Raw genomic sequence first — 144179 nt, 5'->3', positions numbered from 1 at the left:
AAAAGGCGTCGCTCTTCTGTTTCCCAAGTAGCGCAGAACTCCGAGAGAAATGGAAGCGAGCTATACCGCGGTTGGAAGCTGGCAGTTTCAGCTTCGAAAGTAAGAACGTTCGGGTGTGCGAAAAGCATTTTGATGCTAGCGACGTTGTGAGAACCGACGAGCACATCGTGAACGGGGTGGTCGTGTCGCTTCAGCGAGAGAGACCGAGGCTTCGCACGAACGCCGTTCCAAGAATTTTTGACGGGCTCTCGGCGTACCTGACAAAGCCAAAACCGCGTTCACGGCCTGCAACTCAGAGGCAACCAGCGAAGAGGCGGCGCGAATTGTCACCGTAATGCGCAGCAGTGGAATGCCAAAATGTCAACACCGACTCGGCAGAAGAAGTATCTGTTGCACTTTTTAGGGACAACAGCGGTGGTTGTACACTTTTTTTTAGATGTAGATTACATTTCTTCACTCGAGAAAAAAACAAAGCCTCGCGGGCAACTGTGCGCAGTTCATGCCCTGCAAGTGGTGGGCGGAAGCCACAGTGTTAAGCATAATGGCTGTGTATGTGAGCACGCCTTCCCATTTGTATATAGTGTTGTATATCTTGTATACATTACACTGTAATATTTTCGTACTATTCATATTTATCTGCATATAGTGTAAATAGTGTATATTCAAATACAGTTTATTTTAGGCAGTGAGCTAAGGCAGAGTGCAGCTGTTAATGAAACGAAATACACATTGTACAGTAGAGTCACAGATTGTGTAACATTGCTCAGAACAGCTGCAATAGTTTCTAGTGCTTTTCTTCTTCAAAGTGTTGTTCTCAGTGTATTTTGTGTAAATAAATGTTTTCCGACTTTCTCCCCATCACATGCACCATATGTGAATCTCCCATTCATAAGTACACACCTGACTACTAGGCGGCGTATCATTAGCACGAAGTTTAAGATTTATTGCATGCCTGAAATCATAAACGCCCTTCCCCCCCCCCTCCCACCCCAAAAATACAAACAAATGTGTGATGAGGTACCTCGGTAGTGGCAGAGGCGGCCAAGCGACTAGCACTGGCATCAAAATGAACTTCCAGATTAGGCTGCTGTACTTCCGTTCCCGGACAAATCATGGGTTGTCGGCCGGTAAATAATAATGCCCTAAACAGTAAACACGAGGAAACGTCAAGCGGCGGGTGTCCCGTGTAAACTGCGTGGAAAGAAGTGATCAATCAAATGTTGGGCACGTTTAGAGCGGTCGCGAAAGCCCTCGGCATCGAAAGTCCCCGCGTCAAAAAAGCGATCAGCGCTCACAAACGTGTGTCCAAAACAACTGCGCATTTGGGTATAAACTCAATTGAAAGGTCTGGAATAAAACTTTTGGCTCAACCATTCAGTTAATTTGAATACTTGGGTAGTAGCGCGCGAGAGGCGAGCCGGATATAAACCAATGTGATTGCTCCTGTACTACCCAGTCGTGTTTCATTTCGTTCACCTTCCTCCCCCTATTAGCGGCCCTACCAGAATATAAAGCTCACCTACCGCATAAACATAATCTCCCTTTGGCCGGGCGCAAATACAAACATGTTGTCGAGCAGATCAAGCAGTAGCTGCTCGCATCAAGAGCATGGAGCATAAGCATCGTCTTTCAACACTTGCGAGCTGTAGCTCGCAAGTACCGCTTCGAGGCATCGTAAGTATGCATATAATTGGGCTATGAGACAATTATTGACACAATGCGTTATCGCGCGGTGTGAGAACACTTTTAATGCGCTGCTGTTTATAAGGTGGGCCCGCACTTCCAAGTAAACTACGCGTGCGTTCCAAAGTAAACAGCTCTCATTCGTCGTCGACACTGGATCCCGTTTCAACTTATTTATCTGGTGGCATTGATGCGTTCAGAGAGGTTTAAAAAAAGGTAACAGGAAGAACAGCACGCACATAATCGCGTCGAAACGTCGGCCGCAGTGCGCATACAAGCCCAGCAGTGGCGGCGGCTTGTGGCCCCCATACGACGGGTGGCGCCTCTAGCGACAGATTTTGTCCCTATATCAACCTTCGGGCGGAGTTTCGTGACCAGAAAAAAATTGAAGGACTCTGGCCATACCATACCAGACCGAGAATTTTGAAAAAAAAAAGAAACAATAAAATAGTGAGGCCTTCAGACTGGTCTGTACAGCAGCTCAGGTATTCTTCACAAATTTAAAGAAACGCTTACCGTTGTGGTTGCCACCAGCAGAAACCACGTACGTTGTGCAGCTGGCGTCCCCACAACTCCAAAGCCGACATCGGCCACATCGAACTTCGAAGAATGCGCAGAATAGTCACGACTTTGTGAAAAAAAAATAAGTGTGTTAGCCCTCAGTTAAATTTATACGGAGATGGTGATTCCTAAAGCAAGGCATTTTCATACATCACAAACAAAAAAAGCACTAAATTGAACTGTTAAATAATTGCATGGACACCTGGCCACATTGTTCATAAAATTGTCACAAAAAACAGGCAACACTGGAAACCACAATGTTAATTAAAATATTGTGAAATATTATTATAATAGTAAGTGTTTTTTGTAAAAAGTTGTTATAAACAGTTTTTCAATTTTGGTATTAAAATATTAGTGTTGAATGTGCTCACTGAAAATCTGGCAACCATTAATTTTCGAAGTTTTGGCCACAAAACAAAATATTTTACAAAGTTTTTATGTATAATTACTATAATTTTGCTTATTTATTTAACGAGTTTTTTGTCTTTTTTTAAAACGTTGTTAATATTTACATATTTTGAGTCATATGTATGTATGGTTGCGACGACGGCCGCGAGGTGCTCGCTGGTTAGCATACTGAAGTGGTTCTTGAGAGAAAGGAAGAGAAAAGTGAGCCCCGTTATTGTCTGCTTCAGTGAGCGACACCGCCACTAGGGTGGCTAGAATATGAGGTGTGAAAAGCGGCCGCAGAAACCGGTCCCCAAGGCGCGCCGATGCCGCTTGGGGCGCTGCACGCACCGGCGCGGGTAGCCTTTCGCAGGCGATGTACGAATGAGCGCGCGCTGCTCGCCGCAGCGCGCTGCTCGCCGCAGAAAAACGAAGCAGTTTTAGCTGCCTATAGGCAGCTAAAACTCATCTGAGTTAATGTATACATTAACTCAGATGAGTCACGCATTAAGAGCGCCAAAATTTACCTATACCGCTAAGCGTGTGACTTGAGAATTGTTCCCAGCAGCATAAATTTAGCAGACACTTTTTCACAAAAACACAACTTTATTTCCACGCATGCCATTCATGCACTGCCACTAGAGTACGCATGGCTTTACTCTCCGCCCTTTCTTTTCGTCTTCCTTTTGGTTCATCCCTTTCAAAAAAAAGTGGACACGAGTGAGGCAATAAAATCGCACCACACTTTTCGTCAAAAAAGCAGCATGCTTTGCGCAACCAATTTGTTGCGTCTCGCCTATCCCCTTCATCATCTCAACGGCCGATTTGGCATGAAGACGTGATGTGCTCAAGAAGCGAGTGATTTTGTTCTCAAGGGATAATATCAGGTTATAGAAGGAATTCGACGGATACAAAAGTCCTCCGAGATCCCACAGCTTGCTTGCCTGGGCTGGGAGATTTCCTGGCACATTTTCTTTAGAAGCAAGGCAGGCGTTCTTGCAATCATCACAATTACTACGAAGTACACGCTTTCTTGCGACATAACCTGCGACATAATACACAAGGCGGGCGTCACTTCGCTCAACAGTGTATGACGCATGATCTACAGACACTTCTAGCACGTCAGATGAAAGTCTTTCGTTGTCTTCGTTGTGATCTTCCACCTCGTGCAGCATTTCTTCCAGAGAGAGAAGAGATTCCACCACTCCGTCAGCTACATTGCCACCCTTCGGACTCTTTGCCAGGCTATAGAAGCTGAGGCATCTATAAATAAACAATGCATATTTTACTCACAACAGCAGTCAAACATAATCAGATGCGTAACAAGTTTATACGACATGCAACATAAGGCGTAAAATTTGATAATAAAATACCTCGTGATAACAACAAACTGTGCAGGGGTTGGGTGATCATTGCCACCACCTGCCTGCCGCACGATTCCGAAACAGCGCTCAAGGCAGTCTTGGCTTAGGCGAGCCGTCATGAGATACTTGAAATGTACTTCCTCACACAGGTACTCCAGGAGGTGCTTCGTACTTTTCAACGTCACACGCAAACCCACTGCGGTACTTTTGCTTAGAAAGCCAAGTCCTCTTGCGTGAGCTTCCCACAAATCGAGGAACTTTAGTGCCTGGTCAAGCACAGCTTCCTTTCGGCTGTGAAGCCTGAAATAATGTTTATGTATGAAGCGTAGAAACTTTGTCTGGACTAATTATCGACAGGGTAAATATTTCACTCTTACCGTAAAGCTTCTGCTGGAAACCTGGATGTCATCACCTCGATTAGTTCCGCCATGAGACCAATAACGAGTCTTGTTGGCTCAACATTTGTGTATTGCTCCTCGATCTGATCTTTGTAAAAATCTAAGCACCGAGTCACTTGGGCACTGAAAACATGAAATGTTAAGTCCACACGCATTTTCTCGAATCCATTTGGAAAGATATGTGATCGAGTCAGCTTTGGTGCCACTTTCAAGGTGATGGCACTGCTGTCAAGTTTCCACATGGTTGACACATGATCCCAGTGGGCCTGTAAAATTTCCACATTGCATCAGGAACTGTTAAGGATTCAAATTAGCATTGAGAAGTACGCATTATGCATAAAAATTCCACAGAAATATTAGAGCCAACTTGCCCTTCCGTTGTGGGTGTTGAAGCCCTGCTTCATCATTGTGTTTCTCACGCACTTCATGAGGTGAGGGAAGTCCGATATAAAGTACAAAAATCGGTGTTTGTTGCACGGATGAACAACTCTGCACTGAATGTCATTGAGGGTGGCGCGTATCCCCAGGATGTTCCACATAGATCTGTTCCAGGGCGCACCATCACAGCAAATGTAATCCACGTAGAGGCCGGCTTGCTCACACAAAATTGTAGCTTCTACCAAAAGTTTTGTCAACAGCCTGGCTTTTACGTTCCCGCTGGATGAAAACACACCTGAAGAGAAATAGAGCATTACAAAACGCTTCGGCATATGTGCCTTAACAGTGCAAAAAATATATTACCAATGATTTGTGTCCATTTCCCCACAAATGGTTGGAACATTATGACAAGCCCATGGTCAGCTTTGCGGTGTCTTTCATTGGCATCGGTAAACTTGCCGAGGTCGACAAAGCCTTCAATATTGCTGGACGACTGCAAGTCCAGATGAGCAGAGAGTTTCATTTCATCCACTACTATGCCCCCATGCCTCTCCATTTCATCCATGTCTTTAACTTTTTTCTTCAGACAGCTCAGGAGTTTGGTATTAAACCCATAAGCAGCAGCGAATCCCTGTAGATAAAAACATTAGGAACCATCTCTATACTGCACACCATATGCAATCACATACCTTGATGTATTTTTGAAGGCAAGCACGGCTTGGCAGGACAAGAATTCTGTGTGCTCTAAGATGCTCATACAGTCGTGCACTTTTCATTCTGAGGATGATGCACTCAAGGAGCCATTCTTTATTGTAGTTATATCCGCGCAAGGACCTTCGTTTGGCAGCGTCAAAACAAGCCTGCACCGCAGCCCGTTGCTTTTTTGGAAGAAGTTTCAGCTGAAATAATTAAGAAGCTATTAGTAATGAATCTATAACAACTTAATGGGACAGTGTACCTTTTCCTCTAACACAGATGCAATGATTTGTGAAGTCTTTTCTCGCATCTTCTTCAGGGCATCCTGCAAGGTAAGCAGCTTCATTTTCTTTTTCTTCAACGTACGAACAGCCCATTTCAGTCGTTGTGCAGCTGTTCTTGCAAGTGGCCGCTTAGTCTTTTTTTTTTTTTAGACGGAGCAGACGAGCCTTCAGAAGGTTTCTGCATTTTCTGCAGGCAGTACAACGTCCAGATGAGCCATCTGTAAAGTGTACCATAATCGGTGGATAAGTCTAACCAAAGCAGGGACAGGTATCTACAGGCTCAAATAAAATATTTTAGGCAGGGTTTGCGCAACTGCGATATCTCATAATACCTTGTAGCGAAATCGATGAGGAACCATCGCAAGAAAGGGAGAAGACACGATTTTGAGATAGCTTCGCCTTGCTTTCCAAATTCAGTGGTTGGAACTCTTCCATTGTCCCAATTCCTACGCAGGGTGTCAATGTGTCTGCATACTTGAGAAGATCCTGTGCTTGGCTCACTGTCTGACAGCCACTTTTTTTGAATAGGAACCCGTTCAGAAAGATGCTGCACTGAGCAGCTGCTCCTTCCTCAGCTTCAAACAACACTATCTTGTTGTGAATAACAGGAGGTGTTAAATCTCTGTCCAATTTAGCGGTCTGGTAGCATAATGCATTCGTTTGCTCGAACTTCTGCATCGACCACAACTCGCTAGGACGGTGAAGCATAGCACTTAAGGAATGCAGCTGTTCGGTCAACATGACGTTCTGTTCTGAAACGATCACGTCATGGTCAATCGCTGAGCCTTCTTCGACATTGTCGTGGTTCACACTAATTCTTTTACTCGAAACAGCACTTTCAGCCACGCTTTTCCGTCTCTTTCTCTCCTTGGGCAGAGCTTTCGTCAAGTATTTAGGCAAATTAGGAAAAATCGTCGGCACGGCGTCATTTGTTAAGGTCGGCACAGCGCGCGGCATGTATACATCTTCACCATTAATCCTATGTTTGAACGTACGCACGACAAATCTGTGAAAAAGAAAAGAGAAAAGGACAGCCAATTGGTTATGTTGCAATGCAGCATGTGACACGTGGAACGCAAGTAAGCAAAATTGGTCTCTTGCTCGGGTGTGCGAACACCGTGCCTTCTATTTTTTGTACATACCTTGGGTCGAAGTGCTTCTCGCACACTGCGGAGTTCTCGTCAAGCTGTTTGTCCGCTCTTGGAATAGCACGAATCCATTTGTCGAACAGCACACTACACGTGGGAGCTCGGAAAAGGGAAACTTTCTCTCCTGAAGAATTATAATATCCAGTGTTGCAGCCAGGCACAAAGCACCAACGTTGCGTCTTCTTTTTTGTCGTTGACATCTTCGGACATTTCAGAGAGACTCAACGCAATCACCGATCGACGACATACTTGTAAGACAGTGCGACTGCTAACGAAAAAAATTATGGCGCGACTGAAGCAAACCCAGCGAAGTGCGCCGCTCACTACCCGCGCCGCTGCCATCAGCGCCCCTAGCGGCATCGGCGCGCCGAAGGACCCTCTCCGCCAAGCGAAAGGCGCCCCGCTCATCACACCTCCCCATTCTAGCCACCCTACCGCCACAGAGCTCACAAAGGGATGGGGGTAAGGAGGGATAAAAGGGTAGAAGTAAAGGTATAGGAAAGAGGAAGAAGAAGCAACAACAAACTGAGGGGATAGGAGAGACAGGAAAGATGGAAGCACGGTCACTGGAGTCCGAGGACGGGGTACACTTGCGAGAGATGGTGTCGGCGTCTGTAGATGGCGTAGAGCAGGACCAGTAAATCAGAGCTGCCCTGTCGTCGAAGGTCGTCGGCGACAGGAGATGACGTAGGACGAGCCCAGTCGGCCAGCGCTACGATGACGCCGAAGGTCGCGAGCGCGCGGAGCGCGCGGGCGCACAACCGGTCGGCACGAAATCCAGGGAGCGACTGGTTAGCATACAGGTTGCAGTACAGGTATGGTCATAGGTGTTCTGTGGTACGGTCACAGAACAACAATGAAAGTTGGCACCAACGTGATCGTATGTGTACTGGTGTACTTGTGTGAAAACTTGAACGCATGTATGCGGAATACAGGATGTTGTGCAGTGGGACAGTGGAAGTTTTGTCAGCTTGTGGTTGGTGGCGTGTCCCTCATGGATGCAGGCTAGGTAATAAGTAGCCTGTGAATTTCTTCCAAAAACATAAGCGTCATAGGTAGTCCTAAATTGTAGCTGCTGATACGCGCGGTTTCTGTAGATTAAACTACGCCACGCCCTTTCCGTTCTTTAGCGGAAGTTCCCGCACTTTGGTGTAAACTTGCTTGTCTTTCGCATTGTACGTGTCATTCCCTAATATTGACTCGTGCAAGTGAACTCGCACAGGTGCCAGTACCCGAGCTGTAATGCTACATTATCAATCAGCGCACAGAGACGCTAAAGCAATTGACGAATCGTTCTGTGCAATTGTGATTCCGCGGCTGCTTCTGTGCGTAGTGATATCGACGCGGCATTAAATCGACCGTGATTTACATCACACGCGTGTCATTATTTTCATGTTATGGCCCGTCGCAGGTCATAGTACATCTACTGAGGGGAAACAATAATAAATAAACCTTTGTGTTTCAGCTTCAGGAAGCTTTCCACTAGGAATTGCTGTGTAGAAACGTGTTTCGCTCAAAAATCTTTTGTGTGTGTGTGTGTGTGTGTGTGTGTGTGTGTGTGTGTGTGTGTGTGTGTGTGTGTGTGTGTTCATTTTGCATACATCCAGGCATATCTGCTATTTTTTCGCCTTCGTAACATGCCGTTTCCGATAGTACACCCTCATTCCGCTACACCGAAAAACCAGCGAAAAGACAGTTTGCATTCAAACATGTCAAAAACTTATGCATGGCGCAGCGCTATCAGCAATAAATTTAAACAAATTAAAAAGTCAGTTTTGCGTAAGGGCGAACCAATGATCGGGTAGCAACAAATTAGCGACGAGAGCAAAGCACGCACGCCTGCTGATCTTGGAGATGGCACGCTGACCACGCCCTTTTGATCTACGTTTGCAGTTTCTGCCTGAGCGGACGCCCAATGCCAATGAAGCCCTGGACGTAGGGCCCCAGCCACAGAGATTCCCATTTTCCTTTAATAGAGTTCCCACCCTCCAGCGAAATTTCCCCTTTCTGCCATTGCGTGCTGTTTCGCGTCTTGACAAGTGTAGGCATGTGGTAAAGTAAAACGCAACGGCAGGGGTATGGTATCATTTGATGGGAATATCAAACCTCTGATCAAGTTGCACCGTTCATAACTAGTTTAGATGCGGGGCACCTCTTGCTTGGGTCTATGTCCCACGGCGTCGGCGTCCGCAAACTTGCCATGAGATACTCTCCTCCTCTCCCTCTCCTACGCTCCCCCCTCTCGCCTCGCAACGCCGACGCAGGGAGCGTCTGCTGACCTATCCTCGCTCCCCCCTCTCCTCAAGGCATTCCTCCCCGCGGTGTTTACACCGCCATTGCGCATGCGCGGCCCCCTCTCTCTTCTCTTACGCTCCCCGCACCCCTCTCGCCTCGCACCACCAACGGGGGCAGCGTGTGCTAGCGATTTTCTTGTTTGAAAAAACCGACTGCTATCGCAGCATAACCCTCCACTCCGATGTTAAACTCCAAGGTAGTGCTGGTGGGAGATTTCTCCTGTGCATTGTTGAACAATAAAAATTCACAGCGTGTGCGTTAACTAAAAGTGGACTGCAGGTCTCTGTGTTCAATCCGAGTCCTCTGTGTCTCACTGGCCATTAAGCAGCCATTGGCATGTTCTAGTAGGAAGCACCGGTTCATCACTGCGTGCTCTTTATCTTTTCAGGTTTCTCTCCTGCTCAACACCGCGTTGAGCACCACCGTCAGCGTGGCTGCCAGTGGAAACGTTAGCGCCCGCTGCTTTGCATCTACGCATGGTTCCTTGTAGCAGGAGATGGTAAAATTTTGTGGCAGTTGCTATGCTCGACCGAGTGATGTGATAATTATCGTGACCATCATGAACCGGCATACATACATACACGGAAAGCAATAGAGCAATTTTAAAAAAAAAAAATTTTGCCAGACCGAGACGCAGCCTCGAACCAAATGCGCTGGAAGAATGCACTGCTCAGCCATGTCCTCGAAGACCAACTGTGGGCCATCTAGCAAGCCGAGGCTCCGCCAGAGCTCAAGGGCTCGTGGCCGATACCTATGCGGGGATATATGCCCAGATCCCTGAATAACTCGCCGGACGTTTTTTTTTTTCTTGCCAGAATAAAGTTTCGTCTCTCTCTCTCTCCATGCCAGGGTGAGATTTAAACCATGTATGCACAATCTAAAGGTGAACACAGCAAGGGGGTGGCAAAGGGACCGTAAGGGAGCAGAGGATGAAAAGGAGGCGAGAATAATAAGAGTGATAAAGAGAGAATTAGAAAGAAAATAATGAAGTTAAAGAAAGATATATAAACAGACAGAAAAAATATGGAAAAGAAAAGGGATCAAGCATAGTACAGCAAGGTGTTGTAAGAGAAAAGTGACAGGGTAAAAGCACAATCAAGCTAGCACCAGCAAGGTACTCGCCAGCTGTACTGTGCTATGCATCGCCTTGCAACCTTTTTGCATGCTGCGCTAACTTTTTAACTTGAATTTGAAGTGAACGAAATTTCAGTGATAAATGCAGTACTACAGAATTGAAAATTTCCAGTAAAATATTATTTATTTATTTATTCTATTTAACACAACTGAAGGCCTTTGTACTGGTCCATGCAGGAAGTGGTTAGAAAATGTATACGTGAGCATGGACATATTAAAATAAAAAATGAAAGCCGAACACAGAATGCCTCATTAGATAATGTTTCAGTAATAGATCAAGAACAACGCAAAAAAAACTGAAGAAATGGGATCACACATCAAGAAGCACCATACATTTGACAAGCTTCTGCAAACATTTACCTCGTGAAATACGTGCCTATGTACAATCAAGAAAGAATTTCAGTTTTTCAAGAAATTCATCCACATATCGGCAATCAACAATTTCACTTGGTATAGCATTCCAAGTTTCAATAACACATGGAAAAATAGAATATTTAAAGGTGTCGAATTTGGCCAAATAAGACCTGCTGTGTTTGTTGTGACAAGTTCTGATGGAGTGACGGTGCGGTGTCTGCACGTAATCTTGTTTGTTTATGTCTATGTGGTCGTGATAGAGCATAAAAAGAAACTTCGTTGCGGCCACAACATGCCGACATGCAAGGGTAGGCAATGCTGCCTGATTTATAAGTGCACATGCGCTTTGATGTCGAGAGCTCTACTTCGAATATATAAATCTTAATGCTTTATTTGCTATACTTTCTAGTTCTTATACAGGTTTTTTTTTGGTGTGGATTCCACACGATATTACCATACTCAATCAGCGGCCTGACTAATATTTTATATGTGGTGGTTTTATACACAACTTCACATTTGATGGTGCTGCAGACAGTTTTCTTCGCAAGAATCCTAATGTTCGGAAAGCCTTTGTGCACATATTTTTAATGTGAATATTCCACTTCATGTCACTTGTAAAGGTCACGCCCAGATATTTAACTGAATTTGTCACTACTAAATCATTACCCATTAGTCTATATTTGAAACTAAGAGCAATATTTTTATTTGTTATAATCATGCATTTAGTTTTCTTAACATTAATTTCCATGCTCCATCTGTCACACCAATGAGCTATCTTGACAAGTGTATTGTTCAATTTCAGTTGATCATCGACTCTCTGCATGTAAGTGTAAATAACCAAGTCATCGACGAATAGCCGTAACTTTACTCCTTCTTTTGCACAATCAGCGACGTCATTAATGTAAATAAAAAAATATGTGTGGTTTACCGTCCCGAAATGGCTATATGGTTATGAGAGATGCCATAGTGGAGGGCTACAGAAATTTCGATCATCTGGTGTTCTTTACGGTGTGCTGGCATCGCACAGCACACAGGCCTATAGTACCATTTTGCCTTTATCGAAATTTGACTGCCACGGCCGGAATCAAGCCCACAACCTCCGGGTCAGCAGCCAAGCACACTAGCCACTGTTCCACCGAGGCAGACGAACTGAAAATTTGAGCTTGGCTGTTCAGCCATTTTGGTTTTGCTATATCTGTATATGATGGCAATTTTTTGCCATCAAATGTATGCCTCAGTGGTGGGGATGACCTTCCACTTTTTGCACGGACAGCTTGTTCAGCAGTAGACTAATAACCTTCCGTGGTTTTGTCATTCAACTTTCAGAGAGAACTGGCTCAAAAGAATGGTGTACTGGTGTGAGAATTCTGTTGTGCGGCACATTGCATTACAATGGGCGACTACGTGCAACTCAAGCTACAACTTCCGCTTTGTAGTGGCCTTCAGAAATTCCTCCTCGTTTCTGATTGAAATGGCTGACAATCCTGAATGTGACAATTGTAGCTGCAATGAAAGTGTTGCCTATCTTCTCTGTAAAAATTTTCATTTCAGTGTCCCCAAAAGAGAGCAGTTAATCGCCTTTGGTTGGAAGAGAAGGTTCACAGACACTTGCCTAGACCATCCTCAGAACTTGAGGTGATGAAAGAATTTTGTTTCTTACATAAATTCAAGCTTATATTACTGTAGTATTTTCCTTTTCACTTGAATATACAGCAAAAGCTCGTTATTTCGACACTTGTTCATTCAGAAAACGAGATAATTTGGACATGTACTTTTGTCCCAGCACACATATACATTGTTTAATGGCCTCCAACGCTCATTATTTCGGTTGTGTTTAGCCGAACTCGTACTTCGGTCCTTAGAGTGCACTGAAGGAACAAAACTGGCTTTCATGAACAGGTGGAATGGTCATGGACTTTAAGAAGAAGTGGTCGCCATCCATAATTTGGTTGTTGGTATGTGGTAAGGTATGGGTTTAAAGCAACACTCAAAATGCGCCATGGTTCCAACCTTTTTGTCTTTTATTCTGTTTCTTTCTCCTCCTTCCGCTCATGCAGTACTTAGTAGCTGTGTTCCTTCGATCACTGCTCTCCTTCTCTGCCGCCTTTATCATGCTTCTGTTGTAGCTTTTCCTGTTTCTCCTTTCATTCTCACTGCTGCCACTGTTAGTCATTCTGCCCTGTGCTTGATATTCACTCTCTTCCTTTGTGCCACTCATACACTTGATGACATGAAACACGTACATTAAAATAGGTTGAAACTAACAGAAAATTAGGCATAATCGACTGCTAGATTCGTTAGATTGTTCCAAACAAAAAAAATGAGCTATTGACCCCAAAAACCATCGTGCCATCTCTTTTATGTTTAATAAGCTCTAAAGTGCACACTTGTGGGGCCATTCTATTTTGTTTTGTTTGAGCTTAACGTCACTGGACCACAACATAGATAGCTTAATATAGATTGAATCTACCCATAATATAGATTAGTGGGTGCACGATAAAAATGTTCAGGTTTTTATTAAAACTTTCCAGAATGTTGGTTCATATTTTTTACTTCTTACTTATGGCAAAACTTCCACACGTCTTGTACCTTCTGTCAAAGGATGGTCAATGCATGTTCTAGAACATGCATTGACCATATTCCTCTGTGTCCCACAGTGTTGGAGTTGCTATGAATAAAGCCGACAATAAACAAAGCATAGAGCTTATTTGCGCTAGAGTGCATTAAAGAGACTAGTTATCAAAGCCACCTTTTTAGGGCTTAGCTGCTTTTTCACTGTAGAATCTGAGCTTTTGTAATCTTTTGGTGTTAATTTTCCATCATGCATCCTATTTGCAAGAGCCTTGTAGCCCCATATAGCTTAAGCATTAAGCCTTTCTATTGAAGGTGGCTTCTTAATTTTGTGGCATTATTTTCTGAGCTTGCTAGCTGCTGGTAAGAAAGCCATTTGCCACCTTGTACTGTTAAAGGAAAAAATAGAAACACTAAATTGGGAGGGGGGGGTGATTTGAAAAGAGGCATGCACCGGGTAGGAAGCGACTCTTGTCTTTTGTAAAAGGTGTCTTGTATAAGCAAGGCACCCCATATGTGTGTTATTATTAACCCCTATTTTAATGTAGGCAGTTTGGTGTCTCTCATACGCTTGGATCTCTTACATCAGTGTCACTTAGAAAGGGGTTTGACTGTATCAAAATTGAAACGATGCCTTGAAATCAAGTTGAAAAGCAAGTATGGCTTCGGGACTCGCATAATTGCATTGTTCTTTTTAGTCATTTCTGAAACTGATCGACCGGCAGTTGTGATTCTAATAGTCTCACTCAGCTGACGGTTATTGAACACCAGTGCATGCTAGGAAAAAAAAAAGGCATAGGAGAAGTTGAACACACTATGCTTAACTCTAAAGCCATTTCAATATATGATGTTTGAAGAGAAAGCTCAAGGGGTGACACTTGCTAGGGTCGTCCCCTCAGCCAGAGCCCAAGCAGTGTCATGATGCCCCTGACTCAATCCCTCATGATTTATGCTACTGAATTCAACTCACGAAGAAAAACAAAAAGAGACGTCGTATGGCAGTCAGCACTGGACCTGTTGTACATGTCTCTTTTGTTTTTGTCCATAATTCTGTTGGACCTTGCAGATGTCATGTGGCAGTTCACTTATTGGGCATCAAATTCTTTATAGCTGAAACACTTCCTGATAAACAGTTGTCTGGAGAGCTCATGATAACTTTAACGGCCTGTAAATTGGCATTTTTGTATTCAATCCAATACAGGATACAGCTGATGAAGGCATGTAGCGTATTATCTGAACGCGGTAGCTACTTAGCTACCACAGAAAGGCCTCTCATAAACAAATAATTTGACCTTTACTTATGGCCAGTGGCTCTGCAGCGGACTGCTCGTCAAGTCATCATTTGTTATTCAATCTTGGCATTGGGATGAGGGGGGGAGTTCACCAGCCAAGGGGGTTTCCAGACGTTTTAGTGGCAGAATACTCCTTAAAAAGATTTTATTGAAAGAGGCAATTACCTATCACTGAGAAAGATCTTGCAGGCAATCAGACTGAGAAAATAGAACACCCCTTGAAATGCAATACTGGTGCCATACATACGTTACCTATAGTACATTAAGGAGCACCATGGATATAAAGAGATCACTGGTAATGGTTGTTGTATAAACTCTAAAGAGAATAATTGCTTTTTTTTAAACACTGTTACCACATGAAGATGTGTTGTGATAAGAACAGACATACGTATAGGTATAGAAAATTGATGTTAAGATAATGGGAATTATATACAGATAGTAGAACAATATAAAATCAAATATGAATAAAAAATGATGGCTATATAAAGCAGTCCAAGTGTCTTTTGACGTATGGAAATTATACCGATAAAATCACTTTTGGCAGGTGATTGATAGCTAGCAGACATGCACTGTTACCTTAAGGGGAGAGTGCAGGGGGCTCTGGGCTCAAATTCCCTCCGGGCTGCTTTATTTGATGAGGGGAGAGGCAGAGCCCCCTCTCCTCTTTATATTTTAAAAAATCTTGGCTGCTAAGGCTCTCATCCACTACCAAGGTTCTGTAGGCCATCTTGTCTTGCAGTTATTTTACGAGGAACAATTTATGCCCATTCCTTTTCCTTTGAGGATTTTAGAAGTCGGATTTTGGGGCAGTGACAAGCAGGGAGCGTGACACCGTGGTGGCATTGAGAACGAAACCACAATATGGCAAAAATTGGGGCACTTGCACAGCTCTTGTGCAAAACAAGTAAGGAATGTTTCCACACACAAATTAAAGTGCCTTTATTTAACAGACATGTGTTTATTATCATCATAATCCTTTCGATATCTCTCTCTCTCTGTCTGTCGGTATATATATATATATATATATATATATATATATATATATATATATATATATATATATATATATATATATATATAAAGATCGATATATATATATATATATATAAGATCGATGCCGCTATCTTGTGTTACATCATAGGCAAGTATATATACTCAATCGTCTGCAAAATAAAGTCTTTCTGCGTTGGTTTCCAGCCTGACTCAGTCACTCTGGGTTAGTTACTACACTTACCTGATCCACTCTGCTCTCTTCTTGTCTCTCAAGGTTACAATAATTATTTTACTTTCCATCACTCTGTGCGTTGTCCTCAATTTAAGGCATTGAACCCTCTTTGTAAGCCCCCAAATTTCTGCTCCGTTTGTAATTACCGGCGCTATGCAGCTGTTATATACCTTCCTTTTGAGTGATAGTGGCAATATTCCAGTCATGATTTGATAGTGCTCTCCGAATGTGCTCCATTTCATTCTTACTCTTCCAGTTACTTCAATCTCTTGGTTCGGCTCTGTGGTTATTACCTGTCCGAAGTATACTTCGTCTTTTACAACTCTAAGTGCACTATTACCTATCTCGAAACGCTGCTCTCTCCCGAGGTTGTGGTACATTACTTTTGTTTTCTGCAGATTAATTTTAAGACCCACCTTTCTGCTCTTCTTGTCTAACTCCGTAATCATGAGTTTCAATTCGTCCCCTGAGTTACTCAGCAATGCAATGGCATCGGCAAAGCGCAGGTTACTAAGGTACTCTCTATTATCTCTTATTCCTAATTCTTCTCATTCTAGGCTTCTGAAAACCTCCTGTAAGCACGCGATAAATAGAATCAAAGAGGTTGTATTCCCATGTCTTACATTTTTCTTAATTGGTATTCTGTCGCTTTCTTCATGGAGCAATATGGTGGCAGTTGATTCTCTGTTGATTTCTTGCAGGATGTTTATATATGCTTCGTCAGCACCCTGATTTCATTGTGTCTGTATGACTGGTGATATTTATACTTTCAAATGCCTTCTCGTAATTTTCTCGGACTTGGAAAAGAATCTGCATGTTGTAAATCAACTCTGCGTTAACCACACTATACTTAAGAGAGGGGGCTGCAACGTACCTTTCCCCCCCCCCTGCCTCTGCGCACACTTATGCTTTTTGAGATGATTGAAAATTACTGAGAATGCTTTCTCGAAAGATGTCACTCTCATACAGCGTGGCATGAAAGTGGAATTTGGAAAGCCCGGCATACGTGTGTAAATTTGTGCATGTTGTTACACTGCAGTAACACTGTCTAATAAAAATATGTTGGTCCTTTTGTACCAAAACTACGTACGATATAATTATGAGGCATACTGTAGTGTAGTGTGTGTGTTGAACTCTAAATGCACCATGGTGCAGCCGTGGCACTACCAGTGTGTCGCAGAAGGACATTCCAGTTCTCTCCCTCTCTGTGTCTTTGTTAGCAGATCAGATGGAGGAAATTGAATGTCTTTTCATTGGCAGCGCCACGGCTGTACCATGGTGCATTTAGAGTTCCCCTCAAGGACTCCAGAGATTACGATCATATGGTGTTTGGCACGTAGATATTGACATCACTTTGTACATGAGCCTCCATAGCATTCTACCTCAACAGTAATGTGCTGACATGGCTGGGATCGAACGCGAGATTTTTGCATCAGCAAAGCAAGCACCACACCCACTGTACCACCAAGGCTGGCCATGCTTAATGTGAAGCTTTTAAATTTTCTCAGAATGTTGTGATGAACTTCCTCTACTGTGTGAAGATGGTTTTATGGTTTTTTCCTCTTCACGAGCTTCACACCTTCTTGTAATACACTTTACCTGTACAAGATCTACTCTTGTACTTTTGACAACTCTTTGTGTACTTTGTGGTAGTCTAGCATCTCTACAACTAAAAACATACCAAACGTCATTCAGTTTGAATACGCTCTGAAAGATTTAATAGAAATCACAAATCATTGATAATAACACTATGCTGACTTGTTGAAAGCTGAATTCACATCTCTTTTTTCATACATCGATGCCACAATGACAGGCCGCTGAGTGCTTTTTTTATTGGTAGAAACCTCATACCGAGAGCACCAGTACCATGCATCTGCCTTGGCACGCCTCAATTATTTTAAAGAGAGAACATCATCATCTATGCCACCATAGGCGCGCACACGAGGGGCCCTCCCATGGGCGTCAGCAGGGGGGTGCAAAAAAGGCAGTTGCTCCCCCCCCCCCCCCCCCAAAGCAGCACCAGACCATTTTTTATTCTCCTGCGGACATCGGTGATCAAAGACTTTCCAGAATGTTCTTCTCAATCATGATGTCAAAAAAAAAAAAGAAAACAGAAACAGTTGAGGAACCTTTCTACTGATCTTTCTTCTGTAGGAACCCTAGTATAGCCAGGCACCAACACGGCCAAATTCAAGCCATTCACCTGTGAAAGCCTTTCCCTCTGCAAATTCTGCCCCTGACATTCTTCCGATTGGGAACCGAAATGTTCTGTTCAGATGACCTTTAACCTCAGATGAGCCAAAGGTTTTTTCACCTGAGTGACGTAAAGCCCCTCAATCGTGTCTACTGCCAATTTTTAAGCAGCACCAATCATTGATCCGCCGCTGCTGCCTAGATCTGGTTTTCAAGCTTCTAAGAGGAAGTTATTTAGCCACCTCCTTCTCGTTTTTCCTTCCATCTTTTTCTGCACACACGAGAAAGTAAATATTTTTTTCTTCACATCATAGTATTCTCTTGAGTTTCATTAAAGCTTTCGAGGAACGCCACCTCACTGCTGTGCACCAAGCTGCCGGACGAGGTCGACAGTCGAGCGATGGGACAGCATGAACGAGGCGGAGTGGGCGTGTCAAGCGGTGTGAGCTTTCTTTACTTCACCCTATTCATGGGGTGCATGAATAGGTGGGTCCATAAGGTGGGTCTATGGGTCCAATGAGGTGGGTCCATGAACGGGAAAAGCTGCAGAAGTATCATGGCGGCACTTCTGTTTCCGCTGGTTGAAAGACTGTTGTAAGGGAGAGGGAGAGAGCGAGTTGCCATTACTTAAAATTACCCTAGCCAGTGGAAAACGCGTGGAGGTGCTTAACATTAGCTTAAAAAACAGCCTTATTTGCAGACCACAAACATGAAGTACATTTTTACCATTTAGCAATCGATCCTGCCTTTCTTTTCTTTGGTTTCTCCCTTGTTCTCTCATCATGAGGCATAGCAAAGAATTGCCACTCTTCTTGGGTGCAGCTGCTCAACAGCAAAAACATGGGAAGAGCACCAAAGTATCATTTATGAATATGAATTAGTTTTCAAGAAAATGTTTGGTGACTTGAGGTGAGGTAAGGGATTGAAGAAACGCAGGGCTGTATGTAAAAAAAAAAACAGCAGTAACTTTATTTCATCCTTTACGGCATAAATTCTATTAAACATGCATGTATTTCTGCATAAATAGATATTGCTCAAGTTTGCACCACTGTAACAATATTGGGCTTAGAGACAAATAGTTGCATTAAAAATATGTGGCTGGTAACTGAAGCTTTATGGGCAGATTAAAGTGTTTTTGTGTGTCAATCTTTTTGGGCACAGGAGATGAATTCTTGCGTGATGACGTGCTTCTTATTAGCTTTTTGTGATTGATTAATAAGCGGGCATTTTGAGAATAAACATTACACAGTTTGCACAACTGTAACAACATTGAGCTTAGAGACAAAAAGTTGCATTAAAAATGTGTGGCTGGTAACTGGAAGTTTTAGGGGCAGAATAAATTGTTTGTGTGTGTCAATCTTTTTTTGGGCAGGAGATAAATTCTTGCACGATGACGTGCTTCTTTTTATCTTTGTTGTGATTGATTAATAAGCATGCATTTTGAGAATAAACATTAATTGAAGTTAGCACTCAGGCCATCTCCTGTTCCCATTCCTTTGTTGATGTTTTATTGAGTGCTGTCAAGCTCATGATGGAGTGAACGTTCTAATGCTGTTGATAATTACCATTATAATCAGCAGTCTACCTACGATCTACTGTCCTCATGCAGTTAGGATACAAAAAAATTTATTTTTATGTGGGAGCTAGAGTAAGGAGTCCTAATTACAGTTTCAGACTGGGCTTCCATTAGTGAATAGCTCCCATGATATATTTTAAACTGCGCAGCTGTTGAAGCTGTAATACTACTTTGGTTTGGCGGAGTTGGTCTAAACTACAAGTAAATTAGATGACACCACTGGGGAAGAATGATGCTCTTTCCTTTCACCTATTCTTCCCCGGTGGTTTGCATAGTCTAATTTACCTGTAGTTATTGCAGCTTGTCGTAATTTGTCAGTCAGAAACCAAAATGATCATTATGCATGATGAACTGTCACGTGCATTCTTCATCCTCTTTATTGTTGTCTACATCAATTGCTTCACTTCAAAAACACGTGCGATTATTTCTTCATTGTGGGATACAGTAATCCGATTGGCGAGAGAATCAGTACAGAGAAAGAAACAGAACCAGAGAGAAAGAAAAACAAAAACAAGAGAACCAAGAAAACATTTCGGATAGAGAAATTCGAACCAGCAATCTTACAATCTAACCGCGAGCATCATAACCACTCGGCTTTTCATGTACACTAGCAGAACATAGCATAGCCTTGTATAGTATAGTATAGATAAAAAGTGGGATAGGTAACCAAGGGTGACAAGGAGAGTAATGAGGGTGAAGAGGAGGGAAAGGAGGAGAGAAGAGAGTAAAGCATAGCACAGAAAAGAATGAGAGAAATTTAGAAAAGTCAGAAAGTGCAAGAAAGGAAGAATTAAAGGAAAAGAAAAATAGGGAAAGAAGAAAGATAAAAACAAAATAAAGCAAATAAATGAGAAAAAGAAAAGCAGAAAGAGAAAGATACAAAGTGACAAACTGAAATTGACAGAGAGTGAAAAAAAAGGTAGTAAGGAAGGAGGAGAGAGGTAAGCGTGAAGAGGGAAAAAAAGGAGGATAGGAAAGTGTGAAGCATATTGTAGACAGAATGAGAGAGAAAAGAATAGCATCAAATATAGAAAGAGTGAAAGATAGTGAATTGAAGAAAGAAAAAGATAAAGAGAAAAGATAGAAAGCAAGTGGGAGCGAGTGAGAGATTGGGGGAGTGGGAGAGAAACAAAAAAAAAGAGTAAGCAAGAGAGATTGAAATGAAGAATTATATAGAAATAAAGAAAAAAAGAAAAAACATAGAAGGCTGTCTAGCTCTGCACTCCCTTCAGGCTTACCACAACTAGTGTAAAGTCCTCTTAATTTTTTATTGCAGCTTAATTATGAATGCAAATATGTTGTTTGTATATAAACAAGGCACATTTGATCACTCAGCGGACAGCTGTACTAGCACAAGTCTAATATCAATTTCAGTATATAAACTAGCGGTATTTGATCACTCAGTGGACAGCCATACTGAGATGAGTTTATGATTCAATTCACTGCATATATTATCTAAAAAGTTGAAGAATCTTGATCACTCTACGAAGTCTAAAAAGCATTAAAGGACCAAGTCATGAACATGGGGAAGGGAAAAAATGTTGAATATTTTTTTCTGTTTTGACTGCTTTTACCAGATTCCATCAGAAAAAGTCAGCAGGTCCAACTCCTTGTGAGAGTCACTTTCTTGAAAAGCATCCCGTGAGTATTTGTCTATGCTAATTTTTTTTTGCCTTTTTTATAAGTGCAGTAGTTTTAGGAACATCGAGGAAGTACAAAGAACGTTGTCTACACTGTCGTTTATAGGGTAACTTATGATCCGACATGTTGTCAGCACTCGCGTTAGAGTGTTATATTGAAATGAAGTGACCTTTATGCTGTGATGACCTAAATTTAATACGGAACTTTCATCTGCATACTTTTCTGGGGTTGAGCAATACTTGAATGTAAATTGCTGAATGATAGGAATGTTTATGAGACAACCATAGAAGTGGAGCCAACATTGAAACCTAAATTGTCATGAATATTTCTAAGTGTTTTTTTTCTCGTATTTTGGCCATAGCAGCCTATCAAAATTTTTTGAAATTTGGCATGAAAAAGTTCCAGGTTACTTAGAGGACGACATAATTTATTTTGCCTTGCAATGAATCCTGCGAGTAATTGTCTAGGCAGAATTTTTTTGGCTTTAAGCCAGGTGTGATGAAGTGGATTGACGTGTTTTTGTAAGTGCAGTAGTTTTGGGCATATCGTGACCTTACAAGGAACATCGACTACACCGGCATTTACAGGGTAACTTATGCCTGACATAACGTCAGAACTCACGTTGGTATTTACCCATACCAATTTTGGTCTACAGCAAGCTATAAGGAGGTAGCTTTCATTTTGAATTGCTTGTTCCAATTGTTTTGAATGGGTCTGACCAATATAACCAAATATTTAAAACAATTAAAATACTGATGCTTTCACCATTTCCTCCTCAAAGGTCTCCTTCACAAAGTCTTTGTAATTTCATGAGCTAGGAACACTATGAACAATGTTTGTTATGGGGCTGTTCATTACAATAACAAATGAGGGTGTATTAAAGAGAAATATTGTTTTTCATACTAGCAAATTATATGCTCTCATTATACAAAATTCAAAGCGCTCGCCATATTCTTGATAATTAAAAAAACATGCAAAAAATGATGGCAACACCGCCTTAAAACTTCTGGGACATTTTGCTGAGGTGTTATAGATTTGGGTGGCATCTGCTATGGCTGCCATAACATTTAAAATCAGAATTATTTATTTTTGGATTAAACAAAGGAATAGGTGCATTGTAAGAATATACGGAAGGGGGGCCGGTAGTCACAGACTGAACTGGGATTTCAATATAGTGAGGCAAAAGAAGTACGTTGACCTCCAAGAGACCTAAATGCTTTCCATGAGAAATTTCAGAAACTTTTGATAGGCTGCTATGGCCAAAATACAAAAAACTTACAAGTATCCGTGGTGCTGTAGGCTGGTCAATAGTTTGCAGGACACCGTCACATGTATTCTTAAGGCGGCGTGGCATGGGAACTTTTGACCCTCCTGTGCATCATGACAAGATTTGTGTGCAGAGGCAGCAGTACAAAATTTGGAAATGAAACAGTGACTTTCATATTCTCTTTAATTATGCTTATGATGGTACATTTAGCTAGGGTAATACTGTATTTGTATAAATACTCTGATCAGTAGTGCTCAATGGCTTATTTTTGTGAACTCAAGCACTTCAAAGATTTTTTTAGATAGCTGGCTTTCTTCTTGTGATATGTTTGAAATGTGAATGTCGTGGCAAACTTCATCTGGGGTACCAGTATATTACACTAACCCAGAGGAACATGAGTTACCCATACAGGTTGGAAATCACGAATTGTATTTTGAGACACCAATTTGAAAATTTCGGTGTCTAGATCTATAATGATTCTTTAGGTTTTATGCTCTTAACCGCAATATGATTGTGAGGAACGCAGATGTGAATTACTCTGGAAAGTTGCATTACCCTGTGTTGAGATGGACCCACCCATGTGCATGTGTGTGCATACACACATGCACACACACACACATTGCGTGTGATTACGTGTAAAAGTCAATTTCATCACAACCCGCAGGCCACAGAAATTGATTTGGGATAATCATAGGGTCGTAAAGCTATTTGTCTTTGGAATTTAGAAAAGCATATCAATGAAATGAATATATTATTCCAAGTGCATTTTCGGCATTTGGTCAATGCATCAATCCAATCAAGCACTAAAAAGTATCAGGTATGACATGATTTTTCAAAAATAACTGCAGATGTAAAGGGTTGAAGATGTGTGAGCTCAAAGCAAATAACTCCAGCAGAAGCTCAGAACATTCATTAGTTGACTCACTGCATTGAGAACCTTAGGCACGACAATTCTATAATTTATTTTCGGGTCCAAAACGGTGTTAATAGAGTCCACATCTCTGCCACATCTATCATCTCCACGTTGGAACCGGCGTTTTTTTTAATCAGTACATCTGCCACTGTAGCAAAACGTGAAAAGCAGCTTTGCTGTAATGCAGGAATCCGGTGAGATGAAGCAAGTGAAAAATATGATGGAGCTACTTTTCATTAGATGTGTACTGTCTGAGAAATTTTACTATAGTGGGGTGTGAAATGCATATGTTGTCTTCATTTGTTGGAATGTATGTTTACCAGTGCATGTGTAATGTGACAATTGCAATATTTAATTTGATGATCACTCAAATGATAATATTTGCTGGAAAGCTGCAAATAACTCTAAATAAATCTGACAATTAAGTGAAGAATTCTACAAGGGACTTGGTAAAAAAAAGAAGCCCCAATTCGCTCATTACGAGCGGAACTGACAACTCAGCGTCAGGCCAATCTATTTCTATAGTGCATAGAAAATATATTCTAGGCACTTTACTAGTACATTGGCAGTAAGGGTCGGACTAGTTAATCTCGTTGGAGATGAAAGCTTTGAAATGTTTCATTATCACGATATCAGAAACCATGTTGTTGAATTGCATGAAATTCACGTTATAAAGATTACCTATGGACAAATACATAAAATGAAAAATTGCTCCATGGATGCCACATTCATTTCACTAAATGCAAATCACGCTCACCATGTTGACAATTTTGGCCTAGTAACATGTACCAGGTCTTGACAACAAACAGGTAGTTTTTGTAGCAGTCTATAATGCAAAGATGATATCAATGCTGCATTTAAGAGATCATTACAGTAGTACAAGAATATCTTATCTTGAAAGCCATCGTGTAATCGTAAATATATATTTTGATGCGTTATTATCTTAATCCTCAGCTTTAGCAAGTTCTGTGGTATTCAATTCAAACCATGATATATCAGCAAATCTAACTTGTGTAATTTGTTTGAATTACCATTATAACCACTCTGTGTGGAATTCCTATCAATAAATTTTATCATGAAATGATCGATTGATCAGTTAATCAACCTGACCCCCTCATACATATCTGTTGAATGGGGTACGAGATGGGACAGATACCAATTAGGCATGTAATGAGGCCCAACTGGAGCTTTCGTATAAAGCACTGATTCAACGTTCTCCAATCGGTCTCATATAACAATGTAAAACTTGAATGCCTGATGTATTAACTAGACTCGTAATAATGTTCAAACATTCAGTTCAAAACAGCAAAGTTCCAATATTAGTTGACCCTGATTGCCTAGTGAAACACAAATAGCGCGTATACATTTAGGGTACATTTTTCGTGGAAAATAGTAACGTCTCTTAGCTATCCATAGAAATCCAAATTGTCAATGTTATATGTACCTGCAAATATAAAAAGCTCTGCCATGTTAGGTTGTACGTACGGTGTACAAGGACACTGTGGACATGTAGTAGTCATACATAGACATTGTCGTTTAGTAAATGAAAACATTTTCTGTGTACTTCGCAGGCTCTCTGCATGTTGTTGGTGTGTTAGACCTGCAGCCACACTGTAGTTTTGCTCACTGCCCATGTAATACATTACAGATAGCATCAATGGTGTGAGGATCCATTCTCACTGATTACTGTAGTGATTGTACTATATGACAAACGCTATTAGTAACATCACATCTTTGATGCTTTCTATAATGTACAGCACAGCAGCAATGAGGAAGACTGCAGTAGGTCTGCTGGTCTATATCTAGTAGACCAACTCCATGCAGCAAGAATGAGAAGTACATGGGAAAAAGTTCTCATTCACAAAATTTTAGCAATGTTTGGCATGGGAGCCCCAAACATCTTGTTATCATCACATGCAAGCTGCTGTGCAGCCGGCATGCTTATGCAGAATCAGTAAGATCTACAAGAATAATTCCAGAGTATAGAATATTGTTTTCAAACACATTTAATAAACATAAATTCAGTCAGTCTTCGAATGTTGAGGCAATGTAACTGAAGTTATGGGAATAAAATAATGCTGAACAAAAGTCTTTAATGCAGTTCCCTTTGAAAGCTTCAAGCTGCAGCACAGCTAATCATCACAGCCACTTGCCCCTGGAAACACAATAACAACAGAGTCGGTCTCAGCTGCAGAAAAACAGTCTAAAGAAATACTATAACACTTGCTCAACATGAGCAGTACTGTACTCAAGTTTACTATGGAGGAAAAAATGCTTGGCTTAGGTAATATACTCGCTGCTCAAAATAGTAGAAGAAATTAAGAAAGGCGGCGATCCATATTACAAGAAACACAGTAAATGAATCTAACTAATGCATCGTAAGCAATATCAACATTACTAATTTCAGCATACCTTAGTATGGCTATTCTTAAAAGCTAAAGAGCACCATAGAAACAAAATCTACAGATAAAATACAAAAGCAGGAATGTTTACTCTTATGTCTAAAGGAAGAAAAAGCGTGTATAATGTTTCTGCACACTCAGTAAGCAAAGAAAAATTTAACCAAGTGTCAGTAAAAAAAATTTACTTATATGAGTAATTCACTCCGTCATTTTCTTGTGCTTTGAAGGTACCAGTAAATAAATACATAAAAAATTCTTGCTTTGCTTCAACTTTTCGCTTCGTGACAACACACTACAAAACGTAATGATTTCTTACCAAAGTGCTACAGACAAAAGGGCTCGGCCAACTACACTGTACACACATGTGTTTCCAGTTTATGCCTAATTGTCTGCCCCATTGTGCCATATCGTTATGGGTACCAATCAACTTGCTGAGCAGTACTCAGAGGCGAATTGTTCAAGGTTCAAGGATACCTTGAGACAATACAATACTAAAGGGACCAACAATCATTCATCACGTGTCACAAGATTCTAGCAAAAATTGAAGGACAGTGAATTTTTCTGAATATTTTAATTATGCTGCTTTTGATTAAGTAGAAACTATATCTTTAAGTTGCCAAAGAATTAAAAAAAAAGCACTTCATGGCTTATGCTCAGAGGGCTAAGTAGTATATGATAGAGAAGTGACATCACTAAGTGAGGTAATCTTGTCATTTAGTACACCATATTTCTTAAAAGCTGCAATCTTTAAGCTATGAAGCCATCTGTACTTCATTTTATAAACATCAAGAGGTGTAAATATATTACGAAACGCAAAGTTGCTGTTATGGCAACGAGTGGAACAGCACACGTTGCAAACTGAGGTGTTTCTCATTATATAGAAATGCACTTGAGTGCTTCAATAGGTAGGTTTATGAGCGAGTTTGCATAGTTCTGTGTTCTGTCTAGGAAACACCAAAGGCCATTTCATTTTTGTGTGAATGGGTGCTTGCACTAAATTAGCACCACTGCTGATTGATGTATGCTACCATATTCCACAAACACTGGCACATGATCGCCATCACTCACATGCCAGTTTCACTGATGCTACCAAGGTCTTCTGATTTCGGAGCAATTTTTGTAGCAGGAAAATTTCCCGCATGGAGCACTTTGAAGCAAGTAATTTTGCATCTGGGAGCACTCTGGAACAGGTAAACTCACATCATGAAGTACAGTGGAGAAGCTATAGTTCATTCGTATTCAAGAACAGGAAAAATTATTTTGAAGCTCCTGTGAAAGGGTTAGAATTATTTTCATTCATTAAACATAATATAGAGTTAGTCATCTTAGGAACACTTAGTAGTTCACTCGATGATGCAAAAATAAGGGCATCACGCAGTTGAGCATTCTGGCATGACTTGTTCAGCGATTCTTTTTGTTGCAAGTAAACAGAATGCTGCTTCAATGAAATTGTACTTTATGAAGTAATGTTCTAAATGCATCAATGTGGTTATCAGTCAACATGGCAGCAAACATTGCAACATACAACAATGCATCAATGCTAAAGACTCACACTGTCCTAAATGCATTTTCCTACGATGACTTCAAGGAGAAAAACATGGTTCTTTAACTTCACGATCGATTATATTGCTCGGTGTAACATGACGTCTCTTAGCTAGCCCTACAAAGTCAACCTTTTCCGATACCTCCTCCTCTCTTTCTCTCTCTCTGTGCTGGAAAAAGAGCATTCTCCCGAGGCTTGCACACTTAATAACGTTAGCGATAATACTGAGTTGCCCAGATATGAAGAGCTGCTTCCATGAAAGAGTCAGAAAGTGCGTTCGACGGTGAACTACAATATTTAAGAAACTATGTTTTCCTTTTGCAGCGAATCTGTATAGGGCCCAGGCATTCTGTCTACAGCCGAAAACCTCCTAGCATTGGGGGGGGCAAAAAACCTACCGGCAAGAACTATTATGCTTTTACTGTATTAGCAGTAAAATTAGAGTAAGTGATACTATAATCCAGCACCACTCAACCTTGTGCTGCTCATGATGTGAAAAGAGTAGAACCGTGAAAAACAACACTGCGCTTGCGGTCATCAGTGAGCCAAGCCGAGCTGTGGTACATGCGCGGTAATCCATCGTGCTCTGACACAAACCACCTGCGTGCTCACTGTTTGAAGCATGTGAGCATACGACTTTATATTCACTGCAGATAGAAAAACTCAGATTACATGTGGTTTAAGCATTTTACACTTTACCATGCCAGGATCAGATTCACCACCATGCCAGGATCAGATGCCAGGTAAGATTTCCTTCCCGTTAAAAAAATATAGGCACCATGAAAAATGGCTGTTGGTCCCATTGCCAGTAGCAGACTGTAAAAGTGCTTCTGTTCCTATAAGCGGCCATATAGGGGGTATGCACTGAACCTTGATCACTAAATGGCCACACAATCGTCACGCCAATTTGGAGGTTCATTCGTGTATGCCGTGCGTGCTGTACGAAAATTGGCCTGCAAGAGGTTCTCTGGGGGAAACGCTCCCAAGTGCAATTTTGGCGCACTTGTCATTGGCATTGTCAGAATGGCTCAGTAAATCTGACTTGGTGCACTTTCGGGCAGGAGTAGAATAGTTTCGGTTTCCAGCATGTTTTTGAAGCACAACTTCCTCCTCACCGCAGAAAGAAAAGTTCTGATAAATATTCCGTGATATTTTCCATTTACATAACACAGTTCCATTGTATACTCTGATTAGTGACCTTCAATCATAACAGGAAAAAAACCAGGCACTGCAGCAACCAGTTTTTTAAGGCCCTCCAAGTTTATTGCTGAATGAAGCAACTTTTATTACTGTTTGTGGCCCATTTCTGTGCCATTCTGGGGCATCATGCTGCCATTTTCAAATTGCTGCTTCCATGGCAGCAATTGGCAGCATGAAAATTTGCACAGCACTTTTAAGAAAGTAAGAGCAGTAATTAACATACAACAGGTGACGCCGATATCACCAGTTGATCAAATTCATAGCCTGGTTTTCTTCACACTGACAACACTCAAAGACAGATACAGAATTTTGTCCACGAAAGGAGGGGTCAGCTTATGAGAAGTGCAGTACCTAAAGCAGTAAGTCTGCAATGAATTTCAATGTGAGCGACTAATTTAATAATGTTTTGTGCACTGTGATCACTGTAAAGTCCAAAACAAGCACCCCCCTTTACAATGAAAGATAATTCGACAAGATCGGGAAAAGAGGCCCTTGCTCATTCGGGATGAATACTCGATATGGAGGACAAATAGCCACTATGAATGAAAAAATGCACACCCATGCTTCTAAAGAAGTGTCCTGTAGAGTACACACGCAATGACTGTTTCAAAAGCAATCAATGAAACAGTGAAAATGGTAGTAGGGGAAGGTTGAAGGGTGATTGCTTTGTCATATGCAGATAGTTCAAATTGCTCGAGAAAAAAGGAAGCGGGGGTGGCACTTGCTCGGTATTTCATGGTATATTCCCCACCTTGCTCCTGTATTGATATCAGTTCTAGATGTTCAAAATTATGTACCCAATATTATTATCGATAAGTTTATTAATTGGTATAAAATATACAGTCATGTCTGTGCAATTGTGAACCCATGTGATAGGGGCTGTGGGCTCATCAAGTCAAAAAATAGCTTTTTTTTGTTTTTTATTTGTCTGTAGTTGAAATAGACAAAATGAAGCTGACCAGTTGATCGATTCATATAATGGGATGGCAACACTCATACTCTGCTTTCAATAATGATGGAGAGGAAGGGGTCAGAGAATGTCTATACCCCAGGAATTTATTCTTTAATTTTTTTTAAATGAGTAGAGGGCACTTGTTAAACGTCTCACCCATTTTCATTATTTATTCTGGGTGAAACAGCCCCCTCGATCCGAATTTCGGGTTGGGGTGGAGGGAGGCTGGGCCCCTGGGGCAAGTTTTCTGGCAACAGGTCTTGCTAAGGGACAAGACATCTGAACTTTCCCTCTATATTCACCAGTAATAACACCATAGAGCGCTTGTGTGTTGCATTTTCTTGTCTCTCGTCCCTGAAACTACAAGGGACGAGAAGTTTCAGGGACAGTTCAATGGAATATACACTAGCCAAACAAGCACCTTGGTAAATTATATTTCTAGTTCAACATGCACTTTATGTGTTTTAACCATGTAGAGCTTTGAAATGTTATGCAATAGGCGCATTATCTGAAAGTTGCAGGTTCTGTTCCTGCCAGCAGAAAAGCTCTTTTCGTCCCCTTATTCCTGTTCATATCATGACTTCTGCAATACAGTAACAGTACTACAATGCTGCTATTTCAATAAAAGCAGTCTTTCGAACCGCCCAACAGTGCAAACAATGACTAAGCCCACATTAGCCTTTGCCATGCCTTTAAAATTATTTGACAGGCCCTGCAAATGCTAAGGCTGACTTGCCAATCTAGTGACCTCCGATTTCAGGGCATTCATAAAGCAAAAAATGCATGTGGTAAAAAAAAGCAAAATAAAAAACGAGGCTTATGTCTTTGTATATTGTGTTTCAGCATAGCAGAAAAGCCATACGAGGCTAAGAACGATTTTTTTAAACATCACCTATCATACTATTACTCATAAATATTCATACAGCAGACGCATGTTTTGCTGTGTTGAGTGAGAACTAATACTAATAGCCCCATCGAAATCTTTGTACACTTTTCCACAAGGCAAAAATGTACTGCGCAAAAAAGTGCTTTAAAAAGTGTTATGCGCATTAGAACAAGGTCAGGAGATTTCAGAACCACAGTCTTTTTTTTATTTTTTTCACTGTGGGGTCTCATGGTACAGCATTAGCCGGTAAACTCACTGATAACTCGACTCACTCCGAGCAAGCCGTAAGCCTGAGTGAGTACTATATTGGCGATGAGTCAGTCGATATGGGGAACATTTGGTGAATCTCAGTCCAAAAAGCCCAAAAGCACAAAATATATTTCGTGAGTTAGTCTGAGAGAGCTCAACCTTTTTGGCCAAGCTATGTTCTTATCTACTTGCCTTCAGCATAACTATCACCCTTACATGTCAGCTCATGCCAATACACATGTTTACTCACAGATATTTCGAATCGCAAGCATCCGTATACCCCCTCTATATTTACTTACAGGGGTACAACACCTGTGCCCATTGTATACAATTCCTTACTATTGTTCCAAGCCGAACCAAAACCATAAAATATGTTCGAATTGTGTCACATTTTACCCAAATGTCCGACCAGCCTCAAAATTTTTCAGTTGTGCCAATATTAGTGAGACGTACAGACAATAACCTCAACCACTCCTTTTAGTATACTGTACCACATATGTCAGCAGAAAAGGTGAGGTACGTCACTCTGGTTCACTCAAGAAATACGTTTTTTGTGCTTTGGGCTCGCTCGGACTCAATAAAGCGTTCCTTTATCAGACTGACTCAGACTCGCAAAGTATTACTGATGATTGATATGTGGGGTTTAAGGTCCCAGAACCACCAGATGATTATGAGAGGCGCCGTAGTGGAGGGCTCCGAAAATTTCAACCACCTGGTGTTCTTTAACGAGCACCCAAATCCGAGTACACATGCCTACAACATTTCCGCCTCCATCGGAAATGCAGCCGCCACAGCTGGGATTCGATCCTGCGACCTGCGGGTCAGCAGCCGAGTACCTTAGCCACTAGACCACCATAGCGGGGCGCAAAGTATTACTCACCCAGGCTCGTGGCCCAATCAAAGTCTGAGTGGGGTCGACCCACGAGTGAGTTAGCTGATCCAATATTGATGATGAATATTATGCACAACCATTTGCATTTCACCAAGCCAGCTCAATTTGTGGTCACCAGATGCTACCCTGTGATCTAATACCCAAGGGTATGCACCCTGGGTGCATAATGATGATGTGCATGAATGTTCGGGAGGCTGGTGTTTCTGATACACAGCTGCGATTGCGCTGCTGTGAGGTTTTCACTATGCGGTAATTTCTACAATGAAAGCACACCTGCAGGGGTGCAACAGCCGAAATAGAATTAAGAGTAATTTTCGGAGCAGCCAAATTTTACTTTTGAGCACTAAAATGCAAATTTGAAACAGGTTCCGAAAAAAAAACCAAATTATTATCACAAAATATCAATTTGGAGCAGTATAAAAAGAGAAGGCTTTCATTTAGAAAAAAAAGTATGTACTAACCAGTCAATATCACCAGAATCGTGCAGAGTAAACATGAGCACTGCTATTTAGGTAAAAGTAGTATTTTGAACCACCCCAGTGATCAAACGATGATAAAGTCCTTATTAGCATTTGCCACATCTTTCAAATAGTAGCACTTGCCACATCTTTCAGGCTTTGCAAACTCCAATGTGGATCAGCTAAGCTGGCGACCTTGAAAATCAGGGAATTGGTGCACGAAGGTGTGGGGGTGGCGAAAAAATACTGGCGCACAGTTTTTTTTTACAGGCACCAGCAATGTAATACAGTGTTCTAAATGAATGTCCATAACATTTTTAGAAGGCAGCAATTACACCAGTTATGTGCTGTATCACACATGAGTAATTGAACAAAATGAGCTGTGTCCCGCGACTAGTGGTAAGAGGCCCTTCCAAATTACAATACCCTTTTCTGCAGGCTACTTTTGTAGTGTGGGACGGTGGCTTAAGCAGCATTCTGTATGTGTTAGAGCAAGGCCAAGAAATTATCAAACACTGCCATAGCCCCTCCCCACTCCTCTTTTTTTAATTTTACGATGGGGTTAGGTTAGGCCACAACTTCTCAGTTCACTTGCAAGACGCGCTCTACCATATAAAGTAACAACAGCACGCGCCCATAGATCCGATGACAACACCGGATATCTATCACCGGGACGATGCAACTAACGTAACCTAAAGACAGAAAACGGTTTTATGTGCCTTTGCTATGGTGACCATCGTGGTCGCCAGCAACATCAGCGTTCGCAGGACGTTGACTGTTCACGCGCCAAAAAATGTAATATGCCTTTCCAACTCTAGCTAACATGCCATAGCCATGGTTGCTGATTGGGAAATTTATATTTCCGGCAAAGCGTCGGTGGCTACGGCAACGCATTTCTGTCTAGAAGTTTCGTCGTCCCTCCAATAGTTATCTGCTGCGGTCAGCGAACTCATGCATGAAACACAAGAAAAGCTAGGAAACTTCTAGTAAATGTGCAAGAAAGATAGATAGGTACAGCAGTACTTTGTGCAAGTCACCAAGAAAGAAGCATTATTTAGGCCGAAGAAGAGATAAATTAGCAAAATAATATTTAGGAACACTGCTAGCTGTTCAATGTAGAACATGGAAATATTACACAATAATATAGTGCACTTAATTGTAATAGCATACAAGTTATAAACTATTATAATAATAATAACAACAACCAGAACGAGCATAAAAAGTGCAGTACATGAAATTTTCCGGCGAGCAAGCTTAAAAAATTTATCGATTCTGTTGTTTTGCAACTCTCCTGCAGAAAATGCTTGGTGGTGTTCATATAAAACATGAAGTGATGCAGGCTTAGACAATGTCTTGAAAAACCTACTCTCAAGCTTTGTCATGATATCTGATACAGGATATTGTGACCAAAAATAGTTGTGCCTTTTTAGGTGCCATGAAAGCATATTATGCCAGTTGGGAGTTGATCCCTCGCAACCTGATGAATGGTTAGGAAAAGATATGTTTATTAGAAATGTTGACTGCCATATATTCGTTTCAAATATATTTTTGGAGTCTTCCACTAGCCACTTTTCTTTAACTTATATTTTAGCTGAGCAAATAACTACTGCTCTGGCCCCGCTTTTCACAGAAACCTTGGTGACCTTGGTGGAGTCACATGGCTCCCCGGGGCAGCTCACTAGCTACATGACAGCGTTCGCAAAGAAGGGACACCGATAAAACAGCAACAAACCAAAGAAATAACACTGCGGGTAGGCGAGAAAATGGGACGTTGGTGTAACGAAAAACATGTACTTGGAGGTCTCTCGAGAGACCACTTTTTCTTTTGTAGAGCCAAGATTCAGGCAATCGACGTCGAACATGGATGGCACAGAATGAACCGCAATGATGTGGGGGAGAGGAGAGCACTGACACAAGCCTTGGGGGCATAGACTGGCGCTGTCGCCCCCTTGCACCCCTCGAAACCACTACTGAGCATGATACAGCGCCTTTAGGTGAGCTTAGAGGGCGTGTAAGAGAGTAAAAGTGGACAAAAGGACAAATAAGAGGCTGTGGGCACGACGTGCTTGCGTCACGAGGAAGCAAAAAATTTCCCTAGATGTTGACAAACTTCTCTTTTCTCCTAAGTACAACCAAAATTCTCTAAATCAAGGAAAATTCCTCTAGAGTTGGCAGCCCTGTGACTCTGTGTCCTCCCTCTGCCATGGAGGAAGGAAAAAAACTTTCTTTTCCTTCCTGTTTCCTCAGCAGTGGCACTCTTTAGTAAGATAATGAGTCATGGTTGCCGCCATCAAACCTGTCTGTGACGTCATGTGAATTTTTTTGAGAAATATCAGGTCTCTTCGATTTGGCTGCATTGGCGGCACCTGTGCAACGGGTGCAGCACCTTTCTCCTCGATTTACTGGTGCCGCGCGCGCTTTGCACTGACTTCCTCGTTTTGTCATGATACAAGCGTAGTGCTGCACGAGTTCTTGCCAGCCTGCACTTGCTCAAAAGGAGGTGCAGAGAGGTGCAGCATTGTGTGCGCCTCTTCTTCCTCTCAAGCTTGGAGCAGACAATGCTGTGTGTTCAGGGCGTGCGTGCAAACAGTTTAGTCAAGCTCGTGCCACCGACGGGTAATTTTAGCCGTGTCTTATCGGCAGTTATTAAAACAGATTCTTTTGCATAAGTGTCTCATGAGCAAAAAAATGTAGCGTGGTTGACTTCAGTAAGAATTATAGGAAAAAAAAAAAAAGGTTAAGGCAATAAAGATGCAGCTCAAGCTGCGTGCTCACTTCGTCTTTACGAAAGAGTGAAACCAATGTGATAGGAAGCTTTCAAAAAGACTTTTTTAAAATGTGTATTTAAGGGAGCTTGCTCACGTGTCTTATATTGATATATCTCGAAGAAAAGTGGTTCTGGAAATGAACTTCTAGTTTATTCCAAAATTGATTCAAGATTGTGGCATGGCATTTCTCAAAAAGTGCTAAATGCCTAAGCTGACTCCAGTGGTACTCTACATTTTCTGCCGTCGCATATATGCTCCAAATAGAAAATGATTATTAAGCAAATATACACTTGAGCTAAGTATGCAAGATCACCATCCATGTTTCATAAACATTATTTCAAAAGTAGTAACTTATGGTTCGCTTTAAAAAGTTCTTTCCAGTAATCAAAGTAAATACCTACTGAAGAATGGTCAAAAATTGTACATGCAGTTTGTCAGTGAAGTAATAGGCTGACCTTTGCAAAAGAATTGAATTCTGAAAACCATGCTGTGCCAGAACTAAGAGCAAGATCGTTTAAGCAAACTCGTGGTAACTCCTGATGATGGCACATGTTCAAGCATATTACAGGGGCTGCTTGTTGGTTAGATGGGGTGGTAATTAGGCAAGTGCCTGTCATCAGGTGTTGAGATGCATTGCATTTCCGGTTATCAAGTATTAAAAAGGTGGCTATAAATTTGCCAAACTCAGAATTTATTGACAGGGTGAGCACTTATTAAAGCCAGTGCTTATTAAAGCTTCTACCTAATAAATTTAGCCATAAGGCTAACAGATATATTTATTGAGCTGGTCACCTTTCGTAACATATCTCTTAGGTCAATAATTATTTGGTTTACGGCAAGCTATGAATAAGGTAGGGTTTTGTGAGCTTCTACTTAATAAAGTTAGCCATAAGGCTAACAGATATATTTATTGAGCTGGTCACTTTTCGTAACATATCTCTTAGGTCAATAATTATTTGGTTTACGGCAAGCTATGAATAAGGTAAAGTTTTGTGAATTGAGGAATTAGAAGCAATGAAGTTATCAAAATACTTTGTTTAAAATGCGTAAACAGTAATGCCAAATGAGGATTTCAGAAGGGTGAATTCACTTATGCTGTCGCTTCTGGTGCCATCATTGCAGTTTATATTCACTCGTTTCATGCACTGTGTATGTAGTGTCACTGACGACAACCTAGTTTTTCCCAGCTGAAATTCCCAATTAAAAAAAAGATAACATCAATTGATCTACATGCTTTTTTACTGTTAAATCAGACACACCACAAAGGCCATTTGGGGCTCATTAGTGGACTGTATAGGCGAGGTCTCTGCACAGGATATGTCATGGTAATGTTTCAGTGCTCTAGCTTTGTGTAATACTGGAAACCGTTTTTCTATTAAAGATTTCTACTGGGCAAACAAGCTCCAGAACCAGATTTGGCCCTTGGGTAAAGCAGGCAGTAAGAGTGAGCTCAATCATAAGATCTTCAGGTGTATGCACTCAAGGAACTAGTATCTATGATGCAAAACCTCCAGTGCACCAGGAAGGGCACGAAAGAAGGGTGTACGTCAACAATCAATAGGGCATCTTCTGGCCATCATTCTTCCGTAGCCATGAACTTGTACTGCCAATGTTCTTCAGACTGTACTAACAGATGAGAAACTAGGTACAAAAGTTGCTTCATCATTGCAAGATGGCCCATAATACATTTTCATAATCCCCTCATCGCAAGCCCTAACATTTACTTGAAAATGTTTTCTTGCATAGTGTTTTTTTCTCATCCTCATACAGTTGTCTCATGCAAAAGTATGCCGCTTGTCACAGTCGATCTAGCTGGTGCCGTGCAGGAACGGCTCCAGCCGTCGTGATGTGTTCTCCACTGGAGCTATCAGACACTGTAGAATTGAAGCCTGGTGTGCATGCTTAAGACTAGTGACCCCTTCTACTTGCATTCCTTACACTGGTTCATACCTGCACAAGATTGTGGCGACCCTGTACAAGAGGCTTTAATTCTGGCAAATGCCGCCACAGCAGTACGAAGGTGTGCACCCTTCAGCAACACCACTGCAGAGCAAGCTGAAGTTCATATTGAATATAATATTTCACTTCCAAAGCAATGTTAATATAAGTACTCTTGCATTCACTTAGTCAGGCAACACTTTTCCCAACTGTGATCTCTTTTACTTATACTAATCTGCATAGTTTTTTTCAAAATGATCACAGTAGAAAAAGAGTTTCTTTTTGGGAGCATCACTGTTTTAAGTTCACAAGACTCCACTGAAGCACTTACAACATATGCAAACAGTGACATCCCGAATTTCAGCACTTTTATTTTCCAACAAAGGTAATCTGGTTGTCATCTTCAGGCTGTGATCTTACAAGAGCTTTAGCATAATTCTTGTTGTTGCTTGTGTCAATGATGCCCCATACATTGCAATAGTTCAACTTTGATATAACTTGGCAAGATTGTGCATAGCTTCGGTGAGAGAATAATTGAGACTCACATAAGACAAGAAACTCATGACGTGTTAACTTCCATCTATCTGTATTTGTTGCTTTGCCAGCAAATATGTAAGGAATCAGACGCATGTGCAGTATGGCAACATGCTATGTCACAGTCATTTAACGTCAAGCAGCATCACAAAACATTGCTCAAGAATCATTTTCATTTTCTGAAGTTTTAACAGATGTGCCAATAATACATATATTACTCTTTTCTCAACATGAAATGCTTTCAACAGTTCACATGCCTTCTTATCAAAACCCGAGCCTAGAATGTTTATCTCATATTTATTCTCAACTTACATGCTCTGGCACTCACGCAATACGCCAGATCTTTCTGTTCACTCTGAACAGCCTGTAAGTTCACTTTTAACAACCCACCTCCACATTCCAAGTGGTCATAGGCCAAATAGGGATTATTATATCAATAACATAGCTATACAACTATGTTTGTCGAAAATGAATATATATGAACAATACAATTGCTTTGTAAGAAACAAGTGTAGGATGAGTAGAACACTTTCTCTGAAGGCTTTGTTGAAATATTTTATGATCATGGATGGCACAGAAGCTTTTTGCAGAAAACATGTAAAGCCAACACGAGAAATTACGTGCATCATGAAAATTCCGATACAGCAAACATTCTAAGGATGTGCAAAAATATTGAATCATTGACGATACAAAATTAAATATTGTTGAAAGATGATCTATGTTATCCCTGCTGGCAGATTATAAGCACAAAACATAAGAGCTTATGTAGTGCAGCTAGCTACTTCCAGAAAAGTCATTTTACCAGCTATACAATAATCACTTACCCTTTTTTAAGAGTTCTGTCGACTCAAAGGGCTTGATTATATCCTACAAATGCTGTATTTCTGCTTTTAAAATTTCTTGTAGTCCCATACTTTAAAAAGACTAACAACCAATTTTTAATGTACTTATTTTGTTTTGTTGCAATAAAAAGCTTACAACTGAGAGTGTCTAATCATGCACTGACAACAAGGAAAAGCAATGAAACATCTTTACAAGAAGGGAAATCTGGGCTGGTTGGTGATAGTTCATTTTCGATACATCACAGCGCAAGAAGGATGCAGACGAAGAATAGGACAACACGAGCACTGACTCTCAACTAAAAATTTATTAAAGGAAAGGCACGAATGCATACACAGGTTAGCCCGCTTCAACAGAGCAACTATGCATGTGCAGCAGAGTCATTCACGAGCTGCTGCACATGCGTAGTTGCTTTGTCGAATCAGGCTAACCTGTGTATATATTCGTGCCTTTCCTTTAATAAACCTTTAGTTAAGAGTCAGCGCTTGTGTTGTCCTATTCTTCATCTCCATTCTTCTTGCGCTGTGGGTCATCGAAAGTGAAACATCTTTAATCAAAACTTGTTGCTGATGGAGTCTTATTGTACACAGCACATATTGCATACAGTGGCCAACAGCTGTTGGGTGTACTTGCACAGGGTTCTGCCATGGCAGAGTGCATGCGCCAAATTACCTGTGATGCCGTATGCATGCGTACTATGGTTTAATGCTAATTTTTGGATGTTGTGAAAAGAATTCTTCTCAGCATCAACTCCTTTTACTATGCAATAGGTGAAGAAGAGGGTGAGGATGTGTTTCATATACCTACTGTAATTTGAAGCTTGCTTTTATGAACATCAGCAAGCAACATACAGCAATTCAATGACTCATAACTCACTACTAAGACTTTACTACCAAGCAGCACCACAGAGCAGCTGTTATGATTTTTAAACTCCATTTAAAAATACTTATTCTACTCAAATTGCGAAAATGCATTCGATTCGATTCTGGGTCTCTCAACATACACAAAGATCCATATACATGTTCTGAATTGTTAGTTGTCACTTCCCTTAGGAAAGATAGATGTGAAAATCATTACATTTGTCAGTCTAACAATTACCTAGAGATTTTGACATCACATAAGTGTAATTTGGCATAGAATGTAAAAGTTGACATTCAGTCAATCATACATACTACCATGTAAATTTTCGTTCAAAGCAAGTGAACAAAAATGAGCGAGTTCGGTGTGAGTGGTGCATCATATGCCGCGTCACTACCAATCTTGACTCTCCCATTTTTTTGGGCGCCTTTTGTTCTCAGAGATGATTTTGGTTGCAGCAGTAGTACTTTAGGACATTTTGCACTTGTAGTTTTTCTTTTTTTACTATTTTCTGTGTATGTGCAATATTCTTGTACCATATTTTTTGCCACTATTTTGTCAGTGCACCCTCTACATGAGACATATCTTGCACCTTAAAAGAGCAGATGAAGAAACATAATATTACTTTCTCGTTATGCCAATATAAAAGTGATAGCTATAGCAGTACATGCAAACCATAGGCAGAACATGTAACATATCTCTGTGGCTCCATGTAGACTGCACTGTTATTTCATCACAAATATGTGCTTTTTAACCTTACGTGTGAGGGCTACCTTTTTTTTTCAGAGCCCAATCGGTTGTAAAAATAGAACCATAGTGAAATTAAAAACTTTTTTATTTGGAACATTCAACATACCTTCAAGGTACCTCTCTGCACAGTTGCCACTTCAACTGAGACATTTGTCACAGCATGGCATAAACTACATTATGCCCATGGTAGCAAGCAGCGTGAAAACCAACTGGCCCAGCTATCAACACTTTTACTATGCCCCGCTGTGCAGATGCTTTAGTGTGCAGATAGATATGTTACTTTAGGTACTTTAGTGTACAGGTAGATTTACTATGCAGATCAATTATACTAGATATATACTAGTTACGCTGATAGGTCGAGAAAATGTACCAAGTCCTCGCCTTTGTCGAGAGTGTAGTAAAGTAGCTCCTTGAGAGCTATTTTTTTACAGCGAAGTAGAGGTTTAATAGATCTATTATGCTAGAGGTTTTTCATGTGTTGGAGATAAAAACTATGAACCAGCCCATAGTCTCTTCATCATCTTCTTCCTCTTCAGCTTCGCTCCCATAACAGGTACGCCAATTCATCCAGCATAGCAAGTCATAATTCTGATGAGCAGGAGAAGGAGTAGTGTAGACAGAAAAAAAAAGAAACAGATAGAAAAAAGAAAAAGAGTGAAATTATCGGTGCGAAAATTCCTTCAAGCTGCGACATCCAAATGCAAAGGCAAGTGTTGTTACCACTCTGCTATCCAGTCATGCTAGCAGATAATGTAGACTTTTATAGTATAGTATATAATATAACAAGAGGACTGTAAAGAGAAGTGTGAAAGAGAAGTGGAGATTGAAAAATTGAGAGAGGGAAAGACAAGAAAAAATAATGAAATAATTAACAAAGAGAGAGCTAGCAATTAAAAAGAAACAGATGCAAAGAAAAAAGGGAGCAAGCTCATTGAATGGGGAGGTGAGAGGATAAACGCTATAGCCCAGCTCACCAACTCTGCTGTGACTCAACCTTATGTGCCTTATGTGTGAAAAAGGTGCTAACTTTTCTTCAGGGTCCAGTCATGTAATCAAAGTCACGTGAAAGTTTAAGATTGTGTGCAGATGTGTTGCACAGATTTATATCCTCCAATTGTGTGAGGGCAGTACGTTGTCAATTCTCAGGGAAACTCAAACATGTCTCAAACAACTCATTAAGTCTCCTCTAAGTGGTAAGTGTGTTGTGTCATTTGATTTCATGCATGCTTAATGCAGCCAAAATTTATTGGAATTGCCGAGTGAGTAGTACGTGCCAGGGAGCTTTCATAATCGGGTAACTGCAGCAATTAAGGGCTACAAAAACTTTGAAGCACAAAACATGTATATACAATGATCCCCAGGCAATGAGCGCGTAGTACAGAATTCGCTGAATGCGCTAGGCCTAGCTTCTATGATGAAGACAAAGTTTTAGAAATCCAATCAGTAGAAGTGCGTGACAACCATATGTAGAGGTGCAGCTAGAATTGGTATGTAATGTTTCAAACAAATATTATAAGTTGTTCTAATAAAAAAAATATAGGTTTTATGTCATTGTGTTTCCAAATTAGGTGCACGCAGGTTTTCTGGATTAGGCACAGTGTTCATTTTATTTGCCACACATGGGGTTTCGCACATATAGCCATATATGATACTTATGTGTGTGCTGAGGGTAAAAGTGTGTTGAGCGGAAGAGAAGATTTAAAGGAGCCTGTGACACTTTTTCAGCATAGACAGAAAACGCTGTTGATCGGTATACTCGAGGCTCTTGAGAATATACGAGCATTATAGTACAGCACGTGGCCTTAAAATTACAATTCAGATATGTAGAAATCGTTCACTCTTCTTTTTACAAATGACGCCATATACCCAAGCTTACAACCATTGGCTGATCTGCATCGTGAGCTGCATATAGATAAGTCAGTCATCGACTTTGCTTCCGGCTTACTCGTCAGTGCAAGGAGACAAGTAATTACAATGTGCGACAAATATCTGTAACTCTGCCTAGTCTGTTGTACATGCCGCCTGTTGGTTCTGCATATGCGTCTATTCTTTCCCTCCCCTTTATTGTGTATCTCTCTCGCTAATCATCTTTCTCTCTCTCTCTCTCTTTTCAGTACTTGTATTTCTTTCTGTCTATCTTCACTTCTGACTATTTTTGTTTCGATCCTTCTTTTCTTTAAATTTGTATAGAAACCAATCTGGATTCATATGGCTCATGAGCATTCATGTTCACATTTTCTTTTTATTAGCATGAACAAGAGAAATATAAGAGCTCTTGCAATGTCCTCATGATGATTTTTTTGTACACCCAACGCCGACATATTCTATGCTTGTGCAACAATACAAGCGTCGCTTTAAATGGTACCTAAACCTCCCAGAGGTCGAAATTCAGTTGCAGTGGTGAAGTGGTGTGCGGGTGTACCATGAACACGGAGCCGTGAGAATGTTTAGAAACTGTGCCCTAATGGCAGAGTTCGATTTGTTTGATAGTATAAATGTGACAATGTCACTCCTTTGCTCTTTCCTTCTGTACCCTTCGTTGGTGTCCTCTCGCGGAGTGTCCCTCCCAATCTTGCACGACATGTGTCATCACCGACGCACTGCTCGAAACACCGTCTACTTCCAGTTGCCACGACTCCGTCCCTCTGTCGACTTCATCAACCAGCTGCATGCTATTCATAATGCCCACGGCCTATAGGTGGCGCGCCGTGCAATCCAAGATGGCTACAGAGGGATGATCAACCCGAAAAATCGCATAGGAAAAGATAGGACGCACGGACGTACTCCCCATGCCACTTTCACCGGATGAACTCTTTATAGTCAAATGAATCAGACCAAATTACTTTCCCAAACTATAAGAACTGCTGAATGTTCGCTACCTCATTTCTTGCCGCAGTGCGAAGGGTGGTGGTGTCAGCTGATTGTCCGTGTATCAAGGATGCTTTGCGGGATCCTGTGCATGCTACAGAAAACTTCACGAACTAAAATTCACGTATGCTGAACGGCACTCTGAGATAATTTCTGCCGGGCCTGCCTGGCGAATTCGCCACAGCAGTAGGCCACTAGCGAGTAGCGCGTCGTCACGGCTGCGTAGGACGTAATGTTTACCCTAGCGATGGTTTGCAAACATATTACGCCGTCGTCATTACTTCCACTGTAAGCATCATGCAGCTGCTTCTTCAACAGAACACAAGTATTTACCTTTCCATTAAGTAGCACTTCTCTCACAGCCATGATCCGACTCTAACAGTGCACGATTTCCTGCACTCAGATGTTGCAGGTTTAATCAGCACTATCGAAACAAATACACGCGTAAGCTTTTCGCAACGTCAAAATTGTGAAGATTTGTTGAAAACAACCTCGTTCGGAAGGCACCGGGGAAGTGCAGGAGAAGTTAGCATGGACGGTAGTAGTAACTGCATATTTCGTAGCTGTAACCATTTTGCTTCGCTGGTCAAGCGGCATGCGGCGTTTTGTAATATTCACTGTAATTGGGCTACATACTATGCCCAAGAAAAACAGTTTTTTATTATTTTAAGCTCACTGAAGGATATGATACAATAAATACAATCAATGTGACTTACGAGCGTGAAAAAAAAAAGAACATTAACACATGACGGAACGGGAAGTGCAACTTACTGCTCGTGAGCTAGCAGCTAATCGTTCATCTTCGCTGTCACTCTCAGTGCTTTGACAACCATCTAAGTCCAGTGAAAAATCCTCGTGTCAAGACGGTTTCTTTGAACATCACTGCTGAAAGTAATGTGAGAAATTCTCTCCGCTGAACGGCTTCGATAGCACCAACAGCACGTCATTGCACAACCCCAATACAGCGTCACTCACCACGTTTATCTGGGAGTGCAGGAAACATTTCACTCCGATACCAGGCAAGAAAAGAATAGCTTAGAGTTACTGTATATGCTCCCTATATGCTACCGAAAGGTAGCATATACAGTATCTCTAGAATTGCTTGCAGTGTGCTGCCATCTATCAATGAACGTGAAAAACAAGTGGCGCAGCGTAGGCCAAGGTTTAGAAGCACACAACGTGAGCCTGCGCTACTTTACGCTTGCAATGAATTTTATGAGATTCATGCACTACAAAAGCACTGACAAATGCTATACGCACGTAAAACAAGGTGAGTTTCAACTGCACAGGTTGGTGTAACTATTTAACTATCCAACGTGACTGCAGAAAATCTCGCGAAGCCGATATGTGTACTTTGCGGGCTATAATTGAAAGCACAAGTTGCCATGTATTGTCACAAAAACTTCGCCTTTCGCACTATGGAATCAAATTTTTCGTGTCATGGACGGTCCGGTATATTTACAGATGCACGCAACATACAAAGTGGTTTGTGTTTGTATCTTGCTAACGCGTTAACACTGAAGCTAGCACCACCGAACAAGGGAGCATTGAGAGCGTCTGCCTACTGATCATCTTTGAGAGGCCGCTCCTGAATTCCGCTAGGCGGCGTGATAGTCTATGAACTTAGAAGTGTGGCAGTTTGGGCTGGTTTGTATGACATGACGATCATTATAGCACGAGAACAGAATGACGACATCGTCGTTCTGTTCTCGTGCTATAACTAACGTTAAGTCATTTAACATTGCGAATAGCCACTGCTGCCATGCCGGCACGTGCTGATAGGAACCGTGTCGGTATGGACCCTGTGTTACGGGCAGCAGTCTGCTCCACAAGTGCATGCACGCATGCAGGTAACACGATGAACAACAGCAAGCAGCGCGGACAGCTGCTTGCAGACCAAACGTAAGTTGTAGGCTCTTAATTGTTCGACCAATCACAGCATCAATGTTCTGCACGTCAGAAAATAATGTTTTCAGCGTTACGCAGAGGCCCAAAAGACCGCATATGCGAAGAGGAGCGATTGATTTTTGGAATTTGTGGCACGCCAGTGGCTCATAGTGCTGCCATGTGCAGAATCATTGATTGCGAGTGTATCCTGCACACGATGCGCGTCTTTGTTACTTGAATTGTTAAAAAATATATCAGAAGCATGTAGTTTAGGGGCCCTTCAAAGATGCACAAATGAAGCAGCATGAACAAAGAATACTTCAAGTAAGACACATGCAGCATGTGCTACAAACGAAGATTGCTGTGCCCGGTGTCAGAAGTGATTTAAGAGGCGGGCACTCCGTCCTCCCATATGAATTGCCATGCACGTCTCCGTTAGAGGAGGTGATGCATGGCACTATGATTTATGAAAAGGTGCAGAGTTATTCTGAAAAGCCCTAATGGCATCAAGTCATACTGTCATCTCATAATCCTTTGGACTTGAAATCTGCTTGAAGAATGGATTTTCATGCACCGGCCATCACCCCTTCATGCCTTCGCAGTAGGCTTGTGCGAATATTCGAATGCTTCGAATATTCGCACAAATAGAAGGGTTTTCCAATTCGCTTCAAATTTAAATTATTGAAAATTTTGAAGTATTCGCAAGAAACAAATGCATACATATTAATCTGAATGTACCGCCTGTGAAGGTGGTTTTACACGTAGCGTGCGAGAAATATTTGCGACTCCGCTCGTACTGGACGGATTCTAAAACTTTTTGCAGCGTTTCTTTAATGAATCTATTCCATATGGCTACTTGAAAAAGAGTTGCAGGCCTTAGGCTTGTGTGAATAGTGAATTTTAGGTTCAAAGTGAATGATAACGTTGGTTTAATAATTTCGAATTAAATTAGAATAGTATATATATCACATAATATAAAGAATAATGGGCATATCAGTCATTACCTAATTAACCTGCCAATATTTTATGAATATGGAAGCAAGGTCTGTGCAAATGCTATTTTTAAATTTTAATTAAACAGAAAGAACTCTCATTGATAGCAGGATTTTACTTTTAGTAGAATGCTTGTGATAAGCTGTAAAATATGAAAGGTTTAGAAATTATACACTTAGTGCATGTAAGACTGTATAACAAGCTTTTAAACTTTAAAAAAATGAATCGACATGAAGATATATTCATTTAACCTTGAAGTAGGACTCCGGCAGGGCAAATTTTTTTATTAGATGTTTTCACTGCTTTATATTTTTTTACTGCAATGAAATTTTACAGGATGTTATAGCTAATATATAATAAACAAATGTTTTCACGGCTTAGTTAGCATTTCATTACGACGGTGAAACCACCTTTACAAGAGATTACATGTGGATTAACATAACCTATTCGTTTATTTCGGATACTTCGAAATTTTCAATATTTTAAACTTCAATCGAAGCCACTTCAAATACTCTAATATTAGTTCAAATATTCGAAGCATTCAAATATTTGCCCAAACCTACATAATTTATAAAAAAATTAAGATTTTCCACTCTTTGGCCAGAAAAAAATGGACAACAAATGCATTCTGCAGGATTATCTGAGAAAAATATAACACATTCATTAACATTTTGCAAACACACAGACCACGATCATTGTTACTAGAACTAATTTCAAATGCACACCATGAATAACTGCTGGTCTTTTGCGCTCCATGAATCACAAAAACAACATGTATAAAAAGTTAGTGTCAACAGCATATCAGTCTCGAAGCGAAATACAAGAGATACAATGACCGCCTTAATAAAGTTTTGGAAATTTCAAAGTGTGGCTGTTTCAGGTTGAAAATAGCACAAGCTAATAATGGCAGTAAGGTGATGCGGAAAGTTATTAAGCCCTCAATAAAGGAACAGTAAATATGTTCCAATTATTAATGGTGATAATTATATGGTTAAAACTACACTTATAAGCAATGTTTCCAATGATCACGTTTCATGATCTGGCAATGAGTCGTCCCAAGACATTCCTTTCCTCCAGATGTTTTGTATTTCTTGCTTAGCTCTTACCGTGAATGGAGTAAAGAGTCCCAGAGGATCGTATACTCTTGCAATGAGCTGTAACATTTGGCACTTGGTTAGCGCACCACTGGTATCGATGTCTATTATGTCAAACGATGGTAGGTACAGCTCTCTTCCTTGAAGTTCCATCTGATGCCAAGGTTCTTTATTTTGGGGAAAGCCCCGAACTTTGCGTTTTCCTCTTTCTTTATATTTTGTCGTAATCTAGGCTCAATTGTGTTGAACTTTCTGAGAGTCATTGATGGCTCTAGAAAAATCTCCTTTGATTTCCAGTAAAGTTTTTCGGCTTCCATAGGTGATTTGGCTCCCATAATCATGTCGTCGACGTAAATGTTGCTCTTCAGCTGTTTAATTGTCTCCAGAAATTTCTACTCCAACTAGCTGCGGTGGCGCTGTACTGTTGCTGCGAGCAAGAAAGTATTGGGGGCAGTGCCAAACGTCACTCTTGACATTTTCCATGTTACAACCTTCGCATCACTTCCACTCGGAATTCTAACCCACCAAAGGAAATGCAGTGTGTCTCTGTCTTTATGTATTGAATTCTGTAAGAATGCCTTTACAATATCAGCTGTCATTGCAATACGATGGTATTGGAAGTTCATCAGCATGTGCATGAGATTACAATTGAGATTTGGTCCAGTTTCGAGGTTGTCATTTAGAGATGACCTTTTTGTGGATGATGATGACGTATCAAATACTATTCTTATCTTTGTTGTTTCACGATCTTGCTTGATGACGGCTTGAGGCTGCATATAGTAGCAGTGTGTAATTGGTGCCATCGGTTCCTCGGCCACTTCTGCCACTCCACTATTCAAGTACTCTCTGATGGCACTGTCATGACGTCGATATACACTTTCGTCTTTCCGTAACCTTCAAGTGAGTTGCTTCAATCTGGTCATTGAAACACCTTTGTTTTCATCAAGCTCCACGTTATCTTTCCATGGAAGTCGTAATGAGTATCTTTTCTCTTCATACTTTCAGTTCTTGCTAAAATACTCCATCAAACTCTCTTCTTTCTTTGTGTCTTGCTTTTTATGCCGATGCTTTCTATGTCCCAGAAATGCCTTAGCTCTGTCTCTATGTCAGACTTGTCCACTTAAACGTGAATTACCATATCGGTTGACTATCTCATTATTGTTGCAGCTAACTTAGTTTTGCCCTGCACCGTCCAATCGAATATGATCTCTGTATCTCTCAGCTTCTCTTCCAGTTTTCAGATGCCTCCGGTCATTATTTGCCAGTACTGGTCTGATCCAACAAGGATTCCGATTTCTCTGTAGTCTGTACTTGTACATAAATCGTCAGCCAGCTTTGATCCATCGTCATAATACTTCTTCTTCAGTGAAACTGGCAGGAACAGTATTCTTTCTCTTGATATAACGTCACCCTCCAGTGCTTCCAACAAAACCTCTTCGTCACTATATGCGTTTCTAAGTTTGATTTCAACTGAATGCATAGTATTTTCTTCTAGTCCTCCTCCGAAAGAGCCTATGGTCAGTCAATCTTTTCCTTTGACAGGGCAACCAAGCCTTTTTGACAAGCTCTTAAGGATGAATGTTCTTTGGCTACCAGTGTCCCACAGAACCTGACAATAGCAAGACTTGTTTTCACCTGCTGCTATTGCCACAGCAGTCTGCAGAAAAATACTTGATATATTCGTATATTGGTAGGTTCACCCTTGCTCTTCCCGATTTTCATTTTTACCTTGAACGGCCGCTGTGCACTGCACTGTGAGTTCTTTTTCCGGGCACATAGACGTTGCGTGCCTTTCCCACATATTTTGTACCTTATGCTTGCCTTGCATATTTTGGTCATATGGTGTAGTAGCGCAATTTTCACGGGGACGAAGAGGACAAGAACACACGACACTCGCTACTGTGTTCTTGTCCTCTTCGTCCCCGTGAAAATTGCGCTACTACACCATATGGTTAAATGATGTCTCACCAACTAGCCCAGCTCTCAACCCTACTGAATATTTTGGTCGTATGGCGAGGCTTCGTGCAACGAAAGCACCTATGAGACGCTTTTAGCTTCACTTTCTTCTCTTCATATGGCATATTCGTTGTACAGCCATCGTAACAGTGGGTATTAGTCTCACGGAATATGCAGAACTTTGCCGCAGTGCTCTGAAAATTAACCATTCTTTTCCTTTGTTTACTGTCAAATTTGTTGCCGTGGCTTTCCTTCCGCTCAACCAATTCCTTTATGCACTCAACTTGGTCTTCCATATACCTCATCAAATGCTCCAGTTTTTTCTCATGATGTTTAGTTGCATTCTGATCTTGATCTGAAGACCAACCAGCCGATTTTCTTTGTTTCAGTTAGAATCCCATGTGCATCTCCGCACATGAAGATCTTTTCAATACTGGTAGTAGCATCGATGCATAGCACTCGATTTTGACGCCTAAGAATTCCAGCCCACGTGTCTGCACTTGTACCTTGTCTGACAGTTTCCTCAATACTATATAGTCAGTGCAGCTTGCTACTGTACTCCTGTTAGTTAGCTCTTTCATGTGCATCTCTATAAGCGCTTTGTCTTTGCCATATCGTTGCTTGAGCATGTCAATAGCTTTCACATAGTTGCTGTCTGAATATTGAAGTCCCTCTAGGGCAGCTGCCGCTCTCCCGGTTAGTGATGGCAGGAGGTACGTGAACTTTTGATTCTGTTCTCACATGAACAGCGTATTCAAACTAATACCAGAATTTCTGCCACTTCCTCCTGTCACCATCAAATTTCATAAATTCTACCTGTGGTAGTTTTACTGCATTTGCTTGCGGTGCTTGCCTGGCATTGTCATTGGAAGTGACTTGTTCCCTCACTCGCTCATGATGTTATAGTTGGCAAGGGTAAGCATTGATGTTATGCAGAATGCTAATCATCTTTAGCTCGTACTCAGTGGTCCTCGCAAACTCGGCTACGGCTGTTTCCGGCGTTATGAACTCTTCCATCTGTTCCTCAACTTTATTTAACATGTCGGCGATACCTCTGATCTGGCTGACTAGCAGCGATATTGCCGTAGGGTCTTCATTCTCTTGAAGCTTATTTTCTGCTTCGCTCACCAGGTGGGTTATTTGCGTCCTCAGCATTTTTCTTTTCTTCGAAATTACTTTGTCGTTCATTTTGAATAATTGAGGAAACGGCTGGTCACTTACAGATTTCAGCAGCGAATCTTCATCCGTGGCTGTGTCATCCTCCATGTCTGTGCCGCTCTCTCAGATGGCGATGTCTCCTCTCGCTGCTGTCGGTTTGCACTGGGCCTCCTCTTCGTCCATTCTCTACGGCCTGTCCTTCGTCTTGGTATTCTGTGGCCAGTGGAAAGAGAAGCCGCTATCCTGGTTCATGGCACCATGTCGCAGAAATGAGATGAGCCAAGCATGGACTGCATTCGATGCGAACGAACAGCAAGAATATTTTTTTTATTTGCTTATTAACGCGCGCACTCTTCTGTGCCCCTTGTCTTCTTCGTCTTCTCCTTGTCTTCGGCGAGTTTCAATAGGCTGTGTGTTCACTTAAAACTTGTATGTATTTAACCTGAGCTTCTAAAGTGGACCCATTTGGCTATGTTTACATGAGTTCTGGCTTTCGATGTCAGACAATGTACTTATTTCTACATCTAGAATAAAGCCCAGATGTAGCCATGTTCATTTCAATACACGTTATTCAAGTGATTGTGGTCTGAAACTCCGTATGTGGTTTATGCTTGTTAATGCCACCACTTGAAAGACAGCATGAATTCAGACTTGTAAGTTGAGGAATAGGATGCAACCAAAATGTCGGGCAAGTCTCTGCATTTCCATGGAGAAGCCTGCTGCACTGTGTTCCAAGCTGCTGCTGTCACAACACAGAAGTGACCTGCTTATGCAGTGGCATCTTCTCTGCAATACTGATTTAAAGTGGTCCTGCACCACTTTTCCGAGTAATCGTGTAATAACTTCAGTGTCGGAGTTCATTGCTTCTCAAATAGACTGCCAGAAAAAAATTTTCGAAACCCTCACGAATGAGCGGAGTTGCAGGGACTGTTGCACGTTTTCTTCTTCTCTCGTTTCAACAAATGTGCTGGAAGATGCAGGAGGAACGGCAAGAAAGAAATAAGTTGCATCAGCCTGTCATGACCTTGGCTGTGCATAATGAAATGCGATCAATCTTTCTTGTTGCGATTTGTTAATCCGTAAGAGTGGCTACTGTGTTATGTAAGTAGACCACAAAGTGCAGCGCTATTACATGGCAGCACCTCATGTCGAGAAGTGCATCTGACCAGAATGCCACTCGAGATTTTTGTTGGCTATTGGCCAACATGTATGCTATCTGCTATTGGACATCAAGCAGGTGGTGCTGGCACTTCCAAAAAGAGTGAGCACAGGCTTCTATGTGAAAAGAGGGTGCATGATAGAAGGGCAACTTTGCATTCCACCTCCGAACGCCCCTTGCTGCACACGACAGCGAGATTTGGCCAAGCTTTTCATAGCAGTGGCTGCTTTCCGCGGGATGTGTTTTTTCACCAAGCCTGAGGGATGGTTCACGATCCCTTCGAGTAGTTTGCTTTTTTTCATGCACTAAATATCACATTTGTTTTTTACGTATGGTAGTTAGCCTTGTCAGATGCGGATGGTTTGCCAGTTTCCCGCCATTTGCCACAGTGGCTAAACAATTGCAGTGCTAAGCTGCACTGAAGCATTGTTCAAGTGTATGTGTGCTGAAAGATAGCAAGCTAGTTGCAGTAGATGGAAGTAGCATGCCTCACTGCTGAACTTGCTCACTTTTCATTCTGTGCAACACTTTAAGGCGATATACAATTATTTTCAGCAGAAGGGCCACTTATTCCCAAACAGTGCCAAGAATTGGTGTGTAACGTGTGAGCATTGATATGGTCAGTGACATTTGTGTTGGTTTAAGGTGCCTCTAAAGAAGCCTGAAACCATGTCAAAAACTGCATAAAAAAAACACTAGGTCTACGCGGAAGGAGCAGCAAAGTTGCAGTGAAAGCTAGAAGAGCTGCCTTTCAGAGCGTTTTCTAAACACTCATTGGGTAACTGCTGCAAGCACACTTGCTTGATAACCACTACAGCAATAATATTACGAATTTTGGGTAGTAGGCCAGCATTCGTTATGCTATTTTTCGTCATTCTTCTGAGAAGCGTGGTATCCGCTAAACACCTGCAAGGAATTTTGTGTCAGTTGTTCATGCAGTGGCTGACAACAATGAGGAATTATGCCTGAAGTGGGTATCGGCCACAGTTAATATGTGAACAAAAACACGCTTTTGTTATGGGTTGGAGCATTGGATGACCCACTCTTTACCCCATTCACATTTTGCAACAACCGGTTCTTTCGCTTTTTTAAAATACTTTATAATTCGTGTTAACGTGATTGCTTTCCCAACATCAAGCCTGCCTAAGGCAAGTTAGTCAACAGGTCCCAAGTACTGGAATGGCTCATTAGTAGAATACTGGGCTGGCACCCAGCACACCCAGGCTTCGAGCCTCACTGTGTCGTTGGCACTAGTTTTTTTTTTTTTTCTAATTTCGTGCGATGTGGTTACGGACATCGGCGGTGGTGGTAGCGGCCAACAACGGTGGCACGTGACCGAATGTTTTTAGATACTGTCAGTTGAAAAAGTCCGCGCCGGAGGCGGCAACAACTTCTATCCTCTCCGAGGGGCGGCGCTGGCGTAGCGTTGAGATCAAGCCGCCGCCGGCTTTCCACGGCTAGACCGCAGCAGCAGTCCATGTTTTTTTGAAGATGATAGTCTTTCTTGGGGACCTTCAATGCAAAAATTTTGATTTGTCTGTACATTTGTCTGTATGCCCTTAACAGTGCCCTAAACGGCACCAAAATGGCTGAACAATACTCCAAACGACCTACCCCATCCGCAGCGCCCACCAATATTGGGCAAGATGCAGCATTCATACTTGTGTGATTGTCAATTAAAAAGCAACTATTGTGCATATCTGAGGCACCATAACAACACGTCGATATTCTGTATGTGTGTCCCTCACTAAAAAAGCATACATAAGAAATTATAAGGACCGTAGCGTTTATCACATTGCGCTGACCAGGCAACACTTGCACGAAAAGGCAAGTGTTTCCAACGCTTTGCGAAGGTGACACGGTGGTGGCACTGACCCGTCGCCTTGCGTTCTAAACGTTATCACCTTGCACTCCCGCTTCGTTTTCCAAGATAACTGCCAGATATCGCTCACATCTCACGTGTGATGTGATGCGCTCGTTCGCCTTCGCTGCACGCTAGAGTCACTCTGACGCAGTACCTCCAGAATACCATTCACCGATTTTCTTGCACAAAACATCAAAGAAACGTTTTGTTCACTCTCTCCAGACGCATGACTATCGTCTTTCGACGACATTTGCAGTGTAACATGCAGATACGGGGCCAATTTTTTCGCTTGCTCAGACCACAGCGGCAGGAGTTTAAAGGTTAGATTTCGGTCATTGCAAATAGTATTTAACATGTTACACGAAAATCACGCTTGTTTGAGTGAATTAGCAGTTTAACATAGTAAACATGCCGACCTGCAGCGCGCCGGGCTGTCGAAGTGGCTTTGCCTCTGAGGAAAACACTTGCGATAGGCGGCACTTGTTCAAATCCCCAAATCACCCTGCAGTTCTCAAGGCCTGAACAGCTGCTATTCTACGAAAAGCCTCCCAAGTGACAGTCAAGACATACATTTCCTACTTACATTTGTAATCCAAGGACCTAATCACTTGCTACGAGCACATCGTAAGGGGAAAAGTGAAAATTCTATGTGGTAGATGGACACCTAAGCTCGGTGCTGTTCCTCGAATTTTCCCGAATATTTCTGCACACTTGTCCAAACCAGCAGCATTAAAGTGCAAAAAAAAAAACGCCGAAACTTAGAGGAACCGCAAATTTCGAGGGCCGTGTGTCGGCAAGTGGTGGCGATGTGTCGGACGTTCACATGAACACCGATGTTGACGATGTTGTTGTTTCAGTAGAAATATCAGCCGTCATGCAGACACTGCGGAATCAGGGCGTCGATTAAGTATATATAAACATCCTGGAAGAAATCTACAGGGGCTCAACTGCTACCATAGTGCTTCATAAATAAAGCAACAGAATACCAATCAAGAAGGATGTAAGGCAGGGGGACACAATCTCCCCAATGCTATTTACCGCGTGCTTACAGGAGGTTTTCGGATGCCTAGAATGGGAACAGTTAGGGATAAGAGTTAATGGAGAGTACCTTAGTAACCTGCGCTTCGCCGATGACATTGCATTGCTGAGTAACTCAGGGGACGAATTGGAACTCATGATTACGGAGTTAGACAAGGAGAGCAGAAAGGTGGGTCTTAAAATGAATCTGCAGAAAACGAAAGTAATGTCAACAACCTCGGAAAAGAGCAGCGCTTCGAGATAGGTAATAGTACACTTCAAGTTGCAAAAGACTATGTCTACTTAGGGCAGGTAATAACCGCGGAGCCGAACCACGAGATTGAAGTAACTAGAAGAATAAGAATGGGGCGGAGCACATTTGGCAAGCACTCTCAAATTATGACAGGTAGATTGCCACTATCCCTCAAGAGGAAGGTATATAACAGCTGTATCTTGCCGGTACTTAGCTACGGAGCAGAAACCTGGAGACTTACAAAGAGGGTTCAGCTTAAATTGAAGACGACGCAGCGAGCAATGGAAAGAAAAATGGTAGGTGTAACCTTAAGAGACAAGAAGAGAGCAGAGTGGATTAGGGAACAAACGGGGGTTAAGGATATCATAGCTGAGATCAAGAAGAAGAAATGGACATGGGCCGGGCATGTAGCGCGTAGACAGGATAACCGCTGGTCGTTAAGGGTAACTAACCGGATTCCCAGAGAAGGCAAGCGGGTTAAGGGGAGACAGAAGGTTAGGTGGACAGATGAGATTAAGAAGTTTGCAGGTATAAATTGGCAGCAGCAAGCACAGGACCGGGTTAACTGGCGGAACATGAGAGAGGCCTTTGTCCGGAAGTGGACGTAGTCAGGCTGATGATGATGATGACGAAGCTACTTGCGTACCCTCCAATCCTGGGTTGTGTCCAGAGGTAGCAACTTGGTTCCCTGCATTAGAATACTGGACAATGTTGCCATCCTGAAATGACGAGCTTATCCAGGAAGAAGCTAATGTTTTTTTAAATTCGCTCTTTGTGCTGCGCTGAAAGCTTCAAAGCGAAGTCAGCGAAACCGAGTGGCTGATTACTTGCCTGCTCCTTAAAATATCAAGCCCTGCTGCTGCTTATAGGTTACATACTGCCCCTGCCAACATCTTCATGGCTTAAAAAAAGAAATTATCAAGAGAATGCCTTGCGAATTTGGGTTCAAAAAAGTTTCCAGCAGCATCAGTTTTTGTGCTGGAGGAAGGCCAGTCATCAGATAGTCTACTTGACTGGTAGAATCTTATGAAAGATTTGGTTTCATTTGCCGAATGTCGTTCTTCCGATTTTTTCGAAAAACTGTGGCCCTAATAACCGTGAAGCTTCGTTGGTTTTGTAGATTTCTCTTTTTTTTTTTCTTCTACCGAGCTCGCCAATTTTTCCTTGTGTTCGTGCGTGGTGTGACCCCAACAGCTTCATCTTTCCAGGACAGCCCGAAAAGGCTTCTCCACATGTCCCGAATCTTCAGGGCTGATGTTGCCGTCGAAATAGAAGAGAATAAGTGGCTATGACAGCCCGCGCATATGTTCAGGTGATCAACATAACTGAGAAAAGTTGCAACCATCTGCAAGGTCGTGAGTTTCAGCTGGCTTCTCAAACCGTGTTCGCTGTATGCGCACAAGGAAAAAGCTTCCACCCACAACTGTGGACAAAGGTGAAGTCTTTTGTTACCACTCGTGCCTGGTCGATTTTGACAATAACTTTGTTTTGAAAAAGTTTGAAAAAAAAAAGAACATCTTCTTGGATAAGCCGAACATTTCTGGATTGGAACTTTCTTCGGTCTTGTGCTGCAGGCAACCGAGTTGCTACCTCTGGACATAACTCTGGATCGAAAGAGATGCCAGCAGCTTCGTCAACATCACTCTACTCCATGTTAACGTCAGACACATTGCCACCAATCACCAACACATGGCCCTAGAAATTCACGGTTTCTTCTATAGTTTAGGGGGTTTGCTTCTTCGCTTTAATGCTGCTGATTTAGACAGGTGTAAAGGAATATTCAGCAAAATTCGACGAAGAACACCGTGCTTAAGTGTCAATCTACCACGTCGAATTTTGACAACGTTTCCGCTTACTATGTGCTCACAGCAAGGGACTAGGTTCTCGGATTCAAAATGTAGGTCTTGACTGCCAGCTGGAAGGTTTCTCGTGGAAAAGCAGATATCCAGGTCTTGAGAACTGCAGGGTTAATTAAAGTTGGAAGTGCCGCCAATCGCGAGTGTTTTCCTCGGAGGTATAGCTACTTCGACAGCACAGTGCGCTATAGGTCGGCATGTTTACTATCCTACTGCTAATTCACTCAACCACGCTTGATCGTCGTGTCACTTGTGAAGCACAAATTTCGGAAGAGCTTTTCCAAATAAAAGTTATTTAAGGATTGGCTGTATGTCATCTATTGCACTGCGTTCTATTGTTTCTGAAATTATTTCTCCATGACTTTGGAAGCTCTTCTCTGAATTCTTCGGATAATTTCATTTACAATCCGAAGAATTTGTGTATGAAATGCATCTTTACATAAAAATTGTACCATTTATGTCAGCTGTGCCAGCTGTGCGGCTTGTAAGCTGACCGATGTAAAGCACAGCAGGATTGTGGCGCTAATTTGCGCAGGACTGCCTGTGTATTTTTCCTTAGCTGTTCAAAAATACTCACAAACGTATCTAATTATATTCTTACACACACTTGATACAATGTGTAATTACAAACTCGTTCACTCAGAATTGTCCACAACGTGAAGGCGCAAATGAACCCTATTTATTGCAAAAGCACAGGCAGATTATTTTTTTTTGAGGGGGGCAGGGAGGGGCACCAATTTGACTTTAAAAGGGTGCCGAACAGACAAATGTGGTCGAGTGTCACTTTTTGCTCCGAAAACGATAGCGGAAAGATTTTTGGAGGGAGAGGAGGGCGGGGAGAATGGCCCAGGTTGGTGTGTCACCCACTGGCCACCCCACTCATTCATTGCAGGCAAAGAAATAATCATACATTTATTAAGTACAGGCGCGGCCCTTATTTATCACCAAGTAGTATTCATTCGGCCCTCATATAGCTGCTTTAGCTAAAATCCGCATATTTGGAAATGAATTTCCCGCTGTTTCACAAGCAGAGGTAGCAAACGACGCTCTTTCGCCAATCCCAAAGCGACAGCAGCGCCGCCGCTGTGTGGGACACGGGAGGGGGCCACTCCTTGCCCCTGCGCGCTTACCCAACTGACATTATTTAAAAGCGTTGGCGTGACCCAAGTTTTGAACTCGTAACAGCTCTCGCTGTAATACATGTTATGATCATGATAATTCAATGCTTCATTGACCCAGTTTCATCGAGAGAGAATGTGTCGAAGGGCAGAAAAGTCGGTTTGGGGTAGCACATTGGAGTTTGCTGCTGCTTTGTGAGAACGGAGAGCAGAGGTTTAGCAACAATCCCGACATATTGCACAAACAGTGGTTCATGAGCGTCAGTCATGTCAAAGCTCCATCTTTTGTGTCAGCCTTATCGCTGCCACTTTTTGTATTGCAAACATTCTGTAGTGCCTAATATGTATTGTGGAGATTAAAGTGTTAAGCATTTATTGTTTGCATTCGCATTCAACAACAGCAGCGTGAAAGGCAGGTAACTAGATTTTCCTTCAAGTAGTAGTGCGATGCTGTGCAAGAGTGCAGTCTTGCTCCAGATGATCAGTTTTGTGAAGTGACCATGCCCTTGCAAACATAATTATTTGGATGTTACAAGGAAGGCACATGCAAGTGCCATACAAGAATACAAAGCTGTGCCAGTTAGATTTGTGATCAATTTTCTGTTTACAAATGTGATGAGCGATAGAGCGTACAGTTTCTCTCTTGTGTGACCATGTGCACTGACCGTACAGACGACTGTTGCAGTTTGTATGGGGCAGTTACGGTGAAGTGTCACTCTTCTGCATTGCATCATCTCGCTGTGTAAACAAGCACGATTTGCTCTATACATTGTAGATATCCCAGTCAGCTGAGACCACCCTTGTGTATTTCTTTATGCAGTTTTGATTTCGATGAATATGGTATTTTGTATGCACCTCCCACTTGTAGCATTGAGAAATATGCTAGCATTTGTGGCCTAATGAAACATTTCACTTCTTCCCTTCTCTCACTCCTCCACCGCCTCGACCCTATCCTGTGTGCAGTTCCTTGTACTTGTAGGCACGACTGTGCACCACTGCAGAGGTGCATGCTTTTCTTCTGTTTCTGAAATGACTTTGAACACCAATCAAGAATTCTTAATTTATTGTTTAAACATTTTTTCTTGTGTGATGTGTGGATCCTTAAAAGGGAAATAAAGAGGCAAAACAAAATCATAGTTGTGCTCCTTTTTACTATATCCTGAACTATGCTTTGATGCTAGGATGTATCAAAAACTGGACTTGAAGAACTACTGTTCTACCAGTATTTTGGATGGCAGCAAACAGTTGCAATAGAACTGTATGGACACTTTACGTAAACTTAGCACAGCAATTATGCTTCTGCATTCAACTTGCAAGAATACAGTGCATTACAATGTTCTTCCTTCAGTGCAATGGACACTTAACGTAAACTTAGCACGGCAATTAATGCTTCTGCATTCAACCTGCAAGAATACAGTGCATTACAATATTTTTCCTTCAGTGGAATCTTGTTAAGTAGAACTTAAAGGGACCAGAAAAATGAGTTCCATTTAGTAGGAGTTTTGTTTAGTGTGAATGCGCAATTGATGTGCAGTGCTTCAGGGTGATCTCTTATATGCCCTCTCAACAATGTTATTTATATAGAACAAAGCGAAGTGCTCCGCATGCCCTGTCCCTTTTGCTTTGTGTTCTTTACCAACATAAAAGGGGCCCTGTAAGTACCACGGAATGGATTCACTAAAGTGAACTGACCTGACGATTTAACCACCACACATTTTTTTAGAATCCGTTCAGTATGAGTGAAGTTGCAAAGATTTGTCCCACGCTGCAATTGCTTTCTTCTTCTCTTGTCCCAAAAAAAAAGCACTGGAATCTAGCAAAGAGGGATGGCTAGGGTAAAAAGGTTTGCACCTCGCCACCCTGAGCATTTTTTCCGTCTTTTTTTCTTCAAATGCAATGCTTTTTAGTGCGATTACGCAAGCACGTGTGGACACGTTGCGGTGACCCCAGTAACTTCCAAGCGTGCCATGCTCAAATCGATCAATGGCGTGACATTTGGGTCTGTGACAAAATGATTTTTGAGAATATAGCATCATGTTTTGAGATAACGATTTTTAGCCGACTTTGAGAAGTATTGTAAATTCCAGGCATATGGCTTCGTGCTTGGGAGTGCGCAGCTTCTCAACTTCTGCGTATAAACTTCATGTATCTTTTTTTTTGTGAACCCTGGACAGAATAAGACCTCTTCTAGTGATTAAGTAGTGGCCTACAGTGCATAGACTCTGTCGCGACTGTGGTAGTCAATTGATGTGAGGTACTTACTGCTAAATTATACTGAGCTCTTAAATTGACATGCTATACTCGGACAGCATGGCAGTCAGCACTTTTTCAGCCACCGCTGGTGGGTGGTGAACTTGAACCAATATATTATGGTTGCGAGGATCCCTGCCATATGTCAAAGTGAATTAGGACTTCTACCAATCAGCCAGCGTTCATAGGTATGAGAAATTCCAGCCATTCAATTAGTATTGGATGTAAATTGCCAAGCATTGAAACAGGAACCTTAGCAGCCAGGTGTTCCTCGCCGACCCACTGCATGCTTGCCTAATACAAGAAAGACGCTGTGGAATGCCAAATGAAAAATTGCTTCTACAGGGATAGCCCAATCAAGGTGGAAGGAGCTGCAATTTCTTTGGCAATAGCTCACACCCAGGCGGAGCATATATTCCCAGATTCGAAAGCAGCCCTTCGTAACTTGGCTATGCATCAAATTCATGTACTTTTTCATTGTATCCTACAATTCCTCCCTACTCCTAAACGAAAAACGCCAGGCCTGCACGGAAGGTGCAGCACAGTCGCAGCAAAAGCTAGAAGAGCAGCCCTTTAGAGCCTTTTCTAAACTCATTATAGAACTGCAGCAAGCACTTTTGCTGGGTACCCACTACGGCATTAGTAATAATAATTTCCGAGTAGTAGACCAGCATTTGTTATACTATTTTACGTCATTCTTCTGAAAAGTGTTGTATCCACAAAACACTTGCAAAGAATTTTGTGCCAATTGTTCACGCAGTGGCTGACGAAAATGCGGCATTGTGCCTGAAGTGGATATGTGCCACAGTTAGTAGGTTATCAAAAAGAAGCTTTTGTAGATTGATTGATTGATTTGTGGGGTTTAACGTCCCAAAACCACTATATGATTATGAGAGACGCCGTAGTGGAGGGCTCCCGCAATTTCGACCACCTGGGGTTCTTTAACGTGCACCCAAATCTGAGCACACGGGCCTACAACATTTCCGCCTCCATTGGAAATGCAGCCGCCGCAGCCGGGATTCGATCCCGCGACCTGCGGGTCAGCAGCCGAGTACCTTAGCCACTAGACCACCGCGGCGGGGCAAAAAGAAGCTTTTGTAATGGATGGATCATTGGACGACCTACTCATTACGCTAGTCGCATTGTGCAACGCCTTATTGGTCTTTTGCTGTTCTAAAATGCTTTATTACTCATATTAACACGATTTTTTTCTCAACCTCTGGCCTGGCTAAGGCAAGTTGGCAAACAAGTCCCAAGCAATGGCGTGGCTCAGTGGTAGAATACTGGGCTGCCACACAGTGGACCCAGGTTTGAGCCCCACTGTGTCCTAGGTGCTAGGTTTCTTTTTCTTATTTTGCGATAGTAGTTACGGACACTGGTGGCGGTGGACAACTACGGCGCTACGCGTTACCCGAGTATTGATCTCGTAACAGGTTTCGCTGTAATAATCACTATTTTGTGGGTTGCCGCACATTGTGGACATCCCCGGAATACAACCGTCTATGAAGAAGCCGGAGCACTCATCAACCAGGCTGTAGACTGTCTGCCTTCCTTTCACAGCGTGTGGAAATGCTTACTCTCCTATCGTGAAGTTACTTTACATTATCGCGATTCCCGTATGATCCACGCACCAGCACAAAAATCACTACAAAACTGCAATTCAGCCTTGTTAGAACATACTCATCTTGAAATTTTCGTGCAAGCATATAGGGACAAGGATGAGAAACAAATGGTTGCAAATCTAACAACACGGCTTATTTTATTTTTTTTTAAACGTTCACTTAAAAGGTGCGAGAGCTGTGCAATCTGGTCTAAAAAAAAACTCATGATCAGTGCCTATGGGACAACTTGTGATAACATGGTCAATGAATAGAGGACCAGCAGCGAATTTTCTTTTTAAAGTAAGGCAACCGATGGGTGGCTAATACACTTTTTTTTCCATTGTAATACACTTCAATTATCTCCCTCTAGGTTTAATTGTGATGCATATAATTTATGGCGGCGTTATCAAAAGAAGGCGTGCATGCACACTCATTGCAATGCAGCAATATGTGCTTTTTGATACACTTTATATTGCACCCATTTGTGTTTCTCATCTTTGTCCTCATATGCTTGCCTGAAAATTCTGTCTCAGGCTGTCTCAGACTGAGCAAACCGTTTGGCACCTACTTCGAACGGGCACATAAACCTCCCACCTCATCAATTCTCAAATTCACCAGGGTGACACCTTACCCCATTATAGTGTCTGCTCTAGTCCGCGAGCTGGTTCTAATCATTTACATTGAACTTTCCCGAAAATGCCCCATTTTGCGGCGACTGAGCGAGAGGAGCATTAAGGGACTGCTTTGCACAGATCACGACTGGAAGACCAACTCTAGTTCGTGTGCTGGGCCATAGGGATCGCTGAAGTGCAAGAACTTTTTGACAACTAGAGCGCCCTGAGGGCCTATGGTCAATTCTTCTCTGACCCCTTCCCCCCTCACTTTACTCATTCTTGGTGTCAATAAAGCTTAATCGCCCTGCCGCGGTGGTCTAGTGGCTAAGGTACTTAGCTGCTGACCCGAAGGTTGCGGGATCGAGTCCCGGCTGCGGCGGCTGCATTTTCGATGGAGGCAGAAATTCTCTAGGCCCGTGTACTCAGATTTGGGTGCACGTTAAAGAACCATCATTGAAATGTCGTAGTTCATTCTTTCCATACCCCCCAGTAGCTGTAGTACAAGAACATACCAGAAATTTAGAAAAACTATAGCACCAGGGGGCACACATCAGTCAGTGTACTAAAAGAAAGGTCACACTGCTATTAGACATGAACCTGGGCTTGCACAAATATTCAGGCTGTTCAAATATGCAAACAAATAATAACATATTTGAATTTAAATAATTTTTCAGAAATTTCTCACCATTCAAAAGTAACGAATACATGTACTATAGTAATCCACACATAAACCCCTGTGAAGGCGGTCTCACTGCCCTGAAGCAATGCTATACTGTGAATACATTAAAAAAAAATCTGCACTACTGTAAAGTCCTACTTTAAGGTTAATTGAATATTACCTTTCATAATTCTTTCTTTTTCAAGTTAGAGAGCTTATTATACTGGCTTATATGCTCTTAAGTATGGTAAATTTTAAAACGCAACATACTTTACAGGTGTTCCCTTGTATCGTACTGAAAACTAAATGCTTCTACTGTACAAAATCGTTTTTACTTTCTTTGAACCAAAAAAAAATGTCATCTGCAAATGCCTTGATTGAACAGCTGTATCTTGCCGGTGCTTAGCTACGGAGCAGAAACCTGGAGACTTGCAATGAGGGTTCAGCTTAAATTGAGGACGACGCAGCGAGCAATGGAAAGAAAAATGGTAGGTGTAACCTTTAGAGACAAGAAAAGAGCAGAGTGGATTAGGGAACAAACGGGGGTTAAGGATATCATAGCTGAAATCAAGAAGAAATGGACATGGGCCGGGCATGTAGCGCGTAGACAGGATAACCGCTGGTCGTTAAGGATAACTAAGTGGATTCCCAGAGAAGGGAAGCTGGTTAGGGGGAGACAGAAGGTTAGGTGGGCAGATGAGATTAAGAAGTTTGCGGGTACGAATTGCCAGCAGCAAGCACAGGACTGGGTTAACTGGCGGAACATGGGAGAGGCCTTTGTCCTGCAGTGGACGTAGTCAGGCTGATGATGATGATGAGGGGTAGTAATCAAATTTCTCATTGGAATGTTTTATTTCATTTATCATGGTAACTTTCCATGAATGAAACAAATTTAAAACATTACATCAATATATAGAAAGTAAAACAAAGCAAGCTCCAGTATATAATTATAAATTAAGGAACACAGTGTGATTGGTGGCAGTAGTTCTTAGACTTTCTGCTAAGGCATTATCACTTCCGGGGAACTAACTGCCGAGGCTCACAAGTCGGTCGACCTCTGCTTCCAAATGCTTCTTTTGCAATTCGAGATGCCTCAGCGTAGACTGAACTTTGCTGACCTCCTCTTTGAAGATTTTTCTGCAGACTGAAAAAAAAAAAAGCAGAACAACACAGTGTAATTCAGCACTGTCAGCAGTGTAAATTAGGGCAATGCACTTTTCATTCGTCATGCACAACCTTGCATGCAAACAATTGGAAGAATGAGATACTGTCTTTCTGTACCGCTTAGCTACCACACCCGGTATACCTTGGCATGACACACCAGGGTTCCAAATCATAGGATAATTACCCTAGCTGTAGGATATTTTCAGAATTTATAGGGCGGCACAGGGTAGCGGGGCGGTAATACCGTTTCTTCATCAGGTGTAAGGTAATTCCTACATTTTGCTTGTCATCGATCAGGAAAAGATTTCAAGTGTCGACGTGATGTACCCGGGGGAAGCATTCCTAGATGCACGATAACTTAGATTTTTTTCTTTTATAAAACTGCAACTCGCATGTCACAAGCATAGGGCAGACACGAAAGATAATGAGTGGGCATGGGATGGCAGCAGCGACAATGGTCGCTAAAAACCACTTCTGTCTTTTCACCCAGTTGGCCCTCGTCATCCGAACGTGCATCCCTGTCTGCGTGGTTTATGCCGTGCGCGTACCCAAGTTTGGCACGTGCCCTCTGCCAGAGGCTTGCAGCGATATCGGCGCCGATTTCCTGGGGGCCCTTCACCCACTGTGTGATGCGACACTAGAGTGTTTGAGGAAGGCCGCAACGACATCGACAGCGACAACGGTAGACTGCATAAGCTCGGGAGCAGCGACAATGGTTGCTAAAAACGACTTCTGTCTTTTCACCCAGTTGGCCCTCGTCATCGGAACGTGCATCCCTGTGTGCGTGGTTTGTGCCGGGCATGTATCCAAGTCTGGCACGTGCCCTCTTCCAGAGGCTTGCAGCGATATCGGCGCTGATTTCCTGGGACCCCCTCATCCACTGTGTGATGCGACACTAGAGCGTTTGAGGAAGGCCGCAACGACATCCACAGTGACAACGGTGGACTACATAAGCTCGTCCTCGAAGCATCACCTGTTCAGTGGGCATGGGATGGCAGCAGCCATCCACTAAAACCACTTAAAACCACTAAAAACCACTTCTGTCTTTTCACCCAGGTTGGTTGTTATTCTATTCACTGTAGAAGATGTAATAACGTATGTTTGCTGCTATTCCCACGCCCACACATTTTAATGATTACAGCTGGTGAATGTGTTCATGTTGTGAAATTGCTTTTATTAGGAGGTGACGTTGAACTGAATCCTGGTCCCCCAAAGCCAGACCCCAAAGTAGAGGATAATGCAGTCCTATTAGCTATAGGTCGCCTAACGGAGCACCTCGATGAGCAGCACGACAATCTTCTAGCATCCATTGATGTAGTCAAAAATAACCAAAAAGTTCTTGATAACAAAGTGTCTGACCTTACAACACGTTTAGCAAACCTTGAAGACAAGGTGAACGCTTTTGAAAACGTATCCGAGGGATCGCGTTTGGATTGTTCAGCTTGGATTGCGTCAGCGGTTCGTAGTGAGAATGCTGCTCTTCGCGCACGACTTGACTACGAAAACCGATCGCGACGAGACAACTTAATCTTCCACGGAATTACTGATGCTGCAGCCGAAACATGGTCAGACACAGAAGAAAAGGTTAGGGCAATTCTTTCAAGTTCTTTCGAGAAGCAGCTTTCAGATGACGCGATATCTCGAGCCCACAGACTAGGAGCATTTGTACCAAACAAGTGCCGCCCTGTTGTCGTACGGTTTGCGTCATTCAAAGTTAGAGATAACATCTTTTCCCAAAAAGCAAAGTTGCGCGGTACGAACATTACCATTAACAAAGATTTCTGTAAAGCCACATGGCAGCCAGAAAAAAACTAACTGATTTCGGTGAAGCCAGCGGTCAAAAGTATTTAGTAAAATACAACAAGGTTATTATTAACAAGAAAAGTTATGTGTACCGCCCAGTCACTGATCGTGTCTTGTCTGTTGTTCCAGTTGACGATAACAACGAAAACGACACTAACCTAAGTCCTCCTAGCTCGTCGGTCCAAGCGTCTTCGTAGCAAAAAACAAATCCACGACGTGGTACTGTCAAACACAATTGTTCCTTCCTGCTTAGTAATGTGAGAAGTATAATGGGCAAGCGAGATGCCCTGTCATATCTGATTGACACCTGTCTTTCAGACGCCGTCGTATTGACAGAGACGTGGCTTTCGGCTGAAGTAGACAGCTCCGAAATTCTAAATTGCGAAAAAAAAAATACAAGTTTTATCGATGCGATCGCGGATCGCGTTCCGGAGGCGGTGTCCTCATAGCTGTTGCAGATGATCTGGTTTCATCGCATGTAGCTCTCGTCTGCCCTCTAGAATTAGTGTGCGTTAGTGTTCGCTTACACAATAAAGACGCTCTCGTTTGTGTGTGCTATCGGCCTCCTAATATACCTGCTGGTTTTTCTTCAGATTTGTACTATGCCTTTAACATGCTTTATGTTCAGTTTCCCACCTCACATATTATTCTTTTAAGCAATTTTAATTTCTCCTACATTCATTGGAATTTTCCTTTTACCTTACCTGGCTCTTTTGTTAATACATGCTTAGAGTTTAACCTTAGCCAGTTGGTTGATTCCCCAACCCGTATCACGTCTACTAGTTCTACCATATTAGACTTGGTGTTCACAAATAACCCTGATCTCATCCAGTTTCTGTCAGTCGTGTCAGGTCTCAGCGATCACTCTGCCATTCACTTGCTCGTACCGAACAAGCCATCAAAAATTAGTAAAACTACAAAAATAATCGGAGAATATGGGATAGGTGACTACACGTCAATTAATGCTGAACTGGGGACATTTTCACACGAATTTTTTTTTCTAGCTTTTCTGAACACTCGGTAAACGAAAACTGGCTACGTTTTAGAGCTAAAATCCAAGAACTTACCGACCGCTTCATACCGCGCCGTAAAATAACCGATAACAATCGGTCTGCTTGGTTCATGCCTAAGTTAAGGCGGCTACTTAATAAAAAGAAGCGCATCTTTCGAAGTGCAAAGCTCTCGGGCAACATCAAAAGATGGGATGATTATCATAGTGTAGCCGACGAGTACGCACGCGCACTCTCACTTGCCAAGCACTCATATTTTGAACAAAAGTTGCCTTCTTTGTTAGTAACTAATCCTTGTAGATTTTGGCAGGTGATCGGTGGAAATAACAAAAACAAATCGACCTAGCTCTTAATGTATTCGCATCATCATTTGTAAAAGTGGCGCCTACCACTGTTCCTAACTTGTCTACTCACAACTACGATCTAATGGAGCCAGTGCACCTTGATTGGGAGGGCATAAGGAAATTAATTGAAAATCTCAAGCCTTCTTCTTCTCCCGGAGATGACAGAATTAACACAAAGTTTCTTAAAAACATCGCATTGTTTTCGTCCTTAATACTGTCCAGAATTTATTCACAGTCCTTGGAATCGAGTACCCTGCCAAACGAATGGAAAGTGGGGAAGGTGGTTCCTTTCCACAAGTCAGGTAACACCAACGATTCCCACTATTACAGACCCATCTCACTAACTAGCGTGCCATGTAAGCTATTAAAACATGTCATTTACTGCAACTTAGTCAACTTTCTTGAGAATAATTCTTTTTTTACTAACTTTCAACATGGTTTTAGAAAAAGTTACTCGTGTGAAACTTAGCTCTTATGCTTTACTAATGATTTGTTCTCTGCTATTGATCGTGGTACTTTTATTTATTGTGTATTTATCGACTTTTCTAAAGCATTTGACACAGTTTGTCACGAATTACTACTTTTAAAGTTAAGTAAACTAAATCTTGACCCACACATCTTAAAATGGATCGAGTGCTTCTTACATAACCGCGAGCAATTTGTGACTGCTAATGAATGTAACTCTCCTCCTACTGCCGTAACCTCAGGTGTGCCTCAAGGCTGTTTTGGGTCCCTTGCTTTTTTTATATATTAATGATTTGCCTTATAACATTTCCTCCTCCATTAGATTATTTGCTGACGATTGTGTTATTTACTGTGAAATTTTGACCTCTAACGACACTGACACCCTGCAATCTGACCTGAACAATATTTCTTCGTGGTGTAATAATTGGCTAATGAAACTTAACACAAATAAATGCAAATCAATGAGGATAGCTCGTAACCCTTCAAAAATTGCGTCCCCCTCATACCTACTTAATAACACTCCTCTAAACAATGTTTTTTCTTACAAGTACCTCGGTGTTAACATGTCTAACAACCTGTCATGGCAGGCTCACGTTGACTACATAACATGCAACGCTAATTGAACTCTTGGCTATTTACGTCGAAATTTTTCTCTTGCTCCAATTAAGCTAAAGCTTCTCCTGCATAAATCATTAGTGCAGGCCAAAACTCGAATATGCGTCGTATATCTGGGATCCTAATATTCGCATGCTCATAGACAACATTGAATCCATTCAGAATCGCTCAGCACGTTTCATATTGTCCAATTACTCTCGAACTGCAAGTGTCACATTAATGAAGGCTCAACTAAATTTGCATAAACTCTCAATACGACGCAAAAATTCACGTCTCTGTCTCTTTCATAAGATCTATCACACTTACAGAACTCTCTCTGATTCACTGTTTTTTCCACCAGCCTACATATCAGCACGCAATGCCCATCAATACAAGGTTGAGGTTCCCTTCTGCCATACGAACTAGCACTTCAACTCTTTCATCCCTAGAACATGTACTCACTGGAAACACCTTCCTGCATCGATCGCTTCAATCACTGATGCCAACGCTTTCAAATCAATCATTTCTGAAAGTGCATTATAATTTATTCTAATCCTGCTGTTTTGTTTTACTTCTTATTGATATTTGTTGTCCCACTCCTCTCTGTAATGCCCAGTGTCTTGAGAGTAAATAAATGAAATAAAATGAAATACTCCGGCCTTTTGAGAGTGGGGCAATCAGTGCAAGCGATGGAGAAGGTGAAAAAGAAGGTGGTTTTCGCCTTCACGCTACCTTTGCGTGCGCAAGGTAAGATGAGAGTTTTTTCCATGATGGTGCCCATGGGCGGATAAAAGAGTCCGCAACTTACTTATGCACCACTACAAGTCTCGATGTGGTACAGTGAAGAGTAGTCTGTGCCTTCTTACACTGCGCTATTTTTTGGTGCAGAGTAAAATGTAGGGAGAATTCTGTAGTGTAAAGTAGGGTAATATTAACCATGACTTAGGGTATTTTCTGAAAATTGGCTGGCAACACTGTTACATGCACAGCTTACAATCGCGCATGCTATGGCACAAAAACAAAGACACAAAGGTGACCAACCCCACAACAACTTTACGTAAGCCCAAAGTTCTGAAATACTAGTACATGGTCTTGTATCATGGGCACATTTCACGATGAACTATGCAAATAACCAGACAGACAGGGTGAATAGTGCTATGCCAAGCTTAATTGCCAATTTTCGTAAACTCCAGAAGAAAGGGGAGTAATGATGTCGCTGTGGAGATTCCATTGCACACAGGGCACTTCGCAATAATCTTGAAGGCCAATAACTTATCACTGCTCTCTTAAGGGGGAACGTGCCTTTGACAATAACTTTGTTGTTTCTGGTCGGATGATGATGAAAATTAGCACAGACACTAAGAATGGCCGCACCGTGCATCCCTAAAAATTTCGAGGCGATAGCACAAATACTTAATGAGAGACAAATTATTTTTCAATTGAACCTCAAGGAGGGGCTGGAGGATTTATAAAATGACAAAAATGGTTGGTAATTACTGTATGCACAGCCGAATGTATGTTGAAGGAATATAAGTTTTTTGCAACAGTAAAACTTGTAGTTGACATTTTCTCCAGCGACACTGCAATGAGCACACTGGCACTACAAACAAGAAACCCTATGAAAAATTTTTAAAAGAGTAAAATGAAAAAATAAGATCACAGCCCCCTGAAGCACAGTTCAAGGAGCATTACAATATAAACAGAATCAAAATCTGTAAAGTGGTTGCCCAGATATCTGCTCCACAAGCTGAGTATAATGACAAAAAAACAGTATTGAGAAAACTGCATTTAAAGTTTCAACTTTTTTTTACGTCTCTAAAACACCTAAAGATTGTGATCTTAGGTTTGTCTTGTGATATTTGACTTCTCAGGTATTTGGTCTCTGACCAGTGTGCCTTAGTTGCCCCCCCCCTAACCCCCCCTAACCTCCTTTTCATGCTTTAGAAAGAACAAGTATGGATCTAAAACCAAGTTCTTTGTATGAAGGAGTGGTGTTATAAGCATCACAGAAAAGATTGTAATTGAATAAGACCATATACTGAAATGATTACACATATTTCTTGTGCTGAAGTTGTAATTAGTGTAATTAAGTACTTGATTACAAATGTTCATTGCCATTTCTTTAATTAGAGAGAGGTTTATTGCATCAGACAAATGGATCACACCATGACGGCCTATGCCTTCTTTCCAAATAACAAAGTTATGGGCAGAAGACTGGTGGCACAGAAATTTTTAGCAGTATATTTAATGACGCGAATCGGGCATATAAAAATTCCTGCCCCTTATTCATACATGCTCTTTTGCCACTCTAGCTGTGAAACGCATCCTCATACAGCCGGTCACGGAAACGCTAATCTACGAGCCTTTCATTGCCTCAGAACATTCATAGATGTTCGTGGCGATACCAAGCACGGCTCCAAGCACATATAAATCGCATCACACATGTCTGAATCGCATCACAAAAAGCTTATTGACAGCACTCCATATGACCGTGGAGTGCGTGGCCGCGTGATCAGTGCAGCCACGTAATGCACTTGCCGGGGGCGTTCGGTGACGATGCGCGAAATGTGTAATTACGAACAAAAAGTCGGTGTGCACTACGCTTGGCATCACATTTTTGAGCGACGACTTGTGAAACTGCTAGCCGCTGTTCCGAGCAATCCTCGGCAGTGAAGGGGCGGGGGCGGGGTGCCGAGCTTGACTGTGCGGTCCGCTGTCAAAGTGTAAAATGCCAGTACGTGATTCAGAAGAGCTAGCGAGTGATGTGCTTCATTTCTTGCAAAGAAGCACATCGCCAAGAGTGCGCTAGCGCGTTCCTGCCCGCAGTCTCGCTGTCAGCGGAGTTAGGGCTAAAGACGACTCCGATGACGCGCCACGCTCGTAAACCGCGCGCCCACTCGTAGTCACCTGATCGCGAATCCACTTACGGCTCCTAACTAACGTGTAATTATATTCTAAGTGATTATCAAGCCGTGAAAACGTAATGAAGTAGCGATTTTCGAGCCATGTCCTCGCGACGCACAAGCAGCAGACGACGATCTCCCGGAGCGAGCATCGGGCCAATGGCGAGGTGAGCTGAGGCAACATGGCGGCCACAGCCAATCAAGGACCTCCAAACAACTTTCATACATTTGCTTTTTGTGTGCTTTTTTTTTAAAGGGAGGAGCCAGCTGAGGCGGGAAAGTTAAACACGGAGAAATGCTCTTTCCGATGAGCCCAAGAAGCCGGCTCCGCCATCGCGAAGCTATTATTTTCCAAAAATCGCTGTTTTCTCTCGATTTCCAGAAATATTTCCGCTTCCTAGGTGGGTGAAACGAATTTCCCGAAGCACTTATGCGTGGTTTTCAGTGTAGATATTTTGGAATCAGATAGAAAAAGGGTTCCAGAAACTGAAAACTAGCTTTTGAAAAAATCGACTTTTTGCCATTTTTTACGATCCCAATGCCGGGTCCCCCCTTAACTGATTTTTTTTGTGACCCAGGATTTTTTTCTTTTATTTTTCAAAGAAAGGCACAAGTCGAACTATGTTTGAGCTTCGGTAATGCCCAATAAAAGAGGTGTGATGTGCAGCACATGACCACCTGCCCTTGCTAGATTAGATTACTTATTTCATCTATACAGATTAATTTTCACCGACACATACTTCCCAAAAACCTTTGCATACATTCTTTTATATATTTCTACATTCATTTCACTATTACAAGGAACAATTATTTTTAGCACATTCTCTACCCCCTGCCACTTCATTACAACATCAAAAAAGCTGCAAATTTTTTTTTGCCTCACAGCTTTTTCAAGCTATTTGATTGGCTGCTGTAAAAAGAGGACATTACTATACTGGTTAGAGCTCTAAAAGCAAATAAATTTGGCATATTTATCTCTTCAATTGAAAATATCGCCATCAGGTTATTGAACTTTTTATGCAAATAAAGGATTCACCTAAGCACTACATATTAGTGAAACTAATTATATAGAGGCATGATCGCTGCAAAACTATTTAACAACTGGTATCACCCGCATCGTTGTCTAAGGTGGCATCCTAAACACGGCAGCCGTGATGAGTTTCTGTTTCCCCCCACTGACTATAGCAATCTAAGCACACGAATGAATAGCCTTTAAGATTACTCGCAGTTATTCGAAGGAAATTGTTGCTGCGATAAGAGAGTTTGTGCACTACCTAGGACAATGTCAGAGATATTTCTCCAAACGATCAAGTCAAAGAGCATAGCGAGAATTTCATTCTGTCCCACTATGCGCTGTAGTTACCCTGTTATTCCATGTGGTTAAGCCCTGAGTAACAGAACTATATACCAAGCATGCACGGCGTCATTGGGCCAGTACCAATACAGTCGCCAACCGTTTATTCAGACTCGACGGGAACCGCCAAAATGTCCGAATAATCGAGAGTCCGAAAAAACGGATTCACTCGAAAAACAAAAAGCACTTTTATAGCCCCTATCGCCCGAAAAGACTGTCATGTTTGCACACACGCACGCTTCTGAGACTGTTTGCTTGGAAATAGAAAATTCAGACTTCAGGCTGAGGTAGGCCGCCTTCTACCTGACGCATTATATCCGCTTTCTTCGTCATCGTGAGCGTCTTGTAGCTTCCACGTTGGCCGCGTTTCTTCACTTTCGACGGCGCAGCAATGGGTGGCATCGTAGCCATTTCAGCACGCCACAGTAACACGCAAGAGAGCGAGAACACAGACAAGAAGACGAACCAGGCCTAGCCGCAGAAGCAGCTGACTGACACTGCTGACAAAGGCCACAGCGAACAGACTCTGTAGGTGGCTTGGCTTGGCCGCTCGACTGGCTAAAAATAAAAAGCGTCGCCAAACATAGCCTTCGAGATCGGCAATGACGTTTTCAGCATGCATTTTGACACTGGCCCTACATCCATCCATAGCCCCGCCGCGGTGGTCTAGTGGCTAAGGTACTCGGCTGCTGACCCGCAGGTCGCGGCTTCAAATCCCGGCTGCGGCGGCTGCATTTCCGATGGAGGCGAAAATGTCGTAGGCCCGTGTGCTCAGATTTGGGTGCCATTATTTAAATTTATCAGCCATTATTTAAAAGAACACCAGGTGGTCAAAATTTCCGGAGCCCTCCACTACGGCGTCTCTCATAATCATAAGGTGGTTTTGCGACGTTAAACCCCACAAATCAATCATTACATCCATCCATAGCTAGTGCAGCATATCAGTGCTGGCAACCTAGCAAACGTATTGTTAACGTCGCTCTCAGCGTGTAATGGCGTACGGCGACGCATCAGGTCAGTCAAACGGAGTCCGAATAATCAAATGGCGCACAGTGGGGCGTCCGAATTTTCGGTCGTTAGTTTACATTAGGATCAATGGGGAGTGTGGCGGTGCATGAATATGTCCGAATAAACGGTCGACGACTGTACATGCTGTTGGAGGCACCGCTCCTATTCTACATTTAGTTTTTTTTTTTTTTTTACCTGAATCAATAAAGTAGTGCTGATGCGAATGCATATTGGCATTTTGAGCGGTCTCAAATATTCATCCGTCACTATTAAAAGGGGCCCTGCAACACATTTTCAAGATGGTCAGACAACACTGTAAATTGGTAGTTGTAGCTCTTGAGAATGCGCGAGCCAAACAATAGAATGCTCACACCACCCGGAATAGCTATTCAATTTTCAAAGTCAGCTAGAAATCCCTCCCTCCTTCTTTCTACAAATGACGCCATATGCCCAAACTCATGGCCATAGGATGATTTGAGCATCGCGAGATGCGTAGTTCTTGAGGCCGCCGGAGGAGGCTGCCATGTGGCCATGCCCGCACTTGCAATTGCAGTAAGTGTCGCGTGTTCGCAGAAAAAAAAAGGAAGGAAAGAAAAAACGTGCGCGACGTACCTTCCTTCCTTCGCGCCACCTTTTTTCATTTAGCCTCTGGCACACTTGTCGGAACGTGGAAAGAAAAAGAGGTATTGCAGCGTGCGACAAATCTCTGCGACTACGCCCGTACACAACGGATTCTAAAAATTTTTGCAGCAGTAAACTAGTTGGGCAATGAACTTCTTTAATAAAGCGTTACAACGGTTACTTGATACATGTAGAAGGGCCCCTTTAAAGGAATCACGAACTACTTGTCCAGGTAATCATCAAATGAACTCAGTATTGGAGTATACTGCTTCGCCAATACACTGCTACGAAAATTTCTTGAATCCGTGAAAAATGGGTAGAGTTAAGAGGACTTGTTGCACCCTTTGAGTGCTCTCTTCTCATTCCGACGAGTGTCCAGGAAGCTACCAAGGGAGGGATGACACAGGGGAAAGGCGTCATGACTTGAGTGCATCATCGTGAAACTTGACCTATTCGTAGCACTGTCTGCTATCCGCAAAATTTGTTTCCCCACTAAGCTGGAAGGGTGGTTAATGACTCCTTCAAATTATATTTGCCTTTGGTTCTCATTTCAAGAAGTTTTTAAAGAGAGCCATGAGGCAGCGAAACCTGTGCTCATTATAGGCCATTATGACACCGAACATCACTCACAGCAGTACTTGGTGTTCCTCAGCTCTGAATGTGACATCTTCAGTTTTGGCGCTCTGTCCCTGGTCCAGCTTGGCCTTCTTGCTTTGGAAACTCGCATCCAGCTCTGTCACTGCAGAGATAAAACAAAGAGCAATATGACTATACACACCCGAACTGTCCTAAGACGTGCAACACATTAAGGTAACAATACGTAGAATGATTCTGCATCATCACTCAGACAAAAACCTTCAAAAGGCCTAAAATATGCCCAATTTCACATCACCTAAAAAGCCACTTGTCTTCAACAATGAATATTCCCTTCAGGCGTGAATGCACTGTTTAAGAATACGTCGAATTGTAGCATTATTCCAAGGCACTCAATATTACATTTCAAGAAAGAAAACAAAGCAATGTATTGTCCTGTGCGAGTTTCAGCCATTATTTAAAATTATTATATAATTGTTTATTTTTTGTGAGTCAGTCACATTCCATATTGACAAGAATGAAACCATAGGTTCCAAATGTGTGTGCAAGTAGTTTTTGGTTACACTCATTGCGGAAAAAAAAAGTACTTATGACTTCAGTTTTGAAACTTAGCACGTTGAATGACCCATCAAACATCGCAGCACCTTCACCAAAGCAGTTGATTACAGTGAGACACAGTGCACTGAAGTCAAGTCGAGACACACTGTGCAAAAGGTTCAGTTCATTCAATGAGCAATGTATGTTGCTCTCTTTTGGTCACAAGTTGACACAACTTGCAAAAAAAAAAAACAAGTTGCGTACACAGACTTAGCCATCGCCGCTGGAGGGGATGCTATCTCACATCCTGCCTTTTTTAACGCATTACTAAGGCTATCAGTCCCTTCAACATCACCGTGCCAATAGTACCATGGAAGGAGAGAGCTAAACGGCCCATAAGCAGTTGCTCAAGGAAGACCCCTGTTTAATTTTGTCATACGCAACACTTAATCCACAGTTTCCTTTAGGCGCACTTTTCATCACTTTTTAACATGCAGTATTGATCTGGAATCTGAAAACATTCACCAGCTACGTAAGCAAGACAGCAAGTTATCGAGGGCAACTAACTGGCCAGCAGAGTCTGTAAATACTTGTCTTACTCCTTCTTTTCTCCATTTCTCACACAACAAGATCAGCTACAAGCTACTTCTCTCATTGCATACACTAGCTCATGGCCATAAAACTGAGCATCACATGAGACATAAGTACCATCAAACTCGGTGCAACTTGCTACAGTGGAGATAATGGCTAACAAGCTCCAATTTCGGACAGAATTATCATGAAAATGAGGGCAACTGAGCACCATGCACAATGGTGCACAATCTAGGACCAATACTCCATCCAACAACTACCTCGCAGCACTGTCGAAGCTACAAGGAGCCCAGAGGCAATATCCTTGCAAAGCATGAAACATAGTACTGAGCAGGGTTGCCACTGGTGGATAATTTTCACTAGATTGGCGAATTCGAGAGGAACGTGGCAACCTAATCAGAATTGGCGGCATGGCGATTTTTCGGCAATTTTCGCCTTAGGTCTCAACTGAGTTATTTTTTCTATTCTCAGCATCTTCAAAACAAATGAGACACAACATTTCCTCTATTTCTTGTAGTTTTAGACTCACAGGTATAGGAGGTGCACTTGACGAGTAAATCAGTACGTCTGTCTTGTTTCTCGTGTGTAACTCCTCAATTGACCAAGCTCCTGGAGGCACGGTCGCACTGGTGCTTCCACCAGCAACCTCCAAGTACTATTTATGTAGGGACTTTTCCCATGCCGCGACGTGGTGGTGTGTACCAAGTTCTTTACAGGCTTCAAGCGCTTTATTGCTTTTAAAGTTTGGCGTCTGAATGGCTAGGTGAGTTTAAGTCGCGTGTTCCAACCACAGCTCCAACTGTTCTAAATATATTGTCGACTTATTCCCTGTTGTAGTACCCCATAATTTTTTATGTAACGTTTCAATTTTTTATTAACATTCTTTTCAGGCTGGCTAAGAAGTCACCTTTTTCGGACAGCCTTCAGAAACTGCACTGAGGTGAATGTTTAGCGTAAGCATGAGCGCACAAAAAACATGGTGCGTGCATTGTGACGGTTTAGGACAGGTTTTGAATTTATTACATTTGTTTTGTAATTAAGTTGTTCAATTATCAAGCACCAGATTCCACTCAATGAAATTCTCGAAATTTGCAGGAAGGCTACGCACGCTATTCCTCTCTTTTTGTAGCGACTGCTTCATCCTGGATTCACTACAACTAAAACAGTCGCAACCTTTCCTTATGAGGCAATAGCATTCAGAGGCGCTGATGGTGCATGCGTGCCCTTTCCAAGTGCTATTATGATGAAGAGAGCGATGCAACTGGCATTAAAGAATGTCAATATAATCAAGGGGTTATGGGCAGTATTGTTCTTCACGGGGCTATACATAAACAGCAATATTTATTACTAGGCACGCCTCACATATATAGACTGGCGACATTTCTGGCGAAATACGATGGTTTTTGGCGACTTCTCACTCGTTTAGCGAATTTCACTCGAAAGTCAGTGGCCCTGGTACACAGCATAACTCCTTCATTATCAACAAGATACAAGTGTTTCAGCAGTGCTTTTTGCATGACACGTTACAGCAATACGTGGTACATAAGGCTTTCCGTGAGTGCACTTCGCATTTCCCAATTATTGTAGCGATTACCTGCTGGTAACCACAATGGTCCCCTTAACTGTGATGACGCACACCAATATAGCAGCCGCAGTGACAATTGCGCGAGTAAGTATGGGTTCATAGTTAAGAACGGCGTAGGAACACGAGACAAACAAACAAAGAAAGCGAAAGAAGGACATTGGACTCGCAACTAATCTTTCTTCACGTCAACTCACAAATACATACAGGCATATGGTCACACCTGGAAAACCTGGAAAATAACAAGAAAATAGCTGTAACACCGTATGTGCATAATATGTCACATGGATTGAAAAACATAGCGGGCTGATTTTGTGTGAAGGCAGTTTTTTCAGTGCCTGACCAGCATCAAACAATATGTGCACGTGTAGTCAAAAAAAAGTAAAGGAAAGAAATGAGAAGACGGCAGGATGAGGCGTCAACCAGTGGTCCAAAGCTGTTGATTCTGCCACAGAGATGGTGTACAAGTTTCCTTTATCTTGCAGCGCTGTATACATATGACAAACTGATAGGTGTGTCAATCTAAGAATGAGGGCACATGAGGCCAATAGTTGCACCTACGCTTTCTCACATATCGGTGCACATTGCAATGTGTGTAGGTGCGTTCCTCAATTTGAAAAATTTGGCATCATTGCCAGGAGTAATAAACAGACAACTCGAGAGATAATGGAGGCTCTGCACATTTCTAACAGTAACTCATGTATTAGCGTTGTGTCTCTCGCCCTGCAACAAAAAGAGGTATCGTATTTGAGCAGGCAGGCATGACAAAACTTCGCGTGATGTATTACCCTTTTTTTTTTTTTGTGACCACACGCCTGTATATATTTGCGAGTCGACGGTAATATAGGTAAGTTCCTAGTCCGGCGTTCCTCCTTGTATGTTTTTCGTTTGGCGTGTCATGTTCTTGCGCTGTTCTTAACGAAAAATATAGCAGCCCCCATACAGCCCTGACCATTTATTTTCATCTAAATGCGTGCCTATTACTGGGTTGTCTGCTCTAACAGCAAGAAGTAAGAAATATAATCCGCCATTGCTTAGTCTCATCTAAAGCTGCGGACCCTTGCTATTATTTAAATCCCTTGTTTGCCTTCATGCTACTATGGTGGTGCCAAACAGTAAAAGTGGTCTCATGCCAAATGAGCATATGGAGCCACAACACTAGTATCAGTGATGCATTGATTGATGTCAAATGCCTTGAATGCCTATATTGTTTCCTGTGCCAACAATTTGCTAGTCCTCTCAAGAACAGTATGTTATGGCTAGTAAAAGCGCACTGATAATCTCTGAAACACTGTAGATCAATAACAAGTATTTTACTAAAGAAGCGAAGTGAATAGCATGAAATTCATTTGGTGCTGTCAACAACAACAAAAAAAAAAACTCTGAAAGCGGCAGTATGAATGCTGTTATAAAAAGAACTGCCTTCCTCACAAATGCTAGCAAACACACCCTGTACAAGTGAAAATTACAAGCGGAAATCTGAACACCAAAGAAACTGAGAGATGGCCTTCTCAAAAGGGCTTCCGCATAAAGGAGTGTTGGAGAAAGTACTGACACTGCAGGAGAGCTAATGCCGGCCAGAGAGATGACGAGCAGACAACGCGATGTGGATGAACACATCCCGAGGGGGTTTTCACCTTTTCTATGGCCTGGCTGTTTCCACATTGCTGCAAGGTACTACACACATGTAGTGTAGTTCAAGCACATGCTGCCATGTTGAAAATGCATACTGATCGCAACAGTACATGCTGTACAGTTAGATATTAAATCCAATTGCAGTATACAGAATATGATGCAATTATGACATCCAAGACATCACAAATCTCAACTTAATTACCACAGAATGACCAGGGTACTGAAGCCTACTCAGCACAATGCTTACTGAGCACAACAGTACATGATGCATAGTTATATATTAAACCTAACTTGCAGTATACGAAATATGGTGCAATTACATCCAAGACATCGCAAATCTCAACTTAGTTACCAGAGAATGGCCAGTGTACTGAAGCCTACTCAGCACAATGCTTACTGAGCACAACAGTACATGATGCGTAGTTATATATTAAACCTAACTTGCAATATACGAAATATGGTGAAATTACATCTAAGACATCGCAAATCTCAACTTAGTTACCAGAGAATGGCCAGTATACTGAATTTCTGCTATCACCAGCTGAAATGCACTGCTTGTGCTCATGACTATACCAAAACACGTCTAATCTGGGAAATGCAAATGTGGATATACCATAGCCTGTTTTGTGTGGCTTTACACCAAAATCAGCAACTTGAAAAAGCTATTCCTCAAAAATCACAGGAAATAAAAGAAAAAGTACTAGTGGAAAAATGAGTACGGTTGGACATTTACAGCAACTTAATTTGTTCGGCTTCTCAACCTTTATCAGTAATAAAATTGAAGAGCCATTCCACTTTGAAGGTAGGCGACCAGAACAGCTGTTTTGCACATGACATAGAGGTGACACAGAACTTTGAATCGTATGCAATCATTCACCTCGTAGCTGAATCCGAAATCTACCAAGAATGAAGGGAACACACGGGCAGCAAATGCCATCGCGCACAATATTCTAAGCATACGTAGCAAGTCACACAAGACAATGCATGTGGAGAAACAAGTCAACGTGGTAAAAAGACCTACGCTACTCGAATAGCTCCTCAAAATTGTACACAAACGCCAAGTGCATGCAGCAAGCCAGACAAGACAATGTATGTCGTGACAGAACGATGCATGCTACCCAAATGAAAAAACTTTAAATGGATTTAGTCGTGAGGTATGTGATTGACTGTTCGAAATTTTCCATCACCTGTGTTTTGTGCTCACTAGCTCCACTGGTCATCTACTTTCCCAGAGTGGGACAATGCTTCCATTTTTATTCCGCATTTGAAAATATGAAGCTCCAAATCAAATTGCTGTCAAGTTACACATTTCTTTTTGTTTATCCACCCCCATCCTCCTCTATCTTGAATGTTGCCCATTGCACAAGAAATGTATAAAAATGGTCAGCACAGTTACCAATACATGCTACAGCGCTGCTCTAGTGTTGCTTCCAAGCTTTCCATCTCTTCTGGATTCTGTGAACATGAACAAAGAAAAGGTAGTGTCACAAGTGAATTCAGCATTTTCGCAACAAGCAAGAAAAGCATACAGCTCAGTTATGTTAGATAAGGTTACACTTTCTCACCCCATCAATTCTCCGCAAAGCTGCACGAACTCCACTCAGGTACTGCAGGAGGCCATGGTTCTGCGTAGCGCTGGCACTGAAATGGGAGAGAAAAAAACTGCGCGTTACCGTACCAATCGGAAGAATGGAAGCAAGATAAACCTCACTATCTCTCTAGCCTCGAAATTTTTTCCTCGCAAATTTTCGTGGTGAGCTCTGAAATCTTCGCGGTCATCTCGTCATTCTCTTTTGCGAACCTGCAACGTGAGAATCAGACATTGGTGTATTATGTTGTTATGATGTGGACGCGTTCCCAAACGTACAGCAAACTTACTGAACGCATTGAGCGCGCACACTGCTCGCAGCAGCTTGGACCCCGCTAAGCTTTTCTGAAATTTTAAAAGACACAACACCTCGATCAGAACAAGACTAACAGGGCACAGTATGAAAGAATTTTTAAAATGTAGCATTACCTAAAGCACGCTTTCTACGAGCTTTTAGAGCGCAGAGTTCTTTTTTAGCTGCGGAAAGTAAAAGAAAAAAACAATAGTAATAAACTGTATCAAGTATGCAGTAAAATCTTCGCAGCATGCTATTCCAAGAATGAAACTATACCGTTAATGATATCTTCCCTCAGTTGACTCAAATTTCTCCGCGGCGCCCGCGATTCCCGATCCATGGCCGCAGATTCTGAAGGTAAAAGTGATCCGACAACACGTCAAACAATGCGAGCGACACACAATAGACGTTTTGAAGGCGCGCCATCTAACAGAGACAACCAAGTCGAGCGTTGAACGCACCGGATTCAGCTTGTCGCAGAGGACTAGGCTTGCTCTCGCTCATGTCTGTGGTTAACAATGGGCGCAACTCAAGCTCCACGAACGGCCACTTAAGCTAGTACCTATTTAACACTTTATCCCACAGAACCTCGCCGCAGAACACCTTGCACTGGACCCCGTCAGAGAACGGCCATACTAGAGTGTACTAGAAGAGTACAGTGGAGTGAACAAGATGTAGAGGTGTGCGCCGACTGGTCGGCGCGCCGCTGTCAAAACTTTTTGCCGCGTCGCCGTCACCGACGCGAACTGATCGGCGCGCCGCCGCCACCGCCGCCAACGTTTTTCATCGGCGCAATCGGCCCGCCATTTATGCGCCAGTACTGACTTTTCACAGATTTGTCTTTTTTTTTTCATCTTGATTTATAGCTTCGTTTCACATTTTATGTAGCCAGTAAAAACCAGGCTTCTTAGTTATCTTCATCCAGCTTCTGAGACCGAGAGTACCTCCATGAACAGCGGAACGAGTTCGGCGGCCGCTGCATGAAATGACATATTAGGAAAATTGACAAAAAATAAATGTAACAGTTACAGAAAAGCATAGACACTGCCATCTTAGGCTTAAAAGCAATTTTCGCTGTTTTTTGTGTCGTAATTAGCTATGATTATGGTGATACGACGTTGAATGTAATGGCCCAGCGTTTTGATGCGTGCGAGTTCGCTATAGCACAATTCGAATATTCATACGGATGGAAAACGGCATCATTATCAGTCCAAGATGGCAGCCTATAATTGTGCCCGAAACAGGGCGTATATAAAGAAGAAATGAAGTGGTAACAGTGCAGCACGTTAGATTAAGGGAGGAGGAATAAATGAGGAAGGACAGGGAGGTTAGGCGTTAGATGAAGGACTACACAAAACCCCGAAGGATGAAATCGAAAGGAAGAAGTTTAATGAAGATTAAAAGCGTCGAGGCATAATACATGCTCGAACCTACTCAGGGTATATCAGCACCTGTCCGCGGTGTTAAAGTTGATAATTTTCGAGGATGACCACTTATATGCAGCGTCTGAACATGCTGCAAAAAATATTCACCATCTGTTTTATTCTTTAACTTATCTGTTTGTACCGGCCTTTTAAGACATTGAATACCCGGGATGAAGATGCCAAGGCAGTAAGATGGCAAGAGAGAGAAAGGAAGGCTGGGGGATTAACCATATTTTGGCATCTGGTTTGCTGCCTAGCACTGGGGGTTGAGAAATAGGGGCAAGAAAGGGCGTGAAGAGAGAAAGAAAAGAAAACGCATGTGCACTCAGGAGTAAGACGGCAAACTTAACAGAGGATTTATTACATTCTGTACAGACAGGGCGAGAGGTCTCTTGCGAATGAGCTGGGTGGCTCACTATAAAGTGTACGTTTTGACTCAATCAGGGGATGGGTCCAGAATGCGCTGTTGAATCACGAGACACGCACACCATTTCTGACGGTGCCACCCACACTCGCTCAAGTCAAGGTCTTTGATTGGGGCGTGGCCACCACACTGCACCTGTGACACCAAGAAACCATTGTGGTCGTCTCGTCGAACGTCTTATGGTGTCGGAATGCCACCTCACTTCCCGGCTAAGATGGACAGTACACGGCGGACAGCAGGCTGGCGGCCCTTCGGTGACTTGTTTGATGAACAAAGAACGCGGCCCTCCCCCGTCGGCCCAGGCGCCGCGCGTAACAATGGCTATCCAGTGGTGAGAAGAGGCGTAATAAGCTTGTCTGAGACCACTAGTTTTAAAAAGAACAAAACAAAATTTTTAAAAACTTGCCAGTAGACAATTTACAAAAGACGGCTGGATTCATCAAAAATGCAGAGACCAACATTTGAGCGACATGTCATATATTACATAGTTCAGCAAACTGGTTTTCATCACGTAACTTGAATAGACCTACTGGCACTGCGAGAGGTTAAGAATGATTGTCGCTGACAGATGTACTTCTGTTGCGAAGATCAAAGTCAACCAAATAAAACTTAACATTATATTCAAGTCTTGATAAAAAAATAAGTCAAGTTAGAAAGCTCCTCAGGTGGCCAAATAATAAATTACTTCACCATACTTTATGAAGAAGTAATTTGCAAATAAATAATGCAACCGCTGTTTAAATGATATTCAATGACGTGACCGCAATCAACGGTGTGTCGTCGCTATAAAACTGGAAAGTTATATGTGGACACGATCGGGCGAATGTGGCGGAGAACGAATATGTCACGTAATAAAAGCGATGTGATGTTGCACATTTTCATCTTTACAACTCCGTGCCCTTTTGCTTGCTCGTGATGTGTTCGAAGGAGCTAGCCAAGTCTGAGGTAGTAGTCAAGCAGACTAGCCGGGGCTGATAAGAGCAACGTTTATGTTCACTATTTACACACTAAAGGTAGCATCATAAAAGCTTGATGAGAGCTTCTGAGAGCTGGTTCAGAGCGTCCCGGTGCTCGCGTTTTAAGCCGTGGTCTTCCTAAAATTCTCTGCAGGAGAAAACAATAGACAGTTTGCAATAATCTGCAAGGCAGCTTTTCTGTAAGGTTAGTTTTCCAACCATAAACTCTTGTTCATAGACTGCTTTTCTCGCTCATTTTGTTTTTGCCATTCACCTTTTTGAGATCTTGTTGTGTTCGCGTGCCTTTGCTGGAATTTGGAGAGGTGACATTTTGTTGTACTCGCGTGCTCGCTTGCATTAGCTGGAATTCGAAAAGGTAAAGGCAAAACGAGGGAGAAAAGCAGTCTGTGAACGAGAGTTTTTGGTTGGAAAATAAACCTTATAGGAAAGCCGCGTTGCAGATCACTGTAAATGGACAGCCTGCATGTCCATTCAGTCCAGGGCAGTCCAAAGAAATTGTCGTCTTCATCTCCGTCCCACAAAATGGGGGGGTGGGGGGTAGTGGTTAGAAGAAGGCGCCTAATTTCTGCAGCCCAGCAGGGAGCACGGCGCAGCGAATAAAGTTAAAAAAAACGAGAAGGAGAAAGAGAAAGAAAGTCAAACACTGCCTTCTTTTCTACCCAGGAAATAGAAAGGATGCATGTTCAGTTCGTCACACGGCGAGAGAGAAACACAACGTAGGTCATAATGCAATAATACGCACAACACAGCACAGTGCAATAACGTTGCATCGCACGTGCAGAATAGGGCCTGCAGTGCTAGGCAGGCTAGAGCCTGGGGGAGTGGAAGACTTGAAAGCACCACAGAGTGTGGGAAACATACCTGACGACGGATCCCAACCTCTCGGCTAATTATTCAGTGTGTCTCGTGGCACATCGAACAAACCAAGCAGCCTGGATTTCCAACAGCTCTTCCTAGACGTCAGTCAGTCAGGCGTGTCCAAAGAGTTTTTGACAAGGGGAGCCAACAGCCTTAAAGAATTCGAAGTATGACTTTCGTGTTGTCACCTCTTTTGGCGCACCTCGAGAGCGTTGACCCGGAACAAATCAGGGTAGGTGAGGTGACGTTCCGCGAACCTTACCTGCTTTCCAAAGCAGTTACTGCATGCAAGCTTCCCCTGAATGAATGAATGTGTGGTTGAAGAAAAGAAAAAGACACTATCTTTCCTTGGAGACCACGGCTAAGTCCCTTGAAGGGAAAGGGGACAGTGGAGAAAATAGTTTAGAAGTAGGTAGGAGGAGAAGGTTTGGAAGAATTTGACGGTCATGGCTGCTAGAGCAGAAAGAGACTAGGGGCCGTCGGCAGGGCAGTCCTAGACGTACAACTTGGAAATGTGGAGCTGCAACCATGTACGCAGATAGCTATGGTCCTTCCCACGAGAAAAAAAAAATTCTGGATCACCTTTCTTGGGCAAGAATACATAAAACTAGCTAAACGAGAAAACTAAAATAAATAAACAACCGATAATTCAACCACTGATTGTCACCACAGCTGCGGAAGGAAGGAAAAACGTAATCCGTGACCTCGGCACCAGCGGCTACACAGAGGCATTTATTCACAGAACACTGTGTATAAGAAAAGACACGGGAAACACGACACCAATGGCACTGCAACGACGCCCCATGTCGACCCAACTTGAGCGCAGGGAACAGCGAACGGAGCACAATGGCAGAACACTGTGACACCACTCGCAACATGTTTGCCCCATACCAGTCCCGAAGGCACGGTGTAGAGCTCGTTGCAACTTGTAGTCTTTCTGCATTCCTTGAAGAGCACAAAGAGCGCGAAAGATTGGGTACGAGAAACTTGAGCGTGGAAAACGACCTTGCCATCAAGCTTTTTGCAGTGTTTACTGGAAAAACGCAATGATGAGTGAGGGACGACAGGAAGTTCCTACGCGCTTCAAAGATGAATATGAATGGAAAAGTGTTTAAATGGGAATGAAAAAAAATCTACAAAAACACGGGCGTTGCTGTGTTGTGTCGGTACAGCAGAACTGCAGACCTGTTGGAAAAAGATGGCAGCAATATCTGATAAAGAGACTCGAGAATTGTAAAACCTCTCTGATTGCCGAGAGGTAAAAGAATTCTTCGACTACGTTTCAGCTTGAATAAATTTATTTCCGCGAGTGATGAAGGATCAGGTACGGTATGAACGGTGCGTTTCTGTCTCTTTCCTTCTTGAAATATGACCACGACATTTTTCATGGTACCTTAAAATACGCCGCCGCTGTTTAACTGGTAGCAAATGACATGACAAAAGCCCAAAGTCTGTGCCATTGCTACATTTTAACAAAACTTCAAATTCAGCCAGATGGCGCATAGCTATCGGGAAATTTTGAGCGCAAACTAATGCTTCCACATGACGTTCACAAGCATCTGTCCTGTCTTTCTCGTTCTTGTTAACGTCTGTTTGGCACTCACAACTTTCCCAATCGCCACAATTATTCAAGAAAAAACTGAAGTGGCATCTGATGGCACAAACAGTTCAACGCAATAGAAATACAGAATGGGTGCTCGATTGCTCGCGAATCGTGCTGCTTTCTCGTCCTTGAAGCTACATGAATAATGAAACCGGAGCTTAGCACTCATACTCCGTTGATTAGGTACATAATCATAAATCAAGCTCAGCGTGGATTCCGATGTCACGTAATAAATGTGACCTGCAGTGCCACATGCGTCACAACATGCTGCAGAACCCAATTCCATGCCTTCGTACCGTCATGCTCGTTTAATGCGAACGTTTGTAGATTGGACTACAGAAACAACATTAAAGACCGGGAATTATTTAATTCTTCCGTTCATTAGTAACGCACTTCCTTATGCATTCTTCTGTTCTCTGGGAGCAGGTCACGTGAGTTTTGTAGCATGAATTAACATAAATTGCTGTTTGTATTTTACCACAGTCACCAAATGGTGTACTCTATAAACACATCACCTGCATTAAACTTCGTGTCATCACAATGTATACAATGCTCAATTACATTGCAGCAAAGAAAAAACGTGTTTCATGCAAAGAATTTCCTAATGCTTCGTTAGATATTCAACCGTTAAAATTAAAAATAGCACCACCGTGAACGGAATCAACTCCGTGACCAAATTTCAGTGCAAAAAGCGCTTGAATAACTGCACCTTGCAGGTATGCAATATACATTGCAGGAGGTTTTAGATGTGTGGTGACTTCATTAGTTCAGGTTACATTGTTTTTGCAGAATTAGCTTTTTAGTCACGTTTACTGTGCTTTTAATATTAATATTTCACCTCATCAGTCATTTAATGATGGTCATTTCATTTCCACATCCTTAAATGAGAGTTATGAATAGTTCATATCCAAGCATTTGTTAAAAATATATGACTGGTTTTTATCAAAGGAACAACCCTAGAACGAGTTCCGGGGATGGGGGAGATAGTAACAGTCTTATAATTGGAAAAATAAAATTTTCGGCTTTACAACCCGGAACGTCAATACAACACGGCAAGCTATCGTGGGAGGTTTTAAATATTCGGAACAATAGGTCGGCAAAATAAATGGAGCCCACATAGACTCACTCAGTAAATGTGCTTTTATTTTAGGACTCGATATAGGGCCCATCCTATAGCCAGAATTTTGGTCACATATAAAAATATTTTTCTGTGCAAAACATTTTCGCAATAGACTGCTTTCAATAGAGTTAATCAGCGCGACATTTTTCGAATACACCTGAGATAGTGGAATGACCGCTCAAACTTTACGTGAATACCTATCACTTTTCGTCTCCACTGTCTCTTTCCAAGTTCGTGTTCTTCCTTTCTTGACATTCAACTTCACAGTAATTTAACAAATCCGCATCATATTGGTTCTATAGAAGAAAATAGCTTGTGGTATACCCATCTCAAATCAAACTTGGGCGTGCACTTACGCCCCATCTCACTGTTTTGTATCGATCATCTCAGCGTTCTCATTTCACTTACGGCATTGTCACGTGGTTGCGAGGGCAAAGAATATGGTACGTGGGTTGCTCAAGATGACACTTTTTATTGAGTGAACATGTGCATAGGAAAGTGCAAAGTACTAGAAATTCGTGCTTTACACAGATAGCGGTAATTAGAGCATTGGTCGTCGGTAAAATGACCTGCGCGAAGGTACGTCATTTATACACGTAGCATCCATATCGTAGGTGTCTCAAGCTTATCAGAAGATTCTAAAATAATCTAGAGTTTTCGCAGACAGCCAAGCGTCCTTTGCGCAAGGCAACTGATTAATATGTGGTGTCTAACGTTTCAAAACCACCACATGATTATGAGAGATGCCGTAGTGGAGGACTCCAGAAATTTTGACAACCTGGGGTTCTTTAACATGCACCAAAATCGCAGCACATGGGCCTACAGCATTTTCGCCTCTATCGAAAATAAAGCAGCCACAGGTGGGACTTGATCCCGCGAACTGCGGGTCAGCAGCCGAGTACTTAAGCTACTGAACCACTACGGCAGTGCCTTTGCGCAAGACAGTGACATAGAAATACAAGCGAGCGTGGCAGTATAATAATGTTGCGATAAAATTTCAGCAGATGCAACATGTTTCACTGTGGATGCCATTTTCATACAGAACCGTCAGCGGGTGGCCACGCGTTGCAAGGTGGATCGACGTCTTTAGGTATTTCGAGTAGGCTAAATTTCTACCTAAAACATACGGCGTGACGACAGCACTCACGTTGACAGTAAATATTAACGAAACGAAGAGCACGCTTCGGTGGGATGATATGCATCTTATTAAGAAGCTGTTGTGTATTTCTCAAAGGTCAAGATCCTCAATGGTCGAGCGACCCTTCCCTATCACGTGCTGGGTGAAAGGAATATATCCATGTAATGTTTACAGCCAGCCTATAAACCGCAACAACTGACCGTGTGGGCCGACATCACTCCTGTAAGTCTATTTAGTGATGTATCCGTTACAGTAAAAAGTAACTTAATACCTCACTAGTTACTCAAATAAGAAAAAGGGGAACGTTTCACGGCTCCACGTTATATAGATGAATAAAAAGGTAACGCATTACCGTTACCGTAACCAAAAAAAAAACTGAACAAATGTTACCTCTGCCGTAGCTCCGGAGTCATCAGTTTTAATCAATGTGTATTTGCTGCAGAAACCCACAATGATAATTTTAAATCTCAAATTTATGTTTCACACATACTAACCCAAGCAAGGATTATACTCAAAATGTTCAATTAACGAGAATTATTTTTACAAATGTACTGAACCTTAGCAATGTCATATAGAAGCTTAATGATGCCTGCACATGTGATGGCTTCTGACTCTGCAGTGACACAGAATGAAACCATTTTTTTTTTCATTGGAGCATTATACACAAAGTGAGGTCCAATAATCCACGGTATTCATGAAGAAACTATCACAGAACTCTCAAGAAATTTACAAATATTGGCCTTTTCTTGATCCTTTAGCACCTCCAATAAAGCAAGTCGAAATCGCCACTGTTAGACCTAGCCACCGGAATGGCCCGCCGCGCGCCAGTAGGCAATCATGGAGGCCTACGGAGGCCTACATTGGTGCCTTTTTATTAGAGAGGGGAGGGGGGATCGGGAGATGTCGTGGGGAAAAGGGGGAACCCTTGCAAGTTTGTGACACCAGATGTGCCTTGCAAAGATGTAAGTCTAGAAAAATCACGAAGGGGGACACACATCTTGCAATAGCAGCCATTTTGTTTTAATATTTTGCAGGTTTTATTTTTGTTTATATAAGAAATAAAATCATACCTAGAATTCAAATTGACAAACGAACATAGGTTCCCAGCACTCGTACTTGCATTCTTCTATTGAGTCTTTTCCGGAACCAGTCGAGAGTGGCAGTTGCGATTTCAATTGTCTCACACACCTGATGGGTATTGAGCACGTGCACACGCTACAAAAAAGCATTAAAGAGTTTAATGTTTTATACATACTTATCAAGCATTCTTATTTGTCACGTTTTTAGGGGAAATTTTAATGGGGCCCACTTGCAAGGGGTGTCCCCCTCCCATGACCAAACACCAAAGGGTCGGGTAGGCAACGTTCTCTGCAGGCGTGGTCAACGGACGCCCAGCTCGTGACCAGTATGGGCTGTGTATCTGAGCAAATATTGCATTTGCTCTCATCTGCACATATGACCATCGACAGGTTTTTGTTTTGGGGGGATGCAAACTCTTCTTTCAACTTGCATCACGACTGAGGGAGCGGGTCGTGTTGGTGTTGCTAGAGTGGGTAGAAAGTGCTGGTGGAGCTTGAAGGGTTCAAGTGTCCGTGTCGCACCACCCGCCTCGCCCACGCCCATGTCTACACTTCATTAATTGAACACCGTGCTGAGAACTAGTTGAATAAATGCGCATATTTGTTTCCTTCCGCATCCTATACACTGCATAAAAGATTCTCACATTGTGAAAAGTAGGTATTTTGATTCGTTTGAAGGAAAGTTACATTCAAAGCATGACAGATACTCAAAAAAGCGGTTTCATGCAATCGTAATAAGAAAACTCGAAGCAGAGGTGCTTCTTCTTTTGTGCAGTGTACAATGTAAAAATACGATCAGATCCGGAAAAAGCGAAATGAGTGACGTGCGTCACTGCTTGCTCATTGTTCAATGAAAGAAGGTTTCATGAAATATGACGTTGGCAACAACAAGAACAAACTGATGCATCTTGAATAAAAAAAAGCAAAGTGCTGCACATTTACCGTAGAACGTGGACATAGATTGAAATACGCGTTATTTTTTCATGAAAGCGAAATAAAAACTATTTTACAAAACGCTTTGCATTCATCGGGATGTCGACACATCTGTGTAGTTTCATTTATGCTATTTGAAATAAAATTCCTGAATTTCAACTAATTCAGTAACCTGTGGCAGAAGAGCCTTTTGAATTTTCAGTTTCGGTTTCTGCGCCGCCGGCGCCGCCGCCGCCGACGAAAATTGGTCGCGCGCCGCCGCCGATGAAAAAACCGGCGTGCGCCGACAACGCCTCCGCCGCCGACTCTGAACGACCCCCACGCCGCCGCCGGTCGAAATCGCCTCGGCGCACATCTCTAACGAGGTGCCCGCGCCGCATCTCGGCTGATTCTCCGGTGGGTGACAGTAGCGGCAGCGCTGTTGTCCCATGGTGCTAAAAATCTCGAGAACATCTGCATTGGGAGCGCGCGGGCCCGAGCCTGCGAAAGCATGTAATTGCTAGTTTTTAGCACGTTCAATGCGTTTCTGAGCCTTTATCAGTGGACAAACCTGCTACTCGCCATAGCGCTCGAGTGAATATGCAGGCATGCCAAAATTGCGTCGATACATTCACCGTTTCAAGAGCCTGCCGACCCCCCCCCCCCCCCCCACACACACACACAAAAGTGTCAATCGAAATTCGCCCGGATCTGCCTAGCTTCTTACTCAATCAGCGCTTTGAGCTGCGCTACTGGCGAACTACAAAAAGAGGAGAAGTATAAAAACCGTGATTAAATCATACGCTCGTTTTGTCGGCAGTCTCTACACGATATGCAGAGTACAGTGTTACTTATATGAGCCTACATGCACTCGATTGTTTGACGAGAAACCCGAGTATAAGTAACGTTGTCACAACATTTTTATCGCTGACGACTCTGTTTTATCATGCCAGTTTTGCGGTAGATAATAATTATTGCTTTTCCGAAAGACCTAATACATAATAAACTTATCAAAACAACACACAAACATATTATGAAAGGCCAATTGTATATACAGCCTGTCTGTTAATCTGCGTAAATTCATTGTAACCAGTTCTCATTTTGTATTGACAGCTTAAATTGTGCTGCTTTCAAAATATTGTATTGGTGTAACGCTATTGCAAGCGAGCAAGTTTATGACAATGTTTTGTATTATAAGCGTACTTCTAATGTTAAGTATCAAAAGTGTAAGCAGGCAGTGGTGCATCTTGTTTTGAGAAATTTACCTTCTTTGTATATGTACACAGTAAACAAACACACATAATATATATATAATGCCCCTTAGTTAGTACAGCTACTATTTTTAGGCGGTGCATTCCTCGTCCGACTACGTTAGACTTGAATTAGTTTTGAGATCTCATACTGTCGAAAAGGTGAAATATACAATATACAGTGTGCATTTGTAGAGACACCCAATATGAAGCTTCGCCAACTGTGACCTATTGGCACAGGCTACCCATGGCAGATACTTTTTTTTTTTTTTTTGAGGAGGTGGGGAGTGCAGCAAAGCTTTGGCACTTGGTGGTCGCTGTGAATGCGTGTAAATATTTTAGTACACCTGAAAAGATAAATTACGAACACATTTCGCGGTGTAGAAGGTTCAGATTCCCTTCCTTTCCTCTCTTTACTTATGCCTTACTGGTTCTGCGTGCGTGTTACACAGTATATGTTTTTTATTCTCACAGCTTTCTGCGCACAGCTAACTTCCAATAAATCGGCTCAGTTATTCTGAGTATTGTAGATGCCTAATCAACGAAGAAAGAGTTGTGTGTGAAGAAATCAGTATAAGACACATCCTTTCTGAATTATTTTCGATCTCTCATAAAGGCTTCTATGGAGCTCGAAATCAGTAGGTTGGCTTGTCGTACTTCAAAGGCGATGGCATCATGTGATAGACATTAATAATGGGTAGGTACGAAGAAATTTGCATCAAGAAAGCGCGATGGAGGAGCCGAAGCACCTAGCAGTTCATGCACACATCGCGCAGCTCGTTTAGTACTTTTCGACTACAGCGCCGCCACTGCGGGCAACACGGAAATAGAGATGTGCGCCGAGGTGATTTCGACCGGCGGCGGCGTGGGGGTCGTCCAGAGTCGGCGGCGGCGGCGTTGTCGGCGCACGCCGGTTAATTCATCGGCAGCGGCGGCGTCTGCGGCGCGGAAACCGAAACTAAAAATTCAAAAGGTTCTTCTACCAGAGGTTGCTGTATTAGTTGAAATTCAGGGATTTTCATCCAAATAGCACTAACGACACTACAAAGATGTGTCGATATCACGATGAATGCAAAGCGTTTTGTAAAATAGTTTTTATTTCGCTTTCATAATAAAAAACTCGTATTCAAATTTATGTCCATGTTCTACCACGAATGTGCAGCACTTTGCTTGTTTTTTTTTTAATTTACAATGCGGCAGTTTGTTTCTATTGTTGGCTACGTCATACTTCATGAAAATTTCTTTCGTTGAACATTGAGCAAGCACCGACGCACGTCACTCAGTTCGCTTTTTCCGAATTGGATCTCACTTTTACGTTGTACGCTGCACGAAAAAAGAAGCACCTCTGCTACGAGTTTTCTTAATGCGATTGCAGGAAACCGCTCTTTTGAGTATCTGTCATGCCTTGAAGTTTACTCTCCATCAAACGAATCGAAATACCTACTTTTCACAATATGAGAATGTTTTATGTAGCGGTATACGATGCGGAAGTAAACAAATCTGCGAATTTATTCAACTAGTCCTCACCGTTGTGTTCAATGAATGAAGTGTAGACATAAGCGTTGTGCAAAAGGGGCACTTGACCCCTTCAAGCTGCGCCAGCACTTTACCCACTCTAGCGACAGCAACACGACCCCCTCCCTCAGCCATGATACAAGTTGAAAGAAGGGTTTCCTTACCCCCAAGACAAAAACCTGTCGATGGCCATATGTGAAGATGAGAGCAAATGCAATATTTTCTCAGATGCACAGTCCATACTGGTCATGACCTGGACGCCCGTTGACCACGCCTGCAGAGAACGTTGACTCTCCAACCCCTTTGTGCTCGGTCATGGGAGGGGGACACTCTTGCAAGTGGGCCCCATCAAAATTTCTCTTAAAAATGTCACAAATAAGAATGCTTGATAAGTATATATAAAGCATTAAACTCTTTAATGCTTTTTTTGTAGCGTGTACACGTGCTCAATACCCATCAGGTGTGTGAGACAATTGAAATCGCAACTGCCACTCTCGACTGGTTCCTGAAAAGACTCAATAGAAGAATGCAAGTACGAGTGCTGGGAACCTATGTTCGTTTGTCAATTTGAATTCTAGGTATGATTTTATTTCTTATATAAACAAAAATAAAACCTGCAAAATATTAAAACAAAATGGCTGCTATTGCAAGATGTTTGTCCTCCTTCGTGATTTTTCTAGACTTACGCGTCTGCAAGCCACATCTGGGGTCACAAGCTTGCAAATGTCCCCCCTCCTTCCCAAGACATCTCCCAATACTCCCCCCTCCCCAATAAAAAGGCATCCGTAGGCCTCCGTGATTGCCTACTGGCGCGCGGCGGGCCATTTCGGTTGCTAGGACCAACAGTACTGATTTCGACATGCTTTATTGAAGGTGCTGAAGGATAAAAAAAAGGCCGATTGTTGTAAATTTCTTTAGAGTTCAATGATAGCTTCTTTGTGAATACCATAGATTATCGAACTTCACTTTGTGTATAATGCTCCAATGAAAAAAAAATAGTTTCACCCTGGGTCACTGCAGATTCAGAAGCCATCACATGGGCAGGCGTCATTAAGCCTCTATATAACATTGCTAAGGTTCAGCACATTTGTACAAATAATTCTTGTTAATTGAACATTGAGTATTATCTTTGCTTAGCTTAGTATGTGTGAAACCTAAATTTGAAATTTAAAAATTCTCATTGTGGGTTTCTGCAGCGAAGACACGTTGATTAAAACTGATGATTCCGGAGCTACGGCAGAGGTAACATTCGTTATGTTTTTTTTTTTGGTTACGGTAATTGCAATGCGTTACCTTTTTTATGTATATATAAAACGTGGAGCCGTGAAACGTTCCCCTATTTATTAGAGTAACGAGTAACGTATTGACGCGCGTATGTGCCAGTGGTGAGGACAACGAAGGAGCGCGAGTGTCTTTGGCCGAGGGAAAAAGACGAAGAAGTCGTTGCAGTCTGTTTCCTGCGATCGATAAATCGTATTTGTTTGAGGCGCTTTGTGTGCTCGTCAATCTCGCGTCGTCACACTGGTGGAGGTGCTGGGTACGTCTTCATGCTTGGCACCCCTTCGCGGACCCGACATTCAAGCCCGGAATCACTACCACCCGTCGACAGCTGTAGTCGACCAGTCCACCGTTCCAGCTGCCATCTGCGAGGCCTAGCTCCCGAGCTCAATCCCTTTCCAGAAACTGCCAGCAATCGCTTGCCTCCTTCAACCAACATGGCCACTGCAGCTACATCGCACATGACACTTCAGAATCCCATGATTCCTGACTGCTTTCAAGGTGAGACCTATGAAGATGCACAAGACTGGCTGGACCAGTTCGAACGCTGCGCGAAGTACAACCAGTGGGCCACCCCAGAAGACAAGCTCGCGAATGTGTACTTCTACCAGAAATACAACGCCCAGACGTGGTACATTAACAGGGAAAGAAGCATGGCTACGTGGGATGACTTCCGCAACCAGCTGATTGACACCTTCAGTAGTCTTGACAGAAAGGAGAATGCGCAACGTCTCTTGGAAGCTCGAATTCGAAAACCAAACGAGAGCGTCGCTATGTTCGCCGAGGACATGACCCGTCTTTTCGGCAGGGCGGATCCCGAGATGCCGGAAGACAGGAAGCTCCGGTATCTAATGCGAGGCGTGAAGGAGCAACTGTTTGCTGGGCTTGTGAGAAATCCGCCAACAACAGTAGCTGAGTTCACGAAAGAAGCCACAGCTATTGAACGGGCCCTACAGCAACGGTACCGCCAGCAGAACCCGGTCAACGTTCGAGCGAGTAGCCCTGTCACGACTGCGGCGAGCCTCTGCGACAACGACAGGCCTCTGCGGGAAGTCATCCGGGAGATTTTGAGGGAGGAGCTTCGGCAGCTTGGTTTAATTCCAACAACTGAACCGACGCCGGCATTGTCTTTTGTCGCTGATGTTGTCCGGGATGAGGTCCGCCATGCTCTCTCTTCATCCGGCTATAATGGTGTGCGACGACATTTTACTTAAGCTGATGCAGTCCGACGCCCCGTCGTCGCTCCTTCAGCACAGCAGACCCCAATGACTGGACCACCACCAACCCTGCAAACACAGCCACTGTCAGCACCGACCACTTTCGCAACCTCACCGATTCCTCCGACAAGACGAATGCCGTATAACCAACATGCCCCACAACGTCGCCCCACAACGTGGCCCAATAGTGAGTATTCACTTACCTACCAGCGTCGGAAAACCGATTTGTGGCGTACCGCTGACCGTCGACCGGTATGCTTTCATTGTGGCGAAGCTGGGCATGTCTACAGAGTTTGCCGTTATCGCGACGCTCAGTACTCGAGATTTCCTCGCTACCCTGATTACGTTGCGTACGACGATCAACGCATGTACAACTACGCCCATGTGAACACACCGCCGCAGAATGCAGTAATGCCCAGATCACGTTCTCCATCTCCTGCGCGGCCCAGTTCACCTAATCGTCGCAGTTTTGCCGACGTCACCAGGGGCAGGTCCCCTAGCCCGCGACGGGGAAACTAGACGCAGCGACCTCGGGGGGTGGGGTTGCCAATATTCGAAATTCCGAACAGCCCCCATTGCAGACAAGTGACAGCTCGAAGCCATCGATACCGAAGAAGACGACAGCAACGACTAATTCGACGAATGAGACAACTGCCGACGTAACCGACGTTATCAGCGCTGACCTCGTCGTTCATATTGACGGCCACCAAGTGACGGCACTTGTGGACACTGGCTCCCACTTTTCTATAATAAGCCTACAGCTAGCCGAAAGACTCGAGGAAGGTGAAAATGCCATGGCAGGGACCCAATATAATAACTGCAGGAGGTCAGTTGATGACACCGGTTGGAAAGTGCACGGCCCGACTCATCATTGCTTGTTCCACCTTTGTCGCCACCCTCGTCATTCTCCACAAGTGCTGTAAACAGCTCATATTGGGAATGGATTTCTTGCGCGAATACGGGGCTGTGATTGACATCCGTGACAGAAGCGTAACGTTCACTGTAAGCTCGGAGACTGCTACAGATGAGGAACACCAGCCACCTCACTTCCGTATTGCCGATGACGACGTCATACTGCCGCCACGAAGTTGTTCTCTCGTATCCGTGCACTGTGACAAATTACGAAATGGTACTGGCGTCGCTGAACACATCAAAGAGCTCGCATTCACTAGCGGCATTTCTGTTGCCAGGGCTGTCATCACTGTTATTGGCGGATGCGCTGAACTGCTATTGACAAATTTCAGCAGAGAACGCCGACACATAGTTAAAGGCACGGCTATTGCCTATTTTGACGAACTCTCGCAAATAGAAGATTGTCATTTAGTGGAGGAAGCAGCAGCGTCTACTATCACTACACCGACACCTGTAGACGTTGGTCCAATGTTATCTCCCATTGAGCGAGACCGCCTTCTCACGCTGATCAACAAGTTCAACGGCTGCTTCTCATCCACATCAAGAGTTGGTCAAACGGCACTGACGAAACACTGCATCATCACGGATTCCGATGCCAGACCCATCCGGCAAAATCCTTATCGAGTCGCCCCAAAGGAGCGTGAGGTAATTCAAAAACAGGTGAAAACGATGCTAGAAGATGGTGTTATTCGGCCGTCTAACAGTCCTTGGGCATCACCTGTAGTACTCGTCAAAAAGAAGGATGGTAGCTTGCGTTTCTGCGTCGACTACCGTAAGCTTAATCATATCACAAAGAAGGACGTCTACCCTCTGCCGCGTATTGATGATTCATTGGATAGACTACGAAACGCACGCTACTTTTCGTCTATGGACTTAAAAAGCGGCTACTGGCAAATTGAAGTGGATGAGAGAGATCGTGAGAAGACCGCCTTTGTTACGCCCGACGGACTTTATGAATTTCAGGTTCTTCCTTTCGGTTTGTGTTCGGCGCCAGCAACATTCCAGCGTCTCATGGACACGGTTCCGTCGGGACTTAAGTGGCAAACCTGCTTGGTGTACCTCGATGACGTGATTGTCTTTTCGGCGACTTTCGAGGAACACTTACGAAGGCTCGAAGCAGTTTTTGAAGCAATACGCTTGGCCGATCTTACTCTAAAACCAGAAAAGTGCCACTTCGGCTTCCACGAACTTCGATTCCTCGGTCACGTCGTGAGCAGCCAGGGGATCCGACCCGACCCGGATAAAATTGCCGCCGTGGCAAACTTCCCGAAGCCATCAGACAAAAAATCAGTGCGACGTTTTTTAGGTCTGTGTGCCTACTACCGGCGGTTTATTGCTAATTTTTCGCGCATCGCATGGCCATTGACACAGCTTACTCGGGAAGATACCCCCTTCAGATGGGGCGAAGACCAACAGCAGGCATTTCACGAGCTTCGTCAGCGAATGCAAACACCCCCCGTGCTGGCCCACTTCGATGAAGACGCACCGACAATACTTCATACAGACGCTAGTAATGTGGGTCTTGGAGCAGTGCTCGTACAGTCGAAGGACAACAATGAAAACGTGATCACCTATGCCAGCAGGACGCTGTCCCGAGCTGAAGCTAATTACACTGCGACGGAAAAAGAATGTCTTGCAATGGTATGGGCAGTCCTGAAGTTTCGTCCTTATTTGTACGGCCGCCCATTCACCATTATCAGCGATCACCACTCTCTCTGTTGGTTAGTCAACTTGAAAGATCCGTCTGGCCGCCTTGCACGATGGAGTCTTCGGCTCCAAGAATTTGACTTCACTGTTGCCTACAAGTCGGGAAAACGACACACCGATGCCGACTGTCTTTCTCGGTCTCCTGTTGAGACGGCATCCCCGGACAACGACGATGACGACACGGCCTTTCTCGGAATTGTGGACACTGCCACCTTTCCTCAACAGCAGCGTGGCGATGCTGGGCTGCTACCACTTATAGATTACCTACAAGGGCGAGCGAATAGCGTTCCGAAGTTATTTGCGAGAGGGCTGCCGTCGTACTGCTTACGAAGTGACGTTCTTTATAAGAGGAACTTTTCACCCACCGGCAGCAGCTACTTGCTCGTCATTCCTTCTTCGCTTCGCCGTGAGGTACTGCAAGCCTGTCACGACGAACCTACCGCTGGTCACTTGGGTTACGCAAGAACGTTGGCGAGGATAAGGCAGAACTATTACTGGCCAAGACTTGCCGAAGTTGTCAAAACTTACGTGCAGGCATGTCTAGATTGCCAGCGCCGCAAGCCACCATCCATCAAACCAGCTGGCCTGCTGCAGCCTGTTCGAGTGCCGGCGACACCGTTTGCACAAATTGGCATGGATTTTCTGGGCCCCTTCCCAAAGTCTGCCACTGAAAACAGGTGGATAATCGTCGCCACGGATTACCTGACCCGATACGCGGAGACAGCCGCTCTGCCACGGGCAACGGCAGCTGAAGCGGCGCAATTTTTCATCGAAGCCATCGTCTTAAGACACGGTTCCCCCGCAATAGTAATCACCGACAGAGGTACTGCGTTCATGGCCGAGCTTTTGAACACCATTTTCCAACTAAGTGGTACAGCTCACAGGAAGACAACGGCGTATCATCCCCAGACCAACGGGCTCACCGAACGCCTCAACAAGACCCTGGCTGACATGATAAGCATGTACGTAGATGTAGAGCACAAGAACTGGGACATCATTTTGCCCTACGTCACGTTCGCCTACAACACGGCTCGTCAAGAGACCACTCGGAAGACACCCTTTAGTCTCCTCTACGGACGCGAGGTTACAATAACGTTAGACGCAATGCTCCCTCATGAAAATGATGGCAATGAGACAGACGCCCAAGAGTTTACCCAGCCAGCAGAAGAAGCCAGACAACTTGCCAGGTTGCGAATCACCAAACAGCAAGACGACGATGCCAAGTACTACAACCTCCGGCACAGACCCGTCACATACAACGTGGACGACAAAGTATGGGTCTGGACACCTGTTCGTCAGCGTGGGCTTTCCGAAAAGCTGTTGCGAAGATACTTCGGACCCTACAAGGTTCTGCGACGCATTAGTGACGTCAACTACGAGGTTGTTCCGGACGGCGTGCAGTGTTCAAAGCGGCGCAGACATTCACCAGAAATTGTCCACGTGCTTCGGATGAAGCCTTACTTTCAGTGACTAACTGTGCAGTTTTGGTTTCGCCTTGCTTCTCAAACGTTTAACATCGGGACGATGTTTTTTTTTTTTAAAGGGGGAATAATGACGCGCGTATGTGCCAGTGGTGAGGACAACGAAGGAGCGCGAGTGTCTTTGGCCGAGGGAAAAAGACGAAGAAGTCGTTGGAGTCTGTTTCCTGCGATCGATAAATCGTACTTGTTTGAGGCGCTTTGTGTGCTCGTCAATCTCGCGTCGTCACAGTATTTAGTTACTTTTTACTGTAACGGATAGACCCCTAAATATATAGACTTACAGGAGTGATGTCGGGTACACCGTCAGTTGCGGTCTATAGGCTGGCTGTAAACATTACATAGATATATTCCTTTCATCCAGCACGTGATAGTGAAGGTTCGCTCGACCATTGATGTTCTCAACCTTTGAGGAATACACAACAACTTCTTAATAAGATGCATATCATCCAACCGAAGCGTGCACTTCGTTTCGCTAAAATTTACAGTCAACGTGAGTGCTGTCGTCACGCCGTATGTTTTAGGTAGAAACTTAGCCTACTCGAAATACCCAAAGACGTCGATCCACCTAGCAGCGCGTGGCTACCCGCTGACGGTTCTGTATGAAAATGGCATCCACAGTGGAGCCTGTCGCATCTGCTGAAATTTTATTGCAACATTATTATACTCCCACTTCGCTTGTATTTTTATGTCACTGTCTTGCGCAAAGAGACCGCCATTGTGGTTCAGTAGCTAAGGTACTCGGCTGCTGACCCGCAGGTCGCGCGATCGAATCCCGCCTGTGGCGGCTGCATTTTCGATAGAGGCGAAAATGCCGTAGGCCCATGTGTTCAGATTTGGGTGCATGTTAAAGAACCCCAGGTTGTCATAATTTCTCGAGTCCTCCACTTCGGCATTTCTCATAATCATATGGTGGTTTTGAAACGTTAAACACCTTATATTAATCCATTGCCTTGTGCGAAGCACGCTTGGCAGTTTGCGAAAATTCTAGATTATTTTAAAATCTTCTGATAAGCTTGAGACACCTGCAATATGAATGATGTTCGATGCCACGGGTATATATGGCGACGTACCTTCGCGCAGATCATATTACCGACGACCAACGCTCTGATCACCGCTATCTGCGTAAAGCGTGAATTTCTAGTACTTTGTACTTTTTTCACGAAATAAAAAGTGTCGTCTTGAGCAACCCAAGTACCATATTTTTTGCCATCGCAACCACGTGGCAATAAGGTAAGTAAGATGAGAACGGTGAAATGATTGATACAAAACAGTGAGATGGGGCGTAAGTGCACGGCCAAGTTTTATTTAAGATGTGTATATAACAAGCTATTTTCATCTATAGAACCAATATATTGTGGATTTGTTAAATTACTGTGAAGTTGAATGTCAAGAAAGGAAGAACACGAACTTGGAAAGAGACAGTGGAGACGAAAAGTGATAGGTATCGACGTAAAGTTTGATCGGTCATTTCACGCCAAACGTTCAAGGCGTTTTGGCGGCTATCTTTGGTGTATTCGAAAAATGTCGGGATGATTTATTCCATTGAAAGCAGTCTATTGCGGAAATGTTTTGCAGAGAAAAATATTTTTGGTCACCTATATGTGACCAAAATACCGGCTATAGGCTGGGCTCTATATCGAGTCCTAAGATAAAAGCACATTTACTGAGCGAGTCTATGTAGGCTCCATTTATTTTGCCGACCCATGGTTCCGAATATTTAAAACCTCCTACTATGGCGTGCATTGTTGTCGTATTGACATTCCGGCTCGTAAAGCCGAAAACTTTATTTTTCAAATGATGAAACTGTTCATATCTCTTCCTCCCCGGAACTCATTCTATTCTTTGATAAACACCAGTCATATATATTTAAAAAATGCTTGGATATCAACTATTCATAACTCTAATTTAAGGATGTAGAAATAAAATGACCGTCATTAGATGACCGATGAGGTGAAATATTAACATTAAAAAACATAGTAAACGTGACTAAAAAGCTAATTTTACGCTAAAACAATATAACCTGAACTAATGATGTCACCACACATCTAAAACCTCATGCAATTTATATTTCATACCGGGAAGGTGCAGTTATTCAAGCGCTTTTTGCAGTGAAATTCGGCCATAGAGTCAATCCCGTTCATGGTGGTGCTATTTTTACATTTGACGTTTGAATATATAACGATGCATTAGGAAATTTTTTCCGTGAAACCCCTATTTTATTTTTGGCGATGAAATTGAGGATTGTATGCATTGTGCTGGCACCAAGTTTAATGTAGGTGATGTGTTTGTAGAGTACACCGTTCTCTGACTGTGGTGAAATAGAAACAGCACTTTATGTTAATTCATCACGTGATCTGCTCCCAAAGAACAGAATACATAACGAAGTGCGTTACTAACGAACGGAGGAATTGAATATTTCTTGGTCTTTTAATGTTGTTTCTGTAATCCAATCTACAAACGTTTGTATTAAACGAGCATGACGGTACGAAGGGATGGGTCTGCAGCTTGTTGTGACACATGTGCCACTCCAGGTCACCTTTATTACGTGACATCGGAATCTACACTGAACTTGCTGGAGTTGCTGGAGTGGGCACGGCGGACCCGGAGCGAACATGTGGCCTAAAACGCCATTCTTCCGCATTGTGCAGGTTTTCCTGTTCGGTCTGGCCGGAACGCACTGCGCAACCGACGTATCAACAGCCTACACGTGCCGTATGGATTCACCCAAGATGGGCCCTTGCATCGCCAGTAATTGCTACCCTGTCATCGAGCTTGCTCCGCCCCCTTCGCATCATGTGACCTCGTCTGCGTCCCCTATAAAAGTTGGCATCCAGAACTTCAGCTTCAGTGGGCACGGCGGACCCGGAGCGAACATGTGGCCTAAAACGCCATTCTTCCACATTGTGCAGGTGGGTACTCACTACTGTACAATAAGAAGCGATTGCCCTGGTCTTCTGGTCTTGCCGTGCCCCCATCAGTGCCTTTGTATTGCGTATGACGTTTACTGCGTATGCTCATTACTTCTGTGTGGGAATGTTGAGGTGAACCCTGGGCCTGTCGAGAAAATGCTGAAGGAGCTACTGGATGGTCAGAACAAAATTTCTTCGGACATAGCTGCAATAAAGGCGCAACAAGAAAACATGGAAAAAATTATTTCCGATTAGAACTCGCGTTTCGCTGTACTGGAACAACGTACTGCCTGTATTGATGCTCTGAAGGTGACAGTGGCCACGCTTGAAGCTAAAATTACTGATCTTGAAGACAGGAGCAGGCGGTCCAACCTAGTTGTTTTCGGCATACCTGAGCCACCGGAAGAAACCGAGGACATGCTGAAAGAAGCTGTACTCGCTGAGGTTTTTGAACATAAACTTGAGGTCAAATGCAAATCAGTAGGTAGAATTGACAGATTAGGCAAGCCCGGTGGCAGTCGCCCAGTTATCGTATATTTTCAGGATTACAACGAAAAGCAGCAAACTATATCGAATGCCCGTAAGCTAAAGGGTACAGATATTTCTGTTCAAAATGACTATTCTAAGGAAACACTCCGTAAACGTAAACTGCTCTGGAACAGCGCCAAAGAAGAAAAGAGACAAGGCAAGAAGGTTAATATTGTACATGACAAGCTTATGGTTGATCGGGATAGGTATGTATGGGATGACTGCAAAAACTCGAGGATTAAAATTGCCAGTTCCCAGTCCAGTAAACATAAAACATGACCTGAACGCCCCGATTATAAACAACTGCGCCTCCTAAATATTAACGCACGCAGCATCGTTAATAAATCCGAGCAACTGGAGTTCATTCTTCTTGGCAATAGTCCGCACATTGTTGTTATCACGGAAACCTGGTTGTGTGACGATATCAGCGATGATGTCGTTTTCCCCTCCTCCTATCGGGTGTATCGTCGAGATAGAAATCGTAGCGGAGGCGGTGTTGCTGTGCTCGTAAAATGTGCTCTTGATGCCTTTCTTTGAAAGCCTTTCTTTGAAGCCTTTCTTTGAAGGTATCCTTCTGTGGGCGTTCATTTCTTATCTTTGCTGTGTATCGTGCACCTGACTCGCCTCCTCGGTTTCTGCATGACTCACACGAACACATGGCGTCATACAAGCATGACAGAATATTTCTTGTGGGCGATTTCAACATGCCTAACGTAAATTGGGACTCCGCTTTTGCCAGTGTCGGACAATCCCCGCAAACCTCGTATCTACTAGATATAATGATGTGCCATGATTTGCGCCAGGTGGTGAAGCAACCAACGCGTGTCGGCATGACCTGTGCTTCTGTACTTGACCTTGTTTTTGTAAGTCAATCAATACAAAATTATTATGTCTGCATTGAAAATGGTCTTTCTGACCACCATATGGTGTCTTTTTCATGCTCTGTGGAAAAAGTGTGTACTGTGCCTCGAGCTAAATGTATTCGCGTCAAAAATTTTTCCCATGCCCATGATGAATCTGTGTTAGATTATTTAGAACTCCGCCTAAGCAACTTCCACGGTTCTAACACTGCCCAAATGTGGGATACTTTCAAGAACATGTGTCTTCACTGTATCGAACATTTTGTTCCAGACAAGGTAAAAAAGACGCGTAAGCAAACCCCTTGGATTTCACGGGATATTTTACACTTGAAAAGAAAATTAAAACGCCTGAAGCGAGGAGTGTCCTCTTGTGACATCATTCAAACCACTCAATTAGCCCTTAATCAAGCCGTAGCAAGCGCTAAACGAAGTTATTTTGAGCACGAGTTGCCGAATTTCATTCGATCTGCTCCGCAGAAATTTTGGAACTTCTTGTCGAACAAAAGAAAACCTATTGAAAAATTACGTCACGATAATGCGCTCCTCGTTGATAAGGCAGACATTGCTGAGCATTTCAACGCTTATTTCCATGGTGTATTTTCGACAGTACATGAGCCGATGCCCCAAATTGTTTCCAATTGCAGAATCAATGCTGATATTGTGTCTATATCTGGTGTGATTGCTATGATGCTTAACCTAAAAACAAAGTCTTCACCTGGTCCTGACGGGATACCGAACGTTTTTCTTTCCCGTTACGCTGAAGCATTATCACCCTTTCTTGTGGCAATTTTCAACACATCATTATCTTGTGGTGTCCTACCCTTTGATTGGAAAGTCGGACGCATTGTTCCCGTGTTTAAAAAAGGCGATGTCATGGTTCCTGGTAATTATCGTCCCATTTCATTAACAACATCTTGCTGTAAAATTTTAGAACATATTATAGCTAACTACATTTCCAAGTTTCTCAACGATAACGGTTTATTATCCTGCTTCCAACATGGTTTTAGAAAACGATTTTCTACTGTCACTCAATTAACCTCTATTGTTCACAGTTTTGCCGGCGTCCTTGATAAGACTGGCCAGGTCGACGTAATTTTCCTGGATTTTCGAAAGGCCTTTGACCTTGTTCCACATTCGCAACTCATGCTCAAACTACAGGCAATTGGACTTCCGGCCTTTATAACAAACTAGATTTCTTCTTATCTATCTGACCGCACGCAATATGTTAGTATTGATGATAAATGTTCCAAATCTTTACCCGTCAGATCTGGCGTTCCGCAAGGTAGTGTACTAGGCCCTCTTTTGTTTCTTATATATATTAATGATATTGTTGATGTGATTACCAGCCCAGTACAAATTAGACTATTTGCGGATGATTGTATTCTTTTTAACGAAATAACTTGCCACGAGGATCAAATTCAATTAAATTCTAACCTTCTTAGCATACAGGCATGGTGCACAAAGTGGAATATGAAGTTAAATGCCCAAAAATTGGTCTTCATGAAAATTACTAAAAAGAAAAACAGCTTGTCGTTTTCCTATGAGCTTCCTGAACGGCCGCTTTGTGAAGTCAGTTGTTACAAGTACCTTGGTGTCACCATTACAAACAACCTAAGTTGGAATCAGCACGTTTCTAACGTCTGTGCGTCCTCTTTTCGCAAGCTCTGCCTTCTCAGACACAAACTTAAATTAGCTCCTCCAAGTGTTAAACTTCTTGCATACACATCAATTATTAGACCGAAACTCGAATACGCATGCTCAGTTTGGGACCCGCACAAGCAAAAAAATATTCAGGCTCTTGAAATGATACAGCGCAAAGCGGTTCGCTTTATCTACTCAAAATATCGTTTATCAGACTCGCCCACTACTCTCATGAAAGAGCACAGGATCCAAACGTTGCAGGCACGACGTAAAATAGAAAGGCTTAAATTTCTTTACCAGCTTAAGAGCAACAAACTCGGCATTAGCCCTGATCAGTTTATTCAGCCAGTGACTTCTCGGCGTACACGACATCGACACGCTGCATCCCTGACCCCCTACAGCGCCAGAACAAACGTCTTCAAATTTTCCTTCTATCCACGCACCATATCTGACTGGAATGATCTGCCCATATCTGTTGTCTGTAGTATTGATGGGATTGAACATATAGAAAATTTAGACAGTATGTTTCTTTTTCTTTTTAGAAGTTGCTGTATTTTACCTTGTATTGTCGGTTTGTTTATACTTGAGTGATTATGCCCCTCCTGCTTGGGCCCCTTGTGGGGCCTGCAGTATGTCATAAATAAATAAATAAAATAAACTTGATCTATGAATATGTACCTGATCAACGGAGAAGAAGTGCTAAGCTCCAGATTCATTATTAATGTGGCTTCAAAGACGAGAAAGCAGCACGATTCGTGAGCAATCGAGCACCCGTTCTCTCTCTCTATTGCGTTGAACTGCTTGTGCCCTCAGATGCCACTTCAGTTTTTTCTTGAATAAATGTGGTGATTGGGAAAGTTGTGAGCGCTAAACAAGACGTTAAGAAGAACGAGAGAGACAGGATGGGTGCTTGTGAACGTCGTGAGGAAGCATTAATTTGCGCTAAAAATTTCCCGATAGCAATGCACCATCCGGCTGGATTTCAAGTTTTGTTAAAATGTACGATGACACAGACCATGGGCTTTTGTCATGTCATTTGCTACCAATTAAACAGCGGCTGCGTAATTTAGGGTACCATGAAAATTCTTGCGGCCATATTTCAAGAAGGAAGGAGACAGAAACGCACCGTTCATGCCGTACCTGATCCTTCATCACTCGCGGAAATAAATTTATTCAAGCTGAAACGTGGTCGAAGAATTCTTTTACCTCTCGGCAATCAGAGAGGCTTTTAATTCTCGAGTCTCTTTATGAGATATTGCTGCCATCTTTTTCAAACAGGCCTGCAGTTCTGTTGTACCGACACAACATAGCAACGGCCATGTTTTTGTAGATTTTTTTCATTCCCATTTAAACACTTTTCCATTCATAGTCATCTTTGAAGCGCGTAAGAACTTCCTGTCGTCCCTCACTCATCATTGCGTTTTTCCAGTCCACACTGCAAAAGGCTTGATGGCAAGGTCGTTTTCCACGCTCAAGTTTCTCGTACCCAATCTTTCGCGCTCTTTGTGATCTTCAAGGAATGCAGAAAGACTACAAATCGCAACGAGCTCTACACCGTGCCTTCGGGACTGGTATGGGGCAAACATGTTGCGAGTGGTGTCACAGTGTTCTGCCATTGTGCTCCGTTCGCTGTTCCCTGCGCTCAAGTTGGGTCGACATGGGGCGTCGTTGCAGTGCCATTGGTGTCGTGTTTCCCGTGTCTTTTCTTATACACAGTGTTCTGTGAATAAATGCCTCTGTGTAGCCGCTGGTGCCGAGGTCACGGATTACGTTTTTTCTTCCTTCCGCAGCTGTGGTGACAATCAGTGGTTGAATTATCGGTTGTTTATTTATTTTAGTTTTCTCGTTTAGCTAGTTTTCTGTATTCTTGCCCAAGAAAGGTGATCTAGGACATTTTTTTTGTGGGAATGACCATAGGTATGTGCGTACGTGGTTGCAGCTCCACATTTCCAAGTCGTACGACTCGGACTGCCCTGCCAACGGCCCCTATTCTCTTTCTGCTCTGGCAGCCATGGCTGTCACGTTCTTCTAAACCTTCTCCTCCTTCCTACTTCTAAACTCTTTTCTCCACTCCCCCCCCCCCCCCCTCCCTTCAAGCCACTGAGCCCTGCTCTCGCAAGGAAAGACAGCGTCTTTTTCCTGTTCTTCAACTACAGATTCACCCATTCAGGGGAAGCTTGCATGCAGTAACTGGTTTGGAAGGCAGGTAAGGTTCGCGGAAACTCACCTCGCCCTGAGCTACCGAGCACAAAACAAAGCTTAGCCGAGAGTCATGAGAAGGCCATAGGAGATTACACAGCAAGATGAAAAGAGAAGATATTTTGCCTAATGAAGTATTGCGAAAGCCCCTGGGGCCATCCTTTCCTTTACCACCATCCCCACTTCTATTCGTACATTGAAGTAATGAGAAAAGTCCAACCAAAACTTATTAAAAAAAAACGACGTTTTGAAGCCAATCTCTCACCCCTGAGGAAGAAGCCGGACCAGCTTCGAAACATCTGTTTTTTTTTCCTTAAATATATTTTGGTCGGAGTTCTCATTCCTTCAGTTTCTATCCAAAACAAACAGGCTTATGTCAAACGTTCACCTTTGATTCCTGTCGTACATTATATCCTTGCTGCTACGATACACCCCCTCACACCGAAACATTTAGAGAAACAATGACAGGTGCGCAACCGTAAACAGCCCCTCTTCCTTTTTGGACGCTTACAGCTCTGGTGTGCGTGTATGTGCGGGGGGTGGGGGGCAGAAAGAGCAGTACTGAAAGCAAAAAAAATGTAGCATCTTGTTTTTTTATTTGTTGCAGCAGGTAGCTAATGACCTAGTCATTATTTCCCTTTTAAGGAAGCAGCATACAATATAACACAATCATGCCCACCTAAAAAGACGCAAACACAGGCGCTGTACTGCAACTGATGAGTTATTGTCGAAAGACTCAGCTTATGTAGAATAACACGTACATGTGCACTAACCACAGGTCCTTCCAATGAAGACAAGTTTTCTTGCAGTGTTTTGCAGGAAGACTTGATGAATAATGAACCATGAATGCACCTTACCTGATACGAAACTCGGGACAGGTAACAGACTTTTTAAAGAACGCGACTCTGCCAAGTCATGGTTCTCAGATTTTCTGCTGACAAAAATTTTATAATACAGCATTCCGCACAATGACCAAATTACAAGCGTGGGCGAATATATATACCAGCATAGTATCACCAAATTTCAAAATAGCACAGGTATTTACAGCGGCCAATTCATATGGTACTTATTGTATTTAGTGCTATCAGCGCGCATGTGCCTGTCGCGGAAATTGCATGTAATGTTAAGTTTCTCTTTAATATTAATATTTAGAGGCAGTAGAAATAACTTGTTTTTGTATGTTGAAAGCTATTATATATATATATATATATATATATATATATATATATATATATATATATATATATATATATATATATATATATATATATATATATATATATATATATATATAGGTTGCTTGGCAATTGCAATTCTTTCACATGTGTTTTTTCCCCGCAAGGCGCGGGTTCGAATCCCGGCTGCGGCGGCTGCATTTCCGATGGAGGCGGAAATGTTGTAGGCCCGTTTACTCAGATTTGGGTGCACGTTAAAGAACCCCAGGTGGTCTAAATTTCCGGAGCCCTCCATTACAGCGTCTCTCATAATCATATAGTGGTTTTGGGACGTTAAACCCCACATATCAATCAACATGTGTTTTTCAATGGGGCTCCTTCGACGTTTATTGTATGAGCCGCACCAAGTCGAATATCGCTCATTTTCAGTCTAAGTGCGTCTGTTTTAGAAACATTTGGCGAGTCTATTAGTCCTTGTGATTCCGCTGGAGAAACGTTTTGATCAGTCTTAGTATGGGTGGGTATATTTGAGGAAAGTATTAGTGGATCCGGCTGACAGAAACATCGGTGAGTCTGAGTCTGAGTCTGAGTTTAAATAGAGGGAAATTTTGTTAGTCTCAGTCCGAGTGAGTCCAAAGCAAAATATTTTTATATATGGTTTCGTTACACCGACCGTACAGACAACAGCATATAGGCTTTCACTTGCCGTCTTCGCGCTCGCGATGATCAAGTGTTGCAATTTGGAACATCTGTACACCGGGGCCCAGTGCATAAACCGGGTTTTCTGCAGAACACAAAAGTCTAGATGGTGATGGTCTACAAGTTCATCAATTAGCAGAAGTGGTCTCTTACAATGTGCTTTACTTTTCCAAGTGTGTCAGGCGTATAGTCTTCTATGCAGCCCCCTAGCATAGGTTAAATTGAAGGACTCATTGAAGAAGCGATCCAAACTAGTTTTCTTTTTGTACCAGCACCAAATAGCACATCGGCACTACTGCTGCGTGCTCCACATAGCACAAGTCAGTTAATAGACAAACGCAATGATGAAAAATAGCAATGGGCCAAGTGCATGGTTTAACCCAACACCCTCAAGTCTGGAGGGTTTGTTACACCGGCCGTACAGACAACAGCATAGAGGCTTTCACTTGCCCTCTTCGCGCTCGCGATGATCAAGAGTTGCAATTTGGAACATCTGTGCACCAGGCCCGAGTGCATAAACCGGGTTTTCAGCAAAAATATGTCACTTCTTTCAATCAAAATATGCCGGAGGGAAAATTCCTGGTGATCGAATCCTTGGTAGTCTGTAGAAAATCCTGTCACTGCGTTGATATGGCTTATCGTACACCATTCTATAGAAGAAGCAGCGGGGCTTAACACTCATGAACCATTGAAAAGCGCAGACAGAGAACAAGTACTCCCACGTGCGAACTTAGTTTGAAAAATATTGGAGTGATTTCCTTTTTTTTTTTTGGAGTATCATTTCCAGAAGTCATGCGCGGCGAATAAATATTTGTGGTACTTTAACTCAAATATATGCGAGTAACAACCGCCTCATACCTCGGCTATATAATGAAAATATACCAGAATTACAAGACTTTCAAAAAAAAAAAAACTATCGCATACACTGCACGCCTTTTTATAGTAGATGCACGTTAGGTACGTCATTGCGACCACTACCAATTCCCTCTCGGAGTGAAACTGCGCGTGCTTATGTGCGTGTGTCTGTAGAAGATGTTAAGATAGGCTTCCCTGGCTGGGCGCCGCTTGGACGCGGGGGACAATTGCAGCTAAGCCTACCCTGATTTGTTCCGGATCAACGCTCTCGAGGTGCGCCAAAAGCGGCGACAACACGAAAGTCATACTTCGAATTCTTTAGGGCTGTTGGCTCCCCTCGTCAAAAACCCTTTGGAGACGCCTGACTGACTGACGGCCTAGGAAGAGTTGTTTGAAATCGAGGCTGCTTGATTTGTTCGACGTGCCAAGAGCCGCGCTGAACAATTAGCCGAGAGCTTGGGATCCCTCGTCAGGTATGCTTCCCACACTCTGTGGGCCTTGCAAGTCTTCCATTCTCACAAGCCCTAGCCTGCCTAGCTCGGCAGACCCTATTCTGCACATGCGATGCAATGTTATTGCACTGTGATGTGTTGTGCGTATTATTGCACTGTGACCTAAGTTATGTTTCTCTCTCGCCGACGCCGTGTGACAAACTGAACGTGCACCTTCTCTCTTTCCTGGGTTGAAAAGAAGGCAGTGTTTGACTTTCTCTCTCTTTCTCCCTTTCCCGTTTTCTTTAATCCTTATTCGCTGCTCCCTGCTGGGCTGCAGAAATTAGGCACCTTCTTATAACCACTACACCCCCCCCCCCCCCCCCATTTGGCAGATGGAGGTGAAGACGACAATTTGTTCGGACTGCCCTGAACTGAATTGACATGCAGTCTGTCAGTTTACAGCGATCTGCAAGGCGGCTTTCCTGTAAGGTTTGTTTTTCAACCAAAAACTCTCGTTCACAGACTGCTTTTATTTCTCATTTTGAGCACGCGAGTACAACAAAATGTCACCTCTCCAAATTCCAGCGAAGGCGCACGAGCACAACAAGATCTCAAAAAAAAAAAAAAAAAAGGAATGGCAAAAACGAAATGAGCGACAAAAGCAGCCTGTGAACGTGAGTTCTTGGTTGAAAAACTAACCTTACAGAAAACCATTCGTTTCAGCGGTGCAGCATTGACGACCGCGGAACCCTGCCATTCGTTTCAAAAGGTGCAGAAGGGGTGCAGCACCGGTTCACAATTTTCCTGCACCTCCTTCGCTGACGGTGCCGGCTTGGTGCAGGCGCGCGTGCAGCTGAGCAGACGACGCAGCACTAGACGTAGGTGGCTTAGGCGCCGTACCCGCCTCTACAAATGCGGTGTGTTTTGCCAAGATGTTTGCACCTCATAAACTGTCCGCATGTGCGTTTCGCCATAGGTCGGTGTTTGCTGAATGGTGCAAATTAACCGAAAAGAAATAAGGCCAACACCTTATCGGCACATCGTCATTTGTTTCGGGTGTCGTGCTGTGCCTGCACCGCTGAACTCACGCTGCACAATTTCTGAACTTCGCGTGCACAGCCGTGAACCGGTTGCGACCGGTGCAGGTGAATCGAACGGACCTAAAAGCTGCCTAGCAGATTATTGCAAACTGTCCACTGTTTTCTCCTGCAGATAATTTTAGGAAGACCAGGGCGTAAAGCGCGAGCACCGAGACGCTCTGAACCATCCCTGAGAAGGTCCCATCACGCTTCTATGATGCCACCATCAACATATAGCTACCTTTAGTGTGTATATAGTGTATATAAACGTTCCTCTTATCAGCCTCGGCTACTCTGCTCGACTTCTACCCGAGACTTGGCTAGCTCCTTCGAATACATCACGAGCAAGCAAAAGGGCACGGAGTTGTACAGGCGAATATGTGCGACATCACATCGCTTCTATTGCGTGACATATTCGTTCTCCGCTGCATTCGCCCGCTCGTGTCCGCCGATAACGTTCCAGTTTTATAGCGACGACACACCGTTGATTGCAGTCACGTCATTGAATATCAATTAAACAGAGGTTGCATTATTTATTTGCATATTACTTCAACATAAAGTATGGTGAAGTAATTTATTACTTAGCCACCTGAGGAGCTTTCTAACTTGACTAACTTTTTTTATCAAGACCTGGATATAAAGTCAAGATTTATTTGGTTAATTCTGAGTATTACCTTCGCAACAGAAGTACATCACCACTGTCCGCAACAATTATTATTCATCTTTCCTAGTGCCAGTAGGTCCGTTCAAGTTACGTGATGAAAACATGTTTGCTGGACTACGTCATATATGACATGTCGCTCAAGTGTCTGTCTCCACAGTATTGACGAATCCAGCCATCTTTCTGTAAACTTTTTGCTGGCAAGTTTTTTAAATTTCATTTTGTTCTTCTTAAAACTGGTGGCCTCAGACAAGCTTATTACGCCTCTGCTCACCACTTATATAGCGTTGTTACACGCGGTGCCTGGGCCGACGGGGGAGAGCGGCGTTCTTTGTTCGTCAAACAAGTCACCGAAAGGCTGTCAGCCTGCTGTCCGCCGTGTACTGTCCATCTTAGCCGGGAAGTGAGGTGGCATTCCGACACCATAAGACGTTCGACGAGACGACCACAATGGTTTCTTGGTGTCACAGGTGCAGTGTGGTGGCCACGCCCCAATCAAAGACCTTGACTTGAGCGAGTGTGGGCGGCACCGTCAGAAATGGTGTGCGTGTCTCGTGATTCAACGGCGCATTCTGGACCCATTCCCTGATTAAGTCAAAACGCACACTTTTTAATGAGCCACCCAGCTCATTCACAAGAGATCTCTCGCCCTGTCTGTACAGAATGTAATAAATCCTCTGTTAAGTTTGCTCTCCTACTCCTGAGTGCACATGCGTTTTTTTTTCTGTCTCTCTACACACTGTTTCTTGCCCCTATTTCTCCACCCCCCGTGCTAGGCAGCAAACCAGATGCCAAGATATGGTTAATCCCGCAGCCTTCCTTTCTCTCTCTTGCCATCTTACTGCCTTGGCATCTTCATCCCGGGTATCCAATGTCTTGCAAGGCCGGTACAAACAGATAAGTTAAAGAATAAAACAGATGGTGAATATTTTCTGCAGCATGTTCAGACGCTGCATGTAAGTGGTCATCCTCGAAAATTATCAACTTTAACACCACGGACAAGTGATAATATACCCTGAGTAGGTTCGAGCATGTATTGAGCCTCGACGCTTCTAATCTCCATTAAACTTCTCCCTTTCGATTTCATCCTTCGGGGCTTTGTGTAGTTCTTCACCTAACGCGCTGCATTAGTGCTACACTGCTACCATTTAATTTCTTCTGTGTATACGCCGTTTCGGGCACGATCATAGGCTGCCATCTTAAACTGATTATGATGCCGTTTTGCATTCATATGAATATTCGAATAATGCTACGGTGAACTCGCACGCATCAACACGCTGGGCCAGTACATTCAACGTTGTCAGTGGCGTAACTAGGGGGGGGCAAGGGGGTACAAGTGCCCCGGGCGCCACTAGGGAGGGGGCGCCAAGCCGAGTCCTCGGGTTGGCGCCCCCTGGAAAGGTTGTCAATGTTTTTTTCCGTAAAACCGCCTGGAAGGGGGGAGGGGCGAGGTTGTAATGTACGACTGGAAGTGGGGATGGTGGTGAAGGAAAGGGTTGCCGCAATGGCTTTTGCATCGGGAAAAGGATCCTCTATTTTCATTTTGCTGCGCTACCTCCGTGCCTTCCCATGACCCTCGGCTAAGCTTTGTTTTGTGCTCCGCAGCACTGGGTTAGATGAGTTTCAGCGAACCCCACCAGCCTCCCAAACCACTTACTGAAAGCTTCCCTGAAACCAACCACGTACGTAAACAAAATAAAATAAAAAAGTTCGAATGCACCTTTTTTGAGTAAGAACAGAAAACTCCAACGAAATAGCCGATCGTCCAACGACTAATCGTCCACGCAGCGGCGGAAGGAAGGGCGAATATAATCCGTGACCTCGGCACCAAAGGCTAAACAAAGGCGTTTATTCGCAGAGTTCTCTGGAGGAAAGACGGAGAAAGCGTGACACGACGGCGACGTTTGTTGATTCCCTGCATCGCGGGCGCCAGCAAAGCAATAGAAGGGCGGGGGTCAACGTTTCCCACATGCCATCCACCGCCATGGGCAGGTTCATCCTTTGGCCCAAAGAACACGCACCTGCGAAAAAAGCGCAGAGCGTAGTGTACCCGACAGCATGTGCCGACTGCCCCGCTTCGTACGTTGGAGAAACCAAGAACTTCCCTGAAAGAATGCGGCCGCACAAGGATGACCTCCATCAATGGAACAGCGAACGGAGCGAAACGGCAGAACACTCCGACCAGTTTAACCCCCATACCAGACCCGAGGGCGCGGTGTCTAGCTGGTTGCTTTGTTTTGTACTCACCCTGCATTCCTTGGGATGCACAAATAGCGCGAAAGCTTAGGTACGAGAAACTTGGGCCTGGGAAGCGCCCGTGCCGTCAAGATTTTTGCAGTGTGGACTGGAAGAGAACAATGACGGGTAAGGGACTTCCGGAAGTTTGAATAAAAAAAGAAAAATACTATACAAAAACGCGGGCGTAGCTCATCGAAATCAGAACTGGTGGCCCTTGGCCTCCGAAATGGCCCGCCGCGCGCCAGTAGGCAATCGCGGAAGCCTACATTAGCGCTTTTAATGGGGGGGGGGCGCGGAAATTATCACGGGCATAATGAGGGGCGCGGAAATATATTTGCCCTGGGCGCCGTCCTATCTAGTTACGCCACTGAACGTTGTATGGCCAAAATCATTGCTAATTACGACATAGAAAACCAGAAAAACTTGACTTTAAGCCTAAGATGGCAGCGTATATGCATTACTGTAACTGTTACATTCATTTTATGTCAATTTGTCTAATATGTCATTTCATGCAGCGGCCGCCGAACTTGTGCCGCTGTTCATAGTGGTACTCTCGGTCTGTGAAGCTGGATGAAGATAACTGAGAAGCCTGTTTTTGACTGGCTACATAAATGTGAAACGAAGCTATAAATCAAAATGAAAAAGAAAAAGACAAATCTGTGAAAATTCGGTACTGGTGCATAAATGGCGCGCCGATTGCGCCGATGAAAAACGTCGGCGGCGGCGCGCCGACCAGTCCGCGCACACCTCTATGTGCAGCTGGCGTCCCCACATCTCCAAAGCCGACATCGGCCACATCGAACTTCGAAGAATGCGCAGAATAGTGACGTTGTGAAAAAAAATTAAGTTGTGTTAGCCCCCGGTCAAATTTATATAAATATGGTGATTCCTTAAGTAAGTCATTTTCTTACATCACAAACAAAAATAAATGTACTAAACCAAACTTTTAAATAATTGCATGGACATCTGGCCACGATGTTCGTAGAATTGTCACAAAAAACAGGCAACACTGAAAACACAATGTTATGTAAAATAATGTGTAATATTATTATAATAGTAAATGTATTTTGTTAAAAAATTGTTATAGTGTTTTTTTTTTTTGGTAAATAAAGAATTAGTGTTCACTGTGCTCAATGGAAATCTGGCAACCAACAATTTTTGAAGTTCTGGCCACATAACAACATACTTTGCAGAGTTTTTTATGTATATTTACTATTATTTTGCTTATTTATTTAACGCGTTTTGTTTTTTTTAAAGCATTGTCAATATTTAGATATTTTGAGTCATATGTATGTATGGTTGCGACGACGGCCGCGAGGTGCTCGCTTTCTCCTTTCATTCTCACTGCTGCCACTGTTAGTCATTCTGCCCTGTGCTAGATATTCACTCTCTTCCTTTGTGCCACTCACACCCTCGATGACCCGAAACACATTATAATAGGTTGAATCTAACAGAAAATTTGGCATAATCGACTGCTGGATTTGTTAGATTGTTCCAAAGAAAAGAAATGAGCTATTGACCCCCAAAACCGTCGTGCCATCTCTTTTATGTTTAATAAGCTCTAAAGTGCACACTTGTGGGGCCATTCTATTTTGTTTTGTTTGAGCTTAACGTCACTGGACCACAACATAGATAGCTTAATATAGATTGAATCTACCCATAATATAGATTAGTGGGTGCACGATAAAAATATTCAGGTTTTTATTAAAACTTTCCAGATTGCTGGTTCATACTTTTTACTTCTTACTCATGGCAAAACTTCCTCACGTCTTCTACCTTCTGTCAAAGGATGGTCAATGCATGTTCTAGAACGTGCATTGACCATATCCCTCTGTGTCCCGCAGTGTTGGAGTTGCTATGGATAAAGCCGACAATAAACAAAGCATAGAGCTTATTTGCGCTAGAGTGCATTAAAGAGACTAGTTATCAAAGCCACCTTTTTAGGGCTTAGCTGCTTTTTCACTGTATAATCTGAGCTTTTGTAATCTTTTGGTGTTAATTTTCCATCATGCATCCTATTTGCAAGAGCCTTGTAGCCCCATATGGCTTGAGCATTAAGCCTTTCTATTGAAGGTGGCTTCTTAATTTCGTGGCATTATTTTATGGGCTTGCTAGCAGCTGGTAAAAAAGCCATTTGCCACCTTGTACTTTTAAAGGAAAAAATAGGAACACTAAATTGGGAGGGGGGATTTGAAAAGAGGCATGCACCGGGTGGGAAACGACTCTTGTCTTTTATAAAAGGTGTCTTGTATAAGCAAGGCACCTCATATGTGTTTTATTATTAACCCCTACTTTAATGTAGACAGTCTGGTGTCTCTCATATGCTTGGATTTTTTACATCAGTGTCGCTTAAAAAGGGGTTTGACTGTATCAAAATCGAAATCATGCCTTGAAACCAAATTGAAAAACAAGTATGGCTTTGGGACTCGCATAATTACATTGTTCTTTTCAGTCATTTTTGAAACTGATCGACCTGCAGTGTTGATTCTAATAGTCTCACGCAGCTGATGGTTATTGAACACCAGTGCACGCTAGGGGGAAAAAAGGCATAGGAGAAGTTGAACACAGTATGCTTAACTCTCAAGCCATTCCAATATATGATGTTTGAAGAGAAAGCTCAAGGGGTGACACTTGCTAGGGTCGTCCCCTCAGCCAGAGCCCAAGCAGTGTCATGATGCCCCTGACTCAATCCCCCATGATTTATGCTACTGAATTCAACTCACGAAGAAAAACAAAAAGAGACGTCGTATGGCAGTCAGCACTGGACCTGTTGTACACGTCTCTTTTGTTTTTGTCCATAATGCTGTTGGACCTTGCAGATGTCATGTGGCAGTTCACTTATTGGGCATCAAATTCTTTATAACTAAAACACTTCCTGATAATCAGTTGTCTGGAGAGCTCATGATAACTTTAATGGCTGTAAATTGGCATTTTTGCATTCCATTTACAACAGGATGCAGCTGATGAAGGCATGTAGCGTATTATCTGAACGCAGTAGCTGCTTAGCCACCACAGAAGGCCTCTCATAAATAAATAATTTGACCTTTACTTATGGGCAGTGGCTCTGCAGCGGACTGCTCGTCAAGTCATCACTTGTGATTCAATCTGGGCATGGTGGGGGGGGGGGGGGGGGGGGGAGTTCATCAGCTAAGGGGATTTTCAGACGTTTCAGGGGCAGAATACTCCTTGAAAAGATTTTATTGAAAGAGGCAATTACCTACCACTGATAAAGATCTTGCAGGCAATCAGACTGAGAACATAGAACACGCCTTGAAATGCAATACTGGTGCCATACATACGTTACCTATAGTACATTAAGGAGGACCATATAAAGAGGTCACTGGTAATGGTTGTTGTATAAACTCTAAAGAGAATAATTGCTTTTTTCTAAACACTGTTACCACATAAAGATGTGTTGTGATAAGAACAGACATACGTATAGGTATAGAAAATTGATGTTAAGGTAATGGGAATTATATACAGATAGTAGAACAATATAAAATCAAATATGAATAAAAAATGATGGCTATATAAAGCAGTTCAAGTGTCTTTCGACGTATGGAAATTATACCGATAAAATCACTTTTGGCAGGTGATTGATAGCTAGCAGACATGCACTGTTACCTTAAGGGGAGAGTGCAGGGGGCTCGGGGCTCAAATTCCCTCCGGGCTGCTTTATTTGATGAGGGGAGAGGCAGAGCCCCCTCTCCTCTTTATATTTAAAAAAATCTTGGCTGCTAAGGCTCTCATCCACTACCAAGGTTCTGTAGGCCATCTTGTCTTGCAGTTATTTTACGAGAAACAACTTATGCCTATTTCTTTTTCTTTGAAGATTTTAGAAGTCGGATTTCGGGGCAGTGACAAGCAGGGAGCACGACACCGTGGTGACATTGAGAACGAAACCACAATATGGCAAAAATTGGGGCACTTGCACAGCTCTTGTGCAAAACAAGTAAGGAATGTTTCCACACACAAATTAAAGTGCCTTTATTTAACAGACATGTGTTTATTATCATCATAATCCTTTCGATAGCTCTCTCTCTGTCTGTCGGTATATATATATATATATATATATACGATCGACGCCACTATCTTGTGTTACATCATAGGCAAGTATATATACTCAATCGTCTGCAAAATAGCCTTTCTGCGTTGGTTCCCAGCCTGGCTCAGTCACTCTGGGTTAGTTACTACACTTACCTGATCCACTCTGCTCTCTTCTTGTCTCTCAAGGTTACACCGACTATTTTACTTTCCATCGCTCTCTGCGTCATCCTCAATTTAAGGCACTCAACCCTCTTTGTAAGCCTCCAAGTTTCTGCTCCAATTGTAATTACCGGCGCTATACAGCTGTTATATACCTTCCTTTTGAGTGATAGTGGCAATCTTCCAGTCATGATTTGATAGTGCTCTCAGAATGTGCTCCATTTCATTCTTACTCTTCCAGTTACTTCAATCTCTTGGTTCGGCTCAGTGGTTATTACCTGTCCTAAGTATACTTAGTCTTTTACAACTTGAAGTGCACTATTACCTATCTCGAAGTGCTGCTCTCTTCCGAGGTTGTTGTGCATTACTTTCATTTTCTGCAGATTAATTTTAAGACCCACCTTTCTGCTCTCCTTGTCTAACTCCGTAATTATGAGTTTCAATTCGTCCCCTGAGTTACTCAGCAATGCAATGGCATCGGCAAAGCGCAGGTTAATAAGGTACTCTCCATTATCTCTTATTCCTAACTCTTCTCATTCTAGGCTTCTGAAAACCTCCTGTAAGCACGCGATAAATAGAATCAAAGAGGTTGTATTCCTGTGTCTTACATTTTTCTTAATTGGTATTCTGTCGCTTTCTTCATAGAGCAATATGGTGGCAGTTGATTCTCTGTTGATTTCTTGCAGTATGTTTATATATGCTTCGTCAGCACCCTGATTCCATTGTGTCTGTATGACTGGTGATATTTATACTTTCAAATGCCTTCTCGTAATTTTCTCGGACTTGGAAAAGAATCTGCATGTTGTAAATCAACTCTGCGTCAACCACACTATACTTAAGAGAGGGGGCTGCAACGTACCTTTCCCCCCCCCTCCTGCCCCTGCGCACACTTATGCTTTTTGAGACGATTGAAAATTACTGAGAATGCTTTCTCGAAAGATGTCACTCTCATACAGCGTGGCATGAAAGTGGAATTTGGAAAACCCGGCATACGTGTGTAAATTTGTGCATGTTGTTACACTGCAGTTACACTGTCTAATAAAATTATGTCGGTCCTTTTGTACCAAAACTACGTACGATATAATTATGAGGCATGCTGTAGTGTAGTGTGTGTGTTGAACTCTAAATGCACCATGGTGCAGCCGTGGCACTACCAGTGTGTCGCAGAAGGACATTCCAGTTCTCTCCCTCTCTGTGTCTTTGTTAGCAGATCAGATGGAGGAAATTGAATGTCTTTTCATTGGCAGCGCCACGGCTGTACCATGGTGCATTTAGAGTTCCCCTCAAGGACTCCAGAGATTACGATCATATGGTGTTTGGCACGTAGATATTGACATCACTTTGTACATGAGCCTCCATAGCATTCTACCTCAACAGTAATGTGCTGACATGGCTGGGATCGAACGCGAGATTTTTGCATCAGCAAAGCAAGCACCACAACCACTGTACCACCAAGGCTGGCCATGGTTAATGTGAAGCTTTTAAATTTTGCCAGAATGTTGTGATGAACTTCCTCTACTGTGCGAAGATGGTTTTATGGTTTTGTCCTCTTCACGAGCTTCACACCTTCTTCTAATACACTTTACCTGTACAAGATCTACTCTTGTACTTTTGACAACTCTTTGTGTACTTTGTGGTAGTCTAGCATCTCTACAACTAAAAACATACCAAACATCATTCAGTTTGAATACGCTCTGAAAGATTTAATAGAAATCACAAATCATTGATAATAACACTATGCTGACTTGTTGAAAGCTGAATTCACATCACTTTTTTCATTCATCGATGCCACAATGGCAGGCCGCTCAGTGCTTTTTTTTTTGGTAGAAACCTCATACCGAGAGCACCAATACCATGCATCTGCCTTGGCACGCCTCAATTATTTTAAAGGGAGAACATCATCATCTATGCCACCATAGGCATGCACACGAGGGGCGACCACCTCCCTCCCATGGGCGTCAGCAGGGGGGTGCAAAAAAGGCAGTTGCTCCCCCCCCCATCGCAGCACCAGCCCGCCCCCCTCCTATCCTAACTCAGTCCCCCCCTCCCCTCCCCCGAAAACCATTCTTTATTCTCCTGCGGACATCGGTGACCAAAGACTTTCCAGAATGTTCCTCTCAATCAAGGTGTCAAAAAAAAAGAGAAAACAGAAACAGTCGAGGAACCTTTCTACTGATCTTTCTTCTGTAAGAACCCAAGTATAGCCAGGCACCAACACAGCCGAATTCAAGCCATTCACCTGTGAAAGCCTTTTCCTCTGCAAATTCTGCCCCTGGCATTCTTCCAATTGGGAACCGAAATTTTCTGTTCAGATGACCTTTAACCTCACATGAGCCACGCGTTTTTTCAACTGAGTGACGTAAAGTCCCTCCATTGCATCTACTGCCACTTTTTTAAGTATAGCACCAATCATTGTTCTGCCGCCGCTGCCTAGATCTCGTTTTAGAGATTCCAAGAAGAAGTTATTGAGCCACCTATTTATGCTTTTTCCTTCAATCTTTTTCTGCACATACGAGAAAGTAAATATTTTTTTCTTCTTACCACAAGTGTTGTCTTGAGTTTCATTAAAGCTTTCGAGGAACGCCACCTCGCTGCTGCGCACCAAGCTGTCGGACGAGGTCGACAGCTGAGCGGTAGGACAGAATACGAGGCGGGGTGAGCGCGTCTGGTAGTGTGAGCTTTCTTTACTTCACCCTATTCATGGGATGCATAGCATATGAAGTGGGTCTATGAACTGGGAAAGCTGCAGAAGCATCATGGTGGTACCTCTGTTTCTGTTGGTTGGAAGACTGTTGTCTTTCTTTTCTTTGGTTTCTCCTTTGTTCTCTAACCATGAGGCTTAGCAGAGAGTTGCCACTCTGCTTGGGTGCAGCTGCTCAACAACAAAAACATGGGAAGAGCACCAAAGTATCATTTATGAATATGAATTAGTTTTCAAGAAAATGTTTGGTGACCTGAGGTGAGGTAAGGGATTGAAGAAACGCAGGGCTGTAAGTAAAAAAAAAAAGTAACTTTATTTCATCTTTTACGGCATAAATTCTATTAAACATGCATGTATTTCTGCATAAATTGATATTGCTACAGTTTGCACGACTGTAACAACATTAGGCCCGTGTACTCAGATTTGGGTGCACGTTAAAGAACCCCAGGTGGTCGAAATTTCCAGAGCCCTCCACTACGGCGTCTCTCATAATCATATAGTGGTTTTGGGACGTTAAACCCCACAAATCAATCAAATCAACTGTAACAACATTGAGCTTAGAGACAAAAAGTTGCATTAAAAATGTGTGGCTGGTAACTGGAAGTTTTAGGGGCAGAATAAATTGTTTGTGTGTGTTAATCTTTTTTTGAGCAGGAGATAAATTCTTGCGCGATGACGTGCTTCCTATTATATTTGTTGTGATTGATTAATAAGCGTGCATTTTGAGAATAAGCATTAACTTGAAGATAGCACTCATGCCATCTCCTGTTCGATCCTTTGTTGATGTTTTATTGAGTGCTGTCAAGCTCATGATGAAGTGAACGTTCTAATGCTGTTGATATTTGCCATTATAATCAGCAATCTACCTACGATCTACTGTCCTCGTGCAGTTAGGATACAAAAAAATTTATTTTTATGTGGGAGCTAGAGTAAGGAGTCCTAATTACAGTTTCAGATTGGGCTTCTATCAGTGAATAGCTCCCGTGCAATATTTTAAACTGCAGAGCTGTTGCAGCTGTAACACTACTTTAGTTTGGCGGAGTAGGTCTAAACTACAAGTAAATTAGATGACATCACTGGGGAAGAATGGCGCTCTTTCCTTTCACCTATTTTCTCCCGGTGGTTTGCGTAGTCTAATTTACTTGTAGTTATTGTAGCTTGTCGTAATTTGTCAGTCCGAAACCAAAATGATCATTATGCATGATGAACTGTCACGTGCATTCTTCATCCTTTTTATCGTTGTCTACATCAATTGCTTCACTTCAAAAACACGTGCGATTATTTCTTCATTGTGGGATACAGTAATCCGATTGGCGAGAGAATCAGTACAGAGAAAGAAACAGAACCAGAGAGAAAGAAAAACAAAAAGAAGAGAACCAGGAAAATATTTCGGATAGAGAGATTTGAACCAGCAATCTTACAATCCAACGGCGAGCATCATAATCACTCAGCTTTTCATGTACACTAGCAGAACATAGCATAGCCTTGTATAGTATAGTATAGATAAAAAGTGGGACAGGTAACCAAGGGTGATAAGGAGAGCAATGAGGGTGAAGAGGAGGGAAAGGAGGAGAGAAGAGAGTAAAGCATAGCACAGAAAAGAATGAGAGAAATTGAGAAAAGTCAGAAAGTGCAAGAAAGGAAGAATCAAAGGAAAAGAAAAATAGAGAGAGCAAGAAAGGTAGAAACAAAAATGAAGCAAGTAAACAAGAAAGAAAGAAATGTAGAAAGAGAAAGATATAAAGTGAGAAACTGAAATTGACAGAGAGTGAAAAAAAGTAGTAAGGGAGGAGGATAGAGGTAAGGGTGAAGAGGGAAGAAAAGGAAGATAGGAAAGTGTAAAGCATATTGTAGACAGAATAAGAGAGAAAAGAATAGCAACAAATATAAAAGAGACAAAAAGATAAAAAGAAAAGATAAAAAGTAAGTGGGAGCGAGTGAGGAATTGCGGGAGTGGGAGAGAAACAAAAAAAAAGCAAGAGATATTGAAATGAAGAATTAAATAGAAAAAAAGAAAGAAACATAGAAGGCTGCCTAGCTCCGCACTTCCTTCAGGCTTACCACAACTAGTGTAAAGTCGTCTTAATTTTTTATTGTAGCTTAATTATGAATTCAAATATGTTGTTTGTGTATAAACAAGGCACATTTGATCACTCAGGGGATAGCTGTACTAGCACGAGTTTAATATCAATTTCAGTATATAAACAAGCAGTATTTGATAACTCAGTGGACAGCCATACTGAGATGAGTCTAATATTCAATTCACTGCATATATTATCTAAAAAAATTGAAGAATCTTGATCACTCTATGAAGTCTAAAAAGCATTAAAGGACCAAGTCATGAACATGGGTAAGGAAAAAAAATGCTGAATATTTTTTTCTGTTTTGACTGCTTTTACCAGATTCCATCAGAAAAATTCAGCAGGTCCCACTCCTTGTGAGAGTCACTTTTATGAAAAGCATCCTGTGAGTATTTGTCTATGCTAATTTTTTTTTTGCTTTTTATAAGTGCAGTAGTTTTGGGAACATCTAGGAAGTACCAGGAACGTTGTCTATACTGTCATTTACAGGGTAACTTATGATCTGACATGTTGTCAGCACTCACGTTAGAGTGTTATATTGAAATGAAGTGACCTTTATGCTGTGATGATCTAAATTTAATACCGAACTTTCATTTGCATACTTTTCTGGGGTTGAGCAATACTTGAATGTAAATTGCTGAATGATAGGAATGTTTCTGAGACATCCATAGAAGTGGAGCCAACATTGAAACCTAAATTGTCATGAATATTTCTAAGTGTTTTTTTTCTCGTATTTTGGCCATAGCAGCCTATCAAAATTTTTCGAAATTTGGCATGAAAAGGTTCCAGGTTCCTTAGAGGGCGACATAAATTATTTTGCCTTGCAATGAATCCTGCGAGTAATTGTCTAGGCAGAATTTTTTTGGCTTTAAGCCAGGTGTGATGAACTGGATTGACGTGTTTTTGCAAGCGCAGTAGTTTTGGGCACATCCTGACCTTACTAGGAACATCGACTACACCGGCATTTACAGGGTAACTTATGCGTGACATAACGTCAGAACTCACGTTGGTATTTACCCATACCAATTTTGGTCTACAGCAAGCTATAAGGAGGTAGCTTTCATTTTGAATTGCTTGTTCCAATTGTTTTGAATGGGTCTGACCAATATAACTAAATATTTAAAACAATTAAAATACTGATGCTTTCACCATTTCCTCCTCAAAGGTCTCCTTCACAAAGTCTTTGTAATTTCATGCGCTAGGAACACAATGAACAATGTTTGTTATGGGGCTGTTCATTACAATAACAAATGAGGGTGTATTAAAGAGAAATATTGTTTTTTATACTAGCAAATTATATGCTCTCATTATACAAAATTCAAAGCACTCGCCATATTCTTGATAACTAAAAAAACATGCAAAAAATGATGGCAACACCGCCTTAAAACTTCTGGAACATTTTGCTGAGGTGTTATAGATTTGGGTGGCATCTGCTATGGCTGCCATAACATTTAAAATCAGAATTATTTATTTTTGGATTAAACAAACGAATAGGCGCATTGTAAGAATATACGGAAGGGGGGCCCATAGTCACAGACTGAACTGGGATTTCAAAATAGTGAGGCAAAAGAAGTATGTTGACCTCCAAAAGACCTAGATGCTTTCCATGAGAAATTTCAGAAAATTTCGATAGGCTGCTATGGCCAAAATACAAAAAACTTACAAGTATCTATGGTGCTGTGGGCTGGTCAATAGTTTGCAGGACACCGTCACATGTATTCTTAAGGCGGCGTGGCATGGGAACTTTTGACCCTCCTGTGCATCATGACAAGATTTGTGTGCAGAGGCAGCAGTGCAAAATTTGGAAATGAAACAGTGATTTTCATATTCTCTTTAATTATGCCTATGATGGTACATTTAGCTATGGTAATACTGTATTTGTATAAATACTCTGATCAGTAGTGCTCAATGGCTTATTTTTGAGACCTCAAGCACTTCAAGATTTTTTTAATGGCTGGCTTTCCGCTTGTGGTAGGTTTAAAATGTGAATGTCGTGGCAAAGTTCATCTGGGGTACCAGTATATTACACTAACCCAGACGAATATAAGTTACCCATACAAGTTGGAAATCACGAATTGTATTTTGAGACACCAATTTGAAAACTTCGGTGTCTAGGTCTATAATGATTTTTTAGGTTTTATGCTTTTAACCGTAATATGATTGTGAGGAACGCCGATGTGAATTACTCTGGAAAGTTGCATTACCCTGTGTTGAGATGAACCCACCCATGTGCATGTGTGTGCGTACACACATGCACACACATACACATTGCGTGTGATTACGTGTAAAAGTCAATTTCATCACAACCCGCAGGCCACAGAAGTTGATTTGGGATAATCATAGGGTCGTAAGGCTATTTGTCTTTGGAATTTTAAAAAAGCATATCAATGAAATGAATATATTATTCCAAGTGCATTTTCGGCATTTGGTCAATGCATCGATCCAATCAAGCACTAAAAAGTATGAGGTATGACATGATTTTTCAAAAATAACTCCGTATGTAAAGGGTTGAAGATGTGTGCGCTCAAAGCAAATAACTCTAGCAGAAGCTCAGAACATTCATTAGCTGACTCACTGCATTGAGAACCTTAGGCATGACAATTCTATAAATTATTTTCGGGTCCAAAACGGTGTTAATGGAGCCCGCATCTCTGCCACATCTTTCATCTCCACGTTGGAACCGGCATTTTTTTTTAATCAGTACATCTGCCACTGTAGCAAAGCATGAACAGCAGCTTTGCTGTAATGCAGGAATCCAGTGAGATGAAGCAAGTGAAAAATATGATGGAGCTACTTTTCATTAGGTGTGTACTGTCTGAGAAATTTGACTATAGTGGGGCGTGAAATGTCATGTTGTCTTCATTTGTTGGAATGTATGTTTACCAGTGCATGTGTAATGTGACAATTGCAATATTTAATTTGATGATCACTCAAATGATAATATTTGCTGAAAAGCTGCAAGTAACTCTGAATAAATGCGACAATCAAGTGAAGAATTCTACAAAGGACTCGGTGAAAAAAAGAAGCCCCAATTCGCTCATTACGAGCGGAACTGACAACTCAGGGTCAGGCCAATCTATTTTTATAGTGCATAGAAAATATATTCTAGGCACTTTACTAGTACATTGGCAGTAAGGGTAGGACTAGTTAATCTCGTTGAAGACAAAAGCTTTGAAATGTTTCATTATCACGATATCAGAAACCATGTTGTTGAATTGCATGATCTTCACGTTAATAAAGATTACCTGTGGAAAAATATGTAAAATGAAAAATCACTCCATGGATGCCGCATTCATTTCACTAAATGCAAATCACGCTCACCATGTTGGCAATTTTGGCCTAGTAACATGTACCAGGTCTTGACAACAAACAGGTAGTTTTTGTAGCAGTCTATAATGCAAAGATGAAATCAATGCTGCATTTCAGAGATCATTACAGCAAGAATATCTTATCTTGAGAGCCATTGTGTAATTGTAAACATATATTTTGATGCATTATTATCTTATTTCACAGCTTTACCAAGTTCTGTGGTGTTCAATTCAAACCATGTTATATCACAGAAATCTAATTTGTGTATTTTGTTTGAATTAACATTATAACCACTCTGTGTGGAGTTCCTATCAATAAATTTTATCATGAAGTGATCGATTGATCAGTTAATCAACCTGACCCCCTCATACATGTCTGTTGAATGGGGCACAAGATTGGACAGATACCAATTGGGCATGTAATGAGGCCAAACTGGAGCTTTCTTATAAAGCACTGATTCAACGTTCCCCAATTGGTCTCATATAACAATGTCAACTTGAATGCCTGATATATTAACTAGACTTGTAGTAATGTTCAAACATTCCAATCAAAAGAGCAAAGTTCCAATATTAGTTGACCCTGATTGCCTAGTGAAACACAAATAGCGCGTATACATTAAGGTACATTTTTCGTGGAAATTAGTAACGTCTCTTAGATGTCCATAGAAAACCAAATTGTCAATGTTATATGTTACCTGCAAATATAAAAAGCTCCGCCATGTTAGGTTGTACGTACGGTGTACAAGGACACTGTGGACATGTAATAGTCATACATAGACATTGTCGTTTAGTAAATGAAAATATTTTCTGTGCACTTTGCAGGCTCTCTGCATGTTGTTGGTGTGTTAGACCTGCAGCCACACTGTAGTTTTGCTCACTGCCCATGTAATACATTACAGATAGCATCAATGGTGTGAGGATCCATTCCCACTGATTACTGTAGTGATTGTATTATATGACAAACGCTATCAGTAACATCACATCTTTGATGCTTTCTATAATGTACAGCCCAGCAGCAATGAGGAAGACTGCAGTAAGTCTGCTTGTCTATATCTAGTAGACCAACTCCATGCAGCAAGAATGAGAAGTGCACGAGAAAAAGTTCTCATTCACAAAATTTTAGCAATGTCTGGCATGGGAGTCCCAAACATCTTGTTATTATCATCAAATGCAAGCTGCTGTTCAACCGGCATGCTTATGCAGAATCAGTAAGATCTACAAGATATATTCCAGCGTAAAGAATATTGTTTTCAAACACATTTATTAAACATAAATTCAGTCAGTCTTCGAATGTTGAGGCAATGTAACTGAAGTTATGGGAACAAAATAATGCTGAACAAAAGTCTTTAATGCAGTTCCCTTTGAAAGCTTCAAGCTGCAGCACAGCTAATTATCCCAGCCACTTGCCCCTGGAAACACAACAACAAGAGAGTCGGTCTAAGCTGCAGAAAAACAGTCTAAAGAAATACTATAACACTTGCCCAGCATGAGCAGTACTGTACTCAAGTTTACTATGGAGGAAAAAATGCTTGGCTTAGGTAATATAATCGCTGCTTAACATAGTAGAAGAAATTAAGAAAGGTGGCAATCCATATTACAAAAAACACTGTAAATGCATCTAACTAATGCATCGCAAGCAATATCAACATTACTAATTTCAGCATACCTTAGTATGGCTATTCTTAAAAGCTAAAGAGCACCATAGAAACAAAATCTACAGATAAAATACAAAAGCAGGAATGTTTACTCTTATGTCTAAAGGAAGAAAAAGCGTGTATGATATTTCTGCACACTCAGTAAGCAAAGAAAAATTTAACCAAGTGTCAGTAAAAAAAATTACTTACATGAGTAATTCACTCTGTCATTTTCCTGTGTTTAGAGGGTACCAGTAAATAAATACATAAAAAATTCGTGCTTTGCTTCAACTTTTCACTTCGTGACAACACACTAAAAAACGTAATGATTTCATACCAAAGTGCTACAGGCCAACTACACTGTACACACATGTGTTTCCAGTTTATGCCTAATTGTCTGCCACATTGTGCCATATCGTTATGGGTACCAATAAACTTGCTGAGCAGTACTCAGAGGCGAATTGTTCAAGGTTCAAGGAAAACTTGAGACAATACATTACTAAAGGGACCAACAATCATTCATCACGTGTCACAAGATTCTAGCGAAAATGGAAGGACAGTGAATTTTTCTGAATATTTTAATTATGTTGCTTTTGATTAAGTAGAAACTATATCTTTAAGTTGCCAAAGAATTAAAAAAAAAGCACTTCATGGCTTATGCTCAGAGGGCTAAGTAGTATATGATAGAGAAGTGACATCACTAAGTGAGGTAATCTTGTCATTTAGTACACCATATTTCTTAAAAGCTGCAATCTTTAAGCTATGAAGCCATCTGTACTTCATTTTATAAACATCAAGAGGTGTAAATATATTACGAAACGCAAAGTTGCTGTTATGGCAACGAGTGGAACAGCACACGTTGCAAACTGAGGTGTTTCTCATTATATAGAAATGCACTTGAGTGCTTCAATAGGTAGGTTTATGAGCGAGTTTGCATAGTTCTGTGTTCTGTCTAGAAAACACCAAAGGCCATTTCATTTTTGTGTGAATGGGTGCTTGCACTAAATTAGCACCACTGCTGATTGATGTATGCTACCATATTCCACAAACACTGGCACATGATCGCCATCACTCACATGCCAGTTTCACTGATGCTACCAAGGTCTTCTGATTTTGGAGCAAGTTTTGTCACAGAAAAATGTTCCGCAGGGAGCACTTTGAAGCAAGTAATTTTGCATCTGGGAGCACTCTGGAACAGGTAAACTCACATCATGAAGTACAGTGGAGAAGCTATAGTTCATTCGTATTCAAGAACAGGAAAAATTATTTTGAAGCTCCTGTGAAAGGTTTAGAATTATTTTCATTCATTAAACATAATATAGAGTTAGTCATCTTAGGAACACTTAGTAGTTCACTCGATTATGCAAAAATAAGGGCATCACGCAGTTGAGCATTCTGGCATGACTTGTTCAGCGATTCTTTTTGTTGCAAGTAAACAGAATGCTGCTTCAATGAAATTGTACTTTATGAAGTAATGTTCTAAATGCATCAATGCAGTTATCAGTCAACATGGCAGCAAACATTGTGACGTACAACAATGCATCAATGCTAAAGACTCATACTGTCCTAAATGCATTTTCCTGCGATGACTTCAAGGAGAAAAACATGGTCTTTCAACTTCACGATCGATTATCATGCTCGATGTAACATGACGTCTCTTAGCTAGCCCTACAAAGTCAACCTTTTCCAATACCTCCTTCTCTCTTTCTCTCTCTCTGTGCTGGAAAAAGAGCATTCTTCCGAGGCTTGCACACTTACTAACGTTAGCGATATTATTGAGTTGCCCACATATGGAGAGCTGCTTCCATGAAAGAGTCAGAAAGTGCGTTTGACTGTGAACTACAGGATTTAAGAAATATCTTTTCTTTTTGCAGCGAAGCTGTATAGGGCTCAAGCATTCTGTCTGCAGCCGAAAACCTCCTAGCATTAGGGGGGGGGGGGGGGGTGAAGAACCTATTGGCAAGAACTATTATGCTTTTACTGTATTAGCAGTAAAATTAGAGTAAGTGATATTATTATCCAGCACCGCTCAATTTTGTGCTACTCATGACGTAAAAGGAATAGAGCCGTGAAAAACAACACTGCCCTCGTGGTCATCAGTGGACCAAGCCGAGCTGTGACACATGCGAGGTAAACTATCGCGCTTTAACATAAACCACCCGCGTGCTCACTGTTTGAAGCATGTGAGCATACGACTTCATATTCGCTGCAGATAGAAAAACTTAGATTACACGTGGTTTACAGCATTTTACACTTTACCATGCCAGGATCAGATTCACGGACGAGTAAGATTTCCTTCACGTTATAAAAATATAGGCACCATGAAAAATGGCTGTTGGTCCCATTGTCATTAACAGACTGTAAAAGTGCTTGCCTTTCTATAGCGGCCATATAGGGGGTATGCACTGAACCTTGATCACTAAATGGCCACACTACCGTCACGCCAATTCGGAGGTTCATTTGTGTGTGTCGTGCGTGCTGTACGTAAATCGGCCTGCAAGAGGTGCTCTGGGGGAGACGCTCCCAACTGCAATTTTGGCGCACTTGTCATTGGCATTATCAAAATGGCTCAGTAAATCTGATTTGGTGCTTTTCGCACAGGAGTAGAATAGCTTCGATTTCCAGCATGTTTTTGAAGCACAACTTTGTCCTCACCGCAAAAAGGAAAGAGCTGATAAATATTCCGTGATGTTTTCCATTTACATAACACAGTTCCATTGTATACTCTGATTAGTGAGCTTCAATCATAACAGGAAAAAAACCAGGCACTGCAGCAACCAGCTTTTTAAGGCCCTCCAAGTTTATTGCCGAATTAACCAACTTTTATTACTGTTTGTGGCGCATTTTTGTGCCATTCCGGGACATCATGCTGCCATTTCCAAATTGCTGCTTCCATGGCAGCAATTGGCAGCATGAAAATTCGCATAGCACTTTTAAGAAAGTAAGAGCAGTAATTAACACACAACAGGTTACCCCGATATCACCAGTTGATCAAATTCATAGCCTGGTTTTCTTCACACTGACAACACTCAAAGAGAGATACAGAATTTCGTCCACGAAAGGAGGGGTCAGCTTATGAGAAGTGCCGTACCTAAAGCAGTAAGTCTGCAATGAATTTCAATATGTGAGCGACTAATTTAATAATGTTTTGTGCACTGTGATCACAGTAAAATCCAAAACAAGCACCCCCCTTTACAATGAAAGATAATTTGACAAGATTGGGAAAAGAGGCCCTTGCTCATTCGGGATGAATACTCGATATGGGGGACAAATAGCCACTATGGATGAAAAAATGCACACCCATGCTTCTAAAGAAGTGTCCTGTAGAGTACACACGCAATGACTGTTTCAAAAGCAATCAATGAAACAGTGAAAATGGTAGTAGGGGAAGGTTGAAGGGTGATTGCTTTGTCATATGCAGATAGTTCAAATTGCTCGAGAAAAAAGGAAGCGGGGGTGGCACTTGCTCGGTATTTCATGGTATATTCCCCACCTTGCTCCTGTATTGATATTAGTTCTAGATGTTCAAAATTATGTACCCAATATTATTATCAATAAGTTTATTAATTGGTATAAAATATACAGTCATGTCTGTGCAATTGTGAACCCATGTGATAGGGGCTGTGGGCTCATCAAGTAAAAAAATAGCTTTTTTTGTTTTTTATCTGTCTGTAGTTGAAATAGACAAAATGAAGCTGACCAGTTGATCGATTCATATAATGGGATGGCAACACTCATACTGTACTTTCAATATAGATGGAGAGGAAGGGGTCAGAGAATGTCTATACCCCAGGAATTTATTCTTTAATTTTTTTTAAATGAGTAGGGGGCACTTGTTATACGTCTGACCCATTTTCATTATTTATTCTGGGTGAAACAGCCCCCTCGATCCGAATTTCGGGTTGGGGTGGAGGGAGGCTAGGCCCCTAGGGCACCTTTTCGGGCAGCAGGCCTTGCTAAGAGACAAGACATCTGAACTTCCCCTCTGTGTTCACCAGTAATAACACCATAGAGCGTTCGTGTGTTGCATGTTCTTGTCTCTCGTCCCTGAAACTTCAAGGGATGAGAAGTTTCAGGGACAGTTCAATAGAATATACACTAGCCAAACAAGCACCTTGCTAAATTATATTTCTAGTTCAACACGCACTTTATGTGTTTTAACCATGTAGAGCTTTGAAATATTATGCAATAGGCGCATTATCTGAAAGTTGCAGGTTCTGTTACTGCCAGCAGAAAAAATCTCTTTTCGTCCCCTTATTCCTGTTTATATCATGACTTCTGCAATACAGTAACAGTACTACAATACTGCTATTTATATAAATAGCAGTCTGTCGAACCACCCAACAGTGCAAACAATGACTAAGCCCACATTAGCCTTTGCAATGCCTTTAAAATTATTTGACAGGCCCTGCAAATGCTAAGGCTGACTTGCCAATCTAGTGACCTCCAATTTCAGGGCATTCATAAAGCAAAAAGAGCATGTGGTAAAAAAAGCAAAATAAAATCCGAGGCTTAGGTCTTTGTATACTGTTTCAGCATAGCAGAAAAGCCATACGAGGCCAGGAACGATTTTTTTAAACATCACCTATCATACTACTACTCATAAATATTCATACAACAGACGGATGTTTTACTGTGTTGAGTGAGAACTAATACTAATAGCCGCATCGAAATCTTTGTAACTTTTCCACAAGGCAAAAATGTACTGCGCAAAAAAGTGCTTTAAATGTTCTGCGCACTAGAACAAGGTAAGGAGATTTTAGAACCACAGTCCTTTTTTTTTATTTTTTTCGCTGTGGGGTCTCATGGTACAGCATTAGCCGGTAAACTCACTGATGACTCGACTCACTCCGAGCAAGCCGTAAGTCTGGGTGAGTACTTCTTTGGCGATGAGTCAGTCGGTATGGGGAACATTTGGTGAATCTCAGTCCAAAAAGCCCAAAAGCACAAAATATATTTCGTGAGTTAGTCTGAGAGAGCTCAACCTTTTTGGCCAAGCTATGTTCTTATCTACTTGCCTTCAGCATAACTATCACCCTTACATGTCAGCTCATGCCAATACACATGTTTACTCACAGATATTTCGAATCGCAAGCATCCGTATACCCCCTCTATATTTACTTACAGGGGTACAACACCTGTGCCCATTGTATACAATTCCTTACTATTGTTCCAAGCCGAACCAAAACCATAAAATATGTTCGAATTGTGTCACATTTTACCCAAATGTCCGACCAGCCTCAAAATTTTTCAGTTGTGCCAATATTAGTGAGACGTACAGACAATAACCTCAACCACTCCTTTTAGTATACTGTACCACATATGTCAGCAGAAAAGGTGAGGTACGTCACTCTGGTTCACTCAAGAAATACGTATTTTGTGCTTTGGGCTCGCTCGGACTCATTAAAGCGTTCCTTTACCAGACTGACTCAGACTCGCAAAGTATTACTGATGATTGATATGTGGGGTTTAAGGTCCCAAAACCACCAGATGATTATGAGAGGCGCCGTAGTGGAGGGCTCCGGAAATTTCGACCACCTGGTGTTCTTTAACGAGCACCCAAATCCGAGTACACAGGCCTACAACATTTCCGCCTCCATCGGAAATGCAGCCGCCACAGCTGGGATTCGATCCTGCGACCTGTGGGTCAGCAGCCGAGTACCTTAGCCACTAGACCACCATAGCGGAGCGCAAAGTATTACTCACCCAGGCTCGTGGCCCAATCTAAGTCTGAGTGGGGTCGACCCACGAGTGAGTTAGCTGATCCAATATTGATGATGAATATTATGCATAACCATTTGCATTTCACCAAGCCAGCTCAATTTGTGGTCACAGATGCTACCCTGTGAACTAATACCCAAGGGTATGCACCCTGGGTGCATAATGATGATGTGCATGAATGTTCAGGAGGCTGGTGTTTCTGATACACAGCTGCGATTGCGCTGCTGTGAGGTTTTCACTATGCGGTAATTTCTACAATGAAAGCACACCTGCAGGGGTGCAACAGCCTAAATAGAATTAAGAGTAATTTTCGGAGCAGCCAAATTTTACTTTTGAGCACTAAAATGCAAATTTGAAACAGGTTCCAAAAAAAAAAAAAACCAAATTATTATCACAAAATATCAATTTGGAGCAGCATAAAAAGAGAAGGCTTTCATTTAGAAAAAAAAGTATGTACTAACCAGTCAATATCACCAGAATCGTGCAGAGTAAACATGAGCACTGCTATTTAGGTAAAAGTAGTATTTTGAACCACCCCAGTGATCAAACGATGATAAAGTCCTTATCAGCATTTGCCACATCTTTCAAATAGTAGCACTTGCCACATCTTTCAGGCTTTGCAAACTCCAATGTGGATCAGCTAAGCTGGCGACCTCGAAAATCAGGGAATTGGTGCACTAAGGTGTGGGGGTGGCGAAAAAATACTGGCGCGCAGTTTTTTTTACAGGCACCAGCAATGTAATACAGTGTTCTAAATGAATGCCCATAACATTTTTAGAAGGCAGCAATTACACCAGTTATGTGCTGTATCACACATGAGTAATTGAACAAAATGAGCTGTGTCCCGTGACTAGTGGTAAGAGGCCCTTCCAAATTATAATACCTTTTTCTGCAGGCTACTTTTGTAGTGTGGGACGGTGGATTAAGCAGCATTCTGTATGTGTTAGAGCAAGGCCAAGAAATTATCAAACACTGCCATAGCCCCTTCCCACTCCTCTTTTTTTAATTTTACGATGGGGTTAGGTTAGGCCACAACTTCTCAGCTCACTTGCAAGACGCGCTCTACCATATAAAGTAACAACAGCACGCGCCCATTGATCCGATGACAACACCGGGTATCTACCGTATATACTCGTGTAAGGGCCGCACTTTTTTTTCGAAAATTTTGCTAGGTGCGGCCCTTACACGAATCAGGCCGATTTAGTACAGGCAGTACAGGCCAAAGGTCTGTACTGTTTATGCAACAGTAGCAGAGTGCAAGAGTCACAAATGACATGCCAGAAATGTTTTTATTCGGATTCCATTTCGCTGTCCTCGTTCTCGGAGGAGCTCGCCTCGGCGTCCGCGTCTTCCCAGAGACGGTCATCTTCGGTGCCGTTCATGGAGTTCGAAATTCCCGTTACCTTGAAGCTTTTAGCAACTACTTCTACTGAGATGGCACGCCACGCATTCAAAATCCATTCACACACCTGTTGGAGCGACGCCCGCTTCAGCCGTCCTGTAGGGGTCTTCTCGTGGACGCCTCCAGCCATCCATTCAGAGTAACATCGGCGAAATTCCACTTTGAATGGTCTGTTGACGCATACGTCGAGCGGCTGCAGCACACTCGTCAGGCCACCGGGAATGACGGCCAAGTCCGTACGAGTTGCGGCAACTCGGTTCTTGACGCGGTCGGTCAAGTGGCCCCTAAAGCTGTCCAAAACAAGGAGGGCTTTCCGTTGTAACAGCCCTCCAGGTCTGTTTGCCCAGACGGTCTTAATCCAGTCAACGACCAGTTCCTCGGACATCCAGCCCTTCTCTTGCGCACGTACGACGATTCCCTGAGGGAACTTCTCTTTTGGGAGAGTCTTCCTTTTAAATACGACGTACGGCGGAAGCCTCCTGCCGTCTGCCGTGATGCACAACATCACAGTGCACCTTTGGCGTTCTGCACCAGTCGTGCGCACAGACACACTTTTCGCACCTTTTAAATCCACTGTGGTGCTTTCCGGTGCATCGAACCACACAGGTGTCTGGTCCGCATTCCCAATTTGGGACAGGTCGTATTCATGCTCCCTCCTGAGAGCATTCACGAAGCGATGAAACTTAATGACGTGGTCTTCGTACTCGCGCGGCAGTTTTTGGCAAATCGTCGTTCGGCGCCGAATAGAAAGCTGGTTACGGTTCATAAACCGCGTAGCCCAGCCCCGACTTGCCTTGAATTGTGCCGGGGGTATTTCCATGTGGCGAGCGATGCTGAGGGCTTTGACGCGTATCATGTCAGTCGATACGGCGTAGCCGTCCCTTCGTGTGTCGACGACGTAGTTGACGAGCTCGCTTTCGAGTTGCGGGTACTTGCACTTTTTCCCGCGAAACGCCTTTCGGCTCCTGTTAGTAGCGGCGAGGGCATCTTTCTGATTCATCCAGTAACGCACGCGCTTCTCATCGACGTCGTACTTTCGTCCAGCTTCCCGCTTCCCGTGCTCCTCGGCATAGTCAATCACTTGCAGCTTAAATGCTGCAGTGAATGATCTCAGATGCCGGCCCATCGTCCGTCACGTGCGCTGGCTTCTGCAGGGTTCACTACAACCAACAAAGTGACACCGACGACACCGATCTGAAGTCGCGCTGCCAACGTATCGACACGATGCTAGGAACGATGCCAACAAAGAGGCCGCACAAGGCAAATATGGCGGCGCGCTGTCAACAGCGTGGTCGGCGCGTCGGCGGAAGTAGAATAAAAGCGGAAAAGCGTGCAGCGCCATCTGGCTGTAAATGAACTAACTACACTTTTCTGGCGGGACATTTTGAACTTTTGTTTTTTTTTTTTTTCGAAATATCCGCTTTCAAAGTTGGGGTGCGGCCCTTACACGAGGGCGGCCCTTACACGAGTATATACGGTATCACCGGGACGGCGCAGCTAACCCAACCTAAAGACAGAAAAAGGTTTTATGTGCCTTTGCTATGGCGACTATGGTGGTCGCCAGCAACATCAGCGTTCGCAGGACGTTGACTGTTCACGCGCCAAAGATGTAATATGTGCTTCCAACTCTAGCTAACATGCCATAGCCATGTTTGCTTACTGGGAAATTCATATTTCCCGCGAAGCGTCGGTGGCTACGGCAACGCATTTCTCTCCATAAGTTTCGTTGTCCCTCCAATAGTAATCTGCTGCGGTCAGCGAACTGATGCACGAAACACAAGAAAAGCTAGAAAACTTCTAGTAAACGTGCAAGAAAGATAGATAGGTACAGCAGTATTTTGTACAAATCACCAAGAAAGAAGCATTATTTAGGCCGAAGAAAGGCTCTAAAAACATGGCAATGGAAATGCTTGCCAATGCATGCACGCCTTAAGACTTTGCATAGTAGTGCTTCAGCAGTCCTCGGAGCTCCGAGCGTTGTCAACTTCCTCACGCCACGACCGAAAAAAAGGGAAAGGGGGAGCGAAAGGCGAAACACATGCTTCGCCCCCATGAATGCACAACTGCATTTCTTTCCTTGTTTACGGTCTTTTCATTTTTTATGGGAGAGAAACGTGACGTGTGGTGGATGCGTTCTCTTCTCAAAGCACAGAACCCCAACTCTTCATTTTTTCCCCCTTTCTTTTTAAAGAACGCCCGTGCTGCTCTGTGTGGTGAGAAAACAAATACCACCAAGAAGAGGGGTGGTTCAGTCTTTTGGTAGTTTACGGTGCCGCAGTAGCATGAGTGGCCGGGGTAGTATATAGAATCAGTAGCAAAAGTTCTCTGTCTTTTTCTGTGATTCCTAAAGAAAAGAACAGGAACGTGGGCCCCGTAACTGTCTGCATCAGAGTGCGACACCTCAACAGTAGCTCACGAGGAATGGGGGTAAGAAGGGATTAAAAGGATTTGGTTAAAGGTATAGAGATAGAGAGAGGGGGAAGGAGAGAGCATGGCGCAGTGACAGCGACACCCAGAATCAAGAAGATAGGAAAGATGAACACGGCCGCAGGAGTCCGGGGACGGGGCACCACTCAGCGAGAGCTCTTGTCCATGGCAGGAGATGGCGTAGGGTGAGCCAGTCGGCTAGGGTGCCTGAATGGTTTCCCTCGCAGCGGCGGGCGAGGGAAACCATTCAGGCACCCTACAGTCGGCCAGAGCTGCAATGTCGTCGGAGATCGCGGGGCAAAACCGGTCCGCACGAAATCCAGAGAGCAAGCCAAGTTCTCTGTCTATCTGTCTGTCCCCTTTCCGTGTTTCTCTGCACGCGACTCCTGAATTGACCTTGGCTTGCAGGCGCTGCGCCGTGCTCCCAACCGGTCTGCAGAAATTTGTTTCCTTCAATAAATGGCTTGTACCCACTTTGGGGGAATGATTAGGCGCCTTCTTTTTCTCCTAACCCCTACTACCACCACCTTGGTATGCCTGTACTTTTCCCACGCTTTTAGCCTATAAATGGCATAAATGCACTGTACGAGTCAAATTTGCTTACGCTAGCGATCTAATGTTTACGTAATAAACATTTGAGGCAGAAATGCACCGTTGCTTCAGTCACTTTTCTTATAAGAATGCGCTGTTGTATTGAAGAAAAACAAAAGCCTAGTTGTACACGCACGCACGCACGCACGCACGCACGCACACACACACACACACACACACACACACACACACACACACACACACACACATATATAAGGGAAAGAAGTGTGCACCTAAGGGCTCGTTTTTCCGTGTTTTGACACAATATTAATAAGATCTAACAGACAACAATGCCAAGGAATGTATAGGGGAAGTTATTAGAACAAATGGAATGTAAATAAGAGGAAAGAAAAGAGGGTGGAAAAATAACACGCCGTGATAGATATAAGGGAAAGAAGTGTATACCTACGGGCTCGTTTTTCCGTGTTTTGACACAATATTGATGAGATCTAACAGACAGTAATGCCAAGGGTTGCATAGGGGAACTTATTAGAATCAATGTAATGTAAGAAAAGTGGGTGAAAAAATAACCCACCGTGAGCAGGAATCAAATCCAAGACCTTCGAACAACGCGTTCTATGCTCTAACCACTGAGTTATCATGCCGGCTATGCCCTCGGCCACTTTATTGGGTTTATATGTTAATTTTAAACGTGCGAGTGTCAGTCAACACCATCTTCAGCCATTGCGGCGAGTATGGAACACCCTTTTATCAGCCTGTGTGGCGTCACGTAGCAGGTGAACTCATCACGAACTTCCACACTTGCTGCTAAGGCTATATATGGCGCTGACTGACACTCCCACAATTAAAATTCACATATAAACCCAATAAAGTGGCTGGGGGCATGGCTGACGTGATAGCTCAGTGGTTAGAGCATCAAACGCGTTGTTCGCAGGTCGTGGGTTCCTTTTCTGCTCACGGCGGGTTATTTTTTCACCCACGTTTCTTTCTTCTTATTTACATTACATTGATTCCAATAACTTCCGCTATACATTTATTGGCATTATTGTCAGCTAGATCTCATTAATATTGTGTCAAAACACGGAAAAACAAGCCTTTAGGTATACACTTCTTTCTCTTATTCATTAACGAGGGTCTCGTACTGGCAGACTTGGTGCCATTAGATTGTATATGAGGGACTATTGGCCAGCTGCCTGCTCGTAATAAGTTGATTTTAATAACTTGCCCTATACATTCCTTGGCATTATTGTCTGTTAGATCTCATATATATATATAGCTATATATATATATATATATATATATATATATATATATATATATATATATATATATATATATATATATATATATATATATATATATATATATATATATATATATATATATTGTCGCGAGAGGAAACGATAGACAGGAACTCGAAGTGGACGATTGTTTACTCAGCCCCAGCAGCCATTCATTTTTTCTCACTCCTTTTCTGCCATTGAGACAGTGCGGCATTACCCTCTCCCTAAAGAAAAAAAGAAGGAAAAGCATCGCATGAATGCTGCTGCTCCAAAAAACAACGAAAGGTAGTTACAAATGCCTGTGTTCATTGGGAAGAAAAAGGGCGAGGAGAAAAAAGAAGCGAGAAAGAAATGTACAATTGTCTTGAAAGCAAGTGCCACATCACAAAGTTCTTAACTTGCAGTCAACGCGAATGGTAAGGCTTTATCCTGGAGACCTGAACTACATCCGAGGAGCGTGGTCTACGAGAACGGTGCGACGTGTCTGCTGGGACAACTTCGTAGTTCACTTCGCCGAGGCGATGAAGAACTCTGTAGGGTCCGAAGTACCGACATAACAATTTTTTTGAGCGTCCACGTTGCCGTATAGGAGTCGAAACCCAGACTAGGTCACCGGGTTTGTATATTACTGCTCTTTGGTGGGTGTTGTACCGACGAGCATCTTGATTTTGCCGCGATAAAATGCGAAAGCGCGCCAGCTGCCGGGCGTCTTTGTCTTACTGAACAAATACATCTGCGTCCGGGGTAATCATGTCCGGCAGAGTTGGTTGCAGCAAGGTGTCAAGCATTGTGTTGACGTCGCGGCAGTAAACCAGACGAAAAGGAGCAATTTTGGTGGTTTTCTGCAGTGCCGCATTGTACGCAAATGTTATATACGGGAGAATTTCATCCCAATTCTTCTGATCCTTGGCGACATACATTGAAAGCAGTTGCTGTTCGGTGCGTGGTGCCACTCTGCAACAGAATCTTTCAGAGCAAAGGTGCCGTAAAAGCGGTACCGCGATCTGTGATGACGACAGCGGCAGCATCGTGGCGGAGAACGTTGTTCTTGATAAAAAAGTCAGCCACATCAGAAGCAGTTGCTCGCTGGGCGGCTTGTGTTTTGCAGTATCTGGTCAAGTAGTTGGTGGCAACCAGAATCCAGCGGTTACCAGCCGTAGACTTCGGAAATAGGTCGATTAAATCCATCTTGACCTTTTCAAAAGGTGCGTGAGGGGGTCGTAAAGGCTGAAGCAGACCGGCTGGTTTCGTTGTTGGATTTTTGCGGCACTGGCAAGCTGTGAATGTCTTGACGTACTGCCGGACAGTTTTCGTAAGTTTCCGTCAGTAGTATTAGTCCTCGATCCGCGCCAGAATATGCGCAAAGCCAAGATGCCCTGATGATGGCTCGTCATGACAAGCACGCAAAATATCGTTGTGGCGAGCAGCAGGAACAACGAGGAGGTAAACAGTTTTCGCTGGATGAAAGTTGCACTTGTAGAGGATGTCTTGGCATTGACAAAAAGCTGACAAATCACGCGCAAACTGACGTGGGGGTGGGTCGTGGTTGACGTCCCTCAAGGTATTCGATCAGTGGTTGTAGTTCTAAGTCTTTGCGTTGCAGCTCAGCCATGTTTAGTGATGCAAGAATAGCAAGGCAGCTGGAGTATTCATCCTTGTTCTCAAGCAATCTCGATGGGTGCGCGGGAAAGATAGTCAGCGTCTGTGTGTTTCTCGCCAGACTTGTAAACCATCGTTATATCGAATTCCTGTACCCGAAGGCTCCATCTTGCGACTACCATAGACTTCTCAGGATCAGGGCGAACATCACTGCTGCTGACAATGTGGCCAAGGAATTTGAGTTCCTCATATCCAAAATAACACTTTTCCGGTTTCAGTGAGAGGCCGGCAGTGGGAATAGCCAGAAAAACCGCCTCAAGCTGCTCAATGTACTGTTGGAAAGCCGTACAAAAACCGACTATGTCGTCTAAATACACTAAACAAGAGTGCCACTTCAGTTCACATAAAACTGTGTCCATCATTCGTTGTAATGTGGCTGGAGCGAAGCACGGGCCAAAAGAAAGAACTTTAAATTCGTAGAGACGGTCATGTGTAATAAATGCTGTTTTTTCTAGGGGCCCGTTCATCTACTTCAATCTGCAAATGCCGCAGGCGATCCAAAGAGTCATCAATGCGAGGAAGAGGACATAAGTCTTTTCGCGTTATCTTGTTCAGTTTGTGGTAGTCGACGCAGAATCGTAGTGAACCATCTTTCTTTTTAACCAGAACAACTGGTGACGCCCAAGGACTAGTCGATGGTTGATTTAAGTCGTCGTCGAGCATTTGTTTCACTTGATGACAGATGGTATCCTGCTCCTCCTGCAACACTCAGTAAGCGTGTTGGCGCACGGGTAGAACGTTGGGCTCAGTGATAATTCTGTGATTTATTAGGGGCGTCTTCCGGACTTTCGACGTAGTGGTAAAATAGTCACTAAAGGATGAGAGGAGACTGAGGAGCCTTGCCCTTTTAGGTTGTTCTAACTGGCGAGTGACGTTGAGGCAACTAGCCACGTCAGTATCGCAGCTGTTCTCAGTCGAGATCGTCGTAATCAAAGGGAAGCGCCCAAATCATCCAATGCCTACAAGAAAGCTATGGTTGTGTGTTTTGCAAAATGCCTGTATTCGCCACTCAAGTTCGTAACTAAAAGGGTAGTCCGGCCATTTCGGAGTTGAACGAGACTTCGAGCAATGACGACTTCTGATCGCGCAATAACGTCAGGTTACTTTCTGGCGATGCCCGTAATTGACTGCTCCCAAGGACACTGAACAAGCACGAAGATACTACTGCGAGGTGGCAACGTGATGCAATCATCAACTACGCGTAAGGCCACGCCACGATGTAGAAATCTGGAGAAACACAGTTAGTAAAACTGACGAAAAAATCACGCAGAATAATTATCGCTCGATACTCTTGCAGAAAATCCATGCCCAAAATAACCGGCCAAGAACAATTGGGTAGTACTAGGAAGAACGCTACCAAAGCTGACACACAAATCTCAAGCATGGCAATGCACCTTCCTATAGGGGATAAGAGGTGTCCTGCAGCGGTGATTAGTTGAGGGCCGTCCCACATTGTCAGCACCTTGTGTAGACGGCGGGTCAATAGAGCACTCATCACCGAGTAATCAGCTCCCGTGTCAACAAGCGCAGTGACCGGGTAAGAGTCGACAGAAACAGCAACGGCAGCGGACGTTCTGTTGGCGGTTTGAGAAACAGGCTTTAGCGGTACATCGCAAGGCAGCGGCGGAGGGTATTTGTCGGTTTGGGTGACAGCGGCCTCACCTCCAGAAGTCACCGTTTTATGTTTCCCCGGGGTGGACATGCGCAACTGACACCAGGAGACCCAACTGCGGGTCGGGCGCGGTGCGTTGAGGCGGACAGACGAGGTGATGGTGACCGTCACTGTCGTCGCGACGGGACAGAAGCGTGATGGCTACCTTTGAAGTAATCTGCGATTTCTTGCGGGCACTCACCATAGCGTGAACAACAAGCATTTCGGTGGAATCCACGTAGGCCTATTTGTCGGTAGTAACAGTCGCGGTACATGTGTCCAACTTCGCCACAATGGTAGCACAAAGGACGATTGTCGTGTGCACGCCAGACGGTGGACTTCCACAGGCCAGGACGAAAATCGGCCTGAGAAGGCGGGCGATGGGCTGGACTTGAAAAGCGTCTGGGGGTCCCAGCAGGTGGATGAGCAAAATGTGTCGTTGACGGCGTAGAGATGCATAGGAATACCGCGTAGGAAAGCGTGGGAGGTTCGACCTGCGATGATAGTGAGGAATGAACGAACTGCCTGATTTCGTTACGCACGACGTCCGTAAGAGCAGTGATACTCGAAGGGGATGCTGCATGAGATTTCCGAAGCTCTTCGCGCACAACTTGCCGTATGAATTCTGGAAGAATCTCCCTGTTATCACCTCCCGGTACAAGCGAGCACGCAGTGGACATGGCCATCTGGCACTCATACTGCGACAACCGCTGCCGAAGCATGCACTCTATAATTGTGGCCTCATGTGTGAACTCCCATACAGTCGCAGGAGGGTTGCGCACAAGGCCCGCGAAAAGCTGCTCTTTCATGCCTCGCATTAGCAGGCGCACCTTCATGTCTTCTGGCATGTGGGGCTTAGCCCGTCGAAGCAATCGTGACATCTCTTCGACAAACATTGCGACACTCTCGTTCGGCATTTGAAACCGCGAAGAAAGTGCCTGCTCCGTTCCCTCTTTCTGTTCGGGGTTACTGAATGCCTCGCGAAGCTGCCGATGGATTGCCAACTCGTGAATGAAGCTTCGAGGTTTTCGTACCACATTCTTGCCACATCTAAGAGGGAGGTGTACACGTTCTTCAACTTACGGCGATTGTCCCAGTCGTTGATGGCAGCGACTCGGTCCAAACGGTCAAGCCAGCCTTCGACATCTTCAACGGCATCACGGTGGAATGGGTTGGGTGTGCGAGGCGTGTTGATGACACAGGGTACACTAGCGAATTGGTCATGCTTGGTTTGGGTTGCGGATGTTGCAAAGATTGTCCTCAGTGAACTTGCCAAGGGGCCGTACTGTGGTGGTAGCCCTTGAAAGCGGCGGTTGC

General features: G+C 42.9%; 2 protein-coding genes and 3 long non-coding RNA genes across 7 annotated transcripts; 1 reads left to right on the top strand and 4 right to left on the bottom strand.

Annotated features, from left to right (window-relative positions):
* Window positions 1-5540: 5540 nt before the first annotated feature.
* LOC142775211 (uncharacterized) lies at window positions 5541-7099 on the bottom strand. Its single transcript, XM_075876560.1, has 3 exons — window positions 6894-7099; window positions 6084-6757; window positions 5541-5969 (listed from the first exon to the last, which is right to left on the bottom strand). Exons 1-3 carry the CDS (start codon window positions 7097-7099, stop codon window positions 5881-5883), a joined length of 969 nt encoding a protein of 322 aa, XP_075732675.1. The 3' UTR covers window positions 5541-5880.
* An 18251-nt stretch (window positions 7100-25350) lies between these two features.
* Window positions 25351-27861, bottom strand: LOC119182103 (uncharacterized). 2 transcript variants are annotated; one of them, XR_012886699.1, is made up of 3 exons: window positions 27704-27861; window positions 26831-26943; window positions 25351-25515 (listed from the first exon to the last, which is right to left on the bottom strand). It is a non-coding gene; the product is annotated as an uncharacterized LOC119182103 (long non-coding RNA). The 2 variants fall into 2 exon arrangements; XR_005111246.2 differs by lacking the exon at window positions 27704-27861 and adding an exon at window positions 27315-27695.
* Window positions 27862-27922: 61 nt separating this feature from the next.
* Window positions 27923-64195, top strand: LOC119187531 (uncharacterized). The gene is made up of 3 exons (XR_012886700.1): window positions 27923-28048; window positions 63631-63822; window positions 63889-64195. It is a non-coding gene; the product is annotated as an uncharacterized LOC119187531 (long non-coding RNA).
* Window positions 62810-80740, bottom strand: LOC142775212 (uncharacterized). 2 transcript variants are annotated; one of them, XM_075876561.1, is made up of 9 exons: window positions 80526-80736; window positions 80341-80415; window positions 80199-80246; window positions 80060-80114; window positions 79893-79982; window positions 79747-79822; window positions 79578-79636; window positions 73873-73981; window positions 62810-63120 (listed from the first exon to the last, which is right to left on the bottom strand). In XM_075876561.1, the coding sequence occupies exons 1-8, from the start codon at window positions 80566-80568 to the stop codon at window positions 73912-73914; spliced, it is 516 nt and encodes a 171-aa protein (XP_075732676.1). In that variant the 5' UTR covers window positions 80569-80736; the 3' UTR covers window positions 62810-63120; window positions 73873-73911. The 2 variants fall into 2 exon arrangements, with proteins under 2 accessions (XP_075732676.1, XP_075732677.1); XM_075876562.1 differs by lacking the exon at window positions 62810-63120 and adding an exon at window positions 73235-73277 and having other exon boundaries at window positions 80526-80740.
* A 33092-nt stretch (window positions 80741-113832) lies between these two features.
* LOC142775208 (uncharacterized) lies at window positions 113833-114604 on the bottom strand. The gene is made up of 2 exons (XR_012886697.1): window positions 114247-114604; window positions 113833-114020 (listed from the first exon to the last, which is right to left on the bottom strand). It is a non-coding gene; the product is annotated as an uncharacterized LOC142775208 (long non-coding RNA).
* Window positions 114605-144179: the final 29575 nt, after the last annotated feature.

This window comes from Rhipicephalus microplus, chromosome X (assembly GCF_043290135.1).
Source record: "Rhipicephalus microplus isolate Deutch F79 chromosome X, USDA_Rmic, whole genome shotgun sequence".
In the NCBI taxonomy this organism is placed as follows: Eukaryota; Metazoa; Arthropoda; class Arachnida; order Ixodida; family Ixodidae; genus Rhipicephalus; species Rhipicephalus microplus.
Note: the sequence above shows the minus strand (reverse complement) of the source record. Positions and strands in the feature narration are given on the sequence as shown.

Bases quoted from the DNA above. Each gene is read 5' to 3' on its own strand.
- LOC142775211 (XM_075876560.1), bottom strand. From the start codon at position 7,099: ATGTCAACGACAAAAAAGAAGACGCAACGTTGGTGCTTTGTGCCTGGC. The intron at 6,758-6,893 runs GTATGTACAAAA...TCTTTTTCACAG, and splicing joins GAGAAGCACTTCGACCCAAG to ATTTGTCGTGCGTACGTTCA. The intron at 5,970-6,083 runs GTATTATGAGAT...TACACTTTACAG, and splicing joins CTCATCGATTTCGCTACAAG to ATGGCTCATCTGGACGTTGT.
- LOC142775212 (XM_075876562.1), bottom strand. From the start codon at position 80,568: ATGAGCGAGAGCAAGCCTAGTCCTCTGCGACAAGCTGAATCCG. The intron at 80,247-80,340 runs GTATAGTTTCAT...TACTTTCCGCAG, and splicing joins GAGGGAAGATATCATTAACG to CTAAAAAAGAACTCTGCGCT. The intron at 79,637-79,746 runs GTGAGAAAGTGT...TCATGTTCACAG, and splicing joins CTTTGCGGAGAATTGATGGG to AATCCAGAAGAGATGGAAAG.